Source organism: Phycodurus eques, chromosome 2, assembly GCF_024500275.1.
Source record: "Phycodurus eques isolate BA_2022a chromosome 2, UOR_Pequ_1.1, whole genome shotgun sequence".
NCBI lineage: Eukaryota > Metazoa > Chordata > Actinopteri > Syngnathiformes > Syngnathidae > Phycodurus > Phycodurus eques.
This window is the reverse complement of record NC_084526.1, coordinates 26,810,308-26,935,483: the sequence shown is the minus strand read 5'-3', so window position 1 is coordinate 26,935,483 and position 125,176 is coordinate 26,810,308. Positions and strand designations below refer to the sequence as shown.

At 41.5% G+C, this 125,176-nt stretch overlaps 8 protein-coding genes across 20 annotated transcripts in view; 3 read left to right on the top strand and 5 right to left on the bottom strand.

The window, feature by feature from the left end:
- Positions 1–12,469: 12,469 nt before the first annotated feature.
- si:dkey-56m19.5 (fibrous sheath CABYR-binding protein) lies at positions 12,470–17,623 on the bottom strand. The gene is made up of 2 exons (XM_061670155.1): positions 17,364–17,623; positions 12,470–14,587 (listed from the first exon to the last, which is right to left on the bottom strand). Exon 2 carries the CDS (start codon positions 14,577–14,579, stop codon positions 12,966–12,968), a length of 1,614 nt encoding a protein of 537 aa, XP_061526139.1. The 5' UTR covers positions 14,580–14,587; positions 17,364–17,623; the 3' UTR covers positions 12,470–12,965.
- A 5,111-nt stretch (positions 17,624–22,734) lies between these two features.
- On the top strand, positions 22,735–43,270 carry dync1li2 (dynein, cytoplasmic 1, light intermediate chain 2). 2 transcript variants are annotated; one of them, XM_061670152.1, is made up of 13 exons: positions 22,735–23,097; positions 23,873–23,946; positions 24,202–24,318; positions 24,405–24,635; positions 29,945–30,108; positions 31,864–31,957; positions 32,052–32,187; positions 33,490–33,601; positions 33,701–33,760; positions 33,886–33,930; positions 34,038–34,155; positions 35,001–35,120; positions 39,947–43,270. In XM_061670152.1, exons 1-13 carry the CDS (start codon positions 22,847–22,849, stop codon positions 40,057–40,059), a joined length of 1,635 nt encoding a protein of 544 aa, XP_061526136.1. In that variant the 5' UTR covers positions 22,735–22,846; the 3' UTR covers positions 40,060–43,270. The 2 variants fall into 2 exon arrangements, with proteins under 2 accessions (XP_061526136.1, XP_061526137.1); XM_061670153.1 differs by having other exon boundaries at positions 39,952–40,055.
- A 4,454-nt stretch (positions 43,271–47,724) lies between these two features.
- Positions 47,725–61,150, top strand: cmtm4 (CKLF-like MARVEL transmembrane domain containing 4). Of its 2 annotated transcripts, XM_061670148.1 has the most exons (5): positions 47,725–47,845; positions 47,934–48,400; positions 52,592–52,768; positions 58,253–58,351; positions 59,793–61,150. In XM_061670148.1, exons 2-5 carry the CDS (start codon positions 48,215–48,217, stop codon positions 59,955–59,957), a joined length of 627 nt encoding a protein of 208 aa, XP_061526132.1. In that variant the 5' UTR covers positions 47,725–47,845; positions 47,934–48,214; the 3' UTR covers positions 59,958–61,150. The 2 variants fall into 2 exon arrangements, with proteins under 2 accessions (XP_061526132.1, XP_061526131.1); XM_061670147.1 differs by lacking the exon at positions 47,725–47,845 and having other exon boundaries at positions 47,864–48,400.
- Positions 61,151–61,784: 634 nt separating this feature from the next.
- On the bottom strand, positions 61,785–64,178 carry LOC133399057 (cyclin-dependent kinase inhibitor 1C-like). The gene is made up of 3 exons (XM_061670151.1): positions 63,821–64,178; positions 63,208–63,342; positions 61,785–62,005 (listed from the first exon to the last, which is right to left on the bottom strand). Exons 1-2 carry the CDS (start codon positions 64,074–64,076, stop codon positions 63,218–63,220), a joined length of 381 nt encoding a protein of 126 aa, XP_061526135.1. The 5' UTR covers positions 64,077–64,178; the 3' UTR covers positions 61,785–62,005; positions 63,208–63,217.
- Positions 64,179–66,920: 2,742 nt separating this feature from the next.
- Positions 66,921–83,326, bottom strand: LOC133399056 (CKLF-like MARVEL transmembrane domain-containing protein 3). The gene is made up of 5 exons (XM_061670150.1): positions 82,944–83,326; positions 73,540–73,695; positions 70,681–70,776; positions 70,432–70,549; positions 66,921–68,260 (listed from the first exon to the last, which is right to left on the bottom strand). The coding sequence occupies exons 1-5, from the start codon at positions 83,058–83,060 to the stop codon at positions 68,232–68,234; spliced, it is 516 nt and encodes a 171-aa protein (XP_061526134.1). The 5' UTR covers positions 83,061–83,326; the 3' UTR covers positions 66,921–68,231.
- A 3,348-nt stretch (positions 83,327–86,674) lies between these two features.
- galns (galactosamine (N-acetyl)-6-sulfatase) lies at positions 86,675–118,283 on the bottom strand. Of its 4 annotated transcripts, XM_061670144.1 has the most exons (15): positions 118,150–118,223; positions 114,906–115,068; positions 113,982–114,105; positions 113,807–113,881; positions 113,563–113,665; positions 112,307–112,450; positions 111,260–111,326; positions 110,831–110,958; positions 110,618–110,757; positions 110,415–110,518; positions 106,178–106,320; positions 105,973–106,075; positions 93,525–93,646; positions 88,841–88,958; positions 86,675–87,708 (listed from the first exon to the last, which is right to left on the bottom strand). In XM_061670144.1, exons 3-15 carry the CDS (start codon positions 114,103–114,105, stop codon positions 87,622–87,624), a joined length of 1,458 nt encoding a protein of 485 aa, XP_061526128.1. In that variant the 5' UTR covers positions 114,906–115,068; positions 118,150–118,223; the 3' UTR covers positions 86,675–87,621. The 4 variants fall into 4 exon arrangements, with proteins under 4 accessions (XP_061526128.1, XP_061526127.1, XP_061526129.1 ...); XM_061670143.1 differs by lacking the exon at positions 114,906–115,068 and having other exon boundaries at positions 118,150–118,283; XM_061670145.1 differs by lacking the exons at positions 114,906–115,068; positions 118,150–118,223 and having other exon boundaries at positions 113,807–113,877; positions 113,982–114,067.
- A 382-nt stretch (positions 118,284–118,665) lies between these two features.
- Positions 118,666–121,358, top strand: trappc2l (trafficking protein particle complex subunit 2L). Its single transcript, XM_061670142.1, has 5 exons — positions 118,666–118,718; positions 118,984–119,156; positions 120,264–120,351; positions 120,451–120,530; positions 120,612–121,358. The coding sequence occupies exons 1-5, from the start codon at positions 118,686–118,688 to the stop codon at positions 120,646–120,648; spliced, it is 411 nt and encodes a 136-aa protein (XP_061526126.1). The 5' UTR covers positions 118,666–118,685; the 3' UTR covers positions 120,649–121,358.
- Positions 120,770–125,176, bottom strand: part of pabpn1l (PABPN1 like, cytoplasmic) — a 14,619-nt gene continuing 10,212 nt past the window's right edge. For all 8 annotated transcript variants that reach the window (XM_061670133.1, XM_061670139.1, XM_061670134.1 and 5 more), the window contains 3 exons: positions 122,796–122,902; positions 122,622–122,709; positions 120,770–121,362 (listed from right to left, as the gene is read on the bottom strand). In XM_061670133.1, the coding sequence (XP_061526117.1) occupies positions 121,033–121,362; positions 122,622–122,709; positions 122,796–122,902 (525 nt within the window). In that variant the 3' untranslated portion in view covers positions 120,770–121,032. The remainder of the gene's footprint in view (positions 121,363–122,621; positions 122,710–122,795; positions 122,903–125,176) is intronic.

Genomic DNA, 125,176 nt, shown 5'->3' with positions numbered 1-125,176 from the left:
CGAAGTCTCCATTGTGGTTGCAGAGGAGCGCAGAACGTCCCTATATGGAGAACCTCTGAAACATACACTAACACACGAACAAGAGCTCACAGACTCGAGCACTAAACATGAGTACAGAGGTTTGAACTGCAGAAACAGATTGCACTGTTTGTGTTAGACAATGTTGGATGTTAGAACGTCACCACTAATGTCAACGTCTGTCACACACTATGTGATAAATCTGCTCCATAGGCACCATTCTGATGACAACATTCTTCAGATTCCTGCCTTTAATTACACTGGCACCTCTCATTCAACTCAATTTCTTTTATCCACAAACTGATTGTAGTGATTGTCAATCATCTGATCTCACTGTTTCCACCACAAATAGCCCCTACACACAGTGTAATCAACATGCCTGTGGAAGAGGAAGGAATCCTAAAAAGCAGAACACTTGGACCAGATATATTGTTCCAGTGTTATGTGTCCTCATGGCCAAAGGGGGTGGGGTGTTTTTGCAATGTGTGTGAACAGACTAAACATGTTACGAGCCATCAAAGCAGTAGAGTGGGGAAAGAGCAGGTGAGAGCGATGTTGTGGAAGTGGAAACCTCAGTAAGGGGTTGTTACGAATATGTCAAGTCTTATGCTATTGTTAGACGGCAAGGGTTTTGCTGCAATGAGATTTTAAGCGAGGATTGCTGTATGCATCCGAGGTCTGGCAGCGAGCAACAGTAGATGTCTGGGAGAAAACGATTAATGCAGACAAACATTTGCATCACCTCAGTCATCCTCTGGAAACACATTTCACAATTATAACACACCAGAAAACTAGATTGAATTAGTACAGAAAGTCCTTGTAAGTCACGGTTGTTCAACTGCTACCGTGTATAATTAAGGGTAAGCTATTGTCAGAGTGCACCATGTTTGTTTAGATTGTACATATGTACAATCTAAAGTTTGTCAAAGATTATTTGAAGTATATTTATTCCTCTTGGAATTAGCCCCCCCCCCAACATATTAATTGTTTTGAAGCCCTGAAAATGCCTGAAAACTGCCATTTTTGTAAGCGTGTATCCTGGTGAAAATGGGTTTTAGTGCTTCCAAATACAAAGCCCTCTCCCCCAAAACTCACGCAGTAACCCCTCTGGAAAGTTTGAAAGCATTTGCCCCCAATCCACTAATTGACACAAATTTCGGTGGACGTCAGAATTCAGGGGTGATGGTGTTGAACGCTGAGCTGAAGGATCAGAATCATCTTTATTTGCCAAGTATGTCCAAAAAACACACACGGAATTTGTCTCCGGTAGTTGGAGTCGCTCTAGTACGACAACAGACAGTCAATTGACAGAGAACACTTTGGAGACAGAAAGACATTGACAAAAAACAGTCACTGAGCAATAAGGGGTTCATAGTTATCTGGTAATGCCGGTACATTATTATTATTATTATTTTTTTTTTTGAGAATTGTGCAAAAGATGCAGTGCTCTAGCACTTAGAGCAGTTCGAATGACTAATATTGCAATAGTCCGGTGCAATGACCATGGTGCAAAGGGCGCCGAGACTTCAAGGAGTGTATGCGGTTTAAAGTGACGAGTAGTGCGATAATCTGGGACAATGTTGGTTGTGCAAATGTTGCAGATACTCCTCAATCAGTGTGCAAATGGAGCAGATGCTACTCTGGCACGAGCGGCCAGTATTGGTCAACAACAGATATGCAAATAGTGCAGCGTGGCGAGACTACTACAGTGAGTGCACAAGTAATATATAATAGGCCCCACAGAAATGTGACAACGAACTCAAGTCAAAAAATTGCCAGCATGATGTAATGGAATTGTACGTTAGGTGTTTAAGAAGTTGATCGCAAGAGGGAAGAAGCTGTTGGAATGTCTGCTAGTTCTAGTTTGCATTGATCGGTATACAGTCACACTGTATATCCATTTTAAAAGCGGCAAATATTACTATTTCTCTGTCCCTGCCACTGTTGTGTATACAGATCCAAATATTGTGCTTCATTCCACATTTGAAAGTTTACCATGTCCCATTAATTTCAGCAAAAGCACATTGGCATTTTTACAGTAAGATGCTTTTAACACTGAACAATAAAAGACTCGTAATGTCGGATTAGAATTTCTACAGCACGTGTTAGCTCAGAACATTCATGCATCTTTTGCACGTGCACAAGCTTCTTATGTAGGGTCACTGCAAAGTCAGCAGGTAACTGCCCAGCCGATTTATGAAGGATAACTCTTTGTTATTTTTTGGAACTACATTTATTGGGAATCTTTGTGGGAGGTTGAGTAATTCCACACATGCCTAGGCACAGCGTCAGGGCAGCTCTCCAGCCTTCTCTCGCTTCCTCTCCAATTTCCACTGAGCATCAGCTGAGTTGGCTGTTTTTGCTAAGTAGTGCAGAGGGAAGCGGTTTCTCCTTCTTTGCCTCTGCCATGTCACTGAGAGTTTGCAGTGATGGAGCCTTGACCTCCTTTGCCTGACAGTAAAGCATCACAAATTCAAAGTGTGGGATCTTAGTCAACTCCCAGTGCTGAGTCATTCAGCCTATTCACCCTGGTATTAAGTCTTGCTAAGAAACCACCAGGCCAGCTTGGCAGATGAGACCAGCCAGAAGCCATGGTTATTGTTAAAATGTTATATCAAAAATATTTTATTAGTTCTGTCGTTTGTCTTTCTTTTTCATACTGTATGTGGAGTTCTGACTTTTAATGCCTACGCTTGCTCCTGGAAGCCAATTGTTTTTTGTTTTGTTTTTTTGTTTTGTTTTTTGGCACAGAAAATGAGGTGCAGGCTCACATCATTTGGGAATTATCTTCGTTTTCACATCTCAGACATTTTGTAGCGCTTCCCTTCACAAATACTTCTGCTCTTTGTTTGCATTTACACTGCAGGTGTTACTTTTCCAGACTAGAAGAGGGTCCAAAGTGACACGAACATGCAGTACACTACATCGTCTTGTTAATGGTTGTCATGACCTTGATGGTAGAAAACCGCTTTTCCTGAGAGGCCTTTTTTTTTTCCACAGTGCAAAAGTGTGTAACATTTTACAATGGAAGGCAACAACTCTGCTAATGAGTAGCACAAAGTCTTCCCCCCCAAATAAAGTCAAGTGAAAAGATAATAGTGTGATACATAAACGCAATAATCATTGTTTGCCTGCTTAAAATGCCCCATGGATACCAAAATGTAATACATAATCCATTTATTTATGTGGAAAATAAATGAAAGACCCAGCACTTTTGGTATAGGCGCTGATCTGCATTTTCCAAGGCAATAACCATTGCTCCTTCAAAAGTCTGAGGGGGAGGGGAGAGCAGGGGATCTTGCATGTTGATTTGAACTATAAGCAGAGAGTACAAGGCAGCAAGGGGCTGCCTGTCCCTGTTAGGTGGACATATGGCAATGCCGTGGCCTGGGGCGTCATTTGGGGAGGGGGGTTGTATGTACCGGGGCCTTATGTGTTTCATTTTCTGTGTTTGCGTGTGTGTTTTGCAATGAATCTGTGACAGAGTTAAGGGGCTTAATGAGGCATGCAGGGGGTTAGCAACAGAGGGAGGTCCCGGCACTCGCCCGTGGATCCTCTGTGCGTTGGAGGGTGGAGTCGATTTTCAAGGCCTTGCTGCTCTGAACACAATGAGCCCCCTCCCTACTTTTCTCTGATCCCCACTTTCCATCAGTTCTTTTGTTTACCGCCTGCACATCAATTTCTCTTTCTTGGAGACACTGGTACCAAACAAATTTCAGTCCACTTAAAACAAAAAAGGAAATATTTATAATATAAATATTGTAAGAAGCAAGAGTTTAATATGAATGTTTTAGGGTGAGCTGCGTCCTGCTGGACCCTTTTTTGTGTGGCAAATGAGCCCTTCCCAAATTTACACAAACACTTAATCTTTGTACAATGGTACATATGCTATCTTTGGGACATGAATGGGGTGGTCATAAAATAACGTGGAATCTTTAATGGTGTACACAAATAACACTTTAAATCGAGTTTCAAATGAGTTATTCTAAAAATTCATGAAATTGTTGTCAATAATCCTTTGGCTAATTTGGTAGGCCTGTGATGCAAGAGCTGTGTTATGCATTCAGTCTTTACAATAGTAATAAGGCTCAATTCTGATTAAGCACACACAGATGCATAGCTGATACAAGCGCAATACTAATCATAATGTTAAATTAAAACATCTCTTCACTAAAACAAGTAAACGGTTGTAGTTGGATGTTGCTCACGACGTGTCCCCTTATATTAATTCAAGGAATGTCGTCTGGTTCTTTCTCCTCGATAATGTCAACACAACTACACAACCGCAAAAGCTGAGATGCTGATCTGTCACAGCACTTCAGAGTCCTCCACAGTTGACATGGCATGAGAAGAAGCACACAAAGAATACTCTAGAGCTGATTTGAAACAATATTCTGGTTCATTAGGTAATGAACATAATCTGATGGAGTGGTATTGACCCTGCCATTTCTGCCAGTTTGGCATGAACTTCTCAGGAATGCATCTACTGAGTAATTGTCCCAAGCTTTATGCCGCACTGACACACGTCAGTCAGTGTAGTGACACACACGCTTATGCAATATTTACACTGAGTTGCACCAACACTTGATCATAAATTGTTAAAAAAAAAAAAAAGTATTTTAAAGAGGGATACCTATGGCATGTTAGCATCACTTTCAGGTTGACCACAAGTATTATGGTGACTTGTTTTCATTTGTCCTGCAACAGCTGGACTGTATGTGGAATGCTTGAAGCTGCTATTTCTAGTTGGCTGCTGAGAGAGACTTTCCCACCAACCTGTCACACAGCCTGGGTGACCCACTCTTGGAAATGTCACTTTCCATTTGAATACAAACTAAAACTAATCAGTATTATGTATATATTCAAAGAGAGCATGCTGGCCCGTTACTTATTGTGTGTGTACTGTGTGAGTGGAGACTGACAGGCATGTTTTCGTGGAATGTGGGAGGGAGGAAGCCGGAGCACCCGGAGAAAACTCATGTTCAGCGAGAGCTGAGATTCCAACTCCAAACGTGTGAGGCAGACACGCTAACCAATAGGTCACCATGCTGGCAAGTGGTAATTAAAGAATTTCAAACTCTAATATACTTTTTTAAATGTATTTACATAAAGAAATATAACAAATATGTGTGACGTGTACATATGAACAATATGCGGCGCCCCTAGTACACTTAAACACAGAAATCAAGTAAGATGTTCAGCTTTAATAGGTTGGTTGTTATTTTCAACATGCGTTCTTGCCGGATCCTGGTTAGAGCTCGTCTTTTTTGTAACTTTATATTTGTCTCCATGTTTTCTCATAAATGTACAGTACTGTACACAAGCGTCGTAATCTTTCCGCAACTTCCTTTTTCCGTAGTGCATGTTTTCATTCCATCAATTGTTATTTGCCCTCCCCCTTCTCAGCATGTATCAAATGTTATATAATTTCAAGTATAAATAATTCACTAGGGGTTGCGCGGCCAGTACAGAGTGCTTCTCTTCAAAGCAAGCAGCAGCTTTGTTACTAGAGGAACAGTGAAGGTCATCTCTTCACTGTGGACTCCTCTGCAGATAGTTATGGTGACTGCAGCTGAAACAATGTACCACAGGAATGCTGTGAGGGAGAAACTGTAGATTGCATGCCTTTTTAGGATAAAACACATCCGATGTAGCTTGTTGGCTCGAGACACTGTTCAAGAAGTCATGTGATGACCAATTTTATGGCGAATGGGGCAACACAGAAAGGCCCGAGCTGAGACTCATTTGAACTCAGAACATTCTTTCTGTGAGGCAGCTGTGCTCGTCACTCATCCACTGTGCTACCAAATAATACATTATTCATTCATTCATTTCCCATACCGCTTACCTTCACTAGGGTTGGAGCCTTTCCCAGCTATCTTCGGGCGAGAGGCGGGGTACACCCTGAACTGGTCGTCAGCCAATCGCATATGAACAAACAACCAGAGTCTTCAATCAACCTACCATGCATGTTTTTGGGGATTTGGGGAGTACCCGGAGAAAACCCACCCAGGCACGGGGAGAACAAGCAAACTCCACACAGGCGGGGCCGGGATTTGAACCCCGGTCCTCAGAACTGTGAGACAGATGTGCTAACCAGTCGCCCACCGTGCCACCTACTAATATATACATGATAACTAAAATAAGGCTTGTTCAAGTGAACCTTGACAGTGCTCAGCCCTCTCTCCATACACCAACTAGTCCATCAATGCTGTCTTCATCTAAAATGATTTGATAATGATAACATTTTCAGAATTGTTTCAAGGATCATTCCAAATAAGGTTTGGACAGTGACAAGAGAGATTAAATCAAAAGGAACAATGAATGTTAGACTACATGTTTACTACAAGTGTTCTTTGCTTTTGGGTTTGAATGTTAAAGCACAACGGAGTAGAGTCCTGACTTTCACTTTGGAGCTTCGTACAAATGCTACGAGAACCAAACCTAACCCAAAACCTAAACTGCTGCTGACCCGAAACAAAAAGTGCAATGGCATCAAACTGCGCTTTAAAAAAGCAGTTTGTAAATTAGCAATGCAACAGTGTATGTGCTAGTTATGATGGCTACACTTGCAACTACTAAAACGTGGCATTTTCTCTCAATAAGAATTATCCATAGAATATTTAGTAACCAGCCATACATGTTTATGAAGAGACACACAGCGCACAGAAAAAGAGCCGCTCTTTATAAAGTGCTCAGTCAGCGCAGCAGCTGCATCAGCAGAGTGAGACAGAATAGAAAGGAGTGTCTTTGTTTGCTCGCTTGTGTGTGCGTGTGTGTGTGTGCACGTTTGCGTGTGGGTGGCACGTATGAGGAGTTAAGGGTGAAGGGGATCTTGGAGCAGACAAAGGGGGGAATCACAGCTCCACTCAGCATCCATTAGACCAACCCCATGGATCAATATTGATCCCTACTACCGCAAGCTCGGTCTAATCGTCTCCTGCCTGCCCTGGTTCAATGACAGAGCATTAGTGCACATGTCCAAATGCACTGAAGGAGGAGAGTGTGAAGCACAGTCAAAAAAGCTGAAAATGAGAGATAAAGCGGTTGAAAAGATTTACTGGCACAAAAGTGTCGGAAGGACAACAAGGTTTGCAATGTGAATAAGGCATGCCCTAAAAACTGTTTCTTATGACATGATTGGATCAGCTGCTGTCTTCTAGTCACTGACTCAGCACATCTACCCCTTACTCACTCTTTTAGCAAATATAAAGGGAAAGAGAGAAAGTCTTTGCAAAGCCGTCATAAGTAAAGCTTTGAATGAGTGATTGTGTGCTGTGTCTGTTGTTTGGTTTTGGTCTTGCTGTCCCTCTATTTGTCTGTACTCCTTTGGCAGACTCTTGCTTGAAAAAGAAACAACAATGCGCTGTGACTGTAAATTGGCCATCTGAATCTCAAGTACCAGGGAAGTTGGAGACATTTTGAGTCTGATCCTTCTTCCTTCACATGTTCACATCCTCCAGACACCATAACATTCTTTCCATGAAGAGTTGTTTTTCAGCCATGATCTGGATATGGGGAAGGTGTGTAAACTCAATATTTCCCCAGAGAAGACTGTCATGAGCTTCAGTGAATTGTTTCGACTCTTTCACGTGGAATTTGCGTGCTCTGCAGCTTTTACATTCTCGGGGAAAAAAACACCACACGGGGACAAAAGGTATTCGGAACACTTGGTCATTAAACCTGCAGGAAGTAAAATGCAAGAACATATGGAGTCAATCCCAAAGGTATATGATGGAGCTGAGTTTGGGCCAGTTCTTCCGCAGCAAACACATCCGAGCATGGCTTTGTGGACATGCTTTGTGCACAAGGGCATAGTCATGCTGGAACAGAAAAGGGCCCTCCTTAAACTTCATAGTTGTAATAATAGATTGTTGGTGAAGCAAACAATTAAGACTCAGGGAACCAGGAGGTCTGGACTTACACGATTGATTCATTAATAAATGTCTCAATATGTTTGTCCCAACAGTGTACTCTAAAACATGTCTGCACTCAATCCATTGTGATGATGCAAGATTGATTCTGCTATGAATAGTCAAATCTGTAACCTCGTCTTTCGCGGATTCAGTGGGGAACTTTCGTGACCCTGACTGAGCAAGGCTATTTCTAGTCAGAGCCGCGCATTTGCACTCTTGTGGTTAACGGTTTGTTCGCCATTCCGACATGAACGGTGAATTTCTTCATGATTGTGTCCCTCGTGTGTCATTGAATACACTGAAGCCGTTGTTACTTCATAATGTCAGGAATTTTCCACGGGGTGGTAGGTTAAAATTATTGTTCATTAATGTTGGTTTCCACCCGTTCGGCATCAATTTTACATTGTAACTCGATTATACATTGTCAGTGAATCAATCATTACAGAATTCTAACAATGAGTTGGTTAAAAGGACATAAACATTGGTGCGGAAAGATAAATACTGTGAGTAAACTACCTTGTTGGTACCCCACACTGGTCACTGACATAACTTGAAATTGACAAAAGTAAGAATAAACACATATTTACTGAATATGAACTAGCAGCACGATGACACAGTGTTTAGCCGTTTCCGTGTTCTCCAAGTGCTTGTGTGGGTTTTGTCCAGGTATTCTGGTTTCCCCCCCACTTTGCAAAAATGTGCATGTTTGAAGACTAATTTGGCAATAGGTGTCAATGTGATCGTGAATGGTTGTTTACCTACACGTGCCCTGCGAGTTGTGATCGACAAGCGACCAGTCCAGCGTCTACCTTGCCTCTCGCCCAAAGTCAGCTGGGATAGGCACCAATTTAACCGCAACCCTAATAAGTACAAACGGTATAGACAAGTGGTTCTCAAACTTTTTAAACGAAGTACAGCCTAAAAAAAAAAAAAAAGTACTTGGCTTGTTCTTCAAAAATGAGACAGGTTTTATTCCTAAAAAGTATTTGTATTTATATTATTGCCACTGTAACATTAGGCACTGTTTGTAAATAAACACTGCGCTTAAATATGGGAAAATGGCAAAAAGTCTGTACCCAAATACTGATCCAATTAAAATGCAGTGATTCCATTAAAAATGTAAAACACAGTTCTTGGCGATTAAATGCAAATGTAATTAACTAAAAAGTTAAATACAACTGAGCTATACAAGGCAGTGATTCTTTCATGCCCCTCTAGAGGGAGTACGCATATCACTAGTTGTATGCATACTACACTTTGAGAAACAATGGTATAAAGTGAAAATGTACTTGTGAAAATTAGGCATTGTTTGTTTTTATGTGGTAAAATAGAATTATTTTCTTTAAAAAGAGCTAATGAAACTGGGCTGTAATTTCTTGCACAAACCTTTGAGGCAATCACTGCAATAAAACTCTGTAACTCTTGATGAGCCTTCTCCACTTGTCAACAGATATTTTGGCCCGCTCCTCCAGAGAAAACTGTTCCAGCTGTCTCAGGTTTTCAGGGTGCCTTCCCCAGACTGCATGTTTAAAGCTCTTTCCACTTCAGAGTCCATTTTCCATTTTTTTGTTAGCCATTCTTGGGGTGTTTCTAGCTGTGTTTTGTTTTTTTTCCTCTTCTTTATCTTGATGGCGGACCAATGACCTGAGGCCGAGACCTAGCTTTCTAACACTGGGCAGCATATTTCACTCCAGAATGCCTTGATAGTGTTGAGATTTCATTCAGCCCAGCCCACCACAGATTTAAGACACCTTGTGCCATATGCAGCAAGCAGCCCCAGACTATAACAAACCTCCTCCATGTTTCCATGATTGGTACCCTTGAGTTAAAGAAAGAGAAACACATTGAAATAACTTGGAACTCACAAAACTGGATTTTAATTGCCAAGATGTATATTTACAAGCCACAGTGTTTCTGGTGTGGCCAGAACCAGAACTTTTGACAAGTCTCATTCAGCTTTATGTTTACAGCAAAAATGAAGGATACAAAGAAAAATACACTGCAGGTTACCTTCTGTGAAACATGGTGGAGGTTTGGTTATATTCTACGTGACAACAATTTAGCCTTCGTACGTCAAGTTTAAATTCTCTTCCATCAAGAAAAAAACACATTGAAAGAATCCCTAGTGAATTGGTGCCTCGTACATTTCCTCATCAAAGAGCTGCTTTGGATTTAGTTCAAGGTTCTTTTTGCTTCTCAGAGCATCAGCCAGAGTTGGCTAATGCCCGCAGGCTGAGAAAGAAGCTGGAAGACAGTCTGCACTTTGTGCAGGCCTTTGCATATAGAGCACATAGTGTTGGGGTAACCAGGCAGTGCAGCTGGCCTTTTGGCCTTTCACAGAAGCAACTTTAAATCTACAGCCAAAGGACAAGAGCCCTGTTCACCCATTTAAAAAGACATCAAGAGAAAAGATAAGACAGAAATGTAGGGATTTGTTCTTTTAGACAAAATGTAGACTGTAGACTAGACTTATGAATACACTCGTGAAATGTAGGGATTTGTTCTTTGAGACAAAATGTAGACTGTAGACTAGACTTATGAATACACTCGTGATCATTTCTGCATCGTATATGAAATAAAAATACATGTATGTATGCTCAAACCATTTAATGATGCCTTTTCTAGCATTAACTATGCTTGCAAACAAGATAACTTCCCAATTAGTTTGACATATTAGGTGAAATTATTTTTTTCAAGTGGCCAGTGACAAAGTATTCTTTAAAAAAAGAAACATTTGGAGAAAGAGAAGGACATGTTTGTCCTCCCCAGCCCCCATGAAAGGCCTCCCTACAACATTCCTTTCATAAATATGCAACACCAGAGGGTTTGTTTGTTTTTTCCCCCAAGAAGCTGGAGAGAGCTGGAATATCGATGGGCCTAGAAAGAAGCTATTGGAGGTTTTCATGATCCCTATCAGACCTCGTACTATATGCTCTGACCCACGGTTCAGTAGTTTGTTCAAGGTTGGGTGACAACCCCTCTCCTCCCACCTCTCCTCCAGTTCACACACACATGCGTATCCACCTCCCAACTGTCCACACACCAGCGTGCACACACATGCACAAGGCTAATTTCATTGACTCCCCCATGCTAATTTATGTACGTTAGCATCCATGTGACAATTGGACTTCTGACAATAGTGTGAACAGCAGATTGGGCAAAATCCTAAAACCCTACGTGCATGGGCAATATAAAAAAAAAAAAAAGCACATCGTAGACATCTAATGCCTTATTTGATTCCGCGATACAGTGTAAATGTACCTGACTTTCTTTTCTGGGTCTTTAGAATGATTAGAGCACTCCCTTTCATCATTGAACAACCCCCCCCCCCCACCCCACACACACACACACACACACACACACAATTATAGCATTCTTGCTCTGTCTCCGTTAGATCCTTGCCAGCATGGAGCTGTGAGTTGGCTGAACTAAAATGGCACACTAACTAACTAAGGCATGGTGACATACAAGGTGTGTCAGAAAGTTTCCAGGACTTGTGTCACATAGGATGCATATCAAACCCAAACTACAAAGTGGGAATTTTCCATTTAGTGACGATAAACAAAGATCAACCAGCACGTCAACAAAGAGATCCCGCAGCGTTTGCTTTGTTCAGTGCACGGGAGGAGGCGAGAGCTGCTGTAGGACAACTCGGGGCTGTTTCACTGTGACAATCTCCCTGCTCACAATGCACTGAGCATCCAAAAGTTCCGAGCGGAGAAGAACATGACCGTGTTGGAGCAACCTCTCAATCAAGGGGACCCATTTGAAAAAGGTGGATGAAATCAAGATGGCTCTGACAACGAACCTGCCGAGGAGGAAGAATTCTTCCCAGAGTGCATGACGGCATGGTAGAGAAAACTGTTAAATTGCTTCAGACTTACTTAGAAAGGAAAAACTTGTAGGTTGTAATTTGGATTGGAAATATAACTTGTGTGACACCAGTCCTGAAACCTTTTTGACACACATTGTACAAGATGGAGGGCTATATGCAGGAACAATAAACCTGAAATGTGAACTCCTTAGAGTTTCCACATGTACGCTGCACACCAAAAAATAGAAACACTGACTTTACTAAATAAATATTTTGTCAACTGTTTCCACGCAACCCCGTTTTGGTAGATTAAAGATGATTCAACATTTTTGTGTTCAATTCCCAAATACTGTACATGCATGAGACCAAATATTAAGTAAAGTTGAGTAAATCTTGAGCCCTCAATAGACAGCCATGTTGCACAGACCACAATATTTGCAGTGAGCAGGGACCTACAGGACGTTGCTCTTATTATGTGAATAATCAGCCAAAATCTGACCTGCATTGCAGCTAGTAAGGTTGTTGATCTCAGCAAGTATTTTTAATGTTTAGTATATTATGTACCTTTGTTGTTCTGCAGCGATATGCTATGGAACCCTTTATATTCAGTAATCACTTGGAAGAGATTTGTTTGACTACATTTGCATTAAATTCCCTGATGCAAGAGCTAATTATGTTTAATGCTGCAAAAAGCATGGACAGACAAGAAGCTCACTGTAGGCTATGGCAATCTTTTTATTCTCTGTTCAACCATTTTAAATTTAACAGATCTCACAAGTCTCATTTGTTATAAAAGGCCAAAACATTGTGTGACTCTGCACATTGTAATAGAAAGAATATATGAAAGTCAATTAATATTGTCATATTAATCGGGCTCACACACAGATTTAATCACATATCACTCATTAATAACATGTCTATCGTTTGTCCTCAATATTCGCTCAGGTGTGTGGTTTAACTGTATTGACTCACCCCTGAAATTCTAAACTCAAGTTGTACTTTCATCTTACCTGCTATCTACCTTCGTTCTGTCTATAATCATGTGACCGGATGTTTTTCATTTTTTGCTCAAAACTAAATAAATCATTGCCTGAGTTACCATGAAAAACACAAGCATTATTTCGACATTTCTGAAAGTCTTGCTGCTTTTGTGATTCCTTGGCGCCTCTCTCACATCTCACTGGAAGATTTGTCAAAATTCACATTAAGTTGAAAGATCAGGCTTCCTCAGTGACCTCAGTACTCAAAGCCTCCACAATGTCAGCGACGGCCTCTGGGGCTTCCTGGGCATCCCCAGTCAGGTTAACGTCCGTTTTCAGTTCAAAGTCACTCAGCTTCTTCACAGGTGACTCCACTGACTTCTCAATACCATTAACACATTCCTCTGGGTGTGTGGAGACTGTGCGCTCTCCATTCACAACCGGGACTGCAGCTACTTCCACCACATCCTCTGCAAGAGGAGCGCTCTCCATATCACCATTTTCCATCTTCGTTTCCACCACACTCTCTGGGCAAGGCACATTTTCCACAGAGGTTTCAGCAATCACATCAGATCCTGCAGGTTCTGCTATGTCTGGTCCAGCTGATTCATCATTTGAAGGCATACATTTGTTGTTGATTTCCTCAGCATCCACAGTCTTATGTTCCATGCTGTCATCTGTGGCCACTGTTGGATAAGACTCATCTTCTTGACCTTGTTCCTCAGCTGGAGGTTCCTCTGTGTCAACCTCCTGTTCTGGCTCTGGTTCTTTCTCTGTCACTGATTCTGTCTCGGCTTTTGTTGCCTGCTCTATTTCAGTCTCCAAAATTGTCTCTTGCTCTATTACTGGTTCAGCCAGTGGTTCAAATTCCTGAACAAATGGAGGTGGGGCTGTCTCCTCTGAAATGTCCTCGGGCTCTGTAAGAGTCACTAGAATGGGTTCTGGCTCTTTGAGTGACTCCTCTGGACTGGCAGGAACAACGTGTCGTTTTTTCACAGTTTCTTTAGCTGGAGTAGGTTCTTCGATAGGTTCGGGTGCAGCTGCAAACTCTGGTTCTGCCTCAATTGGTACAGCCTCTTTGACTGTAGCTTCTTCTGGTAATGGTGATGTTTCCTCGGATATTGCAGCGGGTTCTTCTAGAACTGGAACTGCTTCCTCTGGTGCTGCGGTAGGTTCTTCTAATACTGCAGCTGCTTCCTCTTGAACTGGAGTGGCTTCCTCTGTGCCTGCAACTGGTTCCTTTGGTATTGAAGCCACGTCTTCTAGTACTGAAGATGATTCCGCTGTAATTGTAGCTTCTTCCTCTTTGAGTGCGGCTTGTTCTTCTGATACTGGAGCTGCATCTTGTTTGAATGCGGCTTCTTCTTGAATTGGAGCTGCATCTTCTTTGACAACGATGGTTTCTGTTACTGGAGCTGCTTCTTCCTTGACAATGGCTGGTTGTTCTGGAACAGAAACTACTTCTTCATTGACTACGACTATCTGTTCTGGAACTGGAGCTGCTTCTTCCTTGACTGGGACTGGTTGTTCTAGAACTGGAGCTGGTTCTTGCTTGACTGTGACTGGTTCTTCTGGTATTACAGCTGCTACTACTGCTTGTTCTTCAGGTGGAGCAGATTTAGACAGTTCAGGGGTTTTTCCTGCTTCAGTTACTACTGCAACAGCTGAACCAACAGCTTCCTCTTCCCCATTGCCCGATTCAGTTGTCACAGGAGCTTCTGTGGGTGGTGCTGCATCATCTTCTTTACCAGACTCCTCGGCACTTGCAGCTGGTGCTGCAGTATCATCCTTTTTTTCTTTGGGATCACTCACATCATACCCCTTCTTCTTCTTGCTCAGTTTCCCTCCCATGGTGTCACCTATGAGAAGATGTTATAAAGATTAAGACATTGCATAATCTTATAACATGTCTTAATTTGATTTTAATTAAATAAACCCATAGCAAGACATGGATAATCACTTTCATTTGCACTGGCAAATTACATAATTCAATTCAACTGACCAACATGAGTTTCAACACAGAATTCTCTTGACGTAAGACTCATGACCAGACAAGCATGACACAAGTAACTTTCATTACATACTCTATTTTAAATTGGAATGTTAGAATATTGTTTGTTTCTTTAAAAAAAAGTTTGGCTTTCATTGCATACCTACTGTATGTACAAAGATTAGACCGAGTCTTTGATTTCAAGAGTCCCGATCCGACACGCGCATGCATATATATATATATATATATATATATATATATATATATATAAAACACACACACACACACACACACACATACATATTGTACATATAAATTATAGTTGTGTCTGGTAAATCTACTTCTTAAAAAGTTATAGCTGTTTTGCCCTAAACTTGATGATACACATATTGTATTGAGCTACTCAAAGTGTGTATTGGCCCAACTCAGTTAAATTTTCATGTCATTATTTTTTTTGTACTGAAATGAAATTCCTTATTTGAATAACAGGACAGAAAGTAAGACCTAATAATATCATCAAATACATGATATATAGCCATATGACATTTATGCTAATAGAATGTTAACACTAAGCACACATTACAGATGAATGTGCTTGTCACAAAATAATTCACATTCGTTAAACTTTGATGGTCAAATGAATGTGTCACAATTTCTAATCTGTCTGCCATTCTCTCGACTCGCTGACACGCCATTCAGCGAGGCGGATTTTTTCAGGCTTTGCAGACTAATTTAGAAGTGCAGTATCTTTCAGCTTGCTCTGCCGTATTGTCGAGTCTCCTTGCTCTTAACAAGCGTCCTGCAGTGGGCCAAGCAAGGCAGACTCTTTTATACAGGCACTTATACCAGTACTAAAAATAACCCCCAAAAGTTACATTGTGTAATATAAAACGATACTATTACTGTTCAATTTGGCAAGATTGTTGTACCTTTAGATTATTTTGTCACTCACTTTGTGACATTTAAAATGTCAAAAAAATGAATAAAAATATTTTTCACCCGATCTCGAGCAACTGAAAATCCCGCCAATTTTTTCAATCACGTCTTCGGATCGAGAGATTCCTATAATTGGCATTTAGTTGTGTTCAATAAATGGAATAGGGATCAAGTCATTCAATTCTTCTTTGTTGTTAAAAGTAAATTTGAGATTCCGCTTTTATATTTCAAGAAAAACAACAACAACAACAACAAAATGATCAATAGCAAACAAACTCATGCAGCTTACTATTTTGTCTTTTGTCGAAGGTGCTTTGGTCCTGCACCTACAACAGGGAATTCGATGGCTTTTTTGACAATAGTTTCATCATTGTAGTTGCACTAGAGCATTCTACAGTGGTTATTTATGATGACACATTCTATAACAGTCTTTTTCAGTGGGGATTAGATTAGTACATAACACAGCTAGTGTGTGAGAGGAATGAGTGTACAATGAGGATATATCAAGGGCAGCAGTTGATTACGACACAATCGGACTTCCTTTCAGAATAAAAAAGGAGAACTATGAGTTTTCTTTCATTTTGCTGGCTGTTTTTTAGCTGAGTTAGAGAAGAAATCAATGGGTTTGAAAATGTATACCTAAAAACCTGCTGCAGATGCCAGGGTCATAGAAGCAAGATATTTGATTTGATTATTCCAACCAAAGATGATAATATATTGCAACCATCGTTATGTTATAAAACAAGACATACAGAAACCCAGGTGAGGGCAACATGTGGGTATGGGCACCAAAGTGAAAGACCAAGGAACTGTCCTTAGTGCTGCAGTGGAGCAATGAAGCCATAACGTGGCCACACAGCACTGTGCTGGGGAGTGGCTGCAAATCCATTTCACCTATGACCACTCCCCACTACGCCATTTCAGTAAAACTGTCTTGTGTCTTCTTTCAAACCACTCTATCTGGACCAAGTTCATTTGGGTTATTTCTTGTTGACCGGTCTCCACGTTAAATCGTGAAATTAAAATATTTCACGTTTTGTTGATAAAACGGAACGTATGTAGTCAGTGACATTTTTATCAAGGAAATATAATGAGCGTGTCACAAAGGAGGTGAGTCCTCATCACAACAAGAGAGAAAATGGGTTTAGACAACGAATTGAGTAATACGGAATTAGGAGATAACTACACTTTACATTTGCAACCACTGTCCATCCCCCACCTTTACCCACCAACGCCTCTCTCTCTCTCTCTCTCTCTCTCTCTCTCTTGCTCTACTCTTTTTGTTCACCGGTTTGAACACACACACAAAAAAATATTTTCAAAGATCATATTTAGCAAAAAACGAAAGTCCTCTGGTATACAACCAAACAGAAAATTGAGAACTTTGTTCCGCTTTCTCTTTTGTACATTTTTAATTCACTGGCTAGTCTTCTTAAAATTCTTTTTTTTTAAAAATCAAAGCTGCTGCCGGTGAAGACGCACCAGAGCACACAGACTTAACCGCGGTCTCGAGGAAAAAAAGAAAAAAGAAACCTCAGCGGCTTTATTGTTGAAATGGGAATACATTTGCATAATTTTAGAAAAAGGAATGGCGAGAACAATAGGAACTGGTACTTTCTTTCTTTCTATTGCGAAAAAAAGGGGGGGGGGCGACGTATCTCGATTGAAAAATAACGTATTTGTTAAAACAAAGCATCGGTTTGACCGACCTGTACTGAGGAAAGTAATCAGTTGGTCTCCAGACTCCGCTTGAATGTGATAATAGAGGCGAAAGCCTTGGGAGTGACAGCTGCGGATTCCGGTCTTGCTCTCTGAGGGTGCAGTGTGGGTCTGAGGAGTGCCCCTCAGACATCTGTCGCGATCACAATGCAGCCTAGCCCACCAGGGCTCCCACTGCAAAGCCTCCCGGTTTTAACCCCTCCTCTCCCGCACACACCCTCTCCATTGCACAATTACCGATACTGGGGGAGCAACGAGGATTATAACAAATCAACAATGGAAAATTCGCAAAACGAAAATGTGAGAAATTATATCAGGGGTCCCCCTAGGGGAGTGTCATTGTAAAATAAATTATGCATGGGATTATGCATGGCGCCGTTTGTAACGCAGCTCACACTGAAAATAAACTTCAAATAGTGTTTTAAGAAAAAACTGGTGTGAATTTTCATGACTCACTTTTCTGCACATTTAGAATAATAATCTAAATATTAAATGTTTCACCTAAATCTCAAATGTAAATGCTAAACATATATTTCAATGTTAAATATATATGTAAATATTTCTTAAAAATAAATGTTAAATGTATATAAATCCTCAATATAAATGTAAATATACATTTTAAAACTAAATGTTAAATATATATAAATGTTACATCTGTATCTATATGAGGTGGTTCTCTTTTCTTCCCCCTGCTTCCCCATCTCCCGTCCCGCTATTTCCACATGACACTTCTCAATAAATGTGACATTAAACACTTCGAGTACTCTTCAAATAACATTTCCATAACTGGTTTGTTATTTCAGGCAGTGATAATATATTTCTAAGGGTCCATTTCCCTCTATAAGATGTTTTTCATTTTATTTTTTTATGTTGCTATTTGATGCTACAAACACAGCTTTTATTTTGGTACTTCCGTTTCTTGGCAGCGTGAATTTGCATATTAGCTAAATATTTAGTTCGACCCGAAACATTTACATTTAGCATTTAACATTTATATTTACATTTAGTTTCAATATTATATTAATATACATTTAGTTTAAAGATTTATATTTACATTTAAGAGAGAGAGAGAGAAAGAGAGAGAGAGAGAGATTTAAGATTTTTATGTATTTAAGACTTCAATTTAAGATTTATAATTAGATATATATTTAACATTTAGATATATAGTTAACATTTAGATTTAAGCTTTATATTTAGCTATATATTTAACATTGAAATATATATTTAACACTTAGACTAAAGATTTAGGTGTAACATTTAATATTTGGATTTAACTACAAAGTTGACAAATATTGTTCAAAATGTGCAGAAAAGTTACTCTCGAAAATTCACACCAGTTTTTTAAACACGTTTTGAAGGTAAATGTGACATGTGATTTTTGGCATGAGCAGCTTTACAAATGGCACCTCATAGAGAGGCATCATGTCAGTGAAATCTCAGTTACTTTGTAAACAAATATTAATAGTGATAGTCGCAACATGTTTTTTCAAATACTGTAGATATGCCCTGAATATGCAGAGTTGATATCCACAAAATGTATAAGTACAGGAATATTATAAAATAAGGTAGCACCAACACTAATCACACAGCCTAAGGTAGATGAAGAGGATATTAGGTGTGGGGAAACTGCTAATAAGAGCATGATTGTTTTACAGCATTTGGTCACTTTTGACCATTGAAAACCTTAATAAAAGACAAAAACAATCATCCCAATATCTGAACTAATGTATTCGACTGTCTCGCAAAACTCTAAACTAGACTGGGTTGTATTGACAAGGATCGCATGGCTCCCAGAGCAGGTTAAATTACACGAGTCTTATTCAGAGCCTGTAAAATATTTGTTTTCGACAATATTTAAATGTCATTGCTAGATTTATGAACCAGTTGCTACATTTTCTATGGATAAAAGCAGTCAGGGAATATTCTTATATTGGGATATAGCACCCTCACCTGTAAGCACAGCACAACACATGGTTTAGCAAACATTTAAAAATTCATAGAGAAATTAACAATTTACTAATTTAGTTTAAACCTGTTTTCACTCGTGAGGTTTTGCCTCATTCCCCCAAACAGAAACAAATGAGTCAGTGTGACCTAAATTTGAATATTGAAAACCTAAACCATATCATCTGCACATTCTTGTTAGCCCTGGGTCATGGACTTTCAATTGTGATGCTGATATCTGTTGTGTCCCAGATGGAACAAATATTCAGTTTGTGAGCAAAAGAAAACAAGAAAACAAGATCAATTTAGCATGTTTTCCTTACTGGATTAAATCAGAGCTCAGCAGTGACAAATGGGCAGCAGCAAGGGCTGAGTTTCACATGATGCAAATGCTCTGGAATGCAATCCCAGGAGTTGAACCACAAACCCTGTCTGCCACTCTGCTCCTACAAACATGGGAGTCAACATGTATGCGAACATCTTGGAAATTCCCTTAAAGGTCCCCTTCCATCAACATCCATTGTTTCTACTATTTTATGCATAACAGGTCAAAATGAGTCTAAGACCTGGTTTAAGTTTAACATCTATGCAGTTTGCCGATTGAATGCAAATGACGATAAAAGCATAAGGTATGCAAAATGACCAGATCAGATTTCCGTGTATTTGTACTGTAGAAAGTTGCTACATGCCCACTCTCACGAAAAACCTGCTCAATGGCAACGCAGCTGGGTCTTGTGCAAAGCTTAAACTTCACATCACCTGCCAAACTCTGAGGATTGAGAAATAAATGGCTTCAATTTATATTTGGAGAAAATCAATAAGCTTTCACACAATGGTGGAAGTGCATTTTTGGGTTTGGAGCAAGCAAGCCAGCTGGGTGGGCAGCCGCCACAGGCCACATAGAGTACATAAAAGCATACATGTGTTGTGTTTTACAGCAATATTTAAAATGTTGAATGTAACTGCGGTCACTGTCGCCAAATGTGTGCAAGAGATGAATTCCATGACACAGTTACATATAGTGATTGAATTGAATTGAAATATTCTTCACATTGATATAAAATTCCCCCCATATCAAACTAAATGAACACAAGGTCACTATAAATGCTTTGCCTGGCCGCTAAGAGCTCACCATTTGTCAACGGCCAATCAGAGTGAAGTAGTTTTCCCTATTTACATTGAGGAGATGAGCGATCCAATGGGAGCAAAGTTTATTTACATGTGACAAATCCAGCCGTCTCAACTGCCAAGCGTAAAAGACCAAAGAGAAGCATTGGGGGAAAAAAGAGCATTTTCAACCCAAATTTAAATGACATCAAAGACTATAAAAAAATATATTTTTTTTAAATATGGAGGAGACCTTTAATACATTAGCCAAGTGTCCACAGTTTGCTATGATCAAGATCTAGACTTGATTCCCAACGAGGGTTCTGTGGCACCATAGTGTGATCATCGAGGTGCTGCAGAAATTCATGCAATTTTACTTAATTTGTCTTAAAAATTATTATTCACCAATTACCAATATACAGTATCTTTGTTCAACTATCAATGCCAGTGATGTATAGTGACAGGTAGAAAAATAAATGCTGTTAAATAGCAAAAGGTACAATAGACCTGTGTATCCACCTGGTACCATTCATACAACAGAAAAAGTCATGGCTTCGTGCAACTCCATCAGCTTTGAGTTTAATTAAACGCCCAGATTTCACACAATTGAGTAAGTAGATCCATCCATCCATTTTCTGAGCCGCTTATCCTCACTGGGGTCACGGGCGTGCTGGAGCCTATCCCAGCTATCATCGGGCAGGAGGCGGGGTACACCCTGAACTGGTTGTCAGCCAATCACAGGGCACACATAAACAAACAACCATTCGCACTCACGTTCACACCTAGGGGCAATTTAGAGAGTTCAAATTAACCTACCATGCATGTTTTTGGGATGTGGGAGGAAACCGGAGTGCCCGGAGAAAACCCATGCAGGCACAGGGAGAACATGCAAACTCCACACAACCGGGGCCGGGTACTTGAACCCCGGTCCTCAGAACTGTGAGGCAGACGCTCTAACCAGTCGTTCACCGTGCCACCACATCATAGATATGAATTAATAAATGGTTTGGAACAGGGTCGGCCCGCCCATAGGGTAGGGTTAGCAAATGCTAAGGGTGCAGTTTTTTTGATTTTTTTTGGGGGGGTTTCACTTTCAATATAATTATATTCAAATGAAATGAGAATGAAAATATAAACAATAAAAAAAAAAAGAAGGGGAGCAAGATGAACTGTACAGTACTTTGAAATCAACTCACTTTGAGGCTCTTTCTCTCTCCTAGTTTCCCTACAATGTGCAGAGCGATGCATTCAAAGCCCCTCGGAATTAACAGGGCCAGGTAACTGAATAGTTGTTTTTTTTCCTTAATAAATTAAATTACCATTAAAAACACCATTTGTCTGATATTTACATTTGTTCGATGATCTTAAACATGAAAGTGGGGAAACTATGTGAATATATAAGAATTTGAGAAGGGGTCCCAATACTTCTGCACAACACTGTTTTTGGAATAACTTGACAACTAACTTTTAAAGTGGAAAACATAGACAACATAGATTCAAATGTAAAGAAATGCCTAATTAATAGTAATACAAATAATAATAACACACAATCCCTACTCTGCTGAGGGCAAATATATTGATGTGACCCCCAGAGAACTTTGGAAACATATCGAGTACGGACAAAACTGTCAAGAACACAGGAGAAAAATAAAAATATGGAGGAAAAATGGCGGAAAGAGAGGTCAAGCTGTTGTTACTTTTGGTTTGTCCCTTTAGTTGTCGAAACAGCAAGTTACTCTCACGATTTGTTTGGCTGTAACATTACAGTATTGAAATGAAGAAAATGTTCCATTTAAACATTTCTGGCAAGTTATCTAATAAAAGCATTGTTAAAAACTATTTCTATTCGACATTTTGTTAGCTTCGCCTAGGGCGCCACATTGGCTTGGGCCAGCCCTGGTTCGGAATTACAGGCAAAGGGAAACTCAAATGCTTTTGTTCCCCTAAACAAAAAATGACAATGCCACCATCTACTGTATTATCCCAGCACAACAGCTATTTTGCCAAAATCGTAACAAAAAGGATATTTCATGTTATAAATGTCATAAACAGTACAGTACATAGACTTATGAAATAAAAATAAAACAAAAGTGTTGGAATTATTGCTTTTGAAATTCTGTCAAATTGTTGCTGACAAAGGGGGAAATGTTTAGTTGGGGCCTACGTATTATTTATAACTTTTCCCACAAAAGGTTACTTGTAAATTCCAACTATAGTGGAAAACTTACACGTTACATATGCCAGCGACGTGTCGTGACAGGCAGAAAATTTGACTAGATAGCAGAAGGTAGGTAATAAAACGGTGCATCTACTTTTTGAGACATTTTGTTTAGTGGCGTGCCGTTTTTTAATGGGGGAAAAAAAAGTGCCTCGGCTCAATAAAGGTTGACAAACACTTAATTGTTATGATCGCGCATTAAATATGCAACCAGTATATTTGACGAGATGCCCCGCCCGAGAAGAGACTCCGGCGCGGCGTCGCTTCCGAAGAATGAAACGTACCTTTGGCCACTTGGACGAGGGCGGCGCTGGTGGTGGCCAAGCAAGCAGCAAGGCCTCGCTTTTGTGCTCGTGCAGAGAGAAGATGGCTCCCGTTTTGGAGAAGCAACTCCCGGGCGTAGCCGGGGCGGCAGGCGACAACATCAACGACGAGGAAGAAGGGCTAGACCTTTGGCAAGTTCGGCTATTTTTTTAGCAGCGTAAAAACTGTTGGCTTCTGCGGAGAAAAGTAGAGTCGCTTTGCTTTGTCGACACTGTTTGCTTCTCAGTCAACACCGGTCCGGCTAACAGTAGCGTTAGCAAAAACTGAGGCTGGGCGACTAGTTTGCTAGCGTTCTTTGTGATTATTGAGTGTCTGTTGAAGAGTTTGAAAGACTTTCAATTCTCATTCACACATATACAGAGACACACACACGCACACACACATACATACATACATACATACATACATATATATATATATATATATATATATCTTTTGAATCCCGCAGTCAAGTCTGACACCTATCGCTTGTTATCGGGTGTTTTTAAATGTTATGTCAAGTCACAGTTAGCTAACTGCTGTCACTTTACTATGGGATACAACAAGCTAACAGGAACCTTCAACCTAACCCCTTAAAAATCAGTATAACCGAAACCGTGAATTTCAGAAGAACTTTAACAAGTGTCTGTGTCACTGTTTCATGGCCATTCTGTCTGCTTTCCACTTCATAATTACTTATGTCAACAAACAGAGATTACATCATTTCAGCTTTTTTTAATTGCACAGTTGAAAAAGGGTCTTCTATCAGTCTAGTTATGTAACATTTTTTTTGATGAGCTTTTTTTTTAATTTTAATTATTATTGACAGAAACTATGTAAAAGTCTGCTCTCCTCTCACAATGTAACCCATATGTAAAAGTCTGCTGTACTCACAATGTAACCCACGTTTCTCCTCCTGTCTAATAGGACCTCAATACTGAGTGATGTGTCTACACGTTCAAGTTCAAAATTGCCATCAGGAAAAAACATTCTGGTATTTGGTAAGTGTTTATGAAACCTCCAGTGTGGAAGACTGAGATTTCTTTGAATTGTGTTTGCGGTTGTCAGCACTGAATGGAGTGGAACACTGTTTGCCTTGCTGGCTTCCTTCCATGCAATTAAATGGATACAGGCCTACTGTGAAATATTTTGTATAATGTTAAAGAGATCAGGTATTGTACAAATAAATTTACTGCCATGATTGATCTCTCCTTCATTCATTAAATAAGTTAACCGATGGTAGTGTTGTCTCTTAGGGGAGGATGGATCAGGAAAAACTACACTCATGTCCAAACTTCAAGGGGCTGAACACAACAAGAAAGGAAGAGGACTGGAATATCAATACTTAAATGTCCACGATGAAGACAGAGATGGTGAGTGCACCTGGTTAAGAATTGTAATCTGTAGTCATGTTAGTGGTACTTAGTGTATATAACAATTGATTAGTTTCCTTTTGCAGACCTTACACAATGTAATGTGTGGATCCTGGATGGGGACCTGTACCACAAAGGCCTGCTCAAGTTTGCCGTTTCCGCTCAGTCACTAGCTAATTGCTTAGCCGTGTTTGTTGCGGATATGTCGCGGCCCTGGACCATTATGGAGTCACTGCAGAAGTGGGCCAGTGTGCTACGTGACCATGTGGACAAACTGAAGATTACTCCCGAGGACATGAGACAAATGGAGCTCAAGAGTAAGTACCGTAATTTCTCATGTATATTACGCACCCCCAAAGTTGACCTCAAAATTCTGGAAAACCCTTCTACCTATGTATCATGCATTTTTACAATGCATGATTTTGCTTCTACCCATATGATCAAAACATGAAATATTATCTGTATTTTGTTATTTTTTTAAAAGAATTATTCAGAAGTTAAGCACTTTATATGAACACCCAATACTTTTTTACTTGCTCTTATTTTGAAATTCACAGCCCTACTTTTATTTAGTCAATGAGAAAACACACAGTTGTGCTCATATGGTTGATTACCCAGGCATTTGTAAGATGGGTACAATTCTTTACAGAAAACATGAACAGCCAGGCAAAACACAATTTTATTTTAATTGGATTCAAATTAAACTGTCAAGCATCTCAGAAAAGCATGATCATTAAACAAAACATAACCATGAAGAAATTAATGATTATTGTTTTTTAGTCATCGGTCGTATTTTAAAAAATATATATATATTCCACAAATTCTGCCAGGGTATGTAAACATATGAGCGCAACGGTACATGTATGCAATTGTACGTGCCCCTGTCATATTGGCATAAAAGTGTAGGCTACACCTTTCTCATAACCTCTAGGTGGCAGTGGCATATTGGAATGAAAGTGTACAGCTTTTTCATAACCTCTCGATGGCGGCATACATTTATAAAATGTGGCAGGTTTTTTTTTCATTTTCCCCTATACTTTTGTATAATGCGCACTATTGACGTTTGTGGGGGAAAAAGGTGCATTATACATAAATCACGGTAACTGCTGACTTCGTCTAACTGCTGACTTCGTCTAACTGCTGACTTCATTTACACGCGTTTGGCATCGTCCATCTTCTTTTATGGGGCATGATCTTTTGTCCTGTCCGAATCTGTTAGTCATTGTGTATACTGCTTTGAAACTAGTGACAATGATTACTTATAAAGCAAACATCCATCCATCCATTTTCTGAGCCGCTTCTCCTCACTAGGGTCGCGGGCGTGCTGGAGCCTATCCCAGCTGTCATCGGGCAGGAGGCGGGGTACACCCTGAACTGGTTGCCAGCCAATTGCAGGGCACATAGAAACAAACAACCATTCGCACTCACAGTCATGCCTACGGGCAATTTAGAGTCTCCAATTAGTTAATAAAGCAAACAATCAGATTTAAATTATTTTCTATCTCAACATCAGAATTATGTTTTTGAATTATCCATAGACTAAGAGTGGTGTTCAGATGGACAGCACTCAATTGTTCTACTATATTTTTATGAAGAATTGCAGGGGGAAAAAATTAACACACACTTTGCTTGATTTACCTTGTATGAAAGAGCAATTGAATGATATGAGTGAAGTGGGTGTAATATTACGCATTGTTGCCGCCAATTGTAGGTCATTTTCAGAAGCCCATGATCCTCAGCAGTGTGTTCTGGCCATGGGCAAGTTCTACAGTTAACAAACGAGACGTGCAGATGATCTAGTGTTAAATTTAGATGTGGTCATGTCTCGCTCATAAAGAGCTCTATTCTATTGAGAACAGATGATGCTTTTTGTACAGGTTAGTTAAGCCTACATGGTTTTTACTTCTCGACATTTTCCACACTGCTTATCCTGACTAGGGTCGCGGCTGTAATGGAGCCTATCCCAGGTGACTCTGGGCAAGAGGCGGGGTAGACCTTGAACTGGTCATCAACCAATCACACGACACATATAAACAACCATTCACACCTACAGACAATTTACAGTCTTCAGTTAATCTGCCATGCATGTTTTTGGGATGTGGGAGGAAACCGGAGTACCTGGAGAAAACCCACACAGGCACGGGGAAAACATGCAAAGTCCACACAGGCGAGGCCGGATTTGAACCCAGTCCTCAGAACTGTGAGGCGGCTGTGCTTACCAGTCATCCACTACTCCGCTGCAATGCCAAAGCAATTAAATTACATCTATTAAAATGTAATAGAAATACAAACTTCCTTGTATCCATTTGACTGTATAGAATTTAGTTTAGTCTGTGCATGTTTCGTTAGTGGCGAAATCCCAGTTGATAATAGCTTAAATTGCTTGAAAATCTTTCACTTTCAGCTGCATGATGATGCAAAAGCATGATTAGTGACATCACAACTAGCTTCTGGTCCATGCTGCTCAACTAAGCTTCAACCTAACATGTCTGCACATGACACACTGTATACAGTAGTTTAGCATAGTAGTGAAACGGAGATATAAAAAAAAAAAAATAAACTGATGTGATGCTCTTATACAGTATTCTTCAATGTTATGATACAAAAGATTACAAGTGTCGTGCAAATACCCAATAAGGCTTTCCTAAAGGCAAAACAAAACTAAACAAAACACAGTATGTAGCATTCATTGCTACATAGTGTCTTACTGAGCATTAGAAAATAATTTGCTCCATATTTTTGAGGAAAGTATCTATTTTTCTGAGTTTCAACATTTGAGACCCCGCCCATAGACATGGTAAAATAGTAGCCACATAAATAATTTCCTTAGCATGACAGCCTTGACTTGTAGTGGGACTCAGTCACATTGTACTGTATTTTAGTGGCTCTGTATGAGCGAGACAGGCAGCAAGTTTGTGCGAGTGGCTCCAATCCAAGAGATCTTGCAGCCCTCTTGCATCATGGTTCCCTGCCCTCCGACAGTAGCGTCAGGGATTCTGAATTCACTCTGTGGGCAGGATGCACTGAAAGTGGCTTCTGGATTTTTCTAGTTAATTCAGATTTCTTCCTTTTCCATTTTATAAGATTGTGCCTGTTATATTTACTTAAGTAACAATAAGGCTTCTCTGTAATATAGAATATTTCCCTACTTGTTGCCCCACATACAAAATCCAATGTTTTAAAGTCAAGGAATTGGCACCAAAATGCAAGTTAATCTGATGTCGCAGGCTGTCCCGAGCTACATACCAAAGCTCCTGAGGAAATAGACCAAAGCTTCCTGCATCTAAACACACGCGCGCATCTTTAACAGCTGGAGTTACAAAACAAGGATGCCATATTCCTATGGATGTTTATCACAATTAAAGCTATGTCTTGGCAACAGTAAATTGTTTGCCGTATTTGAAAATGTGTTTATTTTCATCCACATTCTGCAGCTATTGTCAGTTATTTGCCATGACCATTTAATTGGCAGTATTAATATTATTGCTATCTCTAAATTTGAGAATTGGCATATTAGCACTTTGCAAAACAGGCTGACAGTGACTTCCTCAAAGATGATGAACATCTCAAAGGATGTAAGTCAGGAATCCAGAGATGATCAAGGATGGGGACCACAAGAACACTGCTTGCTCATATTGTTCTCTCTATGTTCGTAGAACATCGGAGTAGCATGACAATAATAAAAAAAAAAAAAAAAAAGCTCAAATATGAAAACTCTTGGATCATTGTCTATATGTTGCTCAGTCCCGACACAACTATTTTAACATCCACAAGAAAAGTTGTCACGCAACCTTTTTGATCGTCCGCATCATTCAGCCAGATACTGTACTCCCATTTACATATACAGTGGTGTGAAAAAGTGTTTGCCCCCTTCCTGATTTCTTATTCTGTCTGCACGTTTGTCACACTTAAATGTTCCCATCATCAAACAAATGTAAATATTCATTAAAGACAGTACAAAATGCAGTTTTTAAATGGTCTTTATTATTAAAGGACAAAAAAAAATCAAAACCTACATGGCCCTGTGTGAAAAGATGATTGCCCCTAAACCTAATAACTAGTTGGGCCACCCGTAGCAACAACAACTCCAAGCAAGCGTTTGTGACAACTTGCATTGAGTCTCTTACAGCACTGCGGAGGAGTTTTGGGCCACTCATCTTTGCAGAATTGTTGTAATTCAGCCACATTGGATGGTATTCGAGCATGAACCGCCTTTTTAAAGTCATGCTACAACATCTCAATAGGACTCAGGTCAGGACTTTGACTAGGTCACTCCTTCAGCCATTCAGAGGTGGACTTGCTGGTGTGTTTTGGATCTTTGTTCTGCTGCAGAACCCATGTTCATTTGCGCTTGAGGTCATGAACAGCTGGCCGGACATTCTCTTTAAGGATTTTTTGGTAGACAGCAGAATTCATGGTTCCATTTATCACAGCGAGTCTTTCACGTCCTAAAGCAGCAAAACCGCACCAGACCATCACACTACCACCACCATATTTTACTGTTGGTATGATGTTCTTTTTCTGAAATGCGGTGTTACTTTAATGCCAGCTTTAATGGGGTGCACACCTTCCAAAAAGTTAAACTTTTGTGTCATCAGACCACAGAGTATTTTCCCAAAAGTCTTGGGGATCATCAAGATGTCTTCTGGCAAAATTTTTATTTGCCTTAATGTTCTTTTTGCCCAGCAGTGGTTTTCTTCTTGGAACTCTGCCATGCAGGTGATTTTTTTTCCGAGTCTCTTTCTTATGGTGGAGTCATGAACACTGACCTTAACAGAGGCAAGTGAGGCCTGCAGTTCTTTGGATGTTGTTGTGGGGTCTTTTGTGACCTCTTGGATGAGTCATTGCTGCACTCTTCGGGTAATTTTAGTCGGCTGGTCATTCCTGGGAAGGTTCACCACTGTTCTATGGGTTTGCCATTTGTGGATAATGGCTTTCACTGTGGTTCACTGCAGTCCAAAAGCTTTAGAAATGCCTTTTTAACATTTTCCACAATGATAGCGCTCAGTTACTTTCTTTCTCATTTGTTTCTGAATTTCTTTAGATCTCGGCATGATGTCTATCTTTTGAGGATCTTTTGGCCTACTTCACTTTGTCAGACAGGTCCTATTTAAGTAATTTCTTGATTGAGAACAGGTGTGGTAGTATCAGCCCTGGGTGTGGCTAGAGAAATTGAACTTGGGTATGATAAACCATAGTTATATTTTAACATGGCGGGGGGTCAATCACTTTTTCACACATGGCCATGTAGGTTTGTATATATTTTTTCTCCCTTAATAAAAACCTTAATTCAAAAACTGCATTTTGTGTTTACTTGTTGTCTTTGAATAATATTTAAATTTGTTTCATGATGGGAAACATTTAAGTGTGACCAAACATGCAAAAGAAATCAGGAACGGGCCAAACATTTTCCCACCACTGTAAATGAAGGAAGGAATGAGGAATGGAAAGTTGCATAATGTCCTATAACAATGAAACTACAGTATTTGGTGTTGATCTTGATCGCAAGTCAAAATCATTTTCTTTCCTTTAACATTGTATGATGGGTGTTTAGAGGGCTTAAGAAAAAGTTGTGTTCTCAAATGTGTCATAGCTCATGTTTTCTCCTCCTTGCCGTTGCCTTAAGTGGTGAAAGCGTTCCAGGAGTATGCAGAACCGGAGGATGCCACCCCTGCCTCGCCGCAGAGACGGGCACTGGCGGCAGGGGAAGATGAGGCTGTTGTGTTACCACTTGGGGACAACACACTCATGCACAACCTAGGCATTCCAGTGCTAATAGTTTGCACAAAGGTAAGGGCTTTGAGGTACAGTATACTTAGTAGTAACCAAGACCAATACCTCGAATTACAAAAGTCAGTTTGATTGCAGCCAGGGTGATCCTGTGTCATATATTATCCTTGATACACATACAGTATAGTCCACCCTCGCTGTAGTGATCTGTTGTCCAGAAAAATTGTCGGTTTATTATACGGGGTCATATACTGATGGTAATTGGCATGCACTTCAGACAGTTCAGCATCATCAGTTGTTTTCTGTGCAGCCACAAACTTGAATAAATGCAGCCTTAACACTTTGGTATCATGTCCTCTATAAAACTGGGCCCCATAACAAAGGCTTTATGTGGATTGCAAGTTCCTCCAAGTGTCCTTCACACAAAGTTAGAGGTTTAATCAATCTGTTGAAATCTTCTTAGTTATGCGCAGACTCCTCTCACTGCCTAAAATGATTTTCCAGACGTTCTCCTGAAACATCTTTTACTTCTCTCTGTGTTAAGCCAAAAATACCTCTGTATTATCTTGGCAACCTCTTCCATTGCTGTATTTTATGGATGGGCTCTTAATGAGGAGTCATTCACTTAATAGTGTGAACTCTGCTCCTCCCCAGGGGTATGTTTTGATGCAAGCTTTTACATTTTCTGTATTGCTCTTTTTCACCATCCCTTCTGTCATGACTTTTATCAAACTTTTAATGTGGTGGGTGTGTGTATGGTGTGAAGAACTTCCACTGATGTTTTTAACACAATGTTTTGGAGAACTTGAAGTATACTGTTTTGTTTTTGTTACAAGCACATCCATATGTAACATCCCTAAGATGGACAACTTCATCCATCCATCCATTTTCTGAGCCGCATCTCCTCACTAGGGTCGCAGGCGTGCTGGAGCCTATCCCAGCTGTCATCGGGCAGGAGGTGGGGTACACCCTGAACTGGTTGCCAGCCAATTGCAGGGCACATAGAAACAAACAACCATTCGCACTCACAGTTATGCCTACGGGCAATTTAGAGTCTCCAATTAATGCATGTTTTTGGGATGTGGGAGGAAACCGGAGTGCCCGGAGAAAACCCACGCAGGCACGGGGAGAACATGCAAACGCCACACAGGCGGGGCCAGGGATTGAACCCGGGTCCACAGAACTGTGAGGCTGATGCTCTAACCAGTCGTCCACCGTGCCGCCAGATGGACAACTTCATATGTCCAAATCAGTTTTGGGACTTGCAGTAACCGATTCATGTGGCGCGATATGTTTCTAAATGTGCTCAAAAGGGGTTTCAGAAAGCCAAAGTAAGCTTAAAGGAGGAAGATTGAAGACCATCCCATGACTACACAATATTGATATGACAGTGTGGACAACAAGTCCTTTACAGCACACAGGCCCGTGAAACAACTGTTTCACTCCACTTGGAAAATAATTTACTGGCCGAAAATAAATTTCACTGCCTTAAACATGCAATACATTTTTTTCAAAGTGACTCTCCCATCTTTTGTTTTAGTTATGGGAACTGTCGGCCCCTGAAAAACACAATTTTTATAATTTATTGTGCCTCGAAAGTATGACAGCCATACAAAAGCAATGTTAATCCATGAGCTATTGTTGCACAAGATTCAGCTCACCACTGAACCTACTGTAACGCCGTTGTTACTACCAATATAACAAATGTAAAATATGCCCTTTGACTCCGCTTATTTTATGATATTAATGTCGTAGTTGTCATTTTTCACATTTCTATTGTCTCTCTCTCTCTCTCTCTCTCTCTCAAATCCACAGTGTGACTCAGTCAGTGTATTGGAGAAGGAGCATGACTACAGAGAAGAGCACTTTGATTTCATCCAGTCCCACATTAGGCAATTTTGCTTACAATGTATCCTTCAAACATTTTGTTGTTAATATCGCCCCTGATATTTACTTTGTAGTTTCTACTCCAACCTACTTTATACCTTAAGCCAACTAAACAGATGGAGCTGGTCTAATCTACACCTCAGCCAAAGAGGAAAAGAATCTCGGTCTGCTTTATAAATATATTGTACATAAATTGTATGATTTTCACTTTAGCAATCCTGCCCTTGTAGTGGAGAAGGATGCAGTGTTCATGTAAGTGAAGCTCAAAATACCCATTGCTCTTTCTTAATGCCTAGATCAGACTACAGGATTTTAGCCCAGATATTGGCCCAATTAGCTGTCGTGGGCAATTTCCCAGACGACAAAACCTCTTGTAGTGTGACATTATCCATGACTAACGATTTGGTCCTACGATTGCCCTACAACGCCAAAATGAAAATTCTGGTTGGGGAAAAAAAGGCGGTCTCGGTTAAATGGTGTACTGCACTCTTCTCAGTTTGAATCACCAGCTACAAATTACTATTTGGTGAGAGACATTGATGATCCAAAAGTAACTATTGTTGGATTGAAGAAGTAACTCGTTACCAGTTGGTGTGTTCAATACTTTTTCCCTGTGTAATTTCACATTAATTACACACAACTTAATTTCTGTTCTTATTTGTTCTACTTTCTTTTTATGTATGGATTACTTGTGTTGTTCCCAACATCTGGGAATTTTCATGTCAATATTACCTTTGGAAATGTATTTAGTAAGAAATTGACATCTGACCAATAGGATTGCTTATTGTGTCCGGCGCATCGCCTCCCGTGCTTGCCGTTGTCAACATTTATTTCCGTACTCCAACTGTTTACCAAAGCTTAAGAGCATGAGTGGACAGAACGCCGGCATGTTTACGTACAAACGTTAGTGCTAAAACTAGCTTGCTATGCTACATAACGTTTTGTTGCCTGCTTGCGAGCCGTATCGTTTTAAAAGTATGTGAACATACTTCAACCAATCCTTGAATGGCTAGCCCAAAACGTCATCACCCAAGCACCCGGTAACACCAAGTTTTTTGTTGTTGTTTTTCCTCTTTTTGTTCTTTTTTTTCCCCCGACATTGCTACAGTGATCCATTGTTTGAAAATTTGTTTTCACCATGGTAACGGTTGTATGCGGTTTCGGTGAAATGTCACACATTTTCACGTCTCTCCGACAGTGTTTGATTTGACAAGATAAAGCCCATTGATCGTAAAAGACTGGATACGGTGGTATTGGAATAAATGTTGTGTAGTCTTACCACTATCTGACTGAGAATATGGCAAGATTTTATTGCAGTAGTCTGACATAGTGCAATAGCGAAAGACTAAATTGGTCTTGTAGTCTGATCCAGGCATAACTCGGTCTTGTTGTCTTAATGGTACCCATCTTCATAATTGAACATTTCAGCAGTCCCCTTATCCATTTTGTTCAACTATATTCTTGTTCATGAAATGTAATGCTAGGCACTGAGTACTTTTTAGGACCACAATTTAAAGACAAAGTAAAAAAGAAGTGTTTATTATATTCTTGTAGTCCATCAGGGTGGGATAATGACAAGAAAATCTGCATTTTGCATGAAAACCTAACAACAGTCAGACCTGAAGATCCATTCGAAGATTTTATCACTAAACCTCCAGTTCGAAAGGTATGGCAGTTTTTACTGCAGACCTAAGTGTCTGTTTTCTCATAATATTTTTTCATTAAGATCTGAGGTTGAATTGTTTAATTTCCATGTTCCTTATAGCTGGTGCATGACAAGGAGATAAATGCTGAGGATGAGCAGGTATTCCTGATGAAACAACAGGTATGTTTTATGACTTGACCTAAGATTACAGTTGCAGCTTAGACAGGTGGTCAGGCCTATTTTTCCACATCTTGCATAATTCACATCAGAGTTATGCGGTTACTAAACTATTTTTGTTTTTGCAGTCTTTGTTAGCAAAGCAGCCAGCCACACCGACAAGAGGAGCTACCGTAAGTGTCGTCAACAGAACTCTTGCAACTTTGCCCCCCCCCCCTTTCTTTATTACTAGATCATGCCAGCTCACTGTTAGTGATTACATTCTCGCTCTGTGAGGCAGGAATCTCCAGGACGGACAGCATCAGGTTCTCCCAGGCCTGCAGGACGACCTGGCCAGCCCACTTTGACCAGTGGTTCTCCAATGGCTGCTGTCAAAAAGCCTGATGCCAACATGAAAGGTTAATATTCAAACATGATTATGAACAAAATTATTTTTTTCCCCTCAAAACCTGGACCTCTTTATCAGCTGTTCCAGATTTGCTTGACCACTTTTGCCAATGTTAAATCTACCAGAAACATTTTTTTTTAAATAATTATTTTGTCATTCCAATACGGTCCCCAAGAGGTAGTTAGTAAAATGATGTTAACTTAAGCACTTCAGAATCATCTTTATTGGCCAAGTATGATTAAAAAAAACACAAGGAATTTGTCTCTGGTAGGTGGAGCCACTGTAGTATGACAACCAACAGCCACTATGACAGAATATACATTTAGGACATAAAAAAAAAACACAAGTACGGAGAGTCATTGAGCAATGAAAGGGTACCGGAAATGTGGTAATGCTGATACTATAACAATTGTGCAGAGTCCTCAAGCACGTAAGTGGCAAGTAGTTATCAACAACAGTTATGCAAACAACACAGAGTGACGAAGCTACAACAATTAGTTTGGTAAAAATGCCCCAACAGAGCTGTTCAATCCACCATTAAAAATACATGTTTGTTTTTCTATATCACTAAATACAGCAGCTAGGAAGAACATCCCAATATTTGGTCAAGTTAGATTTATGACGTTTATACTGCGAATAACAGATTTTGTTGTTCCTGCTGGTAAAGGATGTTGATGGAGATGAATTCCCCTTGTTAAAGACATGGCAACAATTTTCTACAGATTTTGAAAATTCATCAAGACCAACCACAGCTCAGTATTGTGCATAAAATATTTTATAGCTATTATATAATTTTTGAAGTCAAGGGGAGATCATTGATCATGCCATTTAAAGTCAGTGCACATTTTCCCATAGCTGGGGCTGCCAGTGAGGGCGTATTGGCCAACTTCTTCAACAGTCTGTTGAGTAAAAAGACGGGATCCCCAGGGAGCCCTGGAAGTGGAGCTGGGGTGCAAGGCCCTGCAAAAAAAACAGGTACAAACAACTTCAGAGCTGTCACTTCTGATAGATATTCCCATTCTTTGTGTGTGTGCGCATGTGTTTGACTGTGTGTGTGTGTGTGTGTGTGTGTGTGTGTGTGTGAGTGAGTGTATATTATAGCACTTTTGTGTAGATTAACTCTTAACAGATGAAATGTTCGATAGGAAAAAACATTTGCTGTGTGGAGGTTTATCGCCACAGCATGAACACAAATGTTTAAAAAAAGAGATTTGCAAAAGACATCTATGCTGACCTTCTGATATGCGAAGAGGAGGAAGCCTGTATGAACCAAACATTTAGTCCCATTAATGTAACACTTTATATTCCAACACTACATTATAAATTGGTCAACTAACTGTTGGCTGATAGTCTTAATTTACTGGCCGAAAAGAGCTTGCTGGCTTTTTTGATAAGAGTTAAATACTGGTACATCTCAATAAATTATATTATGTTAGAAGTTCATTTATTTCAGTACTTTGACACCCGTGATATAATGTATAACTCATTTTTGTCGCGGATGACATTGTAGTTATGGTCTTCCTCAGAGGGCCGTTGTGACTCTTGAACCCATATACAGTGAGTGCGGAAAGTATTCAGACCCCCTTAGATTTGTCACTCTTCACACTTGTTATATTGCAGCCATTTGCGAAAACAATTTAAGTTAGTTTTTTCCTCATTAATGTACACACAGCACCCGATATTGACAGAAAAAACGTAATTGCTGACATTTTTGCAGATTTTATTAAAAAAAGAAAAACTACAATATTACACAGCCAATAAGTACTCAGACCCTTTCCTCAGTATTTAGTCGAAACACCCTTTTGAGATAATACAGCCGTGAGTTATTTTGGGAAAACAACAAGGTTTTCACAACTAGATTTGGGGATCCTCTGCCATTCCTCCTTGCAGATCATCTCCAGTTCTGTCAGGTTGGATGGTGAACATTGGTGGACAGCCATTTTCAGGTCTCTCCAGAGATGCTCAATTGGGTTTAGGTCAGGGACTGTATTGGACAGGTGATGAGCAGTGCCTGGTTTTCTCCACACATACCGCTTAGAATTAAGGCCAAAAAGTTCTATCTTGGTCTCATCAGACCAGGGAATCGTATTTCTCACGATCTTGGAGTCCTTCAGGTGTTTTTTAGCAAACTCCATGCAGGCTTTCATGTGTCTTGCACTGAGGAGAGGCTTCCGTCAGGCCCCTCTGCCAACAGGCTGGTGGAGGGCTGCAGTGATGGTTGACTTTCTAGAGCTTTCTCCCATCTCCCGATTGCATCTCTGGAGCTCAGCCACAGTGATCTCTGGGTTCTTCTTTACCTCTCTTACCAAGACTCTTCTCCCCTCGTCCCAAACGTCTTCCATTTAAGGATTATGGAGGCCACTGTGCTCTTAGGAACCTTAAGTGCAGCAGAATTTTTTTTGTAACCTTGGCCAGCTCTGTGCCTTGCCACAATTCTGTCTCTGAGCTCTTCAGGCAGTTCCTTTGAACTCATGATTCTCATTTGCTCTGACATGCACTGTGAGCTGTAAGGTCTTATACAGATAGGTGTGTGGCTTTCCTAATCAAGTTCAATCAGTATAATCAAACGCAGCTGGACTCCAATGAAGGTGTAGAACCATCTCAAGGATGATCAGAAGAAATGGACAGCACCCGATTTAAATATGAGTGTCACAGCAAATGGTCTGAATACTTATGGCTGTGTGATATTTCTGTTTTTCTTTTTTAATAAATCTGCAAAAATGTCAACAATTCAGTTTTTTTCTGTCAACTTGGGGTGCTGTGTGTACATTAATGAGGGAAAAATGAATTTAAATGATTTTACCAAATGGCTGCAATATAACAGTGAAAAATTTAAGGGGGTGAGAATACCTTCTGTACCCACTGTAAATGTTTCATCACCTCATCATATTATTACATATATACAACAAATTGATGGATAACTAGTTTTGAAATCATATAACAGTTGGTTTAACTATTGTCCAAGTTACTGGTTAAAGGTGTTTGGTAACAAAAAAATGCTTACAATATCTCAATGTTATTATTTATTACATATGATAATTTCACTTTACACCAATCTGATTTGCTTGATCGGTATCGGACAATAATTAGCATTTTATGCTATTTTATTTTATTGGCTTTAATGTCTTAATCCGCCGATCCAATCAATGACGTCGTTGATCGGCTCCGCAAAAGACATTTACTCTGTCGCCATCGTGTACAGTATATTTAAATCCAAAAGCTAGTTTATTTTTTGCCTTGTGTGTCTTTTGACGTAGTACTGTAAATATCTGACCGCCAATAGTTATTTAAAAAAAAAAAACAACGGCAGTGTGTGACAGACAACACTTCTGAGACAGACAACACATAATTCGCGGATCAGACCACAAGACACATTTGGTCTTTCACGATTGCACTATGTCATACTACTGCAATAAAATCCTGTATTCTGATACCACCACATCCCGTCTTTTACAATCACTGGGCTTTATCTCAACTCAAACGCGACCGGATACACTCCTTACCATGGCGACGATAACAACAATAGATCGCGTCGTGTGTATTATAAGAACAAAATGGTGTGCTGGTGGTCACCGGTGCTCAGGAGAGGACTTTGATTCAAGGATTGCTTGAGGTATTTTCACATACTTTTAATACGATACTGCTCTCAAGCAGGCAACAAAACGTTATGTAGCCTAGCAAGCTAGTGGTAGCACTAACGGTTGTACGTAAACATGCTGGCATTATGTCGAATCGTGCTCTAACGTTTTAGTGTGTGTGAAGTAATTTAATTACAATAAAGTAATTTAGTGGCAGTAAGTTAGCACCCGTTATTTCTGTCATGTTGTAATTGCTGACTGATTAGAATACATGACCTGAATCGAGAATACTTTTTAAGATACTCAGTATACAAGTATATACAGTAAATGAAATTTAAATAGACACATTGCTCCATCTTGTAATTGGATCGGTTATCGTTTTTTTAAACTTGGTGATCGGTGGTCAACCCCAAAAATCCTGATTGTATAAAGCCTAATGATAATTTGAAATTTTGGTACAGATTTTAACAAGAATCATGGAAGTCGTTGCACATGATTTCCTTTCATAGGCCACATTAAATGATTAGTGCTGGGCATTGAGAACCGATTGGAACCGGGACTAACGTTTGGGTTCTCCCGGAACCGTTAAAATTTCGGTTCCCAGTTTCAATGCCTACAATCCCCCCATGACGAAGAAGTGGCAAAAACCAACGAAGAAGCGGTGAAAACCAACGAACAACACGCACGAAGACGTGCTTGTGCCCAGCGGCGACGGCAAACAAAAGTGTGTCTTAACTCTGTTAAAATGAATGACCAGTCGCCTCAGTGCAACACTTGGAATAAGATTATATTGTGCAAAGGAGGCTTTCACAATGTGTCGCGTCTGAGCCTCAGCCTACGGTTGCACAGATGGTTTTTAGCATTTAATTTTGTCTTCAAACCAACGTAAACACCGATTACAAAAAAAAAAAGAAAAAGTTTAACATTGGGCTAAAACTTCACCGTCGCAACTTTCCATCACAATGAATTGGGACAAAATTCACAAATGTATCACAAACACTAACCTTGTGCCTCATCGGTGGGTAGGGAAAGGAATCAGTGTTTTATAGCATTGGTGAGGATAAGCAGTATAGAAAATGGATGGATGGATAGTTTCTATGGATTAAAAAAAAAAAAGAAATCACTGGTGCCGTGTGAAGTTACTTTTTGTGCCAAAATGCTGAGTTCCAGTGCGTACCCTTCAAAATAAAAGGCTACAAGCTTAAAACAGGAAGTCAAGTTAAAACTTGCACATATAAACCATTTGACATGATGAAACCGTCCCAAATAACGATATTAACAATCCTATATTTCACTATATTATATTAGCTGAAACATTATTTAATGAATAAGTCAGTTGGGTTAGTTCCACACACATTGCCTTTTAGTTCATAGGTTTGATATTGATGCCGGTTATAAAGAACCTCGAGTCAAATGTTCATTTTAGTCTATGTTGCGGGCTGCTAAGAAAATGGATGTTCATAATTTGGAAACCCTTTATTTAAACCATGCAAACTTATATGACCCAGTCCCCTAAAAGAATCTGAATCAAGAATTGTTTGGAATCTGAATCGAAATGATGAACCGGAATCGCTCAAATTCAAAGATGTCTAACCCCAAAAAATGGGGGAGGCCGGGTCTGCCCCCCCCGGGCCATGAGTTTGACACCTGTGCATTATATAGATTCATTCAACACTAAATTACTTTGTCCATTAAAAATAATTTCCATTGTTTCTTAATTTGTCATATATTTTTTTTCTAGAGATGGTGAATTTTGTTTTTTTGTTTGCTATTAGCTATAATCCTCAAAATCATACATGTATTTAAAAAAATAATATGAAGTATTCCACTCAGTGTGTGTGTGTAGTGCATCTGTGAGTTTCACTTTTTGAATTGAACTACATAACTAAATTACGTTTTTGGCACTATTCTAATTTATTGAGCTGTACCTGTCACAAACTGAGAATGCACCCAGCAAATTACTGAAGCATAATGCGTAGCTCATCCTGAGACCAGTAAATGTCCCCTTTTTTCCAGGTTTGTCGCAGCTGAAAGAATAATGCATGTGCACGTTGTCTTTGCTTGATGATTCATTTTGCATGTCTTAACTATGGCAGCAAGTCCGCAACCTTTCAGCATGGGATAGTATAAACTCCCAACCTCCATTCATCTGCTTGCTTTTTATGAGCGCCCACAGAAGCTACAGGAGATTACTTTTGGGCTTTGTCTCCCTTTTGTTCCAAGGGCAGAAGCCGGGTTTGACTGACGTCCAGGCTGAATTGGACCGAATGACACGCAAACAGGACCCCGTGGTTTCAGCCAACAACATACCGCCGCAGACTGAGAATGAAGCATGAAGTCCACAAAAAGAGCTGCATTGTTCACCACGCTAATAATGGAAATTCAAATGTACATGCCACCATAAACAATTGACCAAATACTCAACGTCTATGTCAGAACACAGAGCAGGTTTCACCAAAACCCGTTTGGGACACTACGGATGTTTTGGTGTTCTGGTGCAAGAGATGGTAAAGAAAGTGTTAACAAGATGATAGTGCGGAAGAGTCCTCTCCACTTTCAGTGTTATTCGCCAAGGTTGTCTGTGGAGAAATATATGGAAATGTGCACACCCACACTGGCAGCGAGCCTGATACACTGGCCTGTAGGCCTCCCAGTAGCTGAGGTATATTTAAAAAGAAAGGAGGGGGGAAAAAAACACTCCTCAGTGGGTTTAAAAGCGAAAACACACTGGCCTTCGCTCAGCCTATCTCACGGAAAGAATTGGATTGGAATTTAAAAGTTATTTAAACTTTTGTATTTGTAATTAAACTTAATTCAGATGTTTGCAAACAAAATGTTGGGGTTATTGCCGATGTATTTATACAAAGTTCCTCCTTTTTATTTGTGTGCACACCATTTAATTGTTAAAGGAAATGGTCTTCTACACACGGCATGTTCAAATGCTATTGATAGCATGAAATAAATGTGACAAAATCTGGATAGCTGATAGCATAATCTTATCGCCCTAATCATATCGAAGGATTCTGTAAATAGGTACCAGGGAAAATCTCTTCAGGTTTTATTTTCTGTATATACCATTCAGTTCCAAATCCTGGCGATTGCCTCTTTGACTAACAAAGTTGGCATTTGACAAGGCTTTGAGGCTCCAACAGAACATTTTCTTTAGCGACAGGTGTGTATAATTTGGAAGAGGGTTGGGCAGCATCTTTCCTACTATAACTCCCAAAAGTGCCTCATACACTAGCTGTTCATGCAACAGCCGAGTCGCTTTTCTATGTGAGAGGAATTGCACTGTAGAGCACCGGTTGAAAGGTTTTAGTCCATTTCTTGTCATCCAAATAATTTATTTCTATTTACGTTTTTGTTCATGTAGATCAAGCCTGTGGTTATTTTGTTTTTCGGAAAATAAAAAGTTTGTGACCTCGTTGAGGTTTCAAAGATAAAATGATCTAATACATTCAAATGAAAACGCTGAACTTGCATGTAACCCAGACTTTTCAGAGCCAGAACACAATTATTTGCTGTGGTTTGAAACAAAATAGGATCCCTTCCAATTCAGTGTTCCAACATCACCCTACTGTCTTCCCTTCTTCACAATGTTGTATACACATCGTTCTCCGTTCTCAGAGAAAACATTCCGTTTCTACAAAAGGACTAGATGAATCACTGCCCTTTTTGTTTAGTCTCCCCTTCAGTGCCCTAAAATGACCTTTGCCTTCAAACTACACCCTGCCTTCCCAGCATCACTCTACAGTGCTAACTGCGTTTTACCTCCTCAAATCATCTGTCATATTTGTTGGTTTAATGACAGCAACTTAATTTTCAGTCACTTTTGCACAAGACTTGGTAAATCTGAAGAAAACAGCTGCTTGTTTAAAGGTCCCATATTTGGGCTAATTAGCCCTCCATAGAGTGACCCTCGAACACGGACTTAGTAGGAAAGTGTCAATTTCATTTAAAAAAACACCTGGAGTTTGTCACAAGAGTGTCCAGAAAAGATCCCTCTGACAGCTACTTTCGTTTGACCCAGTTTTGGATTTGCTTTGTTAATTTTTGGCTAAGACCATCCACTTTCCTCTGATTGGTTGCCTCTGTGTAGAAGACCCACTTGTAAGAGAACAGTGTTAAGTTGACAGCGCTGGCTCCGGAGCGGAAAAGGAAGGCAGAGCTCTTCACTAGTGACGTAGAAAAGCTCGAGAAATTGACATGATTTTAGGCCCTCAGCAAAAAAGAAAATAACACCAGGAATTCAGGAATGCGTGGATGATTTTAATTAATATTTCACGTTTACTGAAGCACCATAGAGACGATGTTACGTCCAAAATACTAGAAAAGGTCGGTTTGGTAAAATACAGGACCTTTACAGAAGACTAACAGCGAAAGGACACAATAAGACGCAACTGAAGTATTCATTATTTACCACCTTTTTGTATTTGTAGTTACCAACTCACCATACATATATCTGTCCCTTTCCAATAACTATTTTAAATAAAAATATGAGGAACCCCACTTAAATTGCGTTTAGGGTTTCAGGAACCATATTGGTGTTCAGATAAGTTCGTGGGTGATCTGATATGTTGTGAGAAGATACAATTGCACACTGATTACTTTTGAACAAAACTAACCTGTTTTTGTTGGTTTGTGCGTGACTATGTGGCGTGTGCAGCAGATGAAGCACACCTCCACAACAACCAGGATCAGAACATGTTGAAATAAGCACTTTTCCTTGGACTCCCGAATCAGTTTCCTTTTCTAACAGTTAAAGAGACAGAATTCATACTTTTTCGCCTTGCCTTTTGCGCTCTTAGTGATGAATCGACACCGTAAAACAGCATTATTTATCTGCATTTTTGCTTACATATTGGAAGGTACCCCCCTGTGGTTAACTAGCAATACCATCTTTTTGATTTTTATTTTGTGTTGAAATTGTGCAGTGAATATTTTTGGACATCTTGAAGATGGCCCAAATTAATATCCATTGTCATATTTGCCCAAGTTTACTTTTGTATGTTTACAGCCTAAATTTTTTTTGGGGGGGGGTTTAAACTACAGTTTTGCCAATTCGACACTTTCTGTTAAGCTTTAAAATGTCACTCCATGCTTACTGATTTAACCTTGGTCTCAGAGCTGTAAATTCGGTAAAAGGAATGAAGTGCCCTCCTGCTGCTTGGTTCAATAATTGCACATATTTTTTGTGATGACTGGATGTCTTTCCCAATATTGAATAATATGCTGATGTAACTTTTGTACCCTGGCTTCAGGTGAAGTCAACTGTCGCTTGACAACTTTAATGAATTGCCTTTGACCACTAGCGGCAGTCGTCATCTATGAGACTACAAGCTTCTGTTATCTGTCCTTTTTTATTCAGGATGTCAGGACCTTATAAGCATTCAAATGGCTGCTCTTGGTGTACTGACTTAATTCAGAATTTGATTGTACGACTTTAACAATTCTCTAGCCTCTAAGCTGCCATGTGGTTTCCAGCTTCTTGTGCCGATAAAGATGAGGAAAATGCTTATCATATCCCCGGCTTCAATAAAACAATGAATCCAAGTGTGTTGTATTTTTGTTCATTACCATGGTGATGATTAGTGGACCAGTTTCGCTTTTTGAGGGTAAACATAACTAAATATAAAAACATTCCACGTTGTGTTTAGGGTGTATTTTTGTAATTTTATATATATATATATATATATAATGTTACATAAACTGACTCATGGTTAGATGCAAGGGTTTATTCTCAGAGGCGGGTAGTAACGCGCTACATTTACTTAAGTAATGTTTTCAGTTAACTGTACTTGTTAGAGTACCTTAAATGCACTGTTCTTTTTACTTGAGTATTTATGTGAAGGATCGATACTTATACTCCGTTACAATGACCGACATGCCGTTCGCTACCTTTATTTATCCATTACTGCGTGCGCGTCTATTTTTAGATTCCATCTTCGACTTCCGCATCGGGCGCCTGTTACGCCACTCAATCGTGAACTCTATTTAATTTGACTCCACCAATCAGACGACACAAAGTAGTCACATGACGGCGCACGTAGCCTTCGCGAGCCAATCAAAATGACTCATTTTTTTTGGGGGGGGGGGGGGGGGGTTTGTTTACAGACCAAAAAACAACAGCTTTGTCATGCAGCTCTTAAATTGTGACTGCCAAAACTTTCAGCCCACTTCTAACTTAAGAAAACACCTTGTGGTAAGTTTCAGATGTTTTGGCTGTTGTTTTGGCAGTGGATGTGGCAAAATTAGCTCACGCACACACACACACAATCACTAAGTCTGGTCAACAAACAGCTTCTTCGTGAAGTCATTTAAGCGAATAAAGCAAATAATGTTTCTGTAGGGCCCAATGCATGTGTTATTGTTTTTTTAGCAGTTAAACATTGAAATGGTGGCAGGTGTGTGTCGACTCCCAATTTTTTTTTATGTTCATGCTCTGATCAAAAAACCTGGTTCCTCACAAATTACTCTTTACTTGAGTCGTTTTTTCATTGTGTACTTTCTTACTCTTATGCAAGTAAATAATTGGATGACTACTTTTACTTGAGTCATATTATTCTAAACTAACTACTGTTACTTGAGTACAATGTTTGGCTACTCTACCCACCTCTGTTCATTCTACCCCAATGGGGACTTTCCCACCTGCAGGAACTTCCCTACCTACCTGGTAGCTTGAGTTCTCCCTGTGCCCCCACCAAAAAAAAAACTACCAGGGTACAGAAGGTCCCCCCTGGATTATTTCGTTCCTCCCGGCAGGTAGGGTCTTCCGAGAGCTACCGAGAACTCTTTGAGGGGGCGAGCTGTGCTGACGAACCCTGATTGGTTGACAGACCTACGTAGGTGTTTACTTTGTCATTCATACTGCCGCTATTATGCGGCATTATGCAAGGATTGAAGCAAGAGGATTAAATATACATAGAAACGCAAAACTTCCAAACACCGATCTTTACATTTTCTTGCTGAGCCACACTTGGTGGACAAATTCTGTGCTCGCCAAGCTTAGGTTTCCGGGCTGAAGCCAGTCTGGGCGCCGGACTTCGCAGATGACTTTAGATGTGATTTATTGTTCTCAAATTTGTATTGGAACTGCTTCAGGCTCATGTCCCTATTGCATTTTACATCTGATTAATCACATCTATTGTCATCAGCAAATTTCCGTTCGCACAATCTATTTAGGTATGTCATCTCAATAAAATTTAATAAATATGTTAAAAAGATTTTTTAATGCACCTGTATATAATAAAACTCAGCTACCTCAAAGACTTTCTGCAGCTAGGTTGGCATTGCGAATGAGAATCAGTTCTTAATTGCCTCACCTGTATAAAGGGTTATGTTTTAAAGGTATCAAACATATTTGAAATATAGGTTAAGACTGGTTAGCACATCTGCCTCACAGATCTGAGGACCGGGGCTCAAATCCGGCCTCGCCTGTGTGGAATTTCCATGTTCTCCCCGTGCCTGCGTGGGTTTTCTCCGGGCACTCCGGTTTCCTCCCACATCCCAAAAACATGCGTGGTAGGTGGTAGAGTGAAGACTCTAAATGGCCCGTGGTGAATGTGAGTGTGAATGGTTGTTTGTTTCTATGTGCCCTACGATTGGCTGGCGACCAGTTCATGGTGTACCCTGCCTCTCGCCCAGAGATAGCTGGGATAGGCTCCAACACGCCTGCGACTCTATTGAAATTAAGCGGCACAGAAAATGGATGGCTGGATAGATTAAGACAAAAATAAGACTAACTTGAAAGCTTGAAATACTCGATCCAGTAGGTGTCTCGATAATGAGTAACATCACCCTCACTTGCTTAAAAAGATGGAAACACAAACCACATGGGCCACATGAACCTTTTGCTACCAGGAACTCAAAGTTTCTGGGCTGGTTGGTGGAAAAGCCCCTCTTGTGTCTTAATTTTACATAAACAACCATGTTGTTTCCTGTGTGTTACAAGGTCAATCTACTGCCACCAGTCACAGGATGCAGTACATAGGGGTGCAGATTCATGCAAGATCCATTAGTGTCAAACTCATTTCCATTCGGGCCACATCGTAGTAATGGTTCCCTCAGAAGTCACTGATGGTGTAGTGGTACACTCGCCTGACTTTGGTGCGGGCAGTGTGGGTTCAGTTTGCACTCAGTCAGTGATGGTGTGAATGGGAGTGCGAACGGTTGTCTGTGTCTATCTGTGTCCTGCAACTGACTGGCGACCAGTTCAGGGTGCAGTCCACCTTATGCCCAAAGCCAGCTGGGATAGGCTCCAGCGCCCCGTGACCCTGAACAGGATAAGCGGTCTTGAGAATTGATGGATGGTTCCCTCAGAGGGCCGTTGTGACTGAAAATCATGTCAGCTCAAAGTAATCAAGTCATTTTATTACATATACACAATTGCCCCTGCATTTCAATGTTATGTGTGTTAAATGGGCGGCACGGTGGAGACTGGTTAGAGCGTCAGCCTCACAGTTCTGAGGACCCGGGTTCAATCCCCCGGTCCCGCCTGTGTGGACTTTGCATGTTCTCCCCGTTCCTGCATTTTGATAACTTGTCATATTTTAATTTCATTTCACTGTTTGTTTTGAGTATAGCCTGGGTCCCACCATTTGGCTCAAATCAATAATCAAACCTATCCCCAAGTCTCAAAATAATGACCGGAGAGTCCCATTGAATTATAAGGGGATTAGTCTCTTTAGTTGTGTCGATAGACTTTACTATTCCTACTGAAAGGTTGTACACTTATTTAGAAGATGTTGATTTCTTGGCAGAACAGCAAAATTGATTTTGAAAGAAAAGAGCTTGTATTGAATACCTATATTCCTTGTCCGCAATAATACAGGTGAGAATACAAGGAAACTCAACATATGGTCTTTTTTTTAATTTTCAGGGTGGCACGGTGGGCGACTGGTTAGAGGGTCAGCCTCACAGTTCTGAGGACTCGGGTTCAATCCCCGGTCCCGCCTGTGTGGAGTTTGCATGTTCTCCCCGTGCCTGCATGGGTTTTCTCCGGGCACTCCAGTTTCCTCCCACATCCCAAAAACATGCATTAATTGGAGACTCTAAATTGCCCGTAAGTGTGAATGTGAGTGTGAATGGTTGTTTGTTTGTATGTGCCCTGTGATTGGCTGGCAACCAGTTCAGGGTGTACCCCGCCTCCTGCCTGATGACAGCTGGGATAGGCTCCAGCACGCCCGCGACCCTCGTGAGGAGAAGCGGCTCAGAAAATGGATGGATGGATGTGTGTTAAATGCATTGAAATTAAATTCAGAAGTAATGGAAAATACAACCAAATATATATATATTTTTCAATATATTTTAAGATGGGATTTGGCAAAAAGAAATCCTTGTAATATTTACTAAAAATGGAGGGAAAATGTTATAGTTTGGTATCGATTTTCTGACAAACAAATCCATTTCAAATCTGAAATGTAAAGGAGACACTAATTGCTTTAGTGGGCCACAAAAACATGTGGCGGGCCTGATCTGGCCCCTACGCCTTGGGTTTGACCCACCTTGGAAGTTCCCTTTGACCTTGTAATACCACACCAATCCATCGGATGGCGGTAAATGCTAAATAGAGTATATAAAAAGTACAGTACTGTAACGACCCAAAGACTTGGAGTGGAAAATGTATCCTTCGTAGATTTACACGACAAATAACAATGTACAAAATACGTGAAACCAAAGTAAGAATGCCCGGACTCACTTAAGTCACACGAGTAGCAAGCAATTGTCTTACAATTCTACCCAGGAAACAAAGATGAGTTTCCAGGCCTTCACTTGGAGGGAGTGCATGTGTTTTATATTAACTACGCAGGTATTGCCAATTGGAAAAGAGAGAAAAAGAAAAGCTGTCCGCCGCCGTGTGTTTCTTGGCAGAATTCGCGTTCGCAGACTGCTTGGGAGCACTCGAAAACTGTCGGAGAGTTTTCCTAAGTATGTGCAGCTTGTGAGGGGCGGAGACAAGGCTACCCAGCATCTAAAAGGAGCCTAGCCGCGCGGAGCTGTCTCAGTGCGGGCTGCAGATACCCGGACACCAGGCCCCAAGTTGACGCTAGCTAACAATGGACTTCGCACTCGGTGTCGGTCCCTCTGGGCCGTGATGGGCACAGAAACGGCTCGCTCTACCCGGTAGGCGTGTGTTTCATTTTCTTTCTTTCTTTTTTTTTTGCGCGCATTGTGGCACTCACTCTGTGGTGATGTGACTGTGGAAAACAAGTGACCCGCCTAATAGAGTTCCAAGTGCCTCTGTGGGAGGGAAGCGACAAGCAGGAAGCAACCCGGAGTGTCGACCTCCCTACCTCGGCGAACCCTCTATCGCCTCCCGGCGGGGCGGCTGTGAGAAGTGGACCTTTCTGCTCGTTTGCTCCGTCCCCCTCGTCGTTGTCGCGTCGACATGGTACAAGTTGGGCTTGTTGGCGCATAAAGACGACCGGCGCGGTTTGAAACATATTTGTTCAGTTGGACATCACAAGCCCTTGGGCACCGCGAGAAACCGCCATGAGGAACACCGAGGAGGCTGAGGGCTTGGACGGGGAGGCCTCCAACACCTCCATGATCTCCGGGGCCAGCAGCCCCTACCAGCCTACGACCGAGCCAGTCCACGCGAGGAGCTTTTGGGGGGCCATTCGGTGCAATGTGGACTACCTCAAGTCTTACTTTGGTCTATTCAAGGCAGTCGAAGTGGTAAGTTGTGTTTTACTGTCCGCCAGATGATTTAAAGACTCCCCAAAGTGGTCTTAATGAGTAACGACGTACCATGTGTCCATAAATTAGCAACTAACATATGGTCACCGTGGATTTAGACTACCCAGTCGGCGCTCAAGTGATGGATTAAGTTAATACTCCCAAATAAAACTAGAAGAGACATTCTGGTCAGTGTCTTGTCATGCTGAATGACTTTATCGCTGGCGTGATGATTACACGCTATCAGTACATTACCACCGTATACAGTATGTAGTTTGAGGTTGAAAGATGTTACTCTATGCTCTCTCAACAGTTTGATGATTAATCGTATAAACCCGTTTCTAATATTGCTTCCTGGAAATTTTTTATTTCGATGGAGTTTATGCACCTGTCTGACTATGATACTCAGGTGAACATCCCGATTGTGATAAATGTCTTGGTGTATGCTGTGCAATACGCCCATTCTATTGTCCACATAAACAGTTTGAAGGAAACTATCAGGCACCACAGTGTGTAAATTGAAAAGCAGCCGCTAGAAAACACTAAAGTCTTCACAATCTGACTTGTGCGTCATCTCCTATGTGGACAGTGTTGTATTGTTTTTGTGCAAGTAGCCACTATCAACTTCGGAAGCCCGCAGCTACAGTATGATATTTAACCTGCGTGTTTATTTGAAAATATGAAAATGGGCTTTTATTTTGAACAATTCCACCTTTGTGAGTACCCTTTTCTGTTCCAGCATAATTGTGCTTAGTGGACAAACAAGGTCCATAAATGCATGGTTGGATGAGTTTGGTGTTGAAGAACTTCAGAGCCCTGACCTCCCCAACAAATTCCAATGGGATGATTCGAACTACAACAGAGGAATGTGGTCCTCCCTTCCCGTCTTCACAGAACAATGTTTTTCTCTATTAATGGACCAAAAAATGACCACAATCAAAAAAAGAAAAGAAAAGGGGAGTCCATATTCTCTTCAATTTGTTTCTTGTAGGTCTCATTACCTGTTGTAGTATATATATATATATATATATATATATATATATATATATATATATATATATATATATATATATTTTTTTTTTTTTAACCTTTTAAGTGGGCCACCAGTGAATCTCGTGGAATGTAAATCACCTATCTTAACAAAAAGTGTTTGCAGTTAAACATCAGCAAATGTGCCCTCATTACAAACATTCTATATTCTGAATGATCTGGTCTTCTTTGATAGATATTTCTGTATAAGCGAGTCATAAAGTATATCTCCTTCACAAACGAGGACAGTTGAACGCCATCCAAGTTTGCATTTGGTATGTTAGTGGAAGCCCGCAAGTCTCACTGCCAGATGGTTTTTCTTCCTTAGCTGGCAGTTTTACTGCTTCATTCTGTAAATGCTTATACTCCGTCCCAAATAGGGTCATGTAATTATATCCTGTGCCTAATGAAGGACAAAATAAAGTGAATGGCGGACAAGTCATTGATAATCAAACTGTATGAACTCAGTTGGTGCTAAGAGGTTGGAGATGTATTAGTAGAGTGTTGATATCTAGAGAACTATAGTGTTTGCTGCAGAAAGTCATCTTCCATGGGTGAATGGTAATGCATGCTTTTGCTGGACTTGTACTGACAGTTCAGACAGACTATACTGTATTGTATCCACAGACTATATACTGTACCACCCAACCCCCCTCTGACCACCACCTTCTGTCACGTGAAACCTGACCATGTATTGTCTTGAACAAAGCTTAAGCGATATTCAGATTGTTCCCCATTCACTGTTGGGAATTTCAGTACACTAATCATTTGCCTTCCCAGCACCTTTGGAAAACTATTGTGACAAATCATACTGAAATATTGTGCTCTAGATGTAATGAACTTTCCAGATGGTCCCAAATGTCTGTGAGCACTTCCTGCTGAGAGAGGCACTGCGGTCGCTTTGGGTTGAAATGTTACTTATTCAGCTCTGGGAGGGAAAAATAAAGAATTTTGTGCAGGCATGTGGGGAGAAACTCATGCCATGGACTGCACATTCACCTTATCCTCTGTGGTGAAATTGAACCTGCACTCAAGCTAGCAATGGTTTCCAGCACACAGACTGTGGGTTGCTGCTTAAGCACTCCCACACTACCACTTTTGGGGCATTTTTTTGTTTGTTGTGTTTTGTATGCACAGGAAGTCTTTTGTTTTCACATTTCCCCAAAAGCTTTGGTGTCTAAAATGATAACAACAATCTTGACACACAAGTAGTGAGAGGGAGGTTTTGTGTGATTATGCATTTGCACAGACTGTGTAGGGGTGAAGGTGAACATCTAATCGTTACTTACGAGCTTATCTAATATGGAGCTTTGTGGCCCCTCCTTCTCATCCTACTGTTAGGCAGCTCGACACCTGCTACACGGGGACTTTTGGGGAAGCAATGGTTTTTCTCTCATAGACATGACATCATCCCTAAGCATTTGCAGCCTTGGACTCTTGTTTGGGTGTAACCCCTTTTGGTTGTAGCAGGCAAAAACGGCATCCAGCTCCATGCTTTGATAAATTGTTGTTGGATTGCTTGCATTCTTACCCCCAGCCAAGCCAGTTAGGTTGTCTGTGTTTTGTTGCAAGATTACTCTGAATGACACAGTGAGCAGAGTGCAGGCAACACTATGGCTTTTCCAGAGGAATAAGAAATTGTTTTATTGGAAATCTGAGTGAAATATGAATCCTTTTGAGTATATTTTGTATATTCTTGGAATTATTTTTGTGATTTTTAATTTACAACAGCCCTAAGGGGTTGGATAATGTTGGGAAGTACTGTTTTTTAAATTCAAAACCCATACGCATGCATAGTTAATGCTGAACCTGTTAAACTTTCAACGCAAGTTCATTGTTCTACAATGTCAGACGTAGTTGAGGCGGGATGTTGCTGTGGTGTTTTGCTTCGTTATGTTGAATCTCTGGGTTTTGGATCGCACTCACCCAGCCAATAATCTGCATGCGGTTTTGCCGGGCCTTCAATGGCAAAAGAACACCTAAATAGTGGAATTCCTCTCATACTGTGGTTTGTTGATGTCTTTGCTGGTGGAAGGCATCCACACGGGCTGCCAGGAGTGGACTCGTGAGATGGGTTCATGGCCTCTGGTCTATTCATAGGATAATCTCTTCATCATCAGGACAGCCCAGAATTTCTGAACAAACATTCACAAATGGTGCAAGTTTGAGTTCCCTTTATGCTGAAAAACTGTGCATGCTATTTTTTTCTGTTACACTTCAAGTTTGTTTTTTTTACCCTCTCCAAACTCAAACTACAGAATAGTCAGTCAACACTAGTGAATAGTCCCTGCGAATATCAGCGATGGAAAATTAGCTAAAAATTGTTCTGAAAACATGTACCGCTTTTACCTTTTGAGCAAAGGTAGCATCCATTTTAATGCCACTTTGTAGTTAGGCCTATTACTTTTTGTTTCCAGATCAAATCGTGAAATACTTTAGCAACATGATGTAGTTGACGCCAAATTCAATTATTGTATTGACTTACCTTAAAAAAAATACTATAAAAATAAACATTCATTGATAAAAATTTTTTGTTGCTTGTTAGTTTTTCCTTTTTTTTAATGCAATGCATACAAACAGATGGAATTTTACATTAAGACTAAGCTTTGTTTCATACCAAAACCATGTATTGCCTTTAGATGATGATGCAAACATTACCTTAATATTAAACTAACTGGATAACGATTTACCATTGTAAATCATTAGCTAGTTAGTATAGGTCTAAACATGGTTAGCCAATATGTGAAGAATGTGTAACCTTTTTATAAAAAAGAAAAAAAAAAAGTCAACTCAGTAGCTTTTCCCAAAAGGTATTGGAACAACTTTGTCAAAATTCAACTAACTTTTCACACTTTAAAATACTTGGTGCACATGGTAAGCTACTTTTTCGCCACAGTTGGTAAATAAGGTAGCCAAAGTTTTAGAAAAATCTCAAATTAAAATCTCCCAGGCTGTTTCAAAGAAAAATATCTGTCAATGTTTTTTTGTTAACGCTCTAGCATGAGACCTCGTTAGATTGTACAGAGGTAAATCATGTTGTAGACTGTGCATATGATCTCAATTGTATCAGTAATTATCGTTTTATTGGTAATGTATCCTGATATTGCCCATCTCTTTCTTAGTATGTTAACTGTCCCTCACCTTTGATCCATCTCCCTCTAGGTCCTGTCAGTTATTGGGTTCATCTGCATAGAAACCATCATGATGTGTTCCCCATGCAGTGGCGTCTACTTCTTCGAGTTTGTCAGCTGTACTGCCTTTGTGGTCACAGGCACACTCTTGGTGATTTTCTCTCTCAACCTGCATACCAAAGTGCCTCACATCAACTGGAACCTTACGGTTGGTACACAAGTCATCACAGGTGCCGCAGGCACCAACCGTTGCATGCTGTGCAGAGGCAATGTACATCAGGATATTTGTATTTTATGCTTACAGTGATGTTGGGTATAATCATGCTACATTGAGAGCCACGCATTAGTACATTATGATTCATCTGCTTTTATTTTACCCGGTAATCCATTTTCAAGCCTGCTTTGTGGATATTAACAACACATCAGCCACATTATTGTGTATGCTTTTGCATCCAGAAGAACCTCATTGTTTTGTGATATTTACAGTGGAACACTGGATCACTAACTTAATAACATATTGAGATTGTGATCTGAGGTTCCACTGTACCGAACTTATTGACTTCCAACTGTTCGTGAACCGAAGCAATTTTTCCCATTTGGAATTATGCCACAGAACCAAGTCCCCCTGCACAGACAGAAGTTTCATTTAGACAAGTAGTGTTATAGAGGCATCTATAGGAAAGTATACACCTTTTGCTGGGGGCGTGTGAATTACTCGCAGATTTTAACTATTCACAGCAGGGCTTGTTCCCCTCCTGATTAGCGTGTAAAGGGAACATTTTTAGGATCCTCCATAGGCAAGGTTGTAAAGAGTCTGAAGGGTGGTGAGAGGCCCTTGGGAGCCAGTGTCAGTAAAACATGCAGTTTCAGCTGTAAATAAATGAGCTGTTTGGTTTTCTTTACACTGCTTGCATTTTACTTTTTTCCCCAAACACACAAGATGGTGTTGTCTGAGCAGCATGGAGTGGAAAATAGCTTCTAGCTATAATTCCAGAAGCCACACAGCTTACATGTCATAGTTGAGCAGTGGATGTTAAGCCAGATGCCCAGATCCAACTGTAGCTATCAGATGGCCTTATAACTTCATTGGTAGGCTGTTATGCCTCAAGCAAGGACAAATGGTATTCATTTGGCCTAAATGTTTTTTATTGTTTTTTATTTTTATTTTTTAAAGTTGTTTACTGACTGACTGTGAATTTAGAGAAATGGGCACCTGAGCTGTGACCAGCAGCATTCATATAATTGAAATCCTCAGGTTTCATTTATTTTTTTTCTCAAACATTTCTTTACATTCTATCATTTACTTTTCTCCTGTGGTTTGCTGGACTGTCTGGTCATGGCCTAATGTGGTTCCCACTCACTCACTGTAGGATAATTACACCTAACTGAACTGAAGAATAATCATGATTTATTCATCAACAGGCACAAGTCCAGTAAGGACTCACCCACTCTTTTGTGTCCTTAAAAAGTAGGTGAGTCCTTACTGGACTTGTGGCTGTTCAGTCTTCTATTGTAATGATTTTCATGAAAACAGAAAAGAAGTTTAATTTTGTATTGTAGCTACACCACTTTTAGGTTTTAATCCTGTTTTTTTTTTTTTTTTTTTTAACCTTGTTGGTAGCTTACAACCACTCTTACTCCCCCTTCACTCATTTCAAAGTAATGCTCGATGCGGCCATTGTACTTACTGAGCAAATTCTGCACGAGGGTTTTGAGCATATGATTATGTGCTATGAGACTCCGTCTCGTCAATTTCACCCTTTTATAGTGTCTTTGGCAGTGCTTCTGGGAAAAGCCAGGTCCTAAGCCCTCCACTCCAGCCCGTTCTACGTAGAAATAACAGCATGCCCCACAATGTTGGTGACGTATTTTAGACGAATGTGGTGCTTTTGCATAAATAATGGAAGCTGATTAAAACTGTCAATTAAATCACGACTTTAGGGAAAAATTAGGCGATACTAAGGGGAAAACAATTGATTGATATGAAATAAATTTATATATATATATATTAAAAAAAAAAAAAAAGAACTCAATAACTGTCGACTCGTTGCGGACACATTCAGCACGTTTACATACATGCATGCATTAATTAGGTTCCCAGAGTACACGCACTAGGTTTAATTCAATCTTTGGCCCAACTACAGTTGCCTTTCAAGTGGCATAGGTGCTCCTTTCAGCTAGTTTAACAACACCACTGGTTTGTTGCTACTGGCTAACTGGACAAGCCAAATATTAAAAGGGGCAACTTTATAGCGCTGTATAACCTGTAAGATATAAATCAATCAGACTTTATTCATATAGCCGTTCATGCTTTAAAATATAGTGCAAAGAAAGCAAACAAACCCATTGCCACAGATGCACACATGCAAAAAATATATATATAAAATCATGGAATGCTCATGGAGGGTTTCAACACAATACTTCTGCCCACTTTCTCTACTACTTGACAGAACTATTGTACGCTGGTCAAAAATTAAGACTGGTAAAATAATCTATTAAATGGATTCTGATGGTTTACTTTGAGTCGAGGATTTGAAAACAAACTGTCGGCTCTGCACGCCATTATTTTAAATACAATCGATTGTTCATATTTTATTTTTAAATTGCTGTGTATGAATATTCTTACTTGAAAAAATTGTTTGTTAAAACTGAAGTGGTCTTTGAACTTATGGATTATATTTAATACTTTTAGGGTGACCTAAGAAGCACTGCTGAAAAGGTTATTTACTCTTTTTGTTTGTGTCATGGACTAAAAGAATCCAGGTGAATTGTTTTATTTTTTTTATTCAAATGTAAATAGATAAATGCGTTATTGTATAAAAATACATGTTTAGTCACAGTGTCACAGCTCAAACATAACACTACTTTTTAAACAGATGTTTTCCTTCAATTTACAGTATACGGTATGCTTTAAATTGTTGATGTCGTATGATGTCGGTCTAACGCCACCCCAGCTCCCTTTTTTTTTTTTTTTTTTTTTTTTTTTTTTTTTTATAAAGTAAATGCTTTTATGGTCAGCCGCAGACTCTAGTATGTTCAGAAAGCTGGCTTGAATATTCCATGCAGTAATGAAAGTTTAGTGTAGACTGTACATGAGAGAGGAATTTGGTTTTCAGTTGAAGTCCGGTTGTGTTATATCTAACTTTCAAAAAGTCATACGGTCATATTAAGGCGTGCATTTTTAAGAGTGCTTTCAATGGCTTTAATCATACATGCAAATCAGTCGCCTTTCGGCGAAATTAATTTAGAACTCAAAATAGGCCATTTACGTTAATCGTATAGATCCGATGAGTTTTTCTCCTTGGGACGCTGGCAGCTAGCGGTAACGGTACTTTTACTCCGTTACAATGTCTAAAATGTCGCTCGCTACTTTTATCAATTATTGCTTATTTATCAGCTATTTCGTGCGCGAGACTACAAATTCGACTTCTGCATTGGCCGCTGTTTGCGTCATCTAATTTAAGCGCTAGTGATGTTTAAGTCTAGTTCACCAATCAAACGACAAAAGAAAGTCACATGACCTCACACAACATCAACACAAGATAAGCCAGCCCGGCTGCTCGTCCTGCCTAAATGGCAACCATTTTGGGAAGGTCGTCGTTACCATGAAGGAAACGGTGCGCTTCTCTTGTTTTACATTGAGACATTTAAACAAAAACAACAGCTTTCATGTATTGTAGTATTCGTCTGGCACTTTCTGCCTAAACGTGGACATTTCAGCTCACTTATAACTTGAGAAAACACCTTGCAGTAAATTTCTAGGTTTTCTTATATATTTCTTTTAATTTTTAATTTTTTTAATTTTTTTTTTTTAATTTTTTTTTTTTTTTTTTGCTATTTACTCAGTACTTGAGGAATTATTTCACTGTGTATTTTTACTCCAAGTTTTTCGGGAGGGCTACTTTTACTTGAGTCACATTATTGTCAAGTAACAGTATTCTTCCTTTAGGACAATGTTTGGCTACCCTACCCACCTCTGGAGCGGACATCCTCTATTGCTACTCTTATGTTTAAGCAACATTTTTGCTCATCAGATCAGCCAGTGTCATATTTGTTGCACTGGTCTTTTGTATTTTCGCCTTGAGGTGCTGTGGGTCGTGACCCAGGTTGCGGTCCCAGCGGAACTGCGAAGCACACGCAACATTGGCGACGAGCTGATCCGCTAGTATATCTTGTATTAGGAAACATACCTACAATTATCTAATTAGTTTACCGATGTTAATGTTAAATGTATTAAGCGACGTTAGGAATTATGTCACAAACTTCAAATTCAGAAATGGCCAATAAAAATGGAAAAATACTGTACCTAATATTTTCCTGGAGGATGCATTTTGGATTAGCCTTTGAAGTTGGTAAGAGGCGAGGGGATACCCAAGCAATTCATTCACAAGTTATTTGTCACAATAAGTGAGTGGCCTCACACCCAGCGACTAAGTCCAAGGGGTGTGTCTGCGGACACATGCAAGTGAATTGACACCGATTTGCATGAACAATGACTGACAGAAGTGTGCTGAAATTGCTGTGCCTGCACCGCAGAGGCTGAGGACCCCACCCAATCAGGGATTGGGCCCAGGAGTTCACCCGAGAGCAGCCCGGTGGATGGGACAGGTCCCACCTTGAGGAACCCAGGGCGGTTCACTGGCCCCACCGAGGCGTCCCGAAAAGCAGCCACCCGGAGGAGGCCGCAGAGACCCAATGCCATCACCCAAGTCCCTCCTCCCCCAATCCCCAGGAGAGCGAGACGCCCCTCCCAACCCGCAGGGCCCACAATGTAGCCAGTCCCCGCCTAGCCCGAGGGCGAGACTGTGTCCCTTGTTTGATGGAAAGGAGGGCGGATAGGGGTGAACAGTAAAACTGTGCGAACAGTAATGCGGGACACTGTTCCCGCATTAAAGGAATACAGATACTCCTTTCTGCTTGACCTAACGGCCAAACAGGGGGCGGGGGGTGGAAAGTTCACGTAGCGGCACTGACTGAGGACTGGACTCAACCAGAGAGCCAGTGGTTTGGTCTGGTCTGGTGTTATTTAACGTTTTACAGAGTGTCAGGTTGGGCGAAAACATGGAATGTGTGAGAGTGAACTGACTGGATGTGTAATGTGTTTGCTTCCTCACATAAGACGTCTTAAGGACCCTCAAAAATTAGACTAGATCCTGTTTAACTGCTTGGGTGTGTCAAATGGAACTGTGGGTGGGGGTATGCCCAGTTTTTGTGCTAAGTAGGGTATGGTTTGGATTACTTCCATCATTATGAGTCCATATTATTGGGTTACTGATTAAACCACCCTGGTGTGACATTGTGAATTACTTCCCAGCGTGTGACCACTTGTCATTGCAGTTGTGCGAATCTATTGTGTCGTATGACAACAAAAAGCATGCCAGTGATAATTTAAATCAGGCAGGCAACCCCCAACACAGAATACCATCATTAACCCCAAACTGTCTTAAAATAGGAAAGGAACACATGTAAAGGAAGTAGCTCTCATTTTCTCTCCCGTGGGGGATAGTCTTTGTCTGCAATATGAGGTGTTCCCTAATTTTGAACTATGTACTTCCTTTTAAATGGACTATAATGAAGCAACAGGGGTGCAATCTGAGTGGTTATTATAGCAAACCAAATGGTTTTTCTTCTGTTGCAGTCACAACAACTGGCTAATTCACAATGTGTATGATGTTTTTGTGTGTTCCTATAGGATTTGGGTAACACGGCAGTTAGTACCTTCCTCTTCTTCTTGTCATCCCTCGTGCTTGCTTGCTTAAACCACAACAGTGGAGCTGAAATAGCTGCAGTGGTAAGTAAGTGGGCTCAGGCTCATTGCTGTGCACACGTCGAAATGTGATGCAAACCTAAGAGGGCAAAATATAGGGTGTGCGTACATCAATTCCCTCTGCAACTTAACACATTTATTACAAAAGCAAATCGGTAAGACATGTAAACACAAACGCAATGTTCAGCGCAATCGATTCTGACTTTGATACTATACATTTATAAAGTACCTTGATATCAGTACTGAAATTATACCCTGGGAAAAACCTAAAATGTCATTAAAAGCAGTGGATCATAAATGGTAAAATATGGAACTTCAACTAATTTAAAATGATTATAAGGCAATGGGAGGATATCAAAGTTAAAATATTTTATTCTTTCCTCTGTTGTATTGTTTAGATAATAGCTTCAGTAGTGAAACTATGAGCACGAGGTATACTGAGTCACTTGTGACGTATACTGTACTTTGTATTTAAAAGTACTGTAGTATTGAGCAGGTTGATAGTCTTTCCAGGCTTCAAGTTAGTTATTTTATACATGTGCATTAGTTAAGGCGAGACACGCTGTTCCTTCAGAACAGCCATAATTCCCCGCATGTAATCTGTTGCGACGTGAGTTCCTTCTATGCTGAAGAGCGATAAATTGCGTACAATTGTTTCCTGTGTCTTCATTAATAATTATCATACTAGAAGATAAGTATACTGTGTGACACTCTGGACTTCTCCCTTTGTTGTTAGACGGTTTATAATTACCATAACATCGGTGTTAATTTCAGATGCATGTCTATGCCGGTTATGTTTCATGCGGTTTGCTAATGGTTTCATATTACTGTATGTTAGCATTAAGGTAGCGACTGTTCGTTCTTTATTTTTGTTTTACATCCAAGTGGAGCTGGGAGTGACAAATAGAGCTTGAAGCAAGCATGTTTTGCTTGTTATTTGGAGAATTGTTTGCCATCTGTCAAACTGCACACAGCCACACTGCTGGGGAAACAAAAAGGGTACTAAAAAGATGCGGTGTAGTACGGTCTTTGACCGGATACTGCTGCGGTACTCTTTTAGTACCGGTACAATGTGCAACTCGAGTTTGTGCTACCAGGACCAGGGTGCAACATCAACACTGGCCCATTAGGGCCAGTATGGCGCTGTGTCGGGCTACCAAAATGCTACAGATGCTGGCCTGACCAGGCCAGTACAAATTTCATGGATACATAAATAAATTGGCGTGTTTAAAGAGCACTCATAACTGAAAAGTTGCCTGTCAATACAAAGCAAAAAAATAAAAAAGACCAAGCGACAGCTCGTAGCCATTTGCCTGCCTAAACACAAATGTGCATCATTAAATATTTGTACTGCAAGTGCAATAATCTAAATTAACTTCCACTTGTTTCATGAACAGCTTGTCATGTTTAGTTTCCCACTCAAATTGTGCATTGTTATTCACTTCCTAGTTCCTTTTGTGTACAGACCTTTGGCTTCCTGGCTACAGTTGTGTATGGCCTAAACACTTTCCTGGCGGCACGGCGATGGCGCCGTGGCAACGGGACTCAGAGAGCGGCTCAGAGCAACGAGTACATGCGAGCGCGCACGGCCTCTCGTGGAGAAATGGAGGCCCGGCCCGAACTTGCGTGATCTCAGTGTAAATCACATGACTGACAGCTGACAGAGGCATAGCACCTCTAGTGGAACCACCAGCTCAACTCGTGCGTTGGCTCAACATCACAACACTTTGGCTCTGCTTCCTGCTCTCATTCCTGAGCCACAGATGTGCTCTCTGGTTTTGTTTACCTGGAATCCAGTATAAACAGTCCACAATAAAGACGGCTCACTGAAGTAATGGAAACTGTAAAGGTTCCACCCCGTGTGTGACTCCACATTTAAATTGAGGATGACCTCCATGGCGGTCGAAACAGGCTCACCTCGCTACAGCGGCACACAAACCTGTCTTTTCCTAATTTTGGACTTTTCCAAGTGTTGCGTCTCACTGTGAAGTAGTCGCGAAGAAACGTTGAGCTGTTTGAGTGGCTTTTGTGTCTTCTCTGTCAGCGGTGATGATAAACCGCCAACCTGTTACTACAGATCAGTATCACAGCGTGACTGTTCCGTTCTCTACTGACACCATCTGTTGGCCAGACAAGACTGATATAGTGTATTTAATCTCTAAAGAGTGCTCACGCTGATTTAGCTGATTTCGTCGTCTTGACGGACTGCCTTTTAATCAGTGACGTTTAGCCACTAAAATAACTTTTCTGCGTGCAATCTGTCTATGTTTAGCTGAGGTTACTTCTCCTTTTCGAACTTGAATTCTGTGCATTTATCTTTAGACAAACATGGTTCTTGCCTTTTCTTAATCCATGCTATTCATGTTAGTTTGATAGCACTGTGAGTGAATAATATGAGGCAAGGATGTCTGATTTTTTTTTTTTTTTTTTTTGGTCTCCCTTTTGCACATGTCAAATGCTTTATAAAGTGATGACATCTTGTTATAAACACACACACAGTCCAAGTCTGTATCACATAGTAGTGGCTGCTCTATACTGCATCCAAGGTGTTAGTACACAGTTTTCATTCTGACCACATTCAGATGACAATCAAGTGTGCATCACTGTAAGCACTTTCATGTGCTAGGTCTATCATAGAGGGTTGGTGTAATGTTTTTGTCTTTTGCTCTGATGCTGTGTGATATTTTTTGGCATTTTCTTTTCAAAGCAGTTTTCAGTATTTTGGCTCAATCTATTTAAAAGTTGTATAGTATAAGTTTATAATCAAACCTCAGTCATACCTTGTTTCCTTGACACTCCATTAAAGCTTTTAGGGCAAACTGACTTGAGAGTGAAGGTACTGTACTTGTACTCGACATTGTACAGTAGGCCCAGGTCAAAGAATTTGCTGGTCGACTGTACGTTTAGGATTTACTTTTTCTAAAATGTACTTCAGTGACCTTAGTGCAGTCCAGATCTGTGTGCCTGTGACACACACAAAACAAAAACTACACACAACCATTCCACTCTTTCTATTTTTATCCATACACAATATATCCTTAATACACCCAGAATCACTTCAGGTATTTATTATGCATTGTTTATTATGTTATTGAACTAATTGTACCAAAGACAGGGTGTTGTCATGCCCCCCGCTGAACCAGTACTCTGCACCAAATGTTATGCTAGCGTCTTTCTTGATTCAATATTTTAGCATAAAAATGAGCACAGAGGACACAGGACTTGGGCTGAAAAAAACCCAATTAGAGAATTATATCATTGACCACAATTAATGGCCTTTATGCGGTTTAACTGGTTTATTTTTAATATTGTTGTTAGGCTGCAGATTAATGCATCATCCATGTATACTTTATCCATTTTAACTACAGCATTAGAACCAGGCTGGGGCGCATGGAGGGGTGTGTTAAATACAATTCAAATACTACTACTAATAAAAAATATACACAACAGATTTGGTCATTTGAGGAAAATGTTTTAATAAAGAACTAAATTATATATACACATCTTATACTGCGTCTTTGTAACAAAGTATGTTGAATAACATGCTATAATAACAGTATCAAACAGTTTATTTAGTGCAGTGCTTAGACTAATTGCCATAATCAATCTGCAGATGCAGATGGATTCCATTTTAGTATAACTTTGCTGGAACACGTGCCTTTGAGACCAACACATCTACTGTGGGAGAAATAGAGAAAAAGAACAGTATTAATTCATCGGCAACTAATTACAGTGAACCCCCGTTGATTAACTATACCAAAACACACCGAATTGCAAAATTTTCAGTAAAACCTAACAACTATTCATTGTAAAGCCCACCTATTTTCAGCCAATCTATCTGTGTATTTGTGTGCTCTTTCTGCAATGCCTAAAATGACGCACAAATGCCCTGCTAAACACCCTATTAAAGGAGGAGTTGTTAGCGCTGGCCACCGGTTGCCAGCCGGCCGGCTTGACAGTGAACAACACCTTGGAAGATGGAAGATTTCAGAGGAGTTCCGACAAGCTGAAGGAGAAAGAAATGAGGTCATTTCTCAAGACGATGCTGGGTCAATTTTGGAATTCAACTGCTGGGTTGACACTAGCGGTGTCCCTACTTTTTCACTTCCGCTCCAATACAGATATCGCAGCCTTTAAGTTTTGACCGATACCAATATTGGTCCGATCAACAATAATCATACATCCTGTACTTATTTTGTAGTATGGAATGTTAGTAAAGGCTTGATCAAGTGATCTTACTTGTAAACAGAGAACAATAATCCTCGTTGGGATCGCTGTTCCTGCTGTGCACGTCTTGACCTCTGAGGGGCAGTGTGGTGCACGCAATGAGATACAGAATCTGAAGAGTATTTGCCAGAGAGTATTGTTATATTACCTGTTTGTATATGACTTATAAAGCGCCTGTGTACCAATATTCATTATTTTGAGAAATAAAAGTGCTGCGAGTTGAGTACCTGAAGAAAACCCTCACAGACCCTCATCCGCAACCATATACCATACCGCAACCATAGTGAGGAAAAATGGTACGGAAAATGGAAAGATGGATGGATGGATGAACCCAAACAGCAGAGTCACATTCAACCCATTTTGGGCTACACAATCCCAACCCAACACACAGGGAGGGTCACACCCAAAACCCAGCCGGTTTACACTATCCTATCCCAGCTATCTTCGGGCGAGAGGCGGAGTACACCCTGAACTGGTCGCCAGTCAATCGCAGAGATACACTCATTTGCCATATTTGTGTTAGCATTTTATAGGGGGGGGGGGGGGGGGTCCACTACTCACTATTTACATCGATGCTTGGTCCGAGGCGAGGGATAGCGAGGGTTCACTGTATCTTTCTTATTGTAATATAATATATGGCACAGAATCCTTACTTGTAGTATATTAATTGTGTGAGCTCTTGACTGGAAACCTTCTCAGTGTCTTCTTGTTTGGGCCAGGGGTGACTTCAGCAGGACGCTTGTTAGACGAGCAGATCTCCTGTTCGGTCTCCACAGTCTCCTCACACACTGAAAAATAACAACAAAAAAAGGTATTTCATCTTCGTTGTTGAGCGAAGGCAGCTCAGTGGAACGGTGGGTAGTGTGGTTATAGCATCTGGCTCACAGGTTCGATTCCCAAAAGCGTTCAGTGAGCTTCAAGTTTATTTGGTATGCGGTAAAAGCGCTTAAGGCTTTGTGGGATCACATCTGTGTGTACAGCCGATAAGTTTACAACTTAAATAAGTGTAACCCGAGGATTCCCGGTCGGCCGTTCATCAAAGGGCGTATGACAAGCGGCACAGCACGTGACCATTTTGTGACGACAGGGCGAGCGCTTCTCGGAGAGAAAACACCAAAAGCAAGGTTTTCTCAAATGAACGACGTAACATGTTACTTACTAAGCTAGCTCAGATGGCCTACGTCACGAATAACAAGCTTTTTTTTTTTTTTTTTTTTTTCCGGACAGCACACCGTGCATGAAAGCTTCCATAACGGGTGTACATACCCGGCCTGGGAGAAGAAGACTTGTCGTTGTCCCAGGAGGATTCGTGGTAAAAAGCTGCGGTGTGCTCCACGGGCTGTTTCTCCCACTGCAACCTGCCGGGCAGCGGCGTCTCGGTCTGGAAGCTGAAATTCCAGCGCAGGTTGTCCTCCTGGATACTTTGGCGGAGCTTCACTTCTAACTCTCGGTCCACCCGCTCGCGGTTCACAATGCCGAACAGGTCTCTGCGTACCGACCTTCCCAAAACGACGGTGTCCATTTTCGCTGGAGTCGACGAAAAGCCGCGGCAGCTTTTTTGATGGAATGTGTCGAGCCGAGGAGCCGCACGCTGCAATTGAGAGCGCAAAGCACGCCATTGGCTGTGGCATTGACGTCACAAAGGAAAGGTTGGAGCCAATCAGCATGCTGTGTGCGGCCGCGCTCACTCAGTGCAAGCGCGCGGTATTATTACAAAATGGATTGTTTTCACATAGATTGGGAATTTAACTTGTACAGCGCTGTTCCTCAGTTATAGACACACACAAAAGTTTGCTGCTCTCTATGAAAAACAGCAAACGTTTTCTGTGTTTAGGCTGGTGTGCTGGCAATATTTTTCATTGTAATTAGAATATTGGACATTTATTGTAATTGTTTCACCTAATTACTTATGATGGGGAGTCAGAAGCAATGAAATGACATTTAAAACTACATTCTAATATTTGTCTCATGAAATTTGATTAGTTTATTACCAACGGGGCAGCACGCTGTTGTACTGGTTAGTACGTCTGCCTCACAGTTCTGAGGACCGGGGTTCAAATCCCGGCCCCTCATGTGTGGAGTTTGCATGTTCTCCCCGTGCCTGTGTGGGTTAATTCACTTAATACCGACGTACAGACAAGAACTTAAATGCGCGCAGCCTACAGTGAAAACAGTGAAAAAGTGGACCAATGAAGCCAAGATGGAACTTCAAAGCTGTTTAGACTGCACAGACTGGAGTGTCTTTGAAAACTCAGCTGGCAGCCTGGGTGAATATACGGACACTGTCACATCCTACATCAGTTTCTGTGAAGATGTGTGTGTACCAACAAAGTCATTTCGCACATACAATAACAACAAGCCGTGGTTCACTGCCAAATTTAAGCAACTTCGCCAGACTAAAGAGGACGCATATCGAAGTGGGGACAGGGCCCCGTATAATCGAGCTAGAAACCAGCTGACTAAAGAAATTAACATTGAAAAGAGGAACTATGCAGCAAAGTTGGAAAAACAGTTTAGCGCAAGCGACTCTAAATCAGTCTGGCATGCATTCCAATCGCTGACTAATTACAAGCGACGATCCCCCCAAGCTGAGAACAATAGCACACTAGCCAACGACTTGAATACCTTCTACTGCAGATTTGAAAAGGACACTTTCACACCCCATATCCACCCGGCCGCACCCCCGACCATAATCACACCTCTGACTTCTGGGTTAACCATCTATGAACAGGATGTGAGACGCATCTTCAAACAACAAAAGATTAACAAAGCGGCAGGCCCGGACCATGTGTCCCCATCCTGCCTCAAAGTTTGCGCGGACCAGCTCGCTCCAGTCTTCACTCAGATCTTCAATAGATCTCTGGAACTGTGCGAAGTTCCAACCTGTTTCAAACGCTCCAGCATCATTCCAGTCCCCAAGAAACCTGCAATCTCTGGTCTGAATGACTACAGGCCTGTCGCTTTGACATCTGTGGTCATGAAGTCCTTTGAACGTCTCGTGCTGGACCACCTCAAGAGTGTCGCAGGTCCCCTGCTGGACCCCCTGCAGTTTGCCTACCTGCAGTCTGCGGATGATGCAGTCAACATGGGACTGCACTTCATCCTAGAACACCTCGACAGTGCAGGGACCTACGCGAGGATCCTGTTCGTGGACTTCTGCTCAGCGTTCAACACCATCATCCCTGAACTCCTTTTCATCCAAGCTTCTCCAGCTCAGCGTCTACACAGCGGTCATCGAATCAGTCCTGTGTTCTTCCATCACAGTCTGGTTTGGTGCTGCTACAAAAAAGGACAAACTCCGACTGCAACGGACAATCAAAACTGCTGAAAGGATTGTCGGTACCCTCCTAGCCACCATTGAGGACTTGCACGCTGCCAGAACTAAGACAAAGGCGTGCAAAATCCTCTCGGACCGTCTGCACCCCGGTCACCAGCTCTTCCAGCTCCTTCCCTCAGGTAGGCGCTACCGATCAACGCAAACTAGAACTAGTAGACATTCCAACAGCTTCTTCCCTCTTGCGATCAACTTCTTAAACACCTAACCTATAATTCCATTACAACAAGCTGGAAATTTTTTTACTTGAGTTCGTTGTCACATTTCTGTGGGGCCAATTATGTATTACTCGTGCACTCACTGTAGTTGTCTCGCCATCCTGCGCTATTTGCATATACTGGCCACTCATGCCAGAGTAGCATCTGCTCCATTTGCATACTGATTGAGGAGTATCTGTAACATTTGCACAACCGACATTGTCCCAGATGATCGCACTACTCGTCACTTTAAACCGCATACACTCCTTGAAGTCTCAGCGCCCTTTGCACCATGGTCATTGCATCGGACTATTGCAATATTAGTCATTCGAACTGCTCTAAGTGCTAGAGGACTCTGCATCTTTTTGCACAATTGTCAAAAAAAAAAAAATAATGTCCCGGCATTACCACATAACTAGCAACCCTTTACTGCTCAGTGACTGTTTTTCTTTTTTGTCAATGTCTGTCTGTCTTCTGTAAATTGACTGTCTGGTGTCGTACTAGAGCGGCTCCAACTACCGGAGACAAATTCCTTGTGTGTTTTTTGGAGATACTTGGCAAATAAAGATGATTCTGATTCTGACTTTAAATCATATTTCAGCTCCTATGTGCTGCCATGTCAATCTGATCTTAGGTGTGAATGTGAGTGTGAATGGCTGATTGTCTATACTGCATGCACCCGTGACCATAATGGACAAGTGGTATAGAAAATTAATTGATAAAATGTCAATTGTGTTTCTGATGATGCAAGTCTCCTAAAATGCATTAGTGTCACTCGGTATTCGAAAAGTGTAGTGCGCAATTTGCATAATTTGTTTGATGACTGATAAATGATCACAAAGCAACTTTTATTTTAGTTAAAAAAAATAACTGCTGTTTGTCACAGGACATCAAGTGACAAAATACAATAGAAATGGACACACAGGTAGGAATATCTTTGCATTTTTTAACACTGAAGCCACAGTATCAAATCATGGAAAAGATTTCCAATTGATAGTACACTGCAGTGGAAATGTATTGGCTGCAAGTACAAGCTTTAAATAATACTTACTTCCTATAATTTTGTAATTCATAGTCTACAAATGAATTCCGCTTGACCAAAGGCCACAAGTGCCAATTTCTGTAGAGTTAACACTGTTATTACTGTTGTGGTGCTATGAAACTATTCACTGTGGCTTTTTAGTGCTTCTAATTCCTCAGTAGTGGTAGTATAAGGTACGACACAAAAAGCACAAGTAAATAATTGAAAGATACAGTACAAAAAAAAAAAAAGCAACAGAAGGCACTGGCAGTTCTTCTAAACTAATAAGTGGCTGTACTTTACTGTTATCCAATATGTAAACATGTTGAAAGGATCACATACGGTACAGTAGATTAATTCACATTCACACACACTCAAACATGACATTTCAGAGACATAAACAACATAGCATAACAACCCGAAAAGATGACACCAACAGTATTGATGTCAACAAATCAAAAATACACCCTTGTAAAGTTAAGCATAATTGTATAATGGTTGAAACCAGCCAACCTGCATCACGTCTGTACATAGGGTTATATGGTTGAACTCTAATTTTAAATTTAACTTCTTAATTGATCCAAACTTCTATTTAAATTAATATTTAGAAGAATGTTTTGTTATAAATTCACTTTTATGATTATTATTAAAATAAAGACTTCATTTTCAAAACAATTGAAAGCCATTCTCAGTGTGGATATACAAATTTGGAAAAAAAGTGCAGATTTAAAGATGAATGAAGAGATGAAATTCAATGTATTTTTTTTATCAAATAGAAGAACAACTGGTAACCCTTCAAATGTTCAAAACGTAACTTAGCATTATGCTTCATACTTTACCAAGAGGGTCAGTAAAAGTGTTTTTTTTTCTTACGGAAAAAAAATGACATCTCTGCTCTTTGGTGTGACCGATGAATTCAGACAGGATTATCTACGTACCACGTATTTACAAGTTTGGGTCTCAACTACCCCAAAATATCCCAATTGTTCAAGAAATTTTAGTCACTTCCTTGACGCACAGTATGAATGTAGCCTTGTAAGGTGTCATGCAGCAGCTGAGGCCTTGTCTCCTGCTGGTGTAGATTATTAGAAATGTTGTAATTGGTAACTGCAGGAGAGAACGATCTCAGTCCGAGTCAGAGTCTGAAAATTCATCTGGAAGAGAAAAATACCTTCATCAGGATGATTGGCACATCCCCATGTGGGCTTGTTTAGCAGTTTATAAATAAGAAAAAGTAATTCAACAATGTTACAAGTGCAAGGCTTGTTGTATTTAGTAGTTGGTTTGTTCTTTCAAAATTAAAATTAATGCACTGTAAGCACAGGTTCCTTTTGATTTTCTTATTGATTGATTTCCTTTCTTGCATATACTGTATGCTCCTCTTCAAAGGTATTTTGCAATTCCATTATTGTAGCTGTTGGCCCAAAAAAAATTTTAGTTCAAAAGATGAACATGAGACAAGCGATCATAATTTCAGCTACAATTTTCTGGTATTATCATCTGCATCTGCTACACAACTGGAAAGATAGCACCTTTTCTTCGAACCTACTTATTGTTCATACAAGCAAAAGTATTAGAACATGTGACTGGCAGGTGTGTTTTGATGCCCCTTTTACAATCAACTTTCAAACTATAAATATGCACAGTTTCAGATTTAGAGTTTGCCTGTGAAGAATGCATTTAGAGGTGTAATCAAAATGAAAATCATAGAGCTCTCTATTGGTGAGAAACCAGCAATTGTGAAGCTGAGAGAAGATGGAAAATCTATCTGAGAATAGCATTTGGAATCTCTTAAAGAAGAAATAAACTACTGGTGTGCTTGACTTTCAACAGGTAGACCAAGGAATCAACATCTGTTGTGGAGAGAAATATTTCAGAACTATAAAGAAATTCCCTAAAAAAGACTTTCTGTGGCAACAACCTCCAGAAGGAAGGAGTGAAGGTCATGAACATGAACAAGGGTACAGCTGATCCACTAAAATATGCAAAGCACTCACTCATTTGCAAGAAGAAAAAGAAGGCCAGGCTGGGATTTGCTGAAAAGGACAGAGATGAGACTAAAAAAATCTGGGGAGAAAGTTTTATGGACTGTCAAAGTGGCTTCAAGAACCCAAGGATCTGCTCAAGATCCCAAACATGCAAGTTCAACTGTGAAACTCAGCTAACTGAACTCAGATGTCCACAGACATTTTGTCTGCCAATTTAAAGATAGAGTACATGCACGCAAACTGAATACAGGATGCATGACCCATACACACTTCCAAAACAACAAAGGAATGTGTCTGGGGTAACAAGCCTAAATGCCCCTGCAGCAGTGCTTAAAAAAATATATAAAACAAATGATAGCTACACGGCAGCCGACTGGTTACCGCATCTGCCTCACAGTTCTAAGGACTGGGGTTAAAATCCTGGCCTCGCCTGTGTGGAGTTTGCATATTCTCCCCTGTGCCTGCGTGGCTTTTCACTCCGATTTCCTCCCACATCCCAAAAACATGCATGGTAGGTTAATTGAAGACTGTAAATTGCCTGTAGGTGTGAATGTGAGTGCGAATGGTTGTTTGTTTGTATGTGCCCTGCGATTGCCTGGCAACCAGTTAAGGGTGTACCCCGCCTCTCGCCCGAAGATAGCTGGGATAGGCTCCAGCATGCCCGTGACCCTAGTGAGGAGAAGCGGTACAGAAAATGGATGGTTGATAGATACACTTGTGCACTTTAAATGCATATGAATTTGGTGTATGTGAACATGCTATTTACATTTTTAGTATTTACAGTATTTACATTCATATTAATTTAACTGTTAATAGTAGATAAGTAATAGGTTAATAGTTAATTCATTGCACTTAAAATGTGTGTGGATAATTTAAAAGGTTTGAAATTACATATCTTTCATCATATTTGAAACTATGTTTTGGCCTTCTTATATATGTATTTGATTGCCTTTATGGCACAAGGATCTGTGTGGGTGTGTTAGGTAACCCGGGGAGCCATTTGGTCTGGCAAGCATGGAGTGAAGCCACAGGTTTTGTTTTGGTTTTTTTAAACCTCTCTTTTACGTTCTCTTTATTCACCTCATTATTTATTTTTCTTATCCTGGAATAATGTTTGTCACATTGTTTCAATTTTGAGGTAAACTATGGGCCTGTACAAAGATGTATATAATTTGTTTTTCTCTGAGAAAGTTGTGGATGATTAGGGCATCAAGCTAGGGCCTCATTCAACAGGAACCTACAATTTCTATAAGTGCTCTACAAAAAATATGTATTCCTATGTGCCGGTATTATTTTAGATGTACAAATATTGGATGCTGGTAGTTGTGGACCACTACCTTGCTGTCTGGAAGGCTCCTCAGTGGTCTCTCCGCCTTGCTTCAGGAAATTGGCGAGCTCATTAAAAATGAGATAAAAATCTAAAGCAAATGCAATAGTAGCAATGAAGCCAAAAACCTGTGAGGAGGATTTCAGAAGAAATTGAAATAAGGACATCTGTATTTCAATAGAACAAATACATGTGGGATTAATAAGAGGTAAATAATGGTCATGCTAAATGATTGAAGTGGTCAAGCTCTCAACTTTACCCCGGCAGCTTTGGAGGAACCATCCACATATTTGGATACTGCAATTATGGAAATGATGAAGAAAATGATGGCAGCAGTCACACATCTCATGAAATCCTTGAAAGAGGAAAAGAGAAACACACTTATTATCAGGAAAAACATACACCACACTAGGGTTGGGCATCAAAAATCGAGAACCGACTGGAACCGGGAATAATGTTCCGGCTCTCGCGGAATTGTTCAAATTTCAAAATTTCGGTTCCCAGTTTCGATGCGTAGTTCGCCAACCCCGAAGAAAAGAGTGGCGAAAACCAACGAAGAATGCGCACGAAGACGTGCTTGTGCCCAACGGTGGCGGCGAACAAAATTGTGTCTTAACTTTGTTAAAATGAATGACCAGTGGCCTCAGTGCAACACTTGGAATAAGATTATATTGTGCAAAGGAGGCTTTCACAATGTGTAGCGTCTGACGTGCTCCCTCCCGCTCTGAGCCTCAGCATACACCGCGCGAAGCCTCAGTGAAGTCAACTGGGTGAGTGAAACAATAAAATACGTCAATGCCAACATTGAGACAGCTAACAAGGTAAATGGTTGGTTGCACTTTTGCACTTATGGCCGTTCGCATTTATTTTAGTCTTCAAACCAACGTAAGAACCGATGACTTAACATTGAGCTGAAACATCACTGTAGCAACTTTACATCACAATGATTTGGGGGAAAATTCACATAAAAGTCTCGCAGTATCACAAACACGAACCTTGTGCCTCATTGGTGGGTAGAGAAAGGAATCAACGTTTTATAGCTCACCGGTATCGTGTGAAGTTACTTTTCATGCCAAAATGCTGAGCTCCGGGTGCGTACCTTTCAAAATAAAAGGCTGCAAGCTTAAAACAGGAAGTCAAGTTAAAACCTGCACATATAAACCATTTGACTGTGATAAAACAGTTCCAAATAACTATTTTATCCATCCATTTTCTGTACCGCTTTATCCTCATTTTAACAATGTTATATTTAACTTTTAGCTGAAGCAAGATGATCGTGGACTTCAGGAGGCATCCTTCGCCACAGCTGCCCCTCACGTTGTCCAGCTGCCTTGTGTCAACCGTCGAGACCTTCAAGTTCCTGGGAATTACAGTCTCTCAGGACCTGAAGTGGGCGACCAACATCAACTCCGTCCTCAAAAAGGCCCAGCAGAGGATGTACTTCCTGCGGCTTCTGAGAAAGCACGGCCTGCCACCGGAGCTGCTGAGGCAGTTCTACACAGCGGTCATCGAATCAATCCTGTGTTCTTCCATCACAGTCTGGTTTGGTGCTGCTACAAAAAAGGACAAACTCCGACTGCAACGGACAATCAAAACTGCTGAAAGGATTGTCGGTACCCTCCTACCCACCATTGAGGACTTGCACGCTGCCAGAACTAAGACAAGGGCGTGCAAAATCCTCTCTGACCTTCCGCACCCCGGTCACCAGCTCTTCCAGCTCTTTCCCTCAGGTAGGCGCTACCGATCAATGCAAACTAGAACTAGTAGACATTCCAACAGCTTCTTCCCTCTTGCGATCAACTTCTTAAACACATCCATCCATCCATCCATTTTCTGAGCCGCTTCTCCTTATCTGAGCCGCTTCTCCTCCTCGGGCATGCTGGAGCCTATCCCAGCTGTCATCGGGCAGGAGGCGGGGTACACCCTGAACTGGTTGCCAGCCAATCGCAGGGCACATACAAACAAAAACCCATTCGCACCTACGGGCAATTTAGAGTCTCCAATTAATGCATGTTTTTGGGAGGAAACCGGAGTGCCCGGAGAAAACCCACACAGGCACGGGGAGAACATGCAAACTCCACACAGGCGTGACCGGGGATTGAACCCGGGTCCTCAGAACTGTGAGGCTGACGCGCTAACCAGTCGGCCACCAGTGCCGCCTTCTTAAACACCTAACCTACAATTTCATTACAACATGCTGGCAATTTTTTTACTTGAGTTTGTTGTCACATTTCTGTGGGGCCAATTATGTATTACTCGTGCACTCACCGTAGTTGTGTCGCCATGCTGCACTCTTTGCATATACTGGCCACTCATGCCAGAGTAGCATATGCTCCATTTGCACACTGACTGAGGAGTATCTGCAACATTTGCACAACCAACTTTGTCCCAGACTATCGCACTACTCGTCACTTTAAACCGCATACACTCCTTGAAGTCTCAGCGCCCTTTGCACAATGGTCATTGCACCGGACTATTGCAATATTAGTCATTCGAACTGCTCTAAGTGCTAGAGGACTCTGCATCTTTTTGCACAATTGTCAAAAAAATAAAAATAATAATAATGTACCGGCATTACAAGATAACTAGCAACCCTTTACTGCTCAGTGACTGTTTTTTTTTGTCAATGTCTTTCTGTCTCCAAAGTGTTCTGTAAATTGACTGTCTGTTGTCGTACAAGAGCGGCTCCAACTACCGGAGACAAATTCCTTGTGTGTTTTTTGGACATACTTGGCAAATAAAGATGATTCTGATTCTGATTAATTAATAAATATTAAGTCAATGGGGTTAGTTGCCTTTTAGTTCATGGGTTTGATATTAATACTGGTTATAAAGAACCCCGAGTCAAATGCTCATTTTAGTCTATGATGCGGACTGCTAAGAAAATGGATGTTCATAATTTGGACACCCTTTATTTAAACCATGCAAACTTTTTTGACCCAGCCCCGAAAAAGAATCGGAATCGAGAATCGTTTGGAATCGGAATTGAAACGAGGAACCGGAATCGGGACCGGAATCGCTCAAATTCAAACGATGCCCAACCCTACACCACGCTGCCACTTTCTTGTTTCAGAACAGTCCAAAAGTATGTAAATGTGATCTGGGACGATCCTCTTACCATGAGAGGCCATATGAAACCTTTAAACCTCTCGTTGAATTTAGTAGAGTAGGCAAAGAGCAGGAAGAGAGCAGCCAGGAACTCCAGCAGTGGGACTGTCACAAAGGCAGCTGCCATGGATGCAGCGAAGCACACAAAGTCTACGAAGGACAGCGCCTACAGACACATGGAGATGTTCATGAGAAATGGAAGACAAAAGCAACACACACAGGATACGCTTTCATAAAGAAGAACAAAGAATCAAATCCCTCTTTGCCTGAATAAATCTCATCTGTTGCATTTTTTTCAAAACTTCTCCTTTTCTGAGGTTTGTTTTTTTATAAAGTGTCACTTTCCACATGCAGTCTGTTTATTTCCTGACATGGATCGCTATCTTTTAGCCTCCCACCACCTTTTTTTGTCTCTTTTTCTTTCTTGACTACTCCGCCAACCAGCCATCTGAACTCCAATGTCCATATGTACAGCACATACAGGGAGACATCTGGCAACCAGATCTGGCTTGTGGCCAGTAGTAATTCACAGCACTATTTAGTCAAGTACTATTTAGCACAAGTAGGTTGATTCCACTTTTGATTGTCTCTAAGCATCCCCTTTCGAAGCAAAGTGCCTTCCCCAAGAGTGAGACCTTATCATCCCACGGCTCCAGGCCTATTTCCTGTAAGGAGATACAGCTGTGGACAGACAATGTTTATTGACTGTTACACTAAATCCCTCTTTCTTTCACTTCCAGGCGCAAATACTCAAACAAAACACAAAGCGGTAACAGTTGCTAAAAATGTCATATATAAGTAATGAGTATCCAATCCCCTCTGCCAAACAGAAATATGTACAGTATATGTACTGCAGATCACTCAAGACAAAGTGAAAAAATTGAGTCAAATGTACCAACACATAGGCACTGTAATTTACTTGAATTACTTGTATTCATGAATTTATTGAAAATAACTCTTGTTGAGGCAGCATAGTGGTTAGTATGTCATCTGCCTCACAGTTCTGAGGTTTGGGGTTTGAATATTGGCTCAGGCCTTCCTGTGTGGATTTTGCGTGTCCTCCCCATGCTTGCCACATTCCAAAACATGCAGTTAGGTTAAGTGAAAACTTAAATTGCCCATTATAGTAAAAGTGAGTGTATATGGTTGTTTTTCTGTGTGCCCTGAAATAAGTTGGTGACCAGTAAAAAATAAAATAAAGAGATGGATAACTTGTGTTAACTGTCAGCGGTGTTGAACTCATTTTGGTCAAGGGTCAGATAGTAGTAATGGTTTCACACAGTTTTCCATGCAGAAGAGTTTGTGATAAATGCTTGTATCTACGAACATGAGCAATAAATACAGACTGATTTCCCTTGACTTTTTTGTCCCAGTGCACTTTTCCTTGTCTGAAATCAGAAATGACCAACTTGCTAGTTTTCTGGAATGCAGCATAAATGTGGGAGCGTGTTGTGCAGTGCAGTACAGAGATCAGTGCAAAATGTGCACTGATGATAACTCTCCCTGGTGGGAGACCAGATTTCCAGGTAAATCATGCATCCATCCATTTTCTATACTGCTTGTTCTTATTAGGATCACGGATGAACCGGAGCCTATCCCATCTAAGTTGAGGCGAAAGTACACCTGGAACTGGTCCTCATCCAATTGCAGGCAACGTATATACACACAAACGTTCACAGTCATGCCACTGAACTATTTAGACTTTTCACTTAACCTAACATGCATGTTTCTGAAATGCAGGAGGAAGACCACACCAGCACAAGGAGAGCATGCGAACTCCACACTGGAAGGTCGTAGCGAGAGGTGGGTAGTATTGCGCGACATTTACTCCGTTACATTTACTCAAGTAGCATTCTGGATAAATTGATTGAAGACTCTAGATTGCCCGTAGGTGTGAATATGAGTGCGAATCGTTGTTTGTTTAAATGTGCCCTGCAATTGGCTGGCGACCAATTCAGGGTGTACCCTCTCGCCCGAAGGTAGCTGGGATAGGCTCCAGCACGCGCGCGACCCTAATTAGGATAAGCGGTTCAGAAAATGGATGGATGGATGTACTTTTTAAAGTAGTTTTATACTGCATACATTTGAGTTTTCAGGCACGGGGAGAACATGCAAACTCCACACAGTCGGGGCCGGGGATTGAACCCGGCGTCCTCAGAACTGTGAGGCTGACGCTCTAACCAGTCAGCCACCGTGCCGCTGGATTTGCACATTCACATTTTATTTTGTTATTTTTATTTTATTGATGTTCATGCTCGGCGGCCGTGCCTGCGTGGGTTTTCTCCGGGCACTCCGGTTTCCTCCCACATCCCAAAAACATGCATGAATTGGAGACTCTAAATTGCCTGTAGGTGTGAATGTGAGTGGGAATGGTTGTTTGTTTGTATGTGCCCTGCGATTGGCTGGCAACCAGTTCAGGGTGTACCCTGCCTCCTGCCCGATGACAGCTGGGATAGGCTCCAGCACGCCCGTGACCCTAGTGAGGAGAAGCGGCTCAGAAAATGGATGGATGGATGATGTTCATGCTCATAAAAAAATGCTACTCACCATTTATTCAGTACTTCAGTAGTTTTTTCACTGTGTACTTTTTACTCCTAAGTAATTTTTTGGAGGACTACTTTTTACTTTTACTGGAGTCAAATTATTGTCAAGTAACAGTACTCTTACTTGAGTACAATATTTGTCTACTCTATCCACCTCTTGTCATAGCCGAGAGTTGAACTCTGAACCACAGAGTTGTAAGGCAGGCATCCTAAACATGAAATCACCATGCTGCCTTCCAGGGAACCCATTCATCCATCCAATAATTTTCTATAGTACTTATCCTCATTAGGGTCACGGGTGAGCTGCAACCTTTCCCATCTGACTTTGGGTGAGAGGTGGGGTTCACCCTGGCCTGGTCATAATATTAATTTACACCTACTGTATAAACAATTTACAGTTTTCAGTGAATGTAACATGCATATTATTGGATTGTCAGAGTACCTGTAGAACCATAAACTGAACTCAATAATTATGAGTGAATGTTTGTTCGGGCAGAATAAAGTATGGGCGTTCTTAAGAGTACTGAGGATAAAACACTTGACTTGTCACATCAGTACAAGTTGATGTTCTTGTTGTATAAATTACAAACACTTCTCTGAGCCTCCAGGCAAAATGCACTCTTAGATCATAATAATGGACAAGCAGATTGTACTTAAAAGGTATGGAATAAGTGAGCAGGTACTAAAAGGTCGTAAAACTAGCTCTGAGGGTAACTATGAGTCACAAACCTAATGGGTGAAACAGAATTCTCCTATTCTATGTTCACACCAAAAAAGGACTCATTCCAAACTAAATTGATGTGCACTGCAGTAAAACAGTAGTTGTTTGACACAGACAGAAAAATAATACTAACTGACTCATATGTACTATAAGATGTGTTTCTCTCATTACGGTGCACATTTTTCAGATATATACTCAGCATGCAATACAGTTGGAAGCCATTCAAATAAAGATGCAGCAAGGAGTCAAGGACACACACAGTGGACAGACTGCAAGTTGATAACAATCTCTAATAAGTCATCAAAACATTCCCAGTCTGTCAGTGTGCACTTTTTGATTCATTTTGGCAACGTATTAAATAATGACTTCCATTTAGGTAGCAGCCAATTGCTGCTACCTCAGTGAGCACACCGCTGCAGCCCACACATTGTGGAATGGAAGAGTGTAACTGTGAGGAAGAGAATGACTACTCTGTGACCATGACCCAACATGAGACTGAAAGTCACATGACACCAGTGTGATTAGAAAATAACCTTCCTTCCCACAAGGAAGTTGTTGTATGTGGGCCTTGGGTATAAGTACAGAAAACTACATGAACTTGGTATTGCACAATGCTGAAAGACAAGCAAACGTGGATTTGACTTATTCTTGCATCCATCCATTTTCTATCACGCTTTTCCTTATTAGGGTCGCTGGTCACCCTCACATTCACAAATATAGACAATTTAGAGTCCACAATGAATTTGAGGCAGACAGGGATGTAACAAAGTACTTGTACACACTCATTGTGGAAGTACTTGTACTTCGTTACTGTTTACTTAAGTAGATTTTTCAGGTATCTGTACTTTACTGGAGTATTTATTTTTCTGGATACTTTTTACTTTTACTCCTTACTTTTGTAACACATATCTGTACTTTCCAATCCTTACATTGAAAAAAAAATGAGCTCGTTGCCTTAACTCTTAAACCTTCTCAAGTTAACAACAGCTCGTAAAAAGGATAACGCCGAAAAAGCGGAAACTGGAAGTAAACGAGTTGAGCGCATTGATCGTAGACATCATAGCAAATTTGAGCCGCGTGCCTACGGTGATGCTAAGCTAGTGGGGGCAAAGTGTTGGCACATTCCATGTTTGTGGACGGCTGTTTGTGGACGGCAAACCAAAATTACAAGGATGCCTGCACATTGTGCTGCGTACGGTTGCACACACGTTGTACTACCACAACAAGGGAACTCTGAACTGTTAATAACCTTTCCCGCCCCTCGATTGATTGGGTGGGGTCCCCAGCCGCCGCGGTGCGGCCACAGCAATTACATGACACTTCTGTCAGTCTTTGTGCATGTAAAGCGGTATCAATTCACTTGCATGTATCCGCATACACAGACCCCTAGGACTCTTTCACTGGGTATGGGGTCACGCACTTACTGTGACAAATAACTCATGAAAATGCAAATCGCTTGTGTATCCCCTCACTTATACTCTCGCCCTGTAAACTTTTATAATTCACATAATGCCACCACACTTCAGTTGTACCGCCGGGTTCACGACCCTTGTCCTGCATGCTTCCTCTCCTGTCCTTGTCCTGTTCTATCTTGTCCAGTCCTTCCCTCACAGGGTGTAGCACTACAGCCCCATGTAACACTCATATTTAATGTTTCATTGTTCTACATAATGTAATGGTTTACTTCTCCCATCCTGTCTACAATTAGTGCTTTGTATTTTGTCTTTGTTTCTCTCTCCCTTTTATAAACTTTGTTCTGTTCGACTGATCAAGTCTGATTCTCAATAAACCTCAATTATAATACCACAGCGGAAGCTTAAGAACTCCACTGTGACACAGTAAAACTGTTCCGGCATGAAAGGTATACAGATTTTCCATTCTGCTTGACCTAACAGCTGAACAGGACAACAAATAAATAAAATAAAATAACCATTCATAGGTAGGTATATTTTTGGCTATTTTTTTTTCAAAAGTGCTGCAATGCTTTTGTGAACCACGCTAGTTTTTGTTTGTTAGAAAGCTAGCTTGTTGAAGTCTAGTTTGCTGGCAGTAAATTATGTCACGTTTGAGCCTTAACATATAATATTTCCAACACATTTATTTGCCCACTGCCAAAACAAAACTGTAAAAATCCCAAACTGAAAATAGCCATAATTTGCTCATTTGATTAGTTTCAGTAAATAAATAAATAAATAAATAGTTCTCTGATGTGTACACCGTCTTAAATTGATCTCTTATCGGCCATCTGATTTTTTTGAAAAAAGTCTGATGCTGTTATCCGTCACAATGCCAAACATCGGCGCCGATAATCAGTCTATTCCTATTTGAGATCTGATCAAATGCCCCCCAAAATGGCTCTGTTGACGATTTTCTTAAAGCTTCGGTATAATATTGAGGAGTCACATCAATGGAGGAGTAAAAAAAAGAACAATTTGTCACACACTACAGTATATGCAATAAGGTGGCATGGTGGACGACTGGTTAGCACATCCACCTCATTGTTCTGAGGTACAGGGTTCAAATCCGGCCTTCCTGTGTGGAGTTTGCATGTCTGCAGGTGCCTGTGTGAGTGTTCTTCAGGTACTCTGGTTTTCTCCTGCATTCCAAAAATATGCATTTTATGTTCATTGAAGACTCTTAAGCCGCACAGTGGCCGACTGGTTAGAATATCTACCTCACAGTTCTGAGGACCGGGGTTCAAATCCCGGCCCCACCTGTGTGGAGTTTGCATGTTCTTCTCGTGCCCGTGTGCGTTTTCGCTGGGTACTCCAGTTTCCTCCCACATCCCCAAAACATGCGTGGTAGGTTAACTGAAGACTCTAAATTGCCTGTAGGTGTGAATGTGAGTGCGGAAGGTTTGTTTCTATGTGCCCTGCGATTGGCTGACGACCGGTTCAGGGTGTACCCTGCCTTTCGCCCGAAAATAGCTGGTATAGGCTCCAGCACGCCCGCGACCCTAGTGAGGATAAGCGGTACAGAAAATGGATGGATGGATGGATGAAGACTAAATTGACCGTAGGTGTTAATGTGAGTGTGAATGGTTGTTTGTTTATATGTTCCCTGCAACTGGCTGGCGACCAGTTCAGGCTGTACCCTCCCTCTCGCCCAAAATCAGCTGGGATAGATGCCAGCACACCCGTGACCTTAGTGAGGATAAGTGATACAGAAAATGGATGGATGGACACAAAACACACAAATGTCATGCATAACCATGTATGTAAGTCAAAATGTATTTTAGTCCATCAATAACCAATGCTAATGCAGTAGTAAAGTCAGAACTATAGTAAATACATGCATGAAAAACACTTTTAAACCATAACTACATCTCGCACTCTTCGTAATTTCAAAACCATGTTAGTCATATCCGAGGACACCCCATGTGTACTATTCACAACCACTAGAGGTATATGGGGTTTGCTTTGATTTTATGAATTTAATAATCCGCAATATACTCCACATTGTATTTGTTTTTTAGTATCTACAATGGCATTTCTCACCATGTATCTGTAATTCTCCCTAAATGTAAATAATTATGCTATATAGGCATGATGTGCCAGGCCCCCCTCGTCCATTATCATTTACTTCCGACCTCACAAACGCCATAACCTTGGAGAATGTAACCACTGGCGGTTTCTGAATATTTTTGTTCTTACAGTGTTTAATGTTTTCTACCGCTGGAGTGCAAACAACCAATTTCTTGAAAGTTTGAACACACTTTGCCAATAAAGATGGTTCTCATTCAGCTCGTGGATTGTGCCTATAAAAAAATTTTACTTAGGTGCTAACTGTTTGCTTTTCAAAAATAATCAGGAAAGGGTGACAATATAATGAAAGCATCCTTCAGTCTGATGAAATCCAGCAGGGAGCACAATAGTGAGTTGGAGCCACTTTTAACACTGTTGTTGTATTGTGGGTCAAATTGACATGTTGCAAAGTTTAGAAACAAAACATTCCAAATTATATATAATAATATAAAAATGGAAAACAAATGACTGTTTTTGCTTTAGTACTCCTTTTGATGATCCATTTATCTATTTTCTATACTGCTTGTCCTCATTTGGGCCCTGTGTGAGCTGTAGCCTATCTCAATTGACTAAGGGTGAGAGGTGGGACCGTGGGGTACACCCTGGACTGGTCGCCTGTCACTTAAAGGGCATATAGACATTGATAATCATTCACACTCACATTCACATAATTTAGAGTACCCAGTAACATGCATTTGAAGGTTAAAATCCGGGCTCCCTGTGTGGAGTTTCTCCCCGTGTCTGTGTGGCTTTTCTCTGGGTACTCTGCTTTTCTCCTGATTTCCAAAAACATGCTTTGTAGTTTCATTGAAGACTTTAAATTGTTTGTAGGAGAATGGCTGTTTGTTTATATGTGCCCTGTTGCTGGTGACCAGTTCAGGGTGCACCATGCCTCTTGTCCAAAAGTCTGCTGGGATAGGCTCCATCACACCCGCAATCTTTTTGAGGATAGACAGAGAATGGATGGAATAACATGCATATTTTTAGAATGTGTATGGAAGCTGGAGTACCAGGAGAAAACCCACACAAGCCCGGGACGAACATGCAAATTCCACATAGGAAGAATGGAACTAAAGTTCAAACCTTGAAGCTTATAACTGTGAGGCAGACGTGCGGGACACCCCCGTACTGAAAGTTAAAAATGTATAACAAAACAAAAAAAATTAAAAAAATAGAAATAAATCAGCCGTGCTTTTGTACTGTACTTTTAATTACTGTGTGTGTGTGTTTGTGTATTCTTGATTTAAAATAAATTTTTAATGGTAACGATGAATGAGGTCATATTGCCATGAAAATTCTTGGCGCTTCAAAGAAACAAATACAGGAGGAGACCAGGGTTAAGAGAGCTGTGATGATTAAAAAAAGAAAAAGGTTTATTTCAAACCTTGGGAATGTAGCCCCTAATTTGTTTTTAACCTTTGCCACTCCTCCCGTCATTAAAAGGGCTTGAAGCAGATAACCGTGTTTTCTTTCTAAATACATTAAATATGTTTGAAGATAAATGTTGAAAACATATGCAAAGACGTACAAACAATATAGTGCTAAATTACTGTAGCTTAAGCATCTTTTTCACCATTTGAAGTTTCCTGATTTTGTGGGCTGGGCTAAAACACAGCCCCGTGACATCACAGGGCTGGGGCGTATACTTTCTAGCGCAAGTTCCCTTGCCCACTATAGAAGGACAAAGTGATGTCATTTCGTTTGGCTGCTCATTTGAGTTAGCTGTGCTTAGCTCCCATAACAAGCCCCATTTACCACTCCAGGGTGCAGTTAGCAAGTTAACAATGGCTACACCCTGAAAGTGCGTCATCGCTGGATGCCTCTATTTACAGAATAGCTCGGTGTCGTTTTTTTAAGCTTCTAAAAAAATGAGGGAATAAAAATGTGAGGGATTGACTTTAACATTCACTGCCAGGCCTCCGTGTTAACATGGATATTTGAATTCAACAGCCGTCAATGGCAGTGAATGAGTTTTTAAAAATACGCGTAGTTGACGAGCTGAACATCAACACCACCAGCCGATTCTACAGTGCGCATTTTACTACGGATAGTTTTGTAAACTTTCACCACAGACAACATGGGTAACTTGATACTAGTGAATGGGGGCAGTGCCGACTGTCTCCCTACTTGGGCTTCCTCCTACCGTCCCGCTGTCGTTAGGTGGCGTGTTCGGCAGTGACATTATGCCACCAAAAACGAGGGTAAGTTGACTTGTGTGCTAATTGTTCTGATTATTTTACATCATATAAGCTATCGCCCCCTCAGTATGTTTGATTCCTTTTGGCGCATCCATTCGACACGCCCACAACGTCTGAGGGCTTTATTATTCAACTTTTGAAACCTGATTTTATATACCTAGCGATTTGTTTTATTGACTGAAATTTGGCAGGCTTGTTCACATGTCTCTTCTCTTTGGTGTGTCGAAATTACGGTCCGTGCCATTTTTTTGGGGCCTGCTTAGTGCCACTTTAATGGAAACCCTGTGAGGACACAGACTGACCGACAATGAAGCAGACACTCGAAGAGTTGAGTTAAAGTTGGGATTGAAGCACGACAGATTTGACGATATTTGTTATACTACTATATTAGACATTGGACGATATCTTGTGAAAGAAACGTTTCCTACCACTTCAGCGATGAGCAGCATTCCTTTCCTGGAGGAGGCGAACTCTCTGCTTGGGAGGACCGACTGCAGCACGCTGCGACTCGGCTGCCTCGCTGCGGGAGCTTCGATGTCTCCCATGGCGGAAACAAAAGAACAGACTTGGGGCGAAAAAGTCAAAGTTGCGACGAAGAGCTTCGGCCGCGCCGAGACTCAAACGGAGAACGAATGGACGAGCCTCTGTGAGCTGGAAGCGGAAACAATGACAGCGCGGAAGCACGACGGCGAGCAAGCAACATCTGTCGGGCCAGATGTGAAGTGAAGCGGGGGGGACAGCCCGCCAACACACACACACACACACACACACACACACTGATAGGGAAGGCTTCTCAAGAATGGCGTCACATAACTTCGAAAGAGGAGCGTGGGTAGGAGTTCTTTGGATATCATTTGGATTCGTATAGTATTGTAATAAAAATAAACATATCTACCTGTCACATTTCTATCAGATAAAAGAAACAATACAAGTAGTATATGGTGCTAAATGTTTCTTTCTTGACATTCTGTTTTGATTCCAAGTTCAGGCTTTCTCTCCAGTTTGGTTTCACTTCTTGGTTTGCTCAATGTGCTCTTCTGGAAAAGTCAGTCACAGTCCATAATGCAGCAGCCCACTCAACTGGAAACCAAATAGCTGCAGATGGAGATTAGTACACTGACAGACATTCCTGTAAATTCTACAGTTATCACATACCATACAGTAAAACACTTTAAAGTGGTTACACAGTAATTAACTACAGTTCCCACTGCATTATGGGATCAACCAAAATCCCATGATGCATTGGAACCTATATTTAATTAAAGTACAATCATTTTACAGTTTTTTGCTGCATGGTATACGGTAAAGTACTAGGTGCTTTTATTGTCAATTCCTCAATATGCGTAACACATACAGAGGCTTGAAATTACAGTACTCAAGGGCCCGTGGTGCTACAAATAATAACATCAAGAAGAACTCAGAGACAGAATTGTGGCAATGTACAGATCTGCCCAAGGTTAAAAAAAAAAAAATTATGCCGCATTTATGCACAGTGGCCTCCATAATCCTTAAATGGAAGACGTTTGGGACGACCAGAACCCTTCCTAGAGCTGGCTGTCCGGCCAAACTGAGCAATCGGGGGAGAAGAGCCTTAGTGAGAGAGGTAAAGAAGAACCCAAAGATCACGGTGGTGGCAGCATCATGCTGTGGGGGTGTTTTTCAGCTGCAGGGACAGGAAGACTGGTTGCAATCGAAGCAAAGATGAATGCGGCCAAGTACAGGAATATCCTGGATGAATACTTTCTTCAGAGTGCTCAGGACCTCAGACTGGGCTGAAGGTTCACCTTCCGACAAAAATAACGAAGGATTAGCTTCAGAACAACTCTGTGACTTCTTAAATGGTCTAGCCAGAGCCCTGACTTAAACCTAATTGAGCATCTCTGGAGAGACCTGAAAATGGCTGTCCACCAACAGACTTCAACGCTCATGTGGGCAATGACAGTGAAACCTGGAAGGACGTGATTGGGCGGTCCCCACGATCAGAACCCGACTGGTGTTCTGTTATTGGACTTCTGTGCTCGTCACGGACTGTCCATAATAAACACCATGTTCAGACATAAGTTCAGTCTTGGTGCCCAAGTGCAAATGTGGACACCCTAGGCCGCAGATTGATGATCCACTTTGTGATTGTGTCATCGGACTTGCTGCCGCATGTCAAGGACACTCGGGTGAAGAGAGGGGCGGAGCTGTCAACCGATCACCACCTGGTGGTGAGTTGGCTCCGATGATAGGGGAAGATCCCAGTCCGACCATCACGTATTGTGAGGATCTGCTGGGAAGATCTGGCAGAGTCCCCTATCAGAAGGCGTTTTAACTCCCCCCTCCGGCAGAACTTCGCCTAAGTCCCGGGGTGGGGAGTTAAAAGGCCTCGAGTGGACCATGTTCCATGCCTCCATTGTTGAGGCGGCCAACCGGAAATGTCGCCTCGAGCTGCTGGACTGTGATGTAAGACCTTCACCTGTCAATCAAATGATGCTGAAAATGAGATCGCTGAAGTAAACTACTGCCTGAATATTAATAACGTGTGCCGCTGTGGTTATGGTTTAAAACGGTTAACTTTCCTGTGTGTGTGTGTTATGTTCTTATGTGGGGAACACAAAGACAACTCCAAGCGCTGACGTTTTAATGACGTTGCCGCGGTCAAGTGAGCTTTTTAGCTCCAGCCCTTAGCTTGGTAGCTCGTTTGCTTGCAGGCTAGTGAATGTAGTAAACAGTTAACTTTCCCTTTGTCCTAGTTTTGCATCTATGTAACAAACACCATTCTGCACCAAACACAACCACAACAATGAAAATTGATCGACTCCATTGTATGGAACGATAATACGCCCTACTCTGCCTCTGATTTGCTCGTACCAAGGCAGGATTCATACTTTGGATTCGGTGTGTGTGGAACCTCATAACCAACACACAGACACACACACGCAGAGCGGGTCTTAAACCATGCATCAACGGACGCAGAATGAATATGCTTCATGCGGCCTTACTAATTTTTGTGTGTCTCAGATGCTGGATGCACATCAAACGAGATCCTTGGATGTTTCTTGTGTGTGTGGACATACTGTAATAAATTATGTGCATGTACACTACTGTCAATTGTTTTGGTACAAATGTCCATAACACATTTCAACTGTATTTAAAACATACATTTAATTGAAATAATTACATTTACAAAGTAGAATTGTACAGCTAATAACATTTGGGACAGATTTTATTCAAGATAATTGGCAACATTTTCAACATTACTAAAAAAGTATTTCAAAAATGGAAGAATCCAGCAGACCATTGCATAAATGATCAGAGACTCGCAGTAAGGAAGCTTGGTAACAATCTTGCGGTGAGGGTTTAAAAATCTGTAATTTAAGAATGTTCATAAATGCAAAAGATGTGTTGAAAAAGCATTAACAAATAGAGGTACGTAATTATAATGTCAGAAACTATGCTAATCTGTTTAGGATAATAATCCCTGAAAGTTGATCAATAAATACAGTGACATGAAAAAGTATCTGCCCCCTTCTCAAGTTCTTTATTTTTGTTTTGCAAAGATTTCCCACTTTAATGTTTAAGATCATAAAGCATATGTAAAGATCATACAAAGATAACCAAGGTAAACATAAAATACAGTTTTTAAATGACGAGTTTATTTATTCATTAAAAAAAAAAAAAACTATTTGAAGCTACCTGGCCCTGTGTGAAAAAGTAATTTCCCTAATAACTGGTTGGGCCACCCTCAGCAGCAATAACTATAATCAAGTGTTTTCTATAACTGGCAATGAGTGTTCTACACCTCTTTGGAGGTATCTTGTCCCACTCTTCCTTGAAGAATTCTTTTAATTCAGCAACTGTGGAGGTTTTTAGAACATAAACTTCCTTTTTAAGGTCATGCCATAGCATTTCAATCAGATTCAAGACCGGACTTTGACTAGGCCACTCCAAAACCTTCATATATATATTTTTTCCTTTCAGCCATTCACAAGTTGATGTGTTTTGGATCACTGTCCTACTGCAGAACACAAGTTTGAGGTCACAAACTGATGATCTAAACCACCATGTTTGACTGTTAGTATGATATTCATTTTCTGAAATGCTGTGTTACATTTTGGCCAGATGGATCGAGACGCACACCTTCCAAAAAGTTCAACTTTCATCTCGTCAGTCCATAGAATATTCTCCCAAATCTTTTCGATGTTTTTTTTTTTTTGGGGGGGTTAGATGAGCCTTTAGCGGCATGAGGGATGACTCGTCAGCAGTGGTTTTCGCCTTGGAACGCTGCCATGGATGCCATTTTTGCCCAGTCTCTTCCTTATTGTTTTGTCATGAACACTGACCTTCACTGAGGCAAGGGAGGCCTGCAGTTCTTTAGACGTTGTCCTGGGTTATTTTGTGAGCTCCTGGATGAGTCGTCACTGTGCTCTTGGGTTATTTTTTGCAGGGCCAGTGATTCCTGGGAAGGTTCTCCACTGTTCCATGTTTTCTCCATTTGAGTATAATGGCTCTCACCGTGGTTCCCTAAAGATTTAGAAATGGCTGTGTAACCCTTTCCACACTGACAGATGTTTACTTACTTTATCTCGCATCTGTTCTTGAATTTCTTTGGATCGTGACATTTTGTTGCAGTTTTAAAAAAATCTTTTTTCCGATTTCATTGCGTCAGACAGGTTGTATGTAAGTGATTTCCTCATTGAACAGGTCTGGAGTTGATCAGGATTGGATGTGGTCAGTGAAAATGAACTCAGCTTTCCCAAAAATGTGATAAGCCAAAGTTAATTCACGATTTAACAATTTGGGTAATTACTTCTTCACACAGGGCCGGTAAATTGGAATAGTTTTTTCCCCCCCGTCATAATTAAATCACCATTTAAAAATTGCATTTTATGTTGACTTGGGTTATTTTTGTCAGCTATTTAAATTTTTCTGATAATCGTAAAGTGGGGAAACTGCAAAAAAATAAAATAATAATAATTTGATAAGGTGGCAAATCTCATGGTAAATTTGACATTCACATTTTAGCAAATACAACATGGTAATTTAAAGATAGCAGATAACGGTTATAAAAGTTGTATTCTGATCTTCAGTAAGGCACATGCTCGACTTTGGCTTCCTGCTTCTTCAGTGTGGCCACTCGCACTTCCATGGAGATGACATGGGCACATTGAGACACTTTCCTAACTTCTCACAGCCGGCTGGGGCCCAGTTCTGAAACAAAACAGTCCCCACAGAGACATCCAAATCATAAGCTGTCATGTATACTGTTTATAGTATAACATTTGGGAACTCCACCCATTCTGGCTGAGGGGATGTCAGGTGAATTCACCTCAAAAGAGTGTCTGTACACCATCAGCGACCTCTTGTCATATTATTATTTAAAATAAAAAACTATTTAACTTGCTAAAAAAGGTAGCAATATTCATTGGTTGAATTCCATTTAGGTGAGCCAAGAATCTGGATTCACATATATATCATACTGAAACAATAAGATGAATGGAAATATTGGAACTGTTAATATTTGCACTTAAACCTTGTCTGCTTTGACAAGGGCAAAGGTTCTATATTCACGTTTCCCATTCCAAATTAAAAAATTCAGAACGCTGCTGATTACCTTAAACACTTGGCACTACTGGAAGGTCTTGGTTTCCACAAATGATAACAAGAAATTAATTGCTGGTTACCTTACGTTTTCACTGCACTTGCAGTTATTTAATGTGCCACAAGGGGGGCGTAGTATGTCACAAATGAATCGGCTGTTTAGGGTTTGAAGATTCGAGAGGAACAAAAAGGAGCTATTCGTCCCCAATTACTATAGTTAATTAAATGACAATGAAAGTTTGTTATAAAATAATGAAATGCATGCAAAAAATCCAGCGTGAACTGATTATTCTGCGGACAGCATTCATTCGAGTTAATATTGAGGGTCAGCTGGACCTTGGTACTTTGCATATTTCTCTTCTACTCCAACAGATTTATCATTTTTCATCCATCCATTTTCTGAGCCGCTTCTCCTCACTAGGGTCGCGGGCGTGCTGGAGCCTATCCCAGCAAGAGGCGGGGTACACCCTGAACTGGTTGCCAGCCAATTGCAGGGCACATACAAACAAACAACCATTCGCACTCACATTCAGAGATCGTCTTATTATTTGCTTCAGTTTTGTGAGTACTGTTCTGCAGAATACTCAGTTGGAAGACACACAAGGATAATTAAATATTTTTTTGAAAATGTGTCTTGAAATTCTGGGGAAAAGAGTGATCTGACTTGCAATTATTCTTTTTTTCTTCTTTAAAATGTCCTAGTATTGATTATAATACAGAATCATAGCACAGCACAACTTACCATCACTGCAACGTCACACATGTTGAGCTGGGGGATGCCTGCAACAAGCGTCTTCTTATGGTGCTCCACAGCTGGCGAGATGCGGCTGAGTACATCCTGGTACTCCTTTGTTGAAACACTGTCGACACACAGGACACAGCAATTAACAGTCACCTCCATGATATGTTAAATACATATTATTTCCATATAGTTCTTTACTGGCGGAATTTATTTGTCTGCCCTAGAGCACTAAACCCAAAGATGTCGAATAGCTTGATACATGCAAAAGAATAGAGCTGTTATTAGACCTTATATATTTGAAGGCCTATGTGCGTTTGCAGACAGGTAATTAACTACGTGTAGAGTTGTTTGCAACTTGCTGACAAGGAATTTAAAAGGTGGAAGCACACAGAACATAATCCCTCAGTTTGTTGTGGCTTTGTGAACGAGTGTGAAAACAGTGGCCCTCGTGTAGGGCGTGATGAAACATGGCTGTGATGGCCCAACTTAACTCATTATATCAGAGTGGGGCCCCACTGCAGCTTTAAAGAACAAAAACACATACGCCGGCACCCCGTTGGAAAGCCCACTCAGCGGGGTAACTGTGGAACTATCCCCCAGCTCTCAATTACTTCTGTTGGACATGAGTGAGCCCCACACCTCTGTGCATTATTATATTCAGTATGTAAAACACAGAGCCCCTGAAGGCTTTCAAAGGAACGCTGCTCTCAATAGGACCTGTAGGGTTAATGGACTGTGTCGTGTGCTGGGGGAGTGGTCTTCTGCATATCAGTATATCTGACTGCAAGGAGTGGTCTTCTGCATATCAGTATATCTGACTGCAATATCAGCAAGGCAAATTCCACTCCTGATACACTCGCCGCCAGCATCTGTGCCAGCCCTCTGTCCTCTGCTTGCTACAAGCCCTGCCTTCTGATTGGCCCCGAGGGACCGTGTGCATGCGTGTGAGGTGAAGTGTCAATTAGAGTAATAACCCCAGGCCCTGTCCGGCTCACACCTACCCTCCCAAGCCGGATCTCCCACAGGGCAGCAAGGCTTCCTCCGTCAGCCAGCACCTGCTCCCTTCCTCCATCCTCTCAGCTTTTGACTTTCCTCCACAATTAGACGAGTGGTAGCGCGCTGACTGCAATTAGTCTCTCTCTCACGCTCGCTTCACGTTTGTCATCAGCTAACGACTGTGACCCTCGCTGGGGAGGGAAAAAATGATTGATTACACCTCTCAGTTAAAAAGCAGACAAAATTCACTGCAGTTATCTGAAATCGCAGATTCTGCTGCTCCCGATTCCGATCAGCCAAAGGGGATATTCATTCCCCTGCTATCTGGGCTCATGATTCATTTTGTGATAAGCGATGGAGCAACTTAATATCACGTGAGGAAAAACGCAAGTCTTCACTTTCTCTGCAAGTGAAGCATGGTGCCTGCAAAGCGACTTGCGCAAAACACAAAAGTTTGCCATTGTTGCATCCACATGCGGGTAATCGTATTGAGCAAAGCTGCGCATCAAAATCTAATTATATCATTTGTTTGTGTCTCTTGTGCAAACAAATAATGAAAAGCCACCGTCAGCGCAGCTCATTAGCATGACTATAACCCTTAGCTTGCTGGTGCACAGTCAAAATGTGAAATAATAAGCAGGCTGTATGCAAATGGACTCTTTTGATTTATAATTTATGACACCCAAGGGGGGTGGGGGCATTGCTCAGGTGTGTCGCCATGCCGATTACTGATTCATAACACTTTCTGGAACACACACACATATGCGCACAATCAAGAACTCAGTGGCAGACGGTGGGGGAATTGAGGAGACAATCAAATGTATGTCCCCCCCCCTTCCCCTTCCCCTTCCCCTTCCCAGTGGAAATGGAGCACTTGGGTAAGGACTATTGATTGGGAACACAGGAGCTTGGTGGTAGGCAGCAGATGAGGCTCGGCGGAGAGGGCCTGCTTGCCGCATCGGAGCTGAGACCACACTCTGGATGTGTTAACCTTGAGGTCTAAGGTCATCAGTTACAGGGCAAAAAGGGAGGCGGGAAAAGGCTCTGAACATGTCCAGTGGGGCTCGGGACTGGTAAAGGTTGGTTGACTTGGGATCTGATGGCCAACAACAATGCATTTAAGCCTCTTGAGAACTGAAAAACAAAGTCCATTTCTGAACTGTGTGATTCAAGTTTACAGGATGCGTGTTTTGGAGTGTTTTCACCACAACAGTAGTGAAGGCATGTGTGCAGACAGGCGCTGCATCATCTTAAGTGGCTCTTTAGGTGTAGGCAGAGATTAATGGCAGCCTGGCAGTCGGTCCAGCTGTGGGTGCGAGGAGCACACACATGTACACACACACACACACACACACTTAAAAAGGATGGAGCAGAATGCTCCCAGTGGATGCAGAGGGACAGCCACTGAGAAGGGAAGTAGCAGAAACTCTAAGGAAACAGTTAGGGAGATGGAAAATGGATAGATAAGAGTAGACAAAAAAAAACTGAAGAGTGTGACCTTGCATTCTGGAAGTCTTGCCTGCTCTTTGCTAGAGTGAAACATCTATGCACTTAGTAAATGACTGCACATTGATTGGTTTTACTTTATTTATTTTTGTTGCCTTTCAAGCAGACAGCGGGACTATTAAGCTGCACCAATACTTAAATAAATATTTTATCATCCAATCTCATGTCAGAACAAGAGATGAGGACAGAAAAAAAGATGAGGCAAAGCCACGAACGGCATAGGCCAATCGAAAGCAAAGGAATTCATCTTTTTTTTTTTTTTTTGTCCTGTTAGGTCAAGCAGAATGGAAAATCTATATCCGTTTCATGCCGGAACAGTTTTACTGTGTCACAGTGGAGTTTTTAAGCTTCCGCTGTGGTATTATAATTGAGGTTTATTGAGAATCAGTCTTGATCAGTCAAACAGAACAAAGTTTCTAGAAGGGAGAGAGAAACAAAGAGAAAAGACAAAGCACTAATTGTAAACTGGATGAGAGAAGTAAATCATTACATTATCTGTGTGTCATGTGTTGCATGGGGCTGTAGTGCTAAACCCTGTGAGGGAAGGACAGGACAAGATAGAACAGGACAAGAAGCATGCAGGACAAGGATCGTGAAACCGGCTGTACAACTGAAGTGTGGTGGCATTCATTATGTAAATTATAAAAGTCTACAGGACGAGAGTATAAGGGAGGGGATACACAAGCGATTTGCATATTCATGAGGTATTTGTTGCAGTAAGGGGTGTGTGTCTGCGGATACATGCAAGCGAATTGATACCGTTTTACATGCACAAAGACTGACAGAAGTGTCCCGTAATTCCCGCATCGCGGTGGCTGAGGACCCCACCCAATCAATTGAGGGCCGGGATCAGGCCCAGGGGTCCACCTGAGAGCAGCCCGGTGGACAGGACACGTCCCACACCGAGGGACCTGGGGCGGTCCGCCGGCCCCACGGAGGCGCCCCGACAACTGGCCACCTGGTGGGGGACGCAGGGACTCAATGCCAGCCCCCCAGCCAACCCACCCACCACCCCACATGCCCCACCCCCCTCCACCCCCAGGAGAGCAAGATGCCCCCCCCCCAACCGGCAGGGCCCGCAATGCAGCCAGTCCCTGCCAATACGCAGCCCCAAAGTTGACCTGGTGGTGGCATATTGATATGAACGTACTGCTTTTTATAACCTCTAGGTGCCGGCATACATTTATAAAATGGGAACGTTTTTTTTTTTTCTTCATTTGCACCTAATCCTATGTATAATGCGCACCAGTGATTTTTGACATTTTGGGGGGGATGCGCATTATACACAAGAAATTATGGTAGTTCACAATTAGGCGGTGCAGAGGATACAACTATTGTTGTGTAAATCATTTTAGTCGTATGGTTGCTGTAATTTGTTCTGCCGATCGTAGAAGACCTCCTTCACTATTATTTATCATTACACAACTATTAGTGATATTTGTACAGCCATTGTTGTGAGAAAATGTTTTCTAGTCCCTCATCCAATCCTTCTATTCTTTGTCACTCTCTCACCCTTTATATCCCTCTTCAATCTCTCTATTTCAGTCCAACTTAAGGTTGGAGAAGACAGCTGCCCAACAAGGTCTTGGTTCAGTTTGAGGTTTTCTTCCTGTTAAGTGTTTTTCCTTGACCTGGTCAGCAAAGTACTTGCTCACATGGGATTCAATTTGTTTTATTTAATATATGTTGTGTTTGAGTGTTGCTGCATATAGACTTTTGGTGAGAATTGGTGGAATATAAATAAAGTGCAATCCACCTGAATTGAACCATTGATGAATGAATGTTGTTAGTGGTCTTAGTCTTAGTTCATCCTCTGACCTGGGGCCAACATACACCAAACCTTATTAAACAACACTCGCTCTGAATTTAGAGCTGAACAATTTATCTTGCAATTTTAAACTGCAGTGCTGTGACGCAGTAATCTTTAAGAAGGCTGTTTGTAATCACAAAGACAAGGGTGCAATCAGGCGCACTCTGGCTGAGCAGATCAATCGTCCGCCTCTTATTTCTGTCCCTGAATCCACATTGATCCCATCACCATTATGCGCTAGTAGCAGGCAACAGCCTCACACAATATTCACCCAGCACTCTTTTTCTCATTTTTCAGTTTTTTGTTTATCTTATCTATCCCATGTCCTCGCAGCGCACAACAAAATCCAACTGAACTTTTCAAGCAACTGACCTGATGGGGAACTTCTCCCCGGGATCCCGACCCAGGTGGAAAATGAGAGGTTGCAGTGTGTGCTCCTTTTGCTCATGTGTGGTCACACCTGGGATCTCCTGACCTGGACAAAAGTTTACACCCTGAAAGAAAACAGTATCAGATTTTAGACAGTATTAACAAATTAAAAAAAAAAAAGGAATAAATTACATTTGAATCCCATCCAACACATGATTGGTGGAGGGAGCTAAGTTGGGATCAGTAACTAGCTCGGTGCTCCTTATCACTTTGTAACAATATTAGAGCCTTATCCAAAATTATTTATTTTAAGAACAAGTTAGTGACTTTCAAGGATGCCCAACAGATGATGGACAAAACAAGGTACCGGTACGACAAATACAATCGACTAGACACCCACGATGTCCAGCACACTAAAGTTTATGTGACCTTCTATAAATATAATTCGACACATGGATGTATTAACAGCACAATTCTAAGAATTCATTCACAAAAACTGCATATTCATATTCTACATTGATGGATATAAAAAAAAGTCAAGCAACCCCTGTTCAAATTCCATATCTTTGTGATATATTTAAAAAAAAATTAGACCAAGATAGATAATTTCAAAATTTTGGAAAACTGTCTCTCTGCAGACCATGGTTTGTGATCTAAAAGGTGACATACTAGAAGAGCTGAACTTTATTTGGGGTTAATCAAAAGAACCTTAAATATGATTGGTTATGATGAAAACAGGCATATCCTCTGGATGTGCACACTTAACCACATTGTCTCAGTAGTTTTTTGTTTTTTTTTAACTTCCCCGATCTAAAATATCTCTTCTTTCTATTGAGTTGTACATATTATTGGTCACATTAATGATGGGGAAAATACGGTTTTAAATTATTTATCTTAGTCATTTCTTTGTAGCACAAACATGTTGGCATTTAAACAGGGGTATGTACACGCTTTATATCGACTGTATATCCTGCTTTTTAAACAAAATTAGTCTGAAGTACACAGCTCTCTCAAAACATGCTTCACGCATTTTGTAATAATGTCACCAAAAGACATTCCAGTCTAATGTCATTATCGTAGAAAGTAAGGAGGGGTATGATAATCAATTTATTAAGAATTCTGTTGATAGTTGATTAGTGCACTACTTGGCTCCAACCAGCACTGGTGCTGTTGATAGAGTCTCAACTACAGTGTGGGGTCTGAAGAACAACATGACAATTAGTTTTGGGAAGTTGAGCTTCTGTACATTCACGCTATGAACACTCTTGTGGCGAGGGATCATGATTTTGCTCATAACAACTCTGGTGTTGGAACAAAACAGGAGTGCAGAACATTCAGACTGAGATTCTCCCATCCTATTAAAAACAGTATTTAAAAAATAAAAAAATAAATCAACGAAAAGCTTATTGATTTTTTTCATAGTATAACAAGGATTTTTTTTTTTTTTTTTCCAAATTTCCATTCCTACAAAGTAGTAGTAGACAACGCATAGTTATGTCATTCTTGAGATCCCCACAATACAAAAATGTCATTGTTCTTGTTCTGGAAGACACACACTTAACACATTTCCAAAGCAATGGGTTTTGCAAGGCAAATGTTTCTGTATCACCATTGTGTTGATTAAGACATTGTTATATTTGCTTTATCAAATGTGAGCCACCAACTTTAATGGATGATGCTGTCACGTGTTGATTCAGATAGGACCCAAGAGCAGGCGGAGGCAGGGAGGTTGTGATGAAACGTTTATTGAAAAAGGGGAGTAGAGATGGTCCTTGAGATATGCTGGCGGGTTGTTGAGGTAGGGAATGTGTGGCAGGCGGTGGCGAGAACAGGCAGGCTGGCTTGGCGGCGTGGTGGAAAAAGTCAACTCGGCGAGGGACACGGAAGGGACCACTGACGACAAAGAGAAACACGGAGGTCAGAAAAATAGCAAGGAATGACGGGGCTTACTATATGCTTGAGAGCTGTTGTACCGCAGGAGAGCGTTAATACTCTGGAAAGAGTTTCCGGGGATCCGGCAGGCTTTTAGCAGGTGATGATGAGGGCTGATTGAACACAGGTGCGTGGCCGAGGTGAAGCTGATTAGAGAGAGAGAGAGCGAGAGAGAGGGTTGGGGGGGAGGGGAGCTACCCAAGGTCCAACAACAGACTCCAAGGCACAGCTCATGACAGTAACCCCCTCTCAACGGACGCCCCCTGGTGTCCTACCAGGTTTACCCGGGTTAGCAGCATAAAAGTCTCTAATGACGGAGTCGTCCAATAGAAGCTTACGGGAAATCCATGAGCGTTCCTCCGGACCATACCCCTCCCAGTCCACCAGAAAATGGTAACCCCTCCCCCTGGGCCTCACATCGAGGATGTGCGAAACCGTGAAGGCCGGGTGGTTGTCGTTAACAAGGGGGTCGGAGGGGGCACGGCCGGAGGGCTAAGAGCACAGGTGGAGACAGGCTTGAGTAATGACACATGGAATGGAGGACAAATTTTTAGAGACTGCGGGAGTTTCAGTTGGACAGATGTGGGATTGATAATTTTGGTAATAGGGAAAGGACCAATGACACAGAGTGAGTTTCCAGGATTCCGTCTGGAGTGGGAGTTCATGGGAAGAAAGCCAAACAGACTGACTCACCTTGTACTCAGGCATCGGAGAGCGATGAAGGTCTGTGAGCATTTTTTTTTCTCTCTGCGGACCAGGTCAAGACCACCCGGATGTCTTTCCGCACGGCCTGGACCCTTTTGAGGTGATCCTTAACCGCGGGAACCGCCACCGCCTGCTCCTGTTCCCTAAATAAAGGAGGTTGGAAACCGTAGCAAGCCATGAACGGGGACATTCCAGCAGCGGAGCTGGTGAGGGAGTTGTGGGCGTATTCAATCCACGGGAGGAATGAGCTCCAGGAGGAGGGGTTGCGTGTGGCAACACAGCAGAGGGTTGATTCCAGGGACTGATTTGCCCGCTCCGTCTGGCCGTTGGTCTGTAGATGATATCCCGAAGACAAGCTGGCTGCAGCGCCCACCTGCTTTACAGAATTCCTTCGAGACAAGGGAGGAAAACTGAGGTCCTCGGTCAGAGACGATAACGATGGGGATTCCGTGGAGTTTAAAGACATGTTGGACAAGGAGGTTAGCAGTTTCAAAGGCAGATGGTAGTTTGGCGAGGGGTACGTAATGGACATACTTGGAAAAGCGATCGACAATAGTCAGAATGATTGAGTTACCTTCAGAGGGGGGTTAGGCCGGTAACGAAGTCCAGAGCGATGTGGGACCAAGGGCGGCTTGGGATAGGCAAGGGACGCAGCAGACCAGCTGGGGGCAGGTATGAAGACTTCCCTCGGGCACAGACGGAGCAGGCTTGGACGAACTTCCTGGTGTCTTTAACAAGGCTAGGCCACCAGAAGTGCTGGTGGATGAACTGAATGGTGCGGGTGATGCCAGGATGACAGGTGAGCTTGGAGTTGTGGGCCCACTGAAGGACGTCAGAGCGTGCGGAATCGGGTACAAACAGACGGTTCGGATCTGGGTGAGTCTTTTGAGCCTCTCTAACCACCTGTTCGATCTTCCAAGTGGCCACTCCAACAAAGCCCAAGGAAAGGAGGATGGATTCCGGTTCTGCAGGGCTGGAGGGGGGTGAGTAAATCCGAGACAGGGTTTCAGGTTTGCTGTTGCGGGATCCAGGACGGAAGGAGAGACTGAAATTAAATCTGCTCAAGAAGAGGGCCCAGCGAGCTTGCCGGGGGGTTAAGGCGTTTGGCGGAACGGAGGTAAGCAAGATTTTTGTGATCAGTCTAGATAATAAACGGCAATTCAGTCCCCTCCAGCCAGTGCCTCCACTCTAAGAACACCTATATGATGGCCAACAGCTCTCGCTGGTCAACGTCATAGTTGCGTTTGGTGGGAGAAAGGACGACGGGAAAAGAAAGCACAGGGATGAAGTTTTTGGGAAGAAGAGTCCCGCTCAGAGAGAACAGCCCCTGCCCCAGTGTTCGAGGCGTCAACCTCCACCAAGAACTGGAGGGAGAGGTCGGGATGTCGGAGGATGGGAGAAGTGGTGAAAAGGGTTTTGAGTTGGTCGAAAGCTTGTGATGCTGCCGGGGTCCATTGAAACGGAGAGCTGGTGGATGTGAGGCTAGTAAGAGGGATTGCGACTTTACTGTAATTGCGGATGAAGCGACGGTAGAAGATGCCGAATCCAAGGAAACGTAGTTCTTTGCGGTTGGTGGGAGTGGAACCAGTTAACCTCTCCTTGGATCTTGGCAGGGTTGGGTTGTAGTTGTCCTTTGGAGATGATGTAGCCTAGGAAGTGTACGGAGGAGCGGTGGAATTCGCATTTCTCGGGTTTGACATCCAGGCGGCTTTCAAGGAGGCGCTGGAGGACTTGGCGTACATGACTGCGATGTTCTTCAGGGGAGCGGGAGAAAATGAGAATGTCATCCAAGTAAACGAAAACAAACCGGTTCAACATATCGCGGAGGACGTCATTGATGAAGGTTTGGAAGATAGCGGAGGCGTTGGTTAATCCGAACGGCATGACTTGGTATTCGAAGTGTCCGAGAGGGGTATTGAAAGCAGTTTTCCATTCATCCCCCTCGCGGGTACGGGTGAGGTGGTCGGCATTGCGTAGGTCAAATTTGGTGAATATATGGGCGTCACAATAGGGTTCAAATGAGGGGTAGTGGTGATTTATTTTTCACTGTGATGTCATTGAGTCCACGGTAGTCAATACAGGGGCGGAGAGTGGTGTCTTTCTTCTCAACAAAAAATAAGCCGGCCCCTACTGGAGACGAGGAAGGACGAATGACTCCAGAAGCCAGAGAGTGCCGCCCCGAGAGCCCGTTCAGGAAAATCCCCCTAATCAGAATCAGAGTCATCTTTATTTGCCAAGTATGTCCAAAGAAACATACAAGGAATTTGTCTCGGGTAGTTGGAGCCACTCTAGTAAAACAGACATGGTGGGCATCAATTGACAGAGACCACTTTTGAGACAGAAAGACATTGACAAAAAAAAAAAAAACAGTCACTGAGCAGTAAAGGGTTGCTAGTTATCTGGTAATGCCGGTAAATTATGTTGTTTTTGTTTTGACAATTGTGCAAAGGATGCAGAGTCCTCTAGCACTTAGAGCAGTTCGAATGACTAATATTGCAATACTCCGGTGCAACGACCGTTGTGCAAAGGGCGCCGAGACTTCAAAGAGTGTATGCAGTTTAAAGTGATGAGTGGTGCGATAATCTGGGACAATGTTGATTGTGCAAATGTTGCAGATACTCCTCAATCAGTGTGCAAATGGAGCAGATGCTACTCTGGCATGAGTGGCCAGTATTGGTCAACAACAGATATGCAAATAGTGCAGCGTGGCGAGACTACCACAGTGAGTGCACGACTAATATATAATTGGCCCCACAGAAGTGTGACAACGAACTCAAGTAAAAAAATTGCCAGCATGTTGTAATGGAATTGTAGGTTAGGTGTAGAGTATGTGGCAACTGAACTAGTGCCCTGAGTGAGTGTAAGGAGGCAGAGGGTGGCTTCTCTGCCCTGAACAGGGTGATCAAAACTTTCCTTAATTCAGCGGAAAAAGAATGAAATGATGCAAGTACCGGGGAAGAGTTGTGCCATAGAGTGGTGGCCCATTTCGCTGCTTTACCGCCGAGAAGATTGGTGACGAAAGCAACTTTGGATTGTTCGGTGGGATAGCTTAGTGGTTGTAGTTTGAAAAACAGAGAGCATCCATCCATCCATCCATTTTCTGTACCGCTTTATCCTCACAAGGGTCGCGGAGCTGGAGCGTGTTCTCCGCCTCTCGCCCGAACATAGCTGGGATAGGTGCCAGCATGCGAGAGAGCAATTTGTGATAAATTGGCCACATGCACCTAAGTCCCCAGAGTAGGGCTTGGGCGGAGGAACATGAGGCTCTTTGTACGGGAGGTGGGGTGGCTCGGACGCTGCGGGCTCGGAAGGAGTACTTACAGATGAGTGGTCAGGTTGCGTTTCCGATGACAGGAGAGAGACTTGTTGCGTGAGGGAGTGTAAGGATTCCACGATTTGTGGGGCCAGAGTATTCGGCCACGTGTTGATTCAGATGGGACCCAAGAGCAGGTGGAGGTAGAGAGGTTGTGATGAAAGGTTTTTTGAAAAGGGGGAATAGAGATGGTCCTTAAGATATGCTGGCGGGTTGTTGAGGCAGGGAGAGGGAGGCGGTGGCGATAACAGGCGGCTGGCTTGGTGACGTGGTGGAAGAAGTCAACTCAGTGAGGGACACGGAGGAAGCACTGAGGACAAGGAAAAACACGGAGGTCAGAAAAATAGCAAGGAATGACGGGGCTTAACTCGATGCTTGAGAGTCGTTCTACCGCAGGAGAGCGTTAATACTCTGGCAAGTGTTTCCGGGATCCGGCAGGCTTTTATGCAGGTGGTGATGAGGGCTGATTGTTGACAGGTGCGCGCCCGAGGTGGAGCTGATTAGAGAGAGAGAGAGGGAGGCAGGGAGGGAGACAGAGAGGGCTAGGGGAGCGCAAAGCGCCACCCAAGCTCCAACAACAGACTACAAGGCACAGCTCATGACAGATGCCATGGAACGGTTAATTCTGCATGTCGCAAATAATGCTTTTTAATATATTTTTTAAATGTGTGAGTTATTTAATCAACAATAAAGACCATGCTGAAAATGCTCATACTGTTACTGTTAGTTTTCAAATAGGTCCAAAATTGCTTTTTTTGGTGATTCATTCATCACTCTGGCTGCACTTTGGTGGGCATCATGATTAAGTCCCATACAAACACACTCTTTCAGAACCCCCTGGAGATCCGCCTCTTTTTTCCAAAAACACACATTCACTTTTGGGTGAGCAGAAGTAAAATTGAAAAAGCTTTCATCTGTAAGGCGCTGTTGCTGCCCCCCTCTGATATGGCCCAACAGAACACCTCAAAATACATATTGAAGAGAGAGAGAGGGAGAACGATAGATATCCGCTGTCCCGCAGAGACTCGTCTGATCCTGACCGCTCCCGCCTTTGAAAGCTGACAACTCAGAAATGCAGAAAATAAAGAAAGAGAGCTCATCCCAGAGGACACAGAAGAGGCCTGGTGTGTGTATCTCTGCTTCTTGTACTCGACACATGACAGTAAGGACTCATGTCTCCTAGGACATAAATGATATGAAGACCAAAAGATGATGATTTCAAAAGCGCTCAGCTGCAGGGGCATCAGAGAAACAACATGCATCCAAATACAAAAAAAAATTAATAATGAAGTGAATGTTTGGTATAAGGCATGTGACTATCTGGTCTCTGTAAATGGGTTGTGTTACAGGGTCAAACTGCCACATGAAACCTTTATGCAATATTTCAGTCATATTTTAAAATTAGTAACTTTCATAAAAGTATAGGAAGTCAACTGATGTATAATAACATTTAATAAAAGTATAATATAATTACATTCAACCACAAAAAAGGTGGCCGAAGGCAGCCGGCTACATGTACACATTAAAAAGTGTAATCACTAATAACTTTGATGACACGGGCACCGTGGGCTACAGCGCAGGATAGTGCAGGGACGATGTAGGCATGGCGCATGAATTACTATGTTTGGTCCTAGTTGCAAAATGACCGAACAGGACGTAGTCTGCTGCCTTTGTCCACTGGTTTGGATGTAAAGTAGGCCATAGCTAAGCAACATGTACGCACACGGACAAAATTGTTGGTACACCTCAATTAATTAAACAAACAAACACACACACACACACACACACACAGTGGTCACTGAAACAACTTAAAAATTACAAAAGTATTACATAAAACTTTACAGAAAATTAACCAATGAAAATCAGACATTGATTTATTATTGTGGTTAAACATCCATCCATCCATCCATTATCTACACCGCTTATCCTCAAGAGGGTTGCGGGTATGCTGGAGCCTAATCCCAGCTAACTGCGGGCAGGAGGCGAGGTGCACCCTGAACTGGTTGCCAGCCAATCGCAGTGTGGTTAAACAGAATCATTTAAAAAAAACAAAAAAAAGAAAAAAAAAAACTAATGAAACAAGGCTGGACAGGTACGATGGTATCCCTAGAACTTTAACAATACTCACACTCTGTTTGCTGTGGTTGACAAGCTCATAAACCCCCCCCCGAATCAGAAAGCTCCAGAACTCCTTAACTGCAGATAAATGCAATGAATTTGCTTCTTATTTTAGTGAAATCCAACCGTCAGGTTAAATATCAGCACACATCAGCAAAATGATAATACATCTGTAGCCACCCAGGAAAAACTCTATTACCATGTCAGAATTTGATACAGTTGACCAAAAAACTGTAGATAAACGGTTCAGCAGCTGAAACCATCAACAAGCTGTCTTGACTCATTACCATCTGACTTTTTCAAAGCTAATGCAAAGTCTGTGCTAGCTGATTTGCAGAAAATAATCAATTGCTCACTTCAGTCAGGCAAGTTTCCTCAAGCTCTTAAAGTGGCTGCCTTTAAGCCTCTTCTAAAAAATAGAACGCTGTACGCTTGCATGTTAGCAAGCTTTAGACCCATCTCAAATCTCCCTTTCATAGCAAAGATTGGAAGAAAGTTATTTTGATCAACTCAGCAATTTCTTGAACTTAAATTGACTTTTTGACAAATTTCAATCAGGTTTACGAACTCATCTGCTCTAAAAGTGCTAAATGATATCAGAATCATCTTTATTTGCAAAGTATGTCCGAAAAACACACAAGGAATTTGTCTCCGGTAGCTGGAGCCGCTCTAGTACGACAACAGACAGTCAATTGACAGATAACACTTTGGAGACATAGAGACATTGACAAAAATCAGTCACTGAGTAATAAAGGGCTGCTAGTTATCTGGTTTTAAGTATAAGTATAAGGTTGAATACTGACTTGGGAAAGGTATCAATTCTGGTCTTGTTGGATCTCAGTGCGGCTTTTGATATGGTAGATCATAATATACTGCTGAACAAATTGGAAAGGTGGGTAGGACGAAATGGAACAGTCCTTAAATACTTCAGGTCCTACCTGGAGGAAATTAGTTATTTTGTAACCATTGGAAGTGTTCAATCTCATCAAATGGCAATGACCTATGGGGTCCCTCAAGGGTCAGTGCTAGGACTCCTCCTGTTCAGCCTGTATATGCTACCCTTGGGTCAAAATTCAGAACTTTAATTTTGACTATCATGGCTATGCAGATGACACACAGTTATATCTAGCAGTGTCTCCAGATGATTACAGTTCAATTGAGGTGTTGTGTCAGTCTAAAACAGATAAATAACTGAATGAGCCAAAATCCTCTTCAATTAAACCACATCAAAACTGAGATAATTGTTTTTGGCAATAAAGAAAAGAGGATTGCTGCTAGTTAATACCTGGAGTCACTCTCTTTAAAAACCAAAGACCAAGTCCGCAGCACTGTATGCTGTTTTAATTGTACTTTTATTTTTTCTCTTTGTTTTAAATGTTTATGAGCTGCTTTTTTTGGTCTTTAAATGCTTTTAATCATGTAAAGCACATTAAGTTACCTTGTGTATGATATGCGATATATACAACCCCAACTCCAATGAAGTTGGGACGATGTGTTAAACAAATAAAAACAGAATACAATGATTTGCAAATCATGTTCAACCTATATTTAATTGAATACACTACAAAGACAAGATATCTAATGTTCAAACTGATAAACATTATTGTTTTTAGCAAATAATCATTAACTTGGAATTTTACGGCTGCAACATGTTCCAAAAAAGCTGGGTCAGGGTCATGTTTACCACTGTGTTACATCACCTTTTCTTTAAAAACATTCAATAAATGTTTGGGAACTGAGGACACTAATTGTTGAAGCTTTGTAGATTGAATTATTTTCCATTCTTGCTTGATGTACAGCTTCAGCTGTTCAACAGTCAGGGGTCTCCGTTGTCGTATTTTACGCTTCATATTGCGCCACACATTTTCAATGGGAGACAGGTCTGTACTGCAGGCAGGCCAGTCTTGTACCCAGACTCTTTTACTACCAACCCACGTTGGTGTAACACGTGCAGAATGTGGTTTGGCATTGTCTTGCTGAAATAAGCAAGGGCGTCCATGAAAAAGACGGTGCTTGGATGGCAGCATATTTTTCTCCAAAACCTGTATGTACCTTTCAGCATTAATGGTGCTGTCACAGATGTGTAAGTTACCCATGCCATTGGCACTAACACAGCCCCATACCTTCACAGATGCTGGCTTTTGAACGTTGCGTCCATAACAGTCCGGATGTTTCTTTTTTTCTGGCCCGGAGGACACGACGTCCACAATTTCCAAAAACAATTTGAAATGTGGACCCACAGAACACTTTTCAGCAGTCCATCTTGGATGAGCTCGGGCCCAGAGAAGCCAGCGGCGTTTCTGATAAATGGCTTTTGCTTTGCATAGTAGAGTTTCAAGTTGCACTTACAGATGTAGCGCCGAACTGTATTTACTGACATTGGTTTTCTGAAGTTTTGTTCATAAAGTGGTGAATCAACTTAATTGGAATTGGGGTTTGTCTAATAAACTACATAGGGCACTTATACATTAATATGAAGTAAAGATGTTTTGTTTTTAAAACAACCCAGCATTTCTGAATAGTCATTTGATTTAATGGCTTGATATTGTTGAGTTAAAAAAAGCTACTCAAAGAAACACCACAGGAGCACAAGTTTCCGGTACAAAAGACCTACAGGTATGACAAAGTATTTTGAAATATTAACGTCACCGCAATGCCTGGAGAGTTTGACGGGAGCCGTTTAAGCCTGTGAAATTTCTCATTTTCCTCATGGCTGAGCTGCACGAACACAGCCTTGAGTGATACCGCTCCTGGCTATTAACCTGTAATTTCTTCTCACACACCCACACACAACCACCCCCACCCACCCACACACACACCCACACACGGACGCACACACACAACCCTTGTTTATTTTTCACAATGCAGGATAAAATCTAAATTATCAGAAAGTAGCACAAGAGCTGATACAAAAGCAGGAAAATCTTAATTATCTGAAACAAGAAAAAGCTCCTGCATTTGGTCCAATGTAGTCTCATCAGAGAATTTGAAAAAAGTCGATTAATTATTCTATTTACATTTCGTGTGTCTATGAAGCGATTATGTGTTGTCTGAACAGTTTAAGCATTCTATAACTATACTAAAGGCATTGGCTTTTGTGGGACCTCAGACGAATACAACCCAAAGTACATGCATGCAAAGGCTTTTTCTTGTCTCTCTCTCTCTCTCTCTCTCTGTTTTGCCCCCCCCCCCCCCTATCTCTCTCATGTACTCACACAAATCAATAAGCAACTTGCAGGCAATCAGACACCATTATTTGTGAAGTTCCACTTGAGTTCGCATGAGATGATAAAGGAGGCTGCCATTGATTCAGCAGCCCTGAAGGAGAGAGCAATTTAAGCGACCGATGGGGCATAAAGCAAACTGAATCGCAGCAAAAGAGGGAGGAGCAGAGATGGACATTTAGAGAAAAGGTATCAAACTGTACTGCTTCTCAAATATTACATTTCATATTCCTCTTGATGCATATAAGTAGCACAAAGTTGTAGTTGCCAGCTTTTTTTTGTATATCTGTGTGGTGGCAAAAGAAGTCCCACAGCAGGAAATGTTGCTATGTAAATTGCTAGGAGGGAATTCTCCACTGGAGCTGGAACAAACAAGTCTACTGGCTGATGAATGATGCAAGTTTGCTGATTTAGGGGGTCCTCATTAATATTCATTACGCTGTTATGTACACAGCAGTCGACTGATGAGCCATTTTCAACACAACACCAGCAGAGAAAGCCACGAAGTGGTTCGATGTGTCAGTGCATTTGTAGAACAACAGAACACTGATTGCACTATACCATATGACCAAAAGTATTGGGACATATGTTCATTAAACTAGATCAGTTCTCCTCTTGTCGAAGGATTTTGACTTGTGGAAATTGTGTCCATTCATCGTAAGCTACAGTACATTTGTGAGGTCAGAGGTCACAGATGTTGGATTAATGGGGCTACCAGCTCACAATATCTGTTCTAGTTCATCTCAGAGGTGTTTGAGGGGCTTGAGGTTTCAACATCAAACTCATGCAAGGATAACTTCATGGACCTTGCTTATACTAATGTGCTGGAACAGAAAGGACCTTGCCCAAACTGTTCCGATAAAGTTGCAATCAAGGAAATGGCCAAAATGTCTTGGGAAGATGAAGAGTTTATTAGGTATATGACCTGCTAAGTTTTTTTGTTTTGACTTCTTCCTACTATTGAACGTGTACATTGTAAAGTCCTTTTGTTTATTATTCCTTTTTTTCAGTTTCTTGTATTATAGCTTATTTGTTTTAGTATATGTTCAACAAAGGTTTAAAAAAAGATTTTAAGATTCTGGGACAAATGAGGGGTCTAGCCCAGCCCCTGTGCCAGAAACGTTATTGAAAAAATGTTTCTAGCACACAGTTATCTCACCTTTTTGAACTCCTCCCACGAGTTGGTCCAGGTCCAGTAGTGGGCCTTGTATTGCCCAAGCCTGACAGCCATCAGTTCATTTCCACGGTAATAGAAGATTGGCCTGTTAAAGAAGGCTTACAAGTGTGTGTGGGCATCACATGGCACCTTGGTCACAAAATGCAGGTAAAATGTGTGAGTCCATGAGTGCAGGTTATCCATTTACCTGTTTTGCAGTGTGTGTGAGCTGTTCAGGAAAACTGGTGTCAGGTCCAGTCCATCCATGGCTCGATCATCAATTGGGCTGATGCCTGCCAGTGATAAACTAGTGGTGTACAGGTCCATTATACTGGACAGCTGGAAATTCACCTTTAAAAGAACAACATATTTTAAATTAGGGCTATTAAATAGGTTTACTCGTGAACTACCCTTTAACCATGGAGGCATTGAATGAAATTAATACAATTAAACCCAAGGTACTCCTTCACTCCCACCGCTATTTTTGCACAAAACCTCTGCATTTGAACCGTCGTCATGCATGAACACGCATGATCAGCCAGCATCCAAACACAAACAAACAGCCTCATGTTTAGTAAGTGCATTGAGTAGTGAAGGAAAAAATAGAAGAATGGGTTAGCACATCCGCCTGTTGCGGGTTCGAATCCGGCTCCAGCTCACCCGTGACCCTCATGAGGATAAGCAGTACAGAAAATGGATGGATGGAAACGTGAAGTGAGGTCGGCAGACTCCGATCACAAGTAGTAAGATTTCATCTTCACAGCATTTTAATGTGCTTAGATTTTGCAGTTTACTTCTTTCTACAGGTGTGACAATTGCGAATTTCAACAATTTAGATGCCAAAGCCACGTGTCCCGAAATCACCTTTGCTAATATTATACCTTTGTCATTCATCATTTCAGTTCTTTTCACACTTGTATGACAGCTGACCATCCTAAAAAAACTAAAAAAAGGTTACTTAAAATTGCTTGTAGGGTTAAGGGCTTTATTACTGTGATTGTTCATACCTGGAATGGATTAAACATCCATTATTTCCTATATGGTAAAATGGTTTCAAACCCAAAGAAATTGGGGATTGACCAATGTTGGACTGCAGTGTATGACTGATATTATGGTGCAACAACCAATGGGAACAGAACACAAACTCACACAAATACACTTTTGATGCAACTGCTGCTCCATGCTTCTTCATCTGAATGACATAACTGATTGTTTTTGCCATGTGTAAAAATTTGTCTGGGTTCCCAAATCCATTTTGCACTTGAGGAATACCACAAATGTGCTTGTTTATGTTGGATTTTATCATTAAAATGAACACGTATAGTTGTGATAGTGTGCGTGTGTGAACATAGATAGTAAAAGAGGTGCATTTCTTCGCTGCACCTAATCTTCTTTTGCAGGTTTTTGTACAAAAATGCATCTCTTTAAATTTTCGAGGGGAAGTAAGAATAAGTAGGGAGAGGACACAGCCCGAGCTGCTTTTTTATCTCCTTCTCCCAGTTCTCAGCGAAAAAGCTTTATTTTATTTATAAACTTTGAACCATTTTCAGATAAAATGCCATTTTTCCGCTGTCATCCTTGATCTTCCGTTCCATTCTCTCCTGAGCGAGCCTCGGAGGGAGACGGCACGCTCACAATCAGATAGCACTATCAGGCCTCTGCAGCTGCATGGCCATGTGCTGCTGTGCTCCTATCCACACACACACATGGGCGCACCAGCACCGAAATTAATTCACTTTTTTTCTGCAGCAGCCACACAACTAGTCGGCGCAATGCATTCCATGAACTCACACATCCCGTTGAAATACAGATTGTCCTTAACCTTTTTCCTTATTTAAATTTTGTTTTTGTTTTTTTTTGCTTTCACATGCAAACACGCACACACACACTTGAAGAGGGACAAAGGGAAGCCAAACTGACATTTAGCCTGTAATACCTTGGATGACCAACACAAAAGGTGTCTGACAGAGCATTAATTCACGTGTTGCTTATTTTCTTCCTTTATTAGCTTGGACTCTTTTTCATTGTGCATTGAACTTCATGCTTTCTTCTAGCCTCTGGCTCTTCTCTTTTTGTGTCCTCTGACTCATCACTCTTTGTTACTGTCACTCTTTTTGCCCCATTCCCTTTCTCCGTGCGGCCGTGTGTTGGTTATTCGGAGGAGGCTCTCTGTGCTTGTGTCTGCATCCTGATAACAAAAAGGGATTGTGATGCTCCACTAAACGACAGGCCTGACACCCCACCCGCCTCTCCATCTTTGTTCCGTCCTTATCCTCCGGGGCCGCTTAGATCCCTTGAGAATTGGGAAGAATGCTGAAAATGCACCTGCTTCGCACAACCCTTCATTCCACTACACCTCCTTACACCCTCTTTAATACAACTTTGAGGTTAACTGTGTGTATACTGAGGGGCGAAATAAAATAAAACTTAAAAAACGTTTGGTCACTGTGTATTGGTTTCGTAGTTTCTAGTTTAAATAGTCTGTCAACTAGATAATCCACAACCAATTTTTACAGAATTTTGTAACATGAATTATTGCTACCCAACGATTGCCATTTGTTGCGCTCACTTTACTATGTTTAATAGTAGAACCATTGCCCAACAGATTTAAAGAATTTGGTCATTTGTGAGCTAATACTTTCCCCAGCCAAAATACTGATTAACTCAAAAATATTGGCCTTTTTTTGTTTTGTAACAAGAACAAGGGTGAGATTAAGGAAAGAAAAGCAACAATTTTACGGCATTGAAAGCACCAGAATGCTCAGATGTTATCGCTATAGACGTCCCTTAAGAGCATACTTGGTGTATTGGTGTATTGTGTATAATATGCTTTGATGTATTAATCCATGCTCGTCCTCAATTCAATGTATTCATTGGCATTGCGGTTTGCTAGCAAAATGCATGCGAGAATTGCAATTTGTAATTGAGAACAAGAAATATTTTCTGTGTCTCAGCCTCTTTGTTGATCTTCTCCCTTGCACCTTGTTCGAAAAGACTTCGATGTGCACACAATAAAGATGTTGTTGGCTCTGGATCAACAAAGAGAGATAAATCCAGTATACTGGATTCTCCAACAACGCACTTACATCGAAGATCTATAGATCATTTCATAACATAACATTCTCCACCACAAAAAAGACCTCTGACATACAAACTGAATCTCCATGCATATTCGTGTTTGACGCACTTGCATGCAGAGACACAGTGGACAATTATGATGACAAGGCCCTGCATACAGAACAATGTGCCTGGCAGTCGAGCGTTCCTCTTCCTCTTCTCTTTCCACAGCAGCCACCTCTTTTACATCTTCTTCCTTGCACCCCCTACCACCTCCCACCCACCTTCCAGTTTCTTTATCCTCGGCGCCTGGCATATTCAGATACTGAAGTCCTCATTACAGCTCAATCCAACCTCAGCAAACACACAAACAGATTAGCCGCTTAAGACGCTCCCAATCCCCCGCTCCCTCGCTACTCTGCAGCGCTATCAGGCCCCACCACAACCCTATGAGATGAGCCAGGGGCAAGGCTTACTGCAGACTGCAGCCTCCACTCGCTCCGCCACCAAATCCCTCCGCATCACAGCCCCATGTCACAGCTGCCCCTAATACAATTAAAAGTCATTTGCAGAACGCACAGACTTAAAGGATCACGGTGTAGGTGGGAGGTTAAATTAGGTTGTGGGACAGAGAAGCGAGTTGAGTCAATAATTGTAGCTAAAAATAACAGGAAATGCTTCCCCCAAATTTAGGTTGCAATCATACACTTGATCTTTCCTGCCGATGAGTTGAATCACTCGATAGAAGTTGAACACAGTCAAGATTAATCGCTTGCAGCACAAGTGGCTGTGATGCGTAGTGGTAAATAACACACAAAAGAAACAAAACATAACAAGCAACTCAATACGGAGGATTAGTAAATCAATTATTCATTCGCTCTCTAACTGATTTACAGGACTGCACGCTGCCTGCAGCTTTCTATTTACACTTCTGGTACCTGTTGATAGGCGGAACATTAGGAAGGAACAAAGCCAAAGCCGAACACATGACGCTGATTGTTGATGTGAGGAATAGGATTGCAAAATTTTAGCAAGCCAATTGTATGCAAATTTGGTTAACTTTCTGTGTTGCTCTTTATCTTCTTTCACAATGGTTAATTATGCTACAGCAGAAGTAGTGAAGTCACGGGTGTGCACCCACAGCAAGTTTTGATTATATCTTTGCAATAAATGTATCTATGCTACTTTTGTCAAGTTTCACAAAAAACAAAAAATAATTAATCAACCAATATTTTTTTAATGTTACGGAAAAGGACATCAGGATGTTCATGAGATTACAAACCTTTTTCCAACTAATTTTCTGAAAGCTTCTGAAAATTTCTCCCACTAGGCCTGCATAATTAGGGATTAGACTTTCTCAGGCTAGACCTTTCTATCACAAATCTCACCGTGCCTGCTGTGATATGTCCGGGCCACCAGGCAATGGCAGGCTCCCTCATCCCCCCTTCGTAAGTGGTCTCCTTCCCACAGAGAAATGGCCCATTACTGCCACCTGAACCATTGGAGGCACAAAAGCACAGATCAGTGACCACATGACATAACCACACAAAAAAGGCTATAAAAATGGCTTGTTTCTAACTATGACACTTACTCTCATTTGCGCCAGACGTAAGAGCGGCTCCGTTGTCTGAGGTGAAGAAAACAAAGGTGCTATTTTCAATACCAAGAGTTCTCAGCTGTGACAGGATCTGACCAACGCTGTAGTCCAGCTCCATCACCGCATCACCATACCTACGTAACACAACATCCCCTCAACAAAAAGAATCATCCGGTCCTGTCGTCAAAGAATGATAAGAGAACACACCGGCCTCGCTGGCTCTTCCCGAGGAAGCGTCTGGAAGCATAGACTGGGGCATGAGTGGCGTCAGCGGCCCAGTACAGGAAGAAGGGCTGTTGGGCCACACTCTGTCGATATATGAAGTCAAGACCTTCCTGTTGAAGATTTAAGAGTTCCCTTCATTTTTTCGAGCAGTGGGGGTGTGGTGGTGCACCTTAGGCAACAACTTTACAACTTGCTCCAAGATACCCCGGAGATAATCTTAGTCTACCCCAACAAGACTCAGATCGGTTTGAGAGAGTCACCCTATTTCTTTCCTTGTCATGACATGAACCCTCCCCAGCATGCAGCATGTCTATTGATTCTTCTAAGAAGAGACATCCACTGCAGGACAATATACATGTACTGTAAATGTTGGCACCTAAACATAAGATTACTGTGTACCCAACAACTTACCTCCAAGTAAATCTGTGTGAGATTGGACTCTCCCGTCTTTCTGTCAATCTTAAACTCCTCATAGTATCTACAAAACAAAGTGACATAATTTGACCATTAGTTATCCAACATCCCATTAAAGCACTTACTACTCCAGCCATTAATTTTCTGAAGTACTTGTCCTTATTAGGGTCACGGGTGAACCTATGCCACCCTGAAGTGGTTACCAGGCAATCGCAGAGCAGATATTTAAACAACCATTCACGCCCACATTCACACCCTATCAGCGATTTCGAATCTTCAATGAACCTAGCATGCATGTATGGAATGTGGGAGGAAGCCGGGCGTACCCGCAGAAAATTTAAGCCAGCATGGGGGGAACATTAAAACTCCACAGAGCCTAACCCTAGGCTAAAAGTGAGATTCAATTCCCAAACCTCGAAACAGTGAGACAAATGAGCTAAAAACAGAACCACAGCGCTGCCTACTTGCTACTCTGTTCATTTAAACCCAATTCTAAACTAAACAAACATAGGGTAGGTTATAACTGTGGGATGATGGAAGTTTCCCAGGTGCAAACTGTGATGAGTTTTGCCATGTTTGGGAAGTCTCCGCAGTGCCAAGCGGGAGGGACCACTATAAGGCGTTGCTGAAGCGTGCCACGGTGAGCACAGAGGCAGTGACAGCATCTCACAACCTATGTGCTTCACTTCTTCCAGGTGTCCTCACACTCAGCAAACACAACCTGCTGTCTCTGGAGGTAGCTTGTTTGTGTGTGTGTGTGTGTGTGTGAGTGTATGTGTGTGGGTGCGTGCCTGTTTGAAAGTTTGTTCATGTGGGTGCATCTATCCACAGCCCAGGCAAGCTGTGCTGATTAAACTCCTTCACGAAAAACACAGCCGGCTGCCAGTTGCAGCGACCCTGAACACGCGTATGGCTGTTTTCGAGGGAAACAAATGGGCGTAAAATGGAATACATAAGTGCACCCATGACAGAGGAAGAAGAGGAGCGGAAATGCTCGCCTTATTCACAGAGGCACCGTGCGCAAATGTCCGTGTGGGATTCTACCTGCCGACCATCTCCGAGTTGTTGTAGACAGGGATGTTGGGTCGCCCGCTGTTGTTGTAGGGCCCGAAATGGCAGTTGGGCGCACCAAACCATTCATCGAAGCCGTTCTTCAGGGGCAGGTACTGCGCTCTGTGGCCCAGATGCCTATCGTGAAGTAAAGTGCACTCACACAGTATGGTGTCAACGTGGCTGACTGAGCATATGCATTTTCACTTAGTCACATATGCTGCACACATTTCCACATCACACTGCTTTTAAGTCATAGATCAGACTATTCACTTGCGTAAAGGGTGCACTTTGATTTGCTGACACATTATTCTTCACAATCTATGTCAACATTTCAAATGGAAAAGTTGTGGCTTATCTAACAATCTGAGAGGTTTTAAAGTTAATTCATGGATTCAGAAAACATAGAAAACAACCCTATTGACGTACATTAAGAAAATACAAAAGATTTAATCTAAATTAATGAGTTCAATTGTTAAAATAATAATAACAATGTGACCCACAACCTGTAATATCAGTTGAAAAGTAACCCATCCCTTATGGGGAAAACATGTACGCCGGTTGCATCAGCGTGCACACCCTAAAACGAATACTTTCAGCACCTTTGGCAACACAGTTCTCAATAAAGTCACTTTGGTTATGAGTCATCATGGTAAATCTTGATTTAATTTTCCACTCTTCCTTACAAAAGCGCTCCATATCTGTCAGATTAAGAGGGCATTTCCTGTGCAAAGCCCTCTTCAGGTCACCTCACAGATTTTCAATAGGATTTAGGTCTGGCTCTGGCTAGGTCATTCCAAATACCATTTTGAATTATCCTATATGCTTTGAGTCATTATAATGCTCAAAAGTAAAATTCCTCTTCAACGTCAGCTTTCCAGCAGACCCCTGAAGGTTTAGTGCCAACATTAACTGGCTTTTGGAACTGTTAATTTTTGCCTCCATCTTGATTGAAGCCTCACTTCCAGTTGAAGAAAAACAACTGCAAAGCATGATAATGCCTCCACCATGCTTCACTGTGGACGTGGTGTTCTTATGATGACAAACATAAATTTTGGCTTTATGACCAAGAATGTCAAAATTAGGAATTGTGTCTCACATGCTTGTGGGAGACTTGATTATTTGATTGTAAAATTTAGCTGGGCCTGGGTGGTTACCCTCTGTGGTGAGGCATGGTGGTAAATAATCTTAGTCTCTAAAAATTCACATACCATTTTGAAAGCACCTGAGAGAAATCAAAAGGCACTTACCATTTCCCAACTATCTTGCTGACGTAGCCTTTCTTTTTCAGCATCTGAGGTAACAGGATCTCATCCCGGGAGATTCCTCCTACAATCTCCTGTGGTGTGTATGCTGTAAAGGAGGTAAGCACTTCTCAGTCTATGTGACTGCAGCGCAAACTGACATTAGCAGACAGGAGATGAACGTGATGGCTTGAAGTGATTTGCAGCTGCTTATTTGGCAGCAGTGAAGATATTTTTTGTGGATTTTCACCGTTTCTGGCATGACCATTAGTGGTGTAGAAACCATTTCGGACAGGTAGCCTCCCGGTGAGAAGTGCAGCTCTGGCTGTGTGAAATGGGGAAAAGAAAGTGTATTTTTTGGCAACATTTACAAGAGGAGGAAAAACAATTATATTTGTAAAACAATAGCAAGTCTGTTCACTCACATGGTGAACATAAAGGGTTGGCAGTGTAGAAGTTTGGGAGAAGCATGCCCTGTGCAGCCATAGCATCCAGATTAGGGGTCTCTCTGGAGGGCTGGCCCAAAACCCCTAAATCTCCCCAACCCATCTGATTCGCAGAAAGAGACTCTATTATCATCAGGACATAGATGCCAAAATGCAAAATTTTACAACAAACATATACAGCGGCTGAAATAAGTATTTAACATGTCACAATTCCAAAGGTGCTATTGACCTGAAAATGTCATGTTGGGGACAACCCAAGTAATCCATACATTCAAAGAAAGTAGAACAAATAAGATCAGAAATTAAGTTGCATGTAAAAATGTGAAATGGCACAGGGAAAAAATATTGAACACATGAAGAAAGGGAGGGGCAAATTAGATTTTACACCGATCTGATCGGTCTGATCGTATCGGCCAATAATATATACATACATATATATCGCCTGTGCATCTAATGCTGATCGGCTTTAATGTCATAATTCGCCGATCCGATCAATGCTCCGCAAAAAACATTTACTCCACGTAGCCATTGTGCACAGTATATCTGAATCCAAAAGCAAGTTTATTTTTAGCCTTGTCGTGTGTCTTTTGCCGTAGTACTGTAAATATCTGACCACCAATAATTATTATTATTTTTTTTTTAAAACATGTCAGCGGTGTGGGACAGACAACACGTAATGCCTGGATCAGAGACTGCAATAAAACCTTGTATTCCGATACCACCACATCCCGTTTTTTACGATCACTGGGCTTCAACTGTCAACTCAAACGCGACCGGGTACACTCGTTACCATGGCGACGACAACAATAATGGATCGCGCCGTGTGTTTGTAAGAACAAAATGGGGAAAAACGTGTGTTTGTGGTCACCGGTGCTCGAGAGAGGACGCTCGTTGAAGGCTTACTTGAGGTATGAGGTACAACCTGGTGCTGAACACGCTCAAGACTGTAGAGATGATCGTGGACTTCAGGAGGCATCCTTCGCCACAGCTGCCCCTCACGTTGTCCAGCTGCCTTGTGTCAACCGTCGAGACCTTCAAGTTCCTGGGAATTACAGTCTCTCAGGACCTGAAGTGGGCGACCAACATCAACTCCGTCCTCAAAAAGGCCCAGCAGAGAATGTACTTCCTGCGGTTTCTGAGAAAGCACGGCCTGCCACAGGAGCTGCTGAGGCAGTTCTACACAGCGGTCATCGAATCAGTCCTGTGTTCATCCATCACAGTCTGGTTTGGTGCTGCTAGAAAAAAGGACAAACTCCGACTGCAATCCTCTTGAACCCTCCGCATACCAGTCACCAGCTCTTCCAGCTCCTTCCCTCAGGTAGGTGCTACTGATCAATGCAAACTAGAACTAGCAGACATTCCAACAGCTTCTTCCCTTTTGCAATCAACTTCTTATAACACCTAACCTACAATTCCATTACAACATGCTGGCAATTTTTTGACTTGGAGTTCGTTGTCACATTTCTGTGGGGCCAATTATACATTACTCGTGCACTCACTGTAGTTGTCTCGCCACGCTGCACTATTTGCATATCTGTTGTTGACCAATACTGGCTACTCATGCCAGAGTAGCATCTGCTCAATTTGCACACTGATTGAGGAGTATCTGCAACATTTGCACAATCGACATTGGCCCAGATTATCGCGCTACTCGTCACTTTAAACCGCATACACTCCTTGAAGTCTCGGCACCCTTTGCACAATGGTCATTGCACCGGACTATTGCTATATTAGTCATTCAAACTGCTCTAAGTGCTAGAGGAGTCTGCATCTTTTTGCACAATTGTCAAAAATATATATATATATATATTTACCGGCATTACCAGATGTATCAGTTCTAGCAACCCTTTACTGGTCAGTGACTGTTTTTTTTTGTCAATGTCTTTATGCCTCAAAAGTGTTCTCTGTCAATTGACTATCTGTTTTCGTACTAGAGCGGCTCCAACTACCAGAGACAAATTCCTTGTGTGTTGGACATACTTGGCAAATAAAGAGGATTCTGATTCTGATGTCACATACTTTTAATACGATACGGCTTGGAAGCAAGCGACAAAATGTAGCCTAGCAAGCTAGTGCTAGCACTAACAGTTAAAAGCTAACATCCAGACGTTCTGTCGAATCATGCTCTAAAGTTTTGGTGTGTGTTAAGTAATTTAATTACAATAAAGTAATGTAATTACAGTAAGTTAGCACCCCTTATTTCTGTCATGTTCTAATGTTGGTTTGACCTGACTGATTAGAATACATGACCTGACTAGAGCAGTGCTTTCCAACCTTTATGAAGCCAAGGAGCATATTTTACAATTGAAAAATCTCACGGCACACCAACAAACAAAAAGTGGATACATTAATTACTGGATGTACTTCCTGCCATCTAATAGAAGACCATTCATTTGTTCTGTCTGTCACTATGCCTCACTGGCATAAAAAGGTGAACAAAGATATATTATTTATTGTAAATATATATTTTTTAGCAATTAAGTACATATATACAGTAAATTAAGTACATATATACAGTAAATGCTCCATCTTGTGATCGGATCGGTGATCGGTTATCGTTTTTTTAAACTCACTGATCGGTGATCGGCCCCAAAAATCCTGATCGTGTAAAGCCTAGTGCAAATAGGCATGGAAAGCCAAGACAACACCTAAAATCTATCAATGATCAAACAGCAATCCAGCCCCTTGTTAGTGCAAACGAATATCAACTGGTTCAGTCCTAATTGATGGCCTACAAAATGCTCTCATTGCCAAGGCGTGAGTCAAGACACATCGCATAATCGGTAAAAGCAGAGAGCTGTCTCAAGACCATCGCAAACTAATTGTTGCAAAACATAACGATGGCAATAGTTACTGGCGCATATCTAAGCTTCTGAATGTTCCAGTGAGCACTGTTGGGGCCATAATGCCACCATAAATTTGCCTCGATCAGGTGCTTCTCACAAGATTTCTGACAGAGGACTGCAAAGAATAATCAGAAGAGTTGTCTAAGAGCCAGGGACCACCTGAGAAGAGCTTAAAAAAGACCTGGAATTAGCAGGTAGGGTTGTCACAAGGAAAACAGTGAGTTATGTACTCCGCCACCATGGCCTGTATGCACACTCACCACCCAAAACTCCATTGCTGAAAGAAAAGCATGCCAAAGCTTGTTTAAAGTTTGCTGAACAACATTTGGACAAGCCAGTTAAATACTGGTAGACTATAATTTGGTCGGATGAGATCAAAATTGAATTGTTTCAATGCCATAATGCACACCACGTTTGGAGGAGAGATGGCACTGCACATCACCCTAAAAACACCATAGCAACAGTGAAGTTCGGAGGTGGGAACATGATGGTGTGGGGCTGCTTTTTAACAAACGGTACTGGTAAACTTCACATTATTGAAGGAACGATGAATGGACAAATGTACCGAGACATTCTTGAGAAAAATCTGCTGCCATCTACGAGGATGATGAAAATGAAACGTGGGTGGACATTTCAGCAGGATAATGATCCAAAACATACTGCCAAGGAAACTTTCAATTGGATTCAAAGAAAGAAAGAAAAAAAGCTGCTAGAATGGCCCAGCCAATCACCTGACTTGAATCCAATTTAAAATCTATGGAAAGAACTGAAACTCAACGTCCATAAAAGAAGCCCACGGAACCTTCAAGATTTGAACACTGCTTGTGTGGAGGGATGGCCCAAAATCACACCAGTGCCTAGCATGCAACTAGTTTCTCCATACAGGAGGCATCTTGTCATTGTCATTACAAACAAAGGCTTTTGTAGAAAGTATGAAATGAATACTAGTTGGCGTGTTCAATACTTTTTCGCTGTGTCATTTCACACTATTCCACACAACTTATTTGTTCTACTTTCTTTGATTGTGTGGATTACTTGCGTTGTTTACAGAATCTGGTTTAATTTTCATGTCAAAAGCACTTTTGGAAATATATTTAATGAGAAAAACGATGACGTGGTAAATACCTATTTCAGCCGCTGTACGTACGGGAAACGTGGGTAACGATTACAACTCAAGACGAAAAAAAAGAACGAAAACATTTGTCACGTGCTGTAATTGACTCACTCCCAGATAAAAGCAATACGAAAATTACATCCAGATTCAAGAGTGGACTAACACAAGGAAAATAACTAAAACTCACGTCATCCATAAGCATAATGATAACATTTGGTGGAGACGCAACTGCTTGCTTTTTTGTCCAGGAAGCGCATATTATGATACAGAAGAAAGTCAAAGTTGGACCAGACATCACAAACACCGCAATGCCGACCAGCACTAACTTTCAGGAAGTGACGTTTCCCTTCAGGCAGCTCATGTGCGCAGATTTTGCGCATACACATTCAACCATAGCTTTTACGTGGTCGTTGAGTCGTTTTCATGTCGTTAAACTGTAATAAATTGAGTGGAACCTTTTTAATATTTAGAAAACATATAGAGAATATGCTGTTATAAATGTGCACTCAGTTCTTGGTATTTTTTATTACCATAATAAATTTTTTGAACAGAAATAAAATCAATAATGTGTACGTACTGTTTGACAGTAATAATAATTTAAATAATAATTTAAATAGCATTATTGCCTTAAACGTATTACAAGCACGCTTAATGCAAATTTTATACGTTTCCTATCGTACAGGAACGCCTCATTGTCACGTGATCTCTGAGGGCACAACTAGAATGGCGGTGTGTATCGCTGTCGTAGCAAAAGAGGTAATATCGCTTCTTCTGGCTTCAAAGTATCAGTATTTGTGTTGGAGTTCACATAACTTCACAAGTCTCTTGTCTATGGAGACCAGAAAATCCGGGATGTTAAAATCCCGTATGGTAGTGTAGGGCAGCATTTAATATCAGCAGTCTTTCAAGACAGCTGATGTCAAAATCGCCTTCCTTTGGCTGCAAAAACTGTTCTATTTTTTATTTTTTTTTGCATGTTGACACTGTCATTGTGTCTTTGTGTTCTCGTGTGTTCCCTCAGAACTACCCGCTGTATATCCGCAGCGTTCCTAGTCAAAATGAGCTCAAATTTCACTACACCGTGCACACCTCTCTGGATGTGGTGGAGGAAAAGATTTCTGCTGTGGGGAAGTCATTGGGGGAGCAGAGAGAGCTCTACCTGGGTCTACTCTATCCCACCGAAGACTACAAAGTGTATCCTCTTTGCTAAAGAAACGCATGAATGTAGTTTTTAAAATGAGGGGTCTAACGTAAATATACTGTGTCCACATGCACAATCTCCATGCTATTCAATACAAGAGCTATATATCAAATTCCACCATTGCAAACGTAAATTTTGCAAATTTTGATTGCCACTGTCAGGAAGGTATTCATCTAACAATCATGTTTTTAACAAGGTGACCAAAACGTGAAACCTCTCAAAATGATGCAGGGAACCACAACCAAGTATATCCATCCATTCATTTTCTACACCACTTATCCTCACTAGGCTTGCAGGTATGCTGGAGCCTATCCCTACACCCTGAACTGGTTGCCAGCCAATCGCAGGGCACATACAAACAACCATTCACACTCACATTCATACCTACAGGCAATTTAGAGTCTTCAATTAACCTACCGTGCATGTTTTTTGGAGGTGGGAGGAAACTGGAGTACCCAGTGAAAACCCATGCAGGCAGAGGGAGAACAGGCAAAGAGGCCATATTTGAACCCAAGTCCTCAGAACTGTAAGGCAGATCCAGCCATCCATTTTCTGAGCCGCTTCTCCTCACTAGGGTCGCGGGCGAGCTGGAGCCTATCCCAGCTGTCATTGGGCAGGAGGCGGGGTACACCCTGAACTGGTTGCCAGCCAATCGCAGGGCACATACAAACAAACAACCATTCGCACTCACAGTCACACCTACGGGCATTTTTAGAGTCTCCAATTAATGCATGTTTTTGGGATGTGGGAGGAAACCGGAGTGCCCGGAGAAAACCCATGCAGGCACGGGGAGAACATGCAAACTCTACACAGGCGGGGCCGGGTATTGAACCCGGGTCCTCAGAACTGTGAGGCTGACACTCTAACCAGTCGTTCCACCGTGCCGCCTGTAAGGCAGATGTCCAGCTAAATATAACTTCTTTCACTGATAGTGCCAATCAAAACTAAAAGTTGTCTGTGGAAAGGCAGCATTTATGACACATGTTATACTGGATCTTTATTGTGCTGAATGAAGAATAGGGTGAGTGCAGGATCTTGCAGTTGTGTCGGTGGCATAGGAATCCCTGAATGTAAACCCTTGACTATTTACTATATACTAGATATGGGTATGTAACCAATTCAAAGGTTAAATTTGTCATTGTTGTAGACTCATCTAACACATCATTGCGAGACAACGAAATAAGAAGTGTAAGTTGAATAACTTAGTGTATTTTTTTTCCCCATGTTCCACATTGTGTCAATAATAAAGGTTACCGCTTTATTTCCACACATGACATTTTTCTACAGATGTTCAGAAAACTGCACAACTCCTTCACTGATGTAATGTGTAACCCATTCCACACTCCAGGAAATCCTATTCAGTCAAAGTAAGTTTACACTTGGGGCAGTTTGTGTAGTTGTTTTTCTACAATGTTAAAATTTAGTGAATTAACCTTTCCTCCTTTCAGGGCCTTTGATGAAATAGTCTCTGGAATGATGGCTTGATGTCCTCTACAGCCTCCCATGTACATTACCGTGCTTTACACTAATCTGTGAACCCTTGCTTGATTAAATGCATGTGAAAATAAAAATTTTACTACACACATGCATCATTTTAGTACAAATGAAGCGTCAGAATTTTCTTTATTTGTTCACATAAAGCAAAGGATGTATAAGTTAAAAGAAAAGGATTTATACAAGCAAGCACAAACAAAACACTTTCATTAGTTTGTAAAAATGGTAGGACACAGCGGCATGAATGCCTGATGGTCACCCGATCATGCATTAGCACAAGCTTAAAATGATCTAAAGGACTGATGCAGACAAAGCAGTGAACCAAACTCCGTTTCAAATCAGTTTATACACCCGCTTTGTAAACAAGCAGGGTCACTAGCGCTGTTGGGGGTAGTGCTGTCCGCTGGCCCCGGCTCCCATTTCCTCTGAAGGTGGGGTGATGAGGAGAAGACAAGGGTAGCGTTTGGACGTCTGTTCGTGATAATCCAGGTGGCCCCACTGTCTCTTCCCTACCGGGGGGCCTCCATAGTAAGGATGGGGGTTCTGGTGCTGTGGTCTCGTGGACTGGTAGCGAAACCTGCCTCGAGAGCCAGGCTGGCCCCTGGGGGGCTGAAAGCCTCGCCCTCGGCCTCTTGAGTGGCCACCTCGGTGGCCTCCCCTGTCAGTGGTGCTGATGCCAGGCATGTTGGTCCTTTTGGGCAACACCTGAAATGTTGAAGGGTGGGGGGGGGGAGAGACAAAAAAAAAAAAAAAAAAAAAAAGTCTTAAGCCCCCGTGATCCAATTTTCATTTCCCCTCTACGAGACATGGTACACAGAGTTTTAATAAAGACAATTGTGTCTTTCATGGCAACCTGAACAAACCAATACTGGTAGACCAGCCTGGATAGTTCTCACTGCATTAGCAGTATGCTCAGTGCCGTTACTACTGTGAAGAGTTTATAGTAAGTCGTGCAATACAAGTTCCTTTGTTTGGCTCGTTTATCACACCATATTTAAACATTCTTTACCACTGGGGAAAAAAAAGTTTGAGATGCACCTTTATGTTCCCTCCATTTATCACTCTGCACTGTTAAAATGTTTACCAACATCTCTTAAAAAGTACAAACTCCACTGCTCATTCCTCCAACAAGCTGGAATTGGAAATAACAGTTGCACCAAATGCAGAAAATGCAGGTGTGACCTTTAGAGTTGCTGCCACATGCACTATTCGCCAGTACTTTCTGCCCAACTTGCTGTTAACCAATACATTTTCTGGTTCAATTACAATTGGTACTTGAAAAGTCATCTTGATCATGCTCTTCACGTTTTGACATGAGACTAAGACGACAGTTAACCATACCTGCACAGTATCTCGTCATTACAAGACTTCAAACAGGATGTTCGGAGGGAAGTGTCCACGGACCTAAGACTATCAGAAGTGGACGTCCTTGGAAATTTATTGGGAGAATTAATGATGAAAAACCCATTTTGAATTTTATCATTCAGCTCCTTGTTAGAGAACAGCAATATGTGCAAAACAGTACTACATTGAACACTTGGACATGCATTCAAAAATTAAGTTCAATTGTAAAGGTTATAGATAGAGCATTTTAGATTCACCCTGAAATTTCACCTGAAAGTATCCTAAACTTTCTGTAATTTTTTGTTTTGTTTAAAAATAGTAACTTTCATGTGACATGTTACTTTGTCATCCATGAGGGGAAATTCAGGTTTATGTAAGGATGAAAACATGCTGTCATTTTAACACCCGTTTTTAATTACCCCTTTTCCACAATTAGTTTAAAATTGAACCTATGCAAGCATAAAAAGCCCACAAGGAATTTTCCCAAATAGTTTCTCTAAAACTGTTCTTTAAATTACTTCTGTCATAAGCTGTATGAGAGTCTAACAACTAGAGTACTGCACTGCTACAACTGTGTGATGATATGTTCTCTCTTAAGGAGTATTGAAGGCGATTCTCACCTTGAGAACTCTTCCTCTGAACAACGTCTCATGCAGGGCAATAGCACTCTGCACGGAGTTGCGATCGGAGAACTCAATGTAAGCAAAGCTGGAAAACATAAGATTAAAAATGTGTAAATAAGGATGTTTCTGTCAGACAGAAGTTCCAAAACACATTGTTCCCATTAAACTGACCCTTTTGGGTGACCCGAGAACCTGTCGCAGAGGATGGTGACACGGTTGACAGGACCACAGCCATTAAAATGGATCTCCAACTCATCTGCAGTAGCTCCATAGTCCACCTGGGAATTTGAACAAGAGTGGATCCTGTTAAAAAGGTTTGAAAACCTGCCATGGTTATATCCACTTTGTTTTAATTATAATTAATGCTTCCCACACAGGAGTAAAAATAAACATGTTCACATCAATGGAAATTTTAAATAAGACATTCATGTGATGTCAGCACATACAAAAGCAAGAAGTGGTGCTCCCACCCAAAAAGCAAAACGCACACAGAGCGACGCTGCTTTACAAGACCGAACAATTGCAAACTCACTAACAATCTTGCTCCAACAACATCAAAATGGGGAAAGGTTGTGAAGTGCCACCGATACTTTACTGCACTGCAAACCACAATTGTCAAAAGGAGATTTCCTTGGCTCCTGTAGCTATATTTCTTGGTCAGTGGAGAATATAAAGTGAGGAAAGGGCAGGTCGAAAGGAGAGACTGGATAAACCGTCCAAAATTAAGCCACAAACATTCAATGATTACGGTAATATATCAAAATATAAAATAAAAACAAACCAAGGATTTTGGTGAAATAGTTACAAAAATGATTTGCTATGCTCGTTTGCTGTTTCATTTTAGATTTTCGACATTTATATTTTTTTTACCGTTGCGTAAAACATGTTTTACATTTTTTCTATGTTCATCTTTATCAATTAAAAAAAAATAAAAAATACGAATAATACTTCATATGCCCCCACCCTGAGCCATCACCTTACCGTGGTGGAGGGGTTTGCGATCCTAGGAGCTAAGTTGTCTGGAGCTTTATGCCTCTGGTAGACTCATGGCAAACAGGTCAGAGGTGAGCGACCAGACAAAGCATGGCTCAAATGACCCCTTATGATGATGAACATACATGGAACATACATGGACCTCAGTTTCCCTTGCCCGGACATGGGTCACCGAGGACCACCTTTGGAGCAAGGCCTGGAAGTGGGGTTCGAAGGAGAGCGCCTGGTGGCCTGGCCTGCACCCATGGGGTCAACCTTCTCATGATCTAGCTTCACCAACTGTGGGAGAAGACAAGGGGGTCAGGTGTGTAGTGATCTGGGTAGCAGCCGAAGGCGGGGACCTTTGCGGTCCGATCCCGGGCTGGCTCTAGGGATGTGGAATTTCACCTCTTTGGCAGCGAAGGAGCCTGAGCTGGTGTTTGAGGTTGAGAAGTTTCGACTAAATATAGTCGGGCTCACCTCCAAACGTATTGTGAGGGTCATGTTGGGAACATCTAGCAGAGTCCCCTGTCAGAAGGAGCTTTAATTCCTAGCTCTGACAGAACTTCGCCCATGTCCCTGGGGAGGTGGGGGACATTGAATCCAAGTGAACCATGTTCTGTGCCTCCATTGTTGAGGGGACCGACTGGAGCTGTGGCCGTAAGGTTGTCAGTGCCAGTCGTGGGGGCAATCCCTGAACCCGTTGGTGGAAACCAGCGGTAAGGGATGCCGTCAAGGTGAAGGAGGATTTCTATCGGGCCTTTTTGGCCTGTGGATCTCCGGACGCAGCTGAAGGGTACTGGCTGACCAAGCGGAACGGAGCTTTGGTGGTCGCTTAGGCAAAAACTTTGGGTTTGGTGAGGCCATAGAGAATGACTTCTGGATGGCTTCAAGGAAATGCTGGTCCACCATCAGACGTCTCAGGAGGGGGGAGCAGTGCACTATTGACCTCAACTCAGGACAGTTGGTTGGCTGAATACTTCAAAGACCTCAATTCCAGCGACACACCTTCCCATGAGGAAGAAGAGTCTTGGGACTTTGGTCAGTTCTTCTATCTCTGGTGTTGAGGTCACCGAGGTGGTTAAAAAGCTCCTCAGTTGCAGGGCCCAAGGGGTAGAGAAGATCCATCCTGAGTTCCTATAGGCTCTGGATGTTGTGGGGTTGTCCTGGTTGACACACCTCTGCAACATCGCGTGGACATCGGGGCCAGTGCTTCTGAATTGGCTGACTGGGGTGGTGGCCCCGCTTTTTAAGAAGGGGGACTGAAGAATGTGTTCCAACTATAGGACGATCACACTCCTCAGCCTTACTGGTAAGGTCTATTCAGGGGTTCTGGAGAGGAGGGTTCGTCAGGAGCATTGTGGTTTTTATCCTGGCCGTGGAACAGTGGACCAGCTCTACACCCTCAGGAGGGTCCTCGAGGTTGCATGGGAGTTCGCCCAACCAGTCTACGTGTTTTGTGGACTGGGAGAAGGCGTTCGATCGTGTCCCTCGGGGAGTCCTGTGGGGGTGCTCCGGGAGTATGGGGTACCGGACTCCCTTATACAAGCCATTTGGTCCCTGTCCAAACAGTGTCAGAG

What these genes read in the sequence shown, in the direction of transcription:
- si:dkey-56m19.5 (XM_061670155.1), bottom strand. Translation starts at nt 14,579, where the DNA reads ATGGGAGGGAAACTGAGCAAGAAGAAGAAGGGGTATGATGTGAGTGAT.
- dync1li2 (XM_061670152.1), top strand. Translation starts at nt 22,847, where the DNA reads ATGCAACCAGTATATTTGACGAGATGCCCCGCCCGAGAAGAGACTCCG. An exon ending in AAAAAACATTCTGGTATTTG is followed by an intron (nt 23,947 to 24,201) that starts GTAAGTGTTTAT and finishes GTTGTCTCTTAG; the next exon opens with GGGAGGATGGATCAGGAAAA. An exon ending in CACCGACAAGAGGAGCTACC is followed by an intron (nt 33,931 to 34,037) that starts GTAAGTGTCGTC and finishes TCTGTGAGGCAG; the next exon opens with GAATCTCCAGGACGGACAGC.
- LOC133399057 (XM_061670151.1), bottom strand. Translation starts at nt 64,076, where the DNA reads ATGGACACCGTCGTTTTGGGAAGGTCGGTACGCAGAGACCTGTTCGGC. An exon ending in GTCTTCTTCTCCCAGGCCGG is followed by an intron (nt 63,343 to 63,820) that starts GTATGTACACCC and finishes GTTATTTTTCAG; the next exon opens with TGTGTGAGGAGACTGTGGAG.
- trappc2l (XM_061670142.1), top strand. Translation starts at nt 118,686, where the DNA reads ATGGCGGTGTGTATCGCTGTCGTAGCAAAAGAG. An exon ending in TCGCTGTCGTAGCAAAAGAG is followed by an intron (nt 118,719 to 118,983) that starts GTAATATCGCTT and finishes GTGTTCCCTCAG; the next exon opens with AACTACCCGCTGTATATCCG. An exon ending in GGAAATCCTATTCAGTCAAA is followed by an intron (nt 120,531 to 120,611) that starts GTAAGTTTACAC and finishes TCCTCCTTTCAG; the next exon opens with GGCCTTTGATGAAATAGTCT.
- galns (XM_061670143.1), bottom strand. Translation starts at nt 118,257, where the DNA reads ATGTCTGGTCCAACTTTGACTTTCTTCTGTATCATAATATGCGCTTCC. An exon ending in TAATGGTCATGCCAGAAACG is followed by an intron (nt 113,666 to 113,806) that starts GTGAAAATCCAC and finishes CCTCCTTTACAG; the next exon opens with CATACACACCACAGGAGATT. An exon ending in TACGTCTGGCGCAAATGAGA is followed by an intron (nt 110,519 to 110,617) that starts GTAAGTGTCATA and finishes CCAATGGTTCAG; the next exon opens with GTGGCAGTAATGGGCCATTT.
- LOC133399056 (XM_061670150.1), bottom strand. Translation starts at nt 83,060, where the DNA reads ATGGGAGACATCGAAGCTCCCGCAGCGAGGCAGCCGAGTCGCAGCGTG. An exon ending in GTTTCATATGGCCTCTCATG is followed by an intron (nt 70,777 to 73,539) that starts GTAAGAGGATCG and finishes TCCTCTTTCAAG; the next exon opens with GATTTCATGAGATGTGTGAC. An exon ending in GGAGCCTTCCAGACAGCAAG is followed by an intron (nt 68,261 to 70,431) that starts GTAGTGGTCCAC and finishes TTTCTCTTCCAG; the next exon opens with ATGAATTTTCAGACTCTGAC.
- cmtm4 (XM_061670148.1), top strand. Translation starts at nt 48,215, where the DNA reads ATGAGGAACACCGAGGAGGCTGAGGGCTTGGACGGGGAGGCCTCCAAC. An exon ending in ACATCAACTGGAACCTTACG is followed by an intron (nt 52,769 to 58,252) that starts GTTGGTACACAA and finishes GTGTTCCTATAG; the next exon opens with GATTTGGGTAACACGGCAGT. An exon ending in GAGCTGAAATAGCTGCAGTG is followed by an intron (nt 58,352 to 59,792) that starts GTAAGTAAGTGG and finishes TTTTGTGTACAG; the next exon opens with ACCTTTGGCTTCCTGGCTAC.